Below are 129,199 nucleotides of genomic sequence, written 5' to 3' on the forward strand. Positions count from 1 at the left end.
TAGTGCTTTGATTTCGTCACATATTTTTTGTTCTAATTCATTGTTTTTTCTTTTTGTAAGCAGAAAAAGCTATTGTTTTACCCCTTATTTCCACAAGTAATGTTTCTAAAAAAAAGTTGACTATTCAATCTGATTAAAATTAGCTCTAGTGATCTCACCAGTAGATCTAAAAGCATTGCATGGACTCCCATGTCCAAGTGACATTTTATCTATAAATAACAATTTAAATATCGACCAATTACACTTCGCCTTTTATAACGTTATTCGGGAACATACAAATTCTAAAAATACTGGTATTTTTTGAATTTGTATGCTCCCGAAATTTATGCAATAGGCGAACTTGTTGGTCTATTTCAACATTAAAAAACAGGGAGGGGGGATGCAGTAGTAAACTCTGGATTGTATACTAGTATAACAGATTTTATGGCTATACCATCACGGTTTTTTATCGTCTTGAAACAAATTTTATATTAAACTTTATATTGAAATTAGTTTCCGGCATACTTCGTAATTCACACGAATCATTTCGTATACCCTCGGCATAATCCCGAATGTTTTTCAAATTCTTTTCAAAACACTGGCATGATTCTGCAAGTAAGATTTTGATTGGTCGAATGAAAGGTCAACTGAGCATAAGCTCCAACGGGCTGCTGTTAGATCCACATGTAATAGTGGAGCTAATTTTAATTAGATTGTTGACTATTTATTACAAATTGTATTTCATCGTTTGGAACCATATTTAGATTTTTGAAATCATATACTGGTACAGCATACTGACATTTTACTTAAATAATTATTTCTTTTACGACATTTACATAATCCCTGTCCTTTAATAATGAATTATTAAATTTCCAAAGTCCTCTGCCTTTCTTTACTGGATTTAAAGTTCACAATAGAATTACTCCTGAATGGTCTGATCTGTAACTATTTTCAATTAAAACATTTTCAACAAAAGACATTAGGTTATTGGATAACAAGAAATAATCTAACCGAGCTCGTTTAACTGGGTTTTTTTTCCTCCAAGTATATATTTTTAAATGAGGATGTAATTCTCTAAATGGATCCTTAAGATCAAGTGTGTCTACATATTCCAAAAGCTTTTTCTGTGATTTTGGATGGTTGACCTTTACATAATTCTTCGTGTCTAATGTTTAATGATTAAAATCTCCACACAATATATAACTTTCGTTTTCGAAATCTTCAATATATTCTAGAATATTCACAAGGGTAGTTCTTTCACCTTCTATAGTCATATCTACAACAATAAAATTACCTAAGTTGTCCATCTTGGTGTTATGTATCTCAAGCTCAAAATTATTATTATACAAAATCGCAACACCTCGTGCGTTTCCTGTATAAGAACTGAATAAACATTTGTATCCCCACTGAATCTGAATATAAGATTCTAGTTCTTTTTTGAAATGCGTATCTTGCAGGCAATAAATATTGATTTGTTTATTTTTTAAATAATTTAATATATCTTGTCTCTTTTCCGGATTCCGTCAGCCTTGACAATTGAGCGTAATAATTTTCAAAGTGGTCATCGTGTCATCTTAAAGTATAACATAATGTATAGCTCGCTTGGAAATGATTTCTGATAAAACAGATTATAAACGACAAGAAAAGGAGAAACAGATGCAAGATTGAAAGGCTATTAAACGAAAATACATGCAGAGTAAGAAACAAGTAAATAACGAAGAATGTTCATAAATAGACATTTTAAAAAGTACACTAGTACTGTGGGTCATAAGTGATGTTCCTTTTCGTAGACGTTATAGTATTACATAGTGGTACAATATACAGTCTATGATCAAAAGTATGCAAAAGTGGACACACGCGTAAATCTCTGACAATTTAACATGAATACGGTATTGTATATAACATATAAACTATAAGCGCATTTACATATAACTGTGAGAATAAAATAATATAATATTAAAGGTGCATACTCCTGATTGTTCCAAGTTTATTATGCCAAAATCTGTATAAAGTACGGTCAGCACTTCCTACACAGTCTCATATATAAAATACCCAAACCAGTCCCGCTCGAGAATGACCCGGCTGGACCTGTAAACAAATATTCCACAGGTCAAGCCAGACCGTGCCCAAGCCAAGCCGGCCCGGGAAACTCACGAGTAAGACCGCAGATTTTGAATGCTTGTTCATTTAAATTTTCATTAATATTTTTGTAGACATCTTTACAGTTTTGTAATCAGTCACTGTACATGGTAATTATGTAACTTTAATAATAATAATAATAATAAAAAAATAAATAAATAAATAAATAAATAAATAAATAAATAAATAAATAAAAAATAATAATAATAATAATAATAATAAATAAATAAATAAATAAATAAATACAAATACAAAAAAAATAATAAAAAAAAAATAAAAAAAATAATAATAATAATTAAAAAAATAAAATAAAATAAATAAAAATTACGTCATTCAGCTATATACTTGTACGTGCATCAATATCACAAATGAAGCTTGGTGGTCGCCATCTATCTATTTACAAATACCAATACCATTTCTAATAATAATTACATTGTATATTTGTGTACTCAGTAGATAAATAAATGGATACTGAATGAGACACATAAATATAAAATATATAAAACACAAAATAAGTATAAATAATACCTATGTAATAATATTATTTATTTTTAAAGTATAATTTTATGATATTGCAGCCAATATTTATAGCAAACCAAGTAAGTATATAAGACGGTAGATAAATAAATACATTAATATAAATATAATATATAATATATATAGGTAAATAGCTGGGTATGTGATTGGGTAAAATAGATTAACAAATATATAGACTGATAGGAAATCCTAAATAAAAAAATAAAATAAAAATAAATAAATAAATGAGTAAGTTAGTACAATAGTAATGTATACATAATTATATAACTGAATTAATTAATTAATTAATTAACAAACGAACAAATAAATAATATATAGAGAGAAAAAAAGAAAAAAGAGAAAGAAATCAAGTAAATAAATAAATAAATAAATGAATAAATAAAAGTATCACCGCTATTAATAAAAATATTTTTTTCATATAGGTCCTCGTGTTACACACACATATATACACAAATACGCGCACGCATGCACACACATACACACACAGGTCATGTACATTATAACTACAAACATTGTATGTTCATGGCGTTGTCGCATCATCGTATCGATGTTTATTATAAGTTGTAGAAGCATCACGAGGGGTATATGGCTTTTTATGTACCCTCTTTGTGCTCTTTTACCCCCCTCGCCTTCGAGAGATGTTTCTACAACGAATTTATCTTGCCGACATGTTAAACCATATAGCCAAATAATCAAAATAACGCCAGACAATAATTGTTAACAATTTATTAACGGAGCCGTACCACGCGAACGCGAACGAAACCACTTGCCACTGACGAAAGATAGTTCCATCGATAAACGAGTTTTTAACTTCAAATGTTTGTAATACGAAATTGGCTGAAACAGATATTAATAAAAATATATATATATTGGTTAAAATATATTGGTTAAAGGCCATCTCTGTGGCCTTTAACCAATATATCCGACGCCATATAACCGTAATTAAAATGTGCTGAATGAGTAGTTAAATAAAACACTTCTTTCTTTCTTTCTTTTCCTACAATTTAAGAAATATGCATTAAGGAACACAGACTGAATCTGTGAAAAGATTAACATTTGTGATGTCAATGAGATTCTGAAGTTAGCAAGAGGATAAGTAAGATGTCCTCGTGTGATATTTTCTCAATTCACAGCCTGTCATTTTTCGGGGAAAAGCTACTTAGCATACCATAATGTGAGCAGATTATCTGTGTCAAACGTTGTTGTTTTTTCTCTCTCAATGGCAAATATTAGCTACTGTTGATATAGATTTGTATTTATGTAGGTCATTGATATTTTCACATTGCCACACCCCACTCACTCCATTCTAAGGATAAAATCTGGTGATAGGTATGAAGCAATACACAATTTTTATCCATGCATCTAATAAATATGAATATTATGAATGTAATTTTTTTAAAAATCGTTTTCATAATGGAATGGAATATTTTAGTTGGCTTTTAATAATATCGATAACATATGTTGACAAAATGTAGTTTTCTTCAGCAATTTGTATTGTTTTAAATATTTAAATTTAGATTATATAGGCCTAATATGATAATTGTAAGTTCCGGGGTGTTTTTTTATTCCAACAAGTTAACATGAATGATTAGAAAAGCATACTTTTATTATTATTTATTTTGGAAAAAAATCGCACTTTCCAAATATTGAGATGTGAAAACAAAAATCCAAATAATCGGGGAATTGCGCCCAACCCCTACACATACACATATCTCCGCACATGATTCAATTATGTGCCTCGAGTGATATTGATTTATAAGCCACATAAGGAGGTTGTTTTCATTTCTGTTAAATGGATATGATAAATTAAAATGGCAAAGCTGGAAACAAAATTAATGCCAGGCGGGTTTTTTAGCGGGTTTTTTTTTTTTGGGGGGTTTTTTGTTTTTTGTCCCAGCCAAGGCACGGCCTTCCGCCTCTGGCCTAAGCAGGGACGTTGCCGCATGGAGTCTCGCTGTCAGCAAGATCTAGAGCCAGTACTCTAAGTACATGGTTGGTGATACACCACATGTGGGCTCACTGCCGGGAGGTGTCCAAGAGGGAAGTTTCAAGCGCTTTCCCGACGGCAGTGAGGTGACCATCCACGATACGGACGAGATGGGACGCTGTGCCTAGTGGTGACGACGCGCCGGGAGGGTCTGTACAGACAAGGAATCCTTTTCAGGGATATGGACAACAACACCGTCTACAGAGTACTCAAGATCATCGCCGGCGTCCATTACGTCGAGCTTGCAAAAACCCTGCTAGGTCACAGGTGGAGGAAACTTGTGCCACACTTCAACGGCAAGCAGTTCATCTCGTCTCCGTAGGCGCCAACCTCCTCAAGAACAAAACGGCCTTAACAAGGCCACTCACGTGGACATATAGATCGGACTTTAAACTTTTAGACCTTCGTTCAAAATTTTATGTCGAAATTACTTTTTTTTTACAAATATTATTAAATAGTCCGATTTTCTCTTCTTTCTCTTAATTATTTTTGGACTGTCCTTCTAAAATGCTCCAAATTATGTAAATATTCGACCGAGCAGTCAACTCTTTTTATTTTTGGCTTGTAACTTTTTATTTATTTATTTTTAATTCTATTAACTTTCTTTTTTTTCACTAATTGCTATTTTCAAAATTCTGCCCATTTTCAACTCTATCCCCCCCCCCCCCCCCCCCCCCCCCCCCCATCCCGAGTCAGGCCACCGATCTTATCGGAGGTCGGACTCTGGATGGGAGTGTTCGAAACCCTAGTGGTATATGTGCACGTTAAAATAGTTATCTATCTATCTATCAAAATTGCCAACACGATGCGCGATGTCGATGTTAGATGCCTTGATTTGCACGTTGATCTTGGACAGGACCTTGACAGTAGCGTAAATAGATTGCGCAGCAGTTTCAAACTTGTCCTTGTCAGTCACTCCAAAGATCCGCACAGTATTTGTCCTGGTGTATTGCTCTAGATCGTTGTTTTTCTTCAGTACAAGATTGCTCGTGAAATTTGCAGAGTTGACATCACATTCAAGCTGGCTATATTTCTTTTTCAATTCTCTATTTTCCTATTCTACTTTCGCTACTTCAAGGGTAAACACCCTAAGTTCAAGTTTGTTCAAGCTTTCGTTAATTTTCGACAAAATGTAATTTTTAAGTGTTTCCAATTCAGTTTTTAATTCAGTTTTCAAATCATCCTTTGTTATCAGTTTTGTTTGAATAAGAGCAAGCTGAGTCAAGATTCTTTCTTTTTTTCTTTTTTCTTTTTGGGAGGGGGGGGGGGGGTTACAATTTTCATTTCACAAATGCCAAACGTTTATTGGGGTGTCCTTTTCAGGGCTTGGTCCATGAGCCATTTTCCTTTAGGTGCCCTCCGTAAAGCAATTGCTGGATCCACCCTTGTTCACCCCAGACCTCTGGTAGGTACAGCCCTGTACATTGTACTTTTTTAATATTTAAAACCAGAAGTGAAAATATAATTAGGGTCTTTAGTGTTTTAAAAGTTAATAACAGAAAACGTCTTGTGAAAACGTCATACACTGTAGTAAAATGTCTTCGACCAATGAACTCGCCCGATATAATGATATTAGACCGACAAAACTTCCACGTAGTAGATTGTAACACACGTTCACAGCAGAATCTACGAAGACAACAGGGGCGGATCTAGGATTTTGATGGGGGTAGCATCTATTCGTGCTTGCAGATCCGCATGTCTCACTGAGCGTTGGGTGGGTGCGTGTGTCGGTGTGGGTATGGGTGTGTCCAGTGACAAAACAAAATTAAAGGTGCATTTTGTTTTACTTATCAGCCAAAGGGGGGTTAAACCCTATCCCCCCCCCCCATACACACACACACACCTTGGATCATCAACTGGACAACATCAACAGCAGCCTGTTTACAAGTATCCGTAATCGGGTTGGTTTTTGTCAATTTTCAAATGATAAAATATTATTTATAGCTTGTTGTTGACTAAAAATAATATGAAAATATCAATGAAATAAGATTACGGTTAGCCGCACTCACCCATGTCGGTCACTAGTGACAATAATAGTAATAATAGTAATCACTGGTGGATGATAGTATCTTCAATATAGGTGACACATACAGGACAACACATGTCACCTGAGTATTATTATTATTTGTATTATTCTGGTATGCCGTTGTTGAACGGCCAGAGAAAATAAGCTGTTCTGTTCTGTTATTTTTCTGTTCTGTTCTGGCAGTACCCGAGACGTGGACTCATGTCTTTTATCTTCTCAAAGTTTGATTTTTTTTAACGACACCACTACAGCACATTGATTAATAAATTATCGGCTATTGGATGTCAACCATTTGATTGTAGTTGTAGTCTTTTGAAAATTCTGCTACATTTCTATGATTGCAAGGGATCTTTTCTATGCACCTTCCCACAGGCAGGACAACACGTATCACGGCGTTTACTAAGAATTCGTGGTTTCATGTTCTGCAACACAATTCATTCATTCGTTTACACTTATTTTCCATAACGCTGTCCTGGGCACACACCTCAGCTACTTGGACTGTGGGCTAGTGGTTAGTGAGAGAAAAGTCGGTGAGACAGACACACACACACAGAGCGAGAGACAGACAGACAGAGACAGAGGGAGACAGAGAGAGAGAGACACACACACACACACACACAGAGCGAGCGAGCAAGCGAGAGAGTGAGAGAGACAGAGGGACACACACACACACACACACCTTGTGATCATTTATAACCAGCCAACCAGACTGCGACCGTGTTTAGTGTGTAATCACACACGACTTCCTTTGTATTAAGAGTCACGATGTTATTATTCGGAATACATCGATCCTCTATCTGACTAAGTGTAGTATTACTACGGTATTTAACTAGATTCACGTATATACATGAGGTACGTGTTAAGGTGGGCTAAAGTTCGCAGTCGCTCGTTAGACTGGCTTTTGCGTCCAATACTAAATGAATGTTGTGTGACAGAACACGATGTTACCCGTTAAACTGTTCGCGAGAGCCCTCCACTCAAAACCTGTTTAGAGCGCTGTATGATGGTACACTGGTTTTCTTTAAGGGCAGAAAGGCGACGACCGGTTAACGACACCACAGTACTTCGCTTAAAGGGACATTCCTGAGTTTGCTGCAACTTTTAATATGTTGTCGACTAACAGAGCCTTTTTAACGATTGTAATTACATATCAAATATATTTTTCTGCATAAAATATTAATGGCTGTATATTAAACGTGTTCCTGATCGTTCTAATATTTTTACAAAGTTAAATTTAAATTTATTTTCTCAAATATAATTTTTTCGTACGTAAGAAATTATTTGAAGACAGAATCCAGTTTGGTCTTCTTACAAATATTAAGACGACCAGAAACACATTGAATATACAGACACTGATATTCTAAACAAGAAAATATGTTTAATATGTAAGTTTAATCGTAGAACTATTTTATTAGTCGGAAACATCTTACAATGCAACAAACTCAAGAATGTCCCTTTAATCAGCACCTATTGGATGTCAAATATTGTATTTATTACACTTGGTTGAGGGTGTTAAAGAAGAAACCTGTTGCCGACAAATAGTTTACTCCCTACGAATTGCAGTAATAGATCGTTTTCACAAATTGAAGATACCATACCACGAACACTTCATATACCAGTCGTGGAGCACTAGTTGTAAGGGGCAATAACCCAGCACAGCTTTACCGATTGAGTATTGGTCCTATGACTCATCGCACCTAATATAAACACTTTAATTAATAAATTATGTCACAATAGCATTGTAAGATGTTTCCGACAAATAAAATATTTCTACGATTAAACACTTTAAATATAGTTTCTTGTTAGAATATCAGTGGCTTTGTGGTCGTCTTAATATTTGTAAGAAGCCCAAACTGGATTTTATCTTCAAATAATTTCGTACGTACGAAAAAAATAATATTTTAGGAAATAAAATTAAATTTAACCTAGTACATACATATAAGAACGATCAGAAACACATTTAATATACAGCCACTACTATTTTATGTAGAGATATATATTTGGTATGTAATTACAATCGTTAAAAAGTCTCTGTTAGTCGATAACACCTTAAAAATTGCAGCAAACTCAGGAATGTCCCTTTAATTCCCTTTGTGTGTGGAAAAAATGAAATAATTTAGTTCGAATAACTAAGAGAATTTTATTTATTTAAAATAAAATTTATGGGTAACTCGGTAACATTAAAAAGCTGGAGTAAAGGGTGGTGGGGTGGTGGTGGGTTACAATAAGATCTTGTAAAATCTGATTGTGTGAGGTCGAGTAGGTTTCTTCGTTGGAGTCAATGTTCTACCATCGACGTATCTAAATTCGTAATACGTGCTACCCGGCTTGGGTAAACAAGCTTACAGGCCACTGGTATCAGTCAACATGAATATTGACAGTTTTAATTAGAGATTTTAAAACTGATATCAGATGACAAAGTCTATCCCACCTCTCAGTTTCTCTCTCCGTCTCTCTCTCTCTCTCTCTCTCTCTCTCTCTCTCTCTCTCTCTCTCTCTCTCTCTCTCCACACGTGTATCTCTTTTTTTCGATGTCTCTCAGCTCTTTCCCTCCGTTCCTCTCCCCTCTCCCTATACTCCCTCTCTGCCCATTTTCAACTCTACCCCCCCCCCCCCCCCCCCATCCCGAGTCAGGCCACCGATCTTATCGGAGGTCGGACTCTGGATGGGAGTGTTCGAAACCCTAGTGGTATATGTGCACGTTAAAATAGTTATCTATCTATCTATCAAAATTGCCAACACGATGCGCGATGTCGATGTTAGATGCCTTGATTTGCACGTTGATCTTGGACAGGACCTTGACAGTAGCGTAAATAGATTGCGCAGCAGTTTCAAACTTGTCCTTGTCAGTCACTCCAAAGATCCGCACAGTATTTGTCCTGGTGTATTGCTCTAGATCGTTGTTTTTCTTCAGTACAAGATTGCTCGTGAAATTTGCAGAGTTGACATCACATTCAAGCTGGCTATATTTCTTTTTCAATTCTCTATTTTCCTATTCTACTTTCGCTACTTCAAGGGTAAACACCCTAAGTTCAAGTTTGTTCAAGCTTTCGTTAATTTTCGACAAAATGTAATTTTTAAGTGTTTCCAATTCAGTTTTTAATTCAGTTTTCAAATCATCCTTTGTTATCAGTTTTGTTTGAATAAGAGCAAGCTGAGTCAAGATTCTTTCTTTTTTTCTTTTTTTCTTTTTGGGAGGGGGGGGGTTACAATTTTCATTTCACAAATGCCAAACGTTTATTGGGGTGTCCTTTTCAGGTCTTGGTCCATGAGCCATTTTCCTTTAGGTACCCTCCGTAAAGCAATTGCTGGATCCACCCTTGTTCACCCCAGACCTCTGGTAGGTACAGCCCTGTACATTGTACTTTTTTAATATTTAAAACCAGAAGTGAAAATATAATTGGGGTCTTTAGTGTTTTAAAAGTTAATAACAGAAAACGTCTTGTGAAAACGCCATACACTGTAGTAAAATGTCTTCGACCAATGAACTCGCCCGGTATAATGATATTAGACCGACAAAACTTCCACGTAGTAGATTGTAACACACGTTCACAGCAGAATCTACGAAGACAACAGGGGGGTAGCATCTATTCGTGCTTGCAGATCCGCATGTCTCACTGAGCGTTGGGTGGGTGCGTGTGTCGGTGTGGGTATGGGTGTGTCCAGTGACAAAACAAAATTAAAGGTGCATTTTGTTTTACTTATCAGCCAAAGGGGGGGTTAAACCCTACCCCCCCCCCCCCCACACACACACACCTTTGATCATCAACTGGACAACATCAACAGCAGCCTGTTTACAAATATCCGCAATCGGGTTGGTTTTTGTCAATTTTCAAATGATAAAATATTATTTATAGCTTGTTGTTGTCTAAAAATAATATGAAAATATCAATGAAATAAGATTACGGTTAGCCGCACTCACCCATGTCGGTCACTAGTGACAATAATAGTAATAATAGTAATCACTGGTGGATGATAGTATCTTCACTATAGGTGACACATACAGGACAACACATGTCACCTGAGTATTATTATTATTTGTATTATTCTGGTATGCCTTTGTTGAACGGCCAGAGAAAATAAGCTGTTCTGTTCTGTTATTTTTCTGTTCTGTTCTGGCAGTACCCGAGATGTGGACTCATGTCTTTTATCTTCTCAAAGTTTGATTTTTTTTTAACGACACCACTACAGCACATTGATTAATAAATCATCGGCTATTGGATGTCAACCATTTGATTGTAGTTGTAGTCTTTTGAAAATTCTGCTACATTTCTCTGATTGCAAGGGATCTTTTCTATGCACCTTCCCACAGGCAGGACAACACGTATCACGGCGTTTACTAAGAATTCGTGGTTTCATGTTCTGCAACACAATTCATTCATTCGTTTACACTTATTTTCCATAACGCTGTCCTGGGCACACACCTCAGCTACTTGGACTGTGGGCTAGTGGTTAGTAAGAGAAAAGTCGGGCAGAAAGGCGACGACCGGTTAACGACACCACAGTACTTCGCTTAAAGGGACATTCCTGAGTTTGCTGCAACTTTTAATATGTTGTCGACTTTATAGCCTTTTTAACGATTGTAATTACATATCAAATATATTTTTCTGCATAAAATATTAATGGCTGTATATTAAACGTGTTCCTGATCGTTCTAATATTTTTACTAGGTTAAATTTAAATTTATTTTCTAAACTATTATTTTTTCGTACGTAAGAAATTATTTGAAGACAGAATCCAGTTTGGTCTTCTTACAAATATTAAGACGACCAGAAACACATTGAATATACAGACACTGATATTCTAAACAAGAAAATATATTTAAAATGTAAGTTTAATCGTAGAAATATTTTATTAGTCGGAAACATCTTACAATGCAACAAACTCAGGAATGTCCCTTTAATCAGCACCTATTGGATGTCAAATATTGTATTTATTACACTTGGTTGAGGGTGTTAAAGAAGAAACCTGTTGCCGACAAATAGTTTACTCCCTACGAATTGCAGTAGTAGATCGTTTTCACAAATTGAAGATACCATACCACGAACACTTCATATACCAGTCGTGGAGCACTAGTTGTAAGGGGCAATAACCCAGCACAGCTTTACCGATTGAGTATTGGTCCTATGACTCATCGCACCTAATATAAACACTTTAATTAATAAATTATGTCACAATAGCATTGTAAGATGTTTCCGACAAATAAAATATTTCTACGATTAAACACTTTAAATATAGTTTCTTGTTAGAATATCAGTGGCTTTGTGGTCGTCTTAATATTTGTAAGAAGCCCAAACTGGATTTTATCTTCAAATAATTTCGTACGTACGAAAAAAATAATATTTTAGGAAATAAAATTAAATTTAACCTAGTACATACATATAAGAACGATCAGAAACACATTTAATATACAGCCACTACTATTTTATGTAGAGATATATATTTGGTATGTAATTACAATCGTTAAAAAGTCTCTGTTAGTCGATAACACCTTAAAAATTGCAGCAAACTCAGGAATGTCCCTTTAATTCCCTTTGTGTGTGGAAAAAATGAAATAATTTAGTTCGAATAACTAAGAGAATTTTATTTATTTAAAATAAAATTTATGGGTAACTCAGTAACATTAAAAAGCTGGAGTAAAGGGTGGTGGGGTGGTGGTGGGTTACAATAAGATCTTGTAAAATCTGATTGTGTGAGGTCGAGTAGGTTTCTTCGTTGGAGTCAATGTTCTACCATCGACGTATCTAAATTCGTAATACGTGCTACCCGGCTTGGGTAAACAAGCTTACAGGCCACTGGTATCAGTCAACATGAATATTGACAGTTTTAATTAGAGATTTTAAAACTGATATCAGTTGACAAAGTCTATCCCACCTCTCTCTCTCTCTCTCTCTCTCTCTCTCTCTCTCTCTCTCTCTCTCTCTCTCTCTCTCTCTCTCTCTCCCACGTGTATCTCTTTTTTTTTCGATGTCTCTCAGCTCTTTCCCTCCGTTCCTCTCCCCTCTCCCTATACTCTCTCTCTCTCTCTCTCTCTCTCTCTCTCTCTCTCTCTCTCTCTCTCTCTCTCTCTCTCTGTCTCTCTCGTGTATATATTTTTCTTCGATGTCTCTCAGCTCTTTCCCTCCGTCTCTCTCCCCTCTCCATATATTTATTCGTTTCTCTCTGTCTCTGTCGGTCTCTCTCTCTCTCTGTCTCTGTCGGTATCTCTCTCTCTCTCTGTCTCTGTCGGTCTCTCTCTCTCTCTCTCTCTCTCTCTCTCTCTCTCTCTCTCTCTCTCTCTCTCTCTCTCTCTCTCGTATATATTTTTCTTCGATGTCTCTAAGCTCTTTCCCTCCGTCTCTCTCCCCTCTCCATATATTTATTCGTCTCTCTCTCTGTCTCTGTCGGTCTCTCTCTCTCTCTCTCTCTCTCTCTCTCTCTCTCTCTCTCTCTCTCTCTCTCTCTCTCTCTCTCTCTCTCTCTCTCTCTCTCTCTCTCTCTCTCTCTGCTGCTAATTAATCGAAAAGAGTAGTCCATGGAGTAGCGGCACCGGGTTTCCTCTCAAATTATCTCTATGGCCTTTAACCAATATATCCGACGCCATATAACCGTAATTAAAATGTGCTGAATGAGTAGTTAAATAAAACACTTCTTTCTTTCTTTCTTTTCCTACAATTTAAGAAATATGCATTAAGGAACACAGACTGTGAATCTGTGAAAAGATTAACATTTGTGACGTCAATGAGATTCTGAAGTTAGCAAGAGGGTAAAATGTCCTCGTGTGATATTTTCTCAATTCACAGCCTGTAATTTTTCGGGAAAAAGCTACTTAGCATACCATAATGTGAGCAGATTATCTGTGTCAAACGTTGGGTTTTTTTCTCTCTCAATGGCAAATATTAGCTACTGTTGATATAGATTTTTATTTATGTAGGTCATTGATATTTTCACATTGCCACACCCCACTCACTCCATTCTAAGGATAAAATCTGGTGATAGGTATGAAGCAATTCACAATTTTTATCCATGCATCTAATAAATATGAATATTATGAATGTAATTTTTTTTAAATCGTTTTCATAATGGAATGGAATATTTTAGTTGGCTTTTAATAATATCGATAACATATGTTGACAAAATGTAGTTTTCTTCAGCAATTTGTATTGTTTTAAATATTAGCTACTGTTGATATAGGTTTTTATTTATGTAGGTCATTGATATTTTCACATTGCCACACCCCACTCACTCCATTCTAAGGATAAAATCTGGTGATAGGTATGAAGCAATACACAATTTTTATCCATGCATCTAATAAATATGAATATTATGAATGTAATTTTTTAAAAATCGTTTTCATAATGGAATGGAATATTTTAGTTGGCTTTTAATAATATCGATAACATATGTTGACAAAATGTAGTTTTCTTCAGCAATTTGTATTGTTTTAAATATTTAAATTTAGATTATATAGGCCTAATATGATAATTGTAAGTTCCGGGTTTTTTTTTTTTATTCCAACAAGTTAACATGAATGATTAGAAAAGCATACTTTTATTATTATTTATTTTGGAAAAAAATCGCACTTTCCAAATATTGAGATGTGAAAACAAAAATCCAAATAATCGGGGAATTGCGTCCAACCCCTACACATACACATATCTCCGCACATGATTCAATTATGTGCCTCGAGTGATATTGATTTATAAGCCACATAAGGAGGTTGTTTTCATTTCTGTTAAATGGATATGGTAAATTAAAATGGAAAAGCTGGAAACAAAATTAATGCCAGGAGGGTTTTTTTAGCGGGTTTTTGTTTTGTTTTGGGTTTTTTGTTTTTTGTTGTTGTTGTTGTTGTTGTTTTGTTTTTTGTGGGGGGTTTTGGGGTGGTGGGGGAGTTTCAAAGTAACTGCGCGATTTTTATCAAAACTGGGGAGCAGATTAATTTGATAGGGGTGCAGGCGCGCTGTAACGCTCGCGCTCCTAAAAAAAACCCCAAAAAAGCAAAAAAAATACAACAAAAAACCCACGAAAAATCTGCTTCTATTATCACTTACTTTCTTTTTCCACTTCGTGCAGTCGGTGTCATTTTCAGGACAGGACGACAGAAGTGAATTGACGGAATCGGAACTCTGGAATTCCCTGATCATCCTAAGAAGGCCTGCTTCATCAATCTTCCCATTAGTACCATAAATCTGAGCCAACTTGTCTGCATATTGCAGTGTAGAGTTCCCAACACAGTAGCTACTGGCACTGTCTGCTAGAGATATGCCGACGATTCCGAAGATGAAGACCATGCATAGAAGATGTTTATCCATAGTTATTGTAAAGAGTCAATTAGTGAGCACCTTTTTAGTTTGACGGTCAACTGTCGTCTGCTGCTTTTAAATGAAGTGTCTGTTGGGAGTTACAAATCCTGACGCGTTCTGACGAGGACAGGTCATGTAGGGGGATACGGATTTCTTATCGTCTACGCCCCCTATCCCCCCTAACCAAAATGCAACAAGATATCCACCTGTAGAGTACATTGGAAGTCATAGGTGACTTGTTAATCCAGTCACTGTCATGGGATCCACTCCATTCTTTCACACGTGGACTACACATGGAGTTTATTTACGTACCTATTTTATGTACAAACACACACTCACTTTTACGGTCAAAGGTTTAGCCAAGCGTGAATCTGTATCAAGACACTATCAACAGTATGCTACAATGCGCTATACCAGTAGGCTACTATATGCTATACAATGCATACGGCAGGGCCGGACGTACCTAGAGGGGTGTATAGACCATCGACATAAAGGTAAGGCAAACACAGGAGCTTCCGATTATAAGAAGTATATGTATGTAAATTTTATGAATAGTGGTATGCAAATACAAAAGTTCGAAAAAGGGACATTAACATTAGGACAAAGTTTGTCCAACATAAACGCCCCCACCCCATCCCTCACGAACATAACGTTTTGGGATGATATCCATATACATGTACTAGTATTCTATCTGAATGATTTGTCAGTACCATAACCGTCTTAACCCGTATCAGTACAGTTGCCAGAACTTACCAATCCCGGTTGCTAAATGTCATGTCATGTCATAGGGTTTTACGTGCACATTCAGAACAAGCTGTTGTAGCGCACGCCTGTCGTGGGCACAAGAGCTGGCTTTGGCCGGCTCCTCCGTCCATGACCGGAAAGGTGGGGGGAGGGGAGAGGAGGGACCGCCTGCACTGGCAGGTGCAAGGGAGCACCAGCAGCCCAATCAAATCGGTAGCAGGCGGGTGGGGGTGGTGGTGGTGCTATGGAATTTGAATGGAGCAGTTAAATGCCAAAGAGAAAAGGGTGGCGCAGGTTGCTAAACATAGGATTCACTATATATATACCGGCCTCGGTGGCGTCGTGGTTAGGCCATCGGTCTGAAGGCTGGTAGGTACTGGGTTCGGATCCCAGTCAAGGCATGGGATTTTTAATCCAGATACTGACTCCAAACCCTGAGTGAGTGCTCCGCAAGGCTCAATGGGTAGGTGTAAACCACTTGCACCGACCAGTGATCCATAACTGGTTCAACAAAGGCCATAGTTTGTGCTATCCTGCCTGTGGGAAGCGCAAATAAAAGATCCCTTGCTGCTAATCGCAAAGAGTAGCCCATGTAGTGGCGACAGCGGGTTTCCTCTCAAACTCTGTGTGGTCCTTAACCATATGTCTGACGCCACATAACCGTAAATAAAATGTGTTGAGTGCGTCGTTAAATAAAACATTTCTTTCTTTCTTTTTTCACTATATATATATTACCCGCATGATTTAAAATAAACGATTACATAAATGTATTTCGTAGTTGTAAAATCACTTAACCTGGCCGCCATGTACAATAGAGTAGATTCCATACACGCGTCTTCGTCAACAAATACGTATACATAACCGATCAAACTGGGGATGGGGGTGGGGGACGTGCGACCTCTTTTACTGGTTCAAAACTAAAGTAGATACAATGTTAATATTGATCTGAAGTATACCCACACTACCATAATATGAGGATCACTAAATGTAGTTTGTTTAGCCTCTCCACCACAACTCCCATTAAAAACAGGTGAGCGGGAGGCGGTGTGTGTGCTGGATATAATTCTGAATCAAAAATATTATTTTTAGTAAATCTTAAGGCAGAGATGAATTCTACTTGTAGAATGAAGTAAGCTGCATTTCAGGACATCTAGTTTTCAACTTTTACGGGGGAGCATACCTCCGAACACCTCTAGAAACTTTCTCGATCTCAGTCAGCCCCCCCCCCCCCCCCCCCCAATGTCAACTTGCTTTCGTCGTGCCTGGATAATCATACTTGACCAACAAATTCCCGCAGGAGGGCATTCCCCCAAACCACCTCCCCCCCCCCCCCCCCCCCCCCCCCCACGATATAGATATTCTTTCGAAAAGACAGTAACAGCTAACTTCGTCATTGCACTGTATATATATAATATTCGTTAATAAACTACGTCTGCATGCATGTTTACGTGACTTAGCAAAACCGAATATGCACTCTGAACTAAATAGCTCAGATGTACTGAAGTTGTGTAAACATTGTAGTCAACATGTTTATGTTATGTTTATCTTGTTTATCGATTAACCACCCGGATTCTTTACCAACCAATGGGAATACTTGAATGTTTTTGTTTTGTTTTGCTTTTTGTTTTCAGTAAAGAAGAAAACGAACCCTGTAAACTTATTATTGTTGAAAACTGATCCAAACGTATTTACGAATAGAAGGGCAGCTTCTTTTTTTCAGTATGTTTATCCCCTCAAGGTATCATTTTTTATGTACACAGGCCTATTTATCACACGATCGAGGTAAAACGATAACACGCACGCACGCACGCGCGCACACACACACACACCTTTACGTGTACAACTAAAACCAGCAACTACACACGATCGGCCTCGGAGGTTGGTCAGTTCCGTTTCCAAAACAGTAAGATTAAATAACGGGTTGAGCAAGACCATTACGCAGATTTCTCTCACAAACTACATACTGCTTGAACCAATAAGCTATTGTGATTACGGTAAATGAATGAATGAATGAATGAATGAATGTTTAACGACACCCCAAACATTCATTCATTCATTATTTACCGTAAAAACTGAATTTAAATATTAACCGGTTTAAAACAGACAGGCCAGATAGCTGAAGTGTATACCTATGTAGTTATTGACGAGTTAAAACTTAAGTGATAGAAGATTTTTTTTTTTTTTAAACCTTCACAGTCCTTCAATAAAAAAAAAAATCCTCTCCGTCTCCCCGTCTTCAATTGAAAGCAAGAAACTGATGAAAATCGTTATACATGTTCTGAATTTTGTTTACATAAATTTTGGGATGCAATAGCTTTGTGATATTATAAGTCTTTTTAAAGATTCTTTTTTTAATTCAATACATTTTGTAATATTTTGCCTAATGTGTTTACGACCCATAAACAGTGCTAAATATATACATCTATTTATGGCTAAAATACCCGACCATTACCCCCTTATTATTAAGGGTTAGGGTTAGTTTTAGGGTTAGTGTCAGGGTGAGGTTCCCTCTTTATACATGTATCAATATAATGGGGGGGGGGGGGGGGGGAGTTAACAGGGGGAAATCTTTTCTTTTTATGTATGTTAGTCATGTATGTACAGCCAAGTAAAATAAAATCTAACATTGGACTTTTGAATAAGAATCAACAAGACCACATATTGATACTTTAACAGGTTAGCAGAGGAATATCCTGTACCACAAATCGGTGTATTTCCGAGGATGGTGCTTAGCTTAGTAACTGGTTTAACGTGTTCATATACCACTAGGGTTTCGAACACGCCTATCCCGAGTCCGGCCTCCGAAAGGATCGGGTGTCTGACTCGGGACAGGGATAGAGGATGGTGCTAGCGCGCACTTAAGTGTTAAAAACTATCAATTTCCGACGATTAAGCTGTATCCTAAACGGCCGCGCGCGACGCGGGCGATTATTTTAGAAATCATTGATTTCAATTGCCGTATCCTAACCGCACGCGTGTGACAAGACATATAAATTAGGATGCTTCAATTGAAATCAGTTGTTTCTAAAAAAATTCGCTCGCGTCTCTCGCTTAACACGTGGCCGGTTAGGATGCACCTTTAGACGGTCACGAAGTGCTGTATCTCAAAACACAATCTCCTACATCTGACAATAAAGACCTTTACTTCCATAATTTTCGAGTCCATTCACAACAATGCCTTTACATGTTAATGATTTATAACAAATGCTAAAGGAAGAAACCCGACACCCTTATCTGAAATCGGCTGACTGGGTCTCTGGTAGGAGTGCTGGGTTTTTTCCTGGAGCACGTTTACAAGTCATCAACACACAAGTTTAATGACACGGGTGAACTCGAAAATGAAATCAGGCGCGTGCGTGGGGTGGGGGCGCGGGTCGAACCCCCCCCCCCCCCCCCCCCCCCCGATCAAGGCGAATTTTTTTTTCCATACCCCGATTTTTTACATTCCTGTGAATGGATATGGAAGTACTGAGATGTTATCGGGCTTCGCCAGACACCTCGACCCCCCCTGCAAAATTTCCTGCGCACGCCCCTGGAAATTGTATTAAAAAGATCCGTGTCAGATTTAGGAACGATGTGGCCAGGGTCCGATGATCGAGAATTTCCAAATTGACCGTATTTAACACTAAATACGCTCTAACCCTATTTTCACACTTATACTAAATATACCTAGATGGGACTCGGGCTACTTGTCCTGTGCGAAGGAGCCGGCACCTGAGCCCATGACAGGCGTGCGCTATAACAGCTTTCTCTGAATGTGAACGTTAAGCCCTATGACCTAACCTGACCAGTACCTATACTCTGCCGTAGCCGGATAGGAGTGTCCCCAAATCATACCTCTTTTACGATAGACAGCAAGGGATCTTTTATTTGCGCTTTCCACTGGCAGGATAGCACAAACCATGGCCTTTGTTGAACCAGTTATGGATCACTGGTCGGTGCAAGTGGTTTACACCTACCCACTGAGCCTTGCGGATCACTCACTCAGGGTTTGGAGTAGGTATCTGAATTAAAAATCCCATGCCTCGACTGGGATCCGAACCCAATACCTACCAGCCTGTAACAGAGGCCGATAACGGGTATATACCACCAAATAAAATTCAACAGATTACTATATTAACATGTAAAAAAAAAAAAAAAGCTTCAATATATCAATATATACATCACAAATATACATAAAGCAACACCTCACCTTTAATGACAAAAGCAAGAGGGAGTGGGGGTAGGGAAAAGAGGGATCGTATGATGCTAGCTTAAGATATAATGGGAAGTCAAGTTCCACACAAAACTGACATGTTAATTTTTGTAGAACCCCATGTCCAACATAAATCTAACCAATGATGAGCCAGGCCGTATTTAATGCGTTATTCACAGTTAGGTGCACTTTGAACTTTGACCCGGTGATATGCTGTTTGTAATACTGCTATCTAAATACTACACCAACAAAGAAAGTTAATTTCAAACAACTTTATACAAAATGTATTGACAGGCATCTTTCTAATACATATGATACATATGTTCTCTTGTATGTTTATTCAGAAGTTTTAAGTCTTCAAAATGATTTAATGAAGTATTCTTTTAAAAATAATGTCAAACTATTATCAGATACACTTGATGTAATATTAGTATTCACATACATGTAGATATATATAAACCATTGACAAATTCCATAAAGTACATTAACCCAGATACACTTTTCACAATAAGCACTAGTAAAAACTGCCAAGAAAGCTAAGAGTCTGTGATTACAACATAGAAAATAACATAATGCCATACAAGGTGTATTACAGTCATGGATAGATTGGTAAATCACAAAATGTAAATTATTTTAATCATTCACTCTGAATATCGAAGAAACCAAACTATTTTGTGTACATTTAAAGAGAAGCATGATACTCAAATGATGACCAAAATACACATGTACAGTGTACATGATGGCAAAAACACCACACATACAATTTGACCACAACAACTGATTCTGTACTGAGTACAATATACAGGAAGAACACCCAGTGAAGTCTTGTCAGATTATACAAAACAGAAAAAAAGAAAGAAAGAAAGAAAGAAAAACCCACCTAACATACATGTAAACCCAAATATCAAATGCACCAACAAGTCATTTTATATACATTTTGTTAACTATATCTGTATTCAGTAATAAAGAATTAATGGCACCACAGCATGCAATAAAGCTTCCAGGAATCATATTTATTCCATATGAATATTAAAAAACACAACAAATAAAACAAAACAAAAATACAAAATTTGAATGCCTTTACAAAATTTTCAGTCATATATAAAAGTTATAAATTTAATGACTTATAAAGACAACAAATAGAATATCTATTAAAGTTATTATTATTAGTTTTAAATGTAATGCTATTTCAGCCAACAATAAAAATGTTTTGATTGCCATAACCTGATAGACCATTTCATCAGTGAGTCCAAGGGTTGGTCGGTTGGTATTAACAAAGAATCATTATAAAAAGGATGTTAGTAATTTAACTGAAACCAATTTATTATGTTAGTTAAACATTGATTATCTTTCATACAGTACTAAACTTACATACCATTAGACATATGTGTGTTTGTGTGTAGATGTGTGCCATTCAAGTACATGATCATTCACACGCACCTACACCTCCACACACACACACCTCCATACACACACACGAACATACACAACTGTAATTATTAATTCATGACATACAATGCAAAACAAGAGCCACTGAAATTGAATTCACACATTTTTGTGTCACAATTAACTTGAACACAATTCACACCAATTAACTGATATCATGCCCATGATTAATACATCCACACACAACCACACATACTCTCATAGACACACAACACATACTCTCACAGCCACACAACTACACATACTCTCATAGACACACAACCACACACTCTCATAGACACACAACCACACATACTCTCATATACACACAACACATACTCTCATAGACACACAACCACACATACTCTCACAGACACACACCCACACACTCTCATAGACACACACCCATACACTCTCATAGACACACAACACATACTCTCATACACACACACACATACTCTCATAGACACACAACTACACATACTCTCATAGACACACAACTACACATACTCTCATAGACACACAACACACATACTCTCATAGACACACAACACATACTCTCATAGACACACACCCACACACTCATACACACAACACTCTCTCATAGACACACAACACAAATACTCTCATAGACACACAACCACACATACTCTCATAGACACACACATACACTACCACACTCTCTCATAGACACACAACTACACATACACACACACCCACACTCTCTCATAGACACACAACTACACATATTCTCATAGACACACACCTCATAGACACACAACCACACATACTCTCATAGACACACAACACATACTCTCATAGACACAACTACACATACTCTCATAGACACACAACCACACTCTCATAGACACCCCCCACACTCATAGACACACAACCACAAATACTCTCATAGACACACAACACATACTCTCATACACACACAACCTCACATACTCTCATAGACACACAACACATACTCTCAGACACACAACTACACATACTCTCATAGACACACAACACATACTCTCATAGACACACAACTACACATACTCTCATAGACACACACACAACACATACTCTCATAGACACACAACTACACATACTCTCATAGACACACAACCACACATACTCTACTCTCATAGACACACAACTACACATACTCTCATAGACACACACACATACATAGACACACACACATACTCTCATAGACACACAACTACACATACTCTCATAGACACACAACACATACTCTCATAGACACACAACTACACATACTCTCATAGACACACACACTACACATACTCTCATAGACACACAACTACACATACTCTCATAGACACACACACTACACATACTCTCATAGACACACACACTACACATACTCTCATAGACACACAACCACACACAATTCACATGATTAATTAAACAATTTACATGATGATTACAATTAATTCACACTTCATAAATATGATCATTGCACTCACGCAATTCGCTCACATCATGTTCAATTCAAAGAATTCAGATCATATTTAATTCACACAATTCAGACTGATTAATTCAGACAGTTTACAATAAGTATCATTCATTCATTTGGTGTTACAATTTCAGATTAATCTTTAATTACTGACTACCGGCCTCAGTGATGCAGTGGTTAAGTCACTGGGCCAAAGGCTGGTAGGAACTGGGTTCACATCCTTTTACTGGCTCCCATCCAGAGCAAGTTTAACGACTCAGTGGGTAGGTGTAAGACCACTACACCAAGTTCTCTCTAAATAAATTCTAACAACTAACCATCTGTCCTGGACAGACAGCCCAGACAGCTGAGGTGTTTGCCCAGGACAGTATGCTTAATGAGAGTGGTGTTTTGGCATGTCTGGAACAAAATTTCCTTCCATAAAAGCAGAAAGATATTCAACCACCATTTTATTTTCATTATCCAAATTATAAAGGAAATTAAATCAATTTTTCTTGGTATAGTTTCGTTTGGACATCCGTATATGAATGAATGAATGAATGAATGAATGAATAATTAGTCACTGTTCGTGATTAACAAAAATACCAAAGTGTTTTTAATGTTTCAAATGTAACAAATCTCTTAGTGTATTTGAACCAGAGAAACTCAAGTGTCCATATTTCTACCAAATCAGCTAATAAGAAAATTTGCACTAGATACTGCCAGTAGGAGCTCGTTATACCAACACTATTATAATAATATCTAAATACATGCTGGATTTACCTCAGATTTATTACACTGTGGGCCCAGTTTTAAATTACAATCCAAACTTTAAAAATAAAGTCATACATGTATGTCTATATGTAACAGTTGTGCTGATATTTATATATATAAAAAAAATTACAATATGAATATCACTGCACTACAGATAACCAATCACAGCACAGCAATATAAATTATGTTAATGAGTTATCAAAATCAAGAAAAGGCCATTATAAACTGTCATAATGCCACGGACTCAATTATTTGAATCATTTTCAAAACACATCCATTCTGTTACAAATCACAACATATTGCTTTAACAGGGGCTGCAAACAAGGGGGCCATGGAGATCATGCTCTCTCCCTCCCCCCTTCCACATTTCCTATTGTGCTCACTCAGAGGGCTGGAAATGCCATATCTGAACATATAAAATTCAAAACAATTTAAGGGTAGCATACCCCAAATCAGGTTTACAACTTGCAGGCCCACAAATTTCTATCCCTTGGGCCACTGTACTGAAAGTTCTTACTCCCTTGCAAATATACTCCAGGGTGCCTGTCACATGCTGTACTGGGAAGACAACTCTGCTACCTCAACAGTTCAACACAGATATTGGTTAGTACATTAAAGGTGTCAACAGTGTAAACACAAATTCTGTGGAATTAAATGTCTTGTCTACCATAACCTGATTTAGCAAACAAAGAAATAATTTGTTATAAAACGTTCATAATTAATCAAGTTTAAAAAAAAAAAAAAAAAAATGAAATAAAACATGTATCAAAAATGGACTTTCACAGATGCAACTATAGACCAAGTTTCACTATCTAGGAGTCACAATTTGTGAGAAATGGAGATAAATGCAAAACTTAACATCGAGCTAAACACAAAAACTAATACTGTCACCGTCATAAGAAAGTAATACAAATGTACATGCATTTATATCTCGCTTTTTGACTTCATCATTGTAAGAAAACACTGCACAAATGTAATCTTAGTAATGTCAGTTTTACAGCAATAGTCTTCATATTTTTATACAATTATTGTCCATGAAATTACTAAAATACATGGGCAATGGATGCACAATTATTTTTCAAGGAAACATGTTCAATACAAAATGGATGGGAAAGAGGAAACCATAACAAAAATGCTAATTTATGTATTATCTATTAAATCACATTACTATATTATACTTTGAAGTATGTGAAATAGAAACTACTGTCAAACACAGAACATAATATATGTAATGCATTATAAGCTAAAAATACAAATACATGTTTATGCATCTTCAAATAAATAGATTATGAAATGCCTAAAGAAAATTTATATTTTCACAATTTTAAAATTTTATTTCTACAGCAGCACTATACATTTCACTGGGTATTATTCACTATTAGACCTTAATACATAGAGCTTACTACCAGAGTGTTTTCCGGTATCGTCAATATCATATATTAGGAATCAAAATTGTATTATGCGAGCCACTGGCAAGAATAATTAATACATTATTTTTATTCCAAATATACGATATTAAAGATACTGAAACACATCATATAATCTCAATCTCAATACATGTTTTTCTAAACTGTATACACATCTTTAATTCCAATCAGCCATTAACCAATATTCAAATGATGTAAGAATATGTGACAGTGTGTCTTTTTGAATGGAAATGACATCAAACTCAAATGATATCATTTTGGATATCCTTACATAAAACTAAACCAGTGCTTCACATTTTTTGGTTTTCTGAATGCTGGTCAGCTTTCAGTGTGAAGTTGCTATTGAAATGTTTTTATTTCATGACTGCGAATACATCCGTCAGTCACAGAGTGTCACCATAGTACATTTGTTTAAATTTCAATAAAGGTAGTGCCTTGACCTTGATTAATTTACATCTAATTTGCTACTAATGTACTATTCTGTCTGTGGGATGGTGAAAAAATGTAGCGGGTTTCCTCTCTTATGACTGTCAAAAATGACCATATACTTGACAACCAAAAGCCGATGATTAATAAATCAATGTGCTCTAGTGGATTTGTTAAAAAAAAACACCTCTCTTTAGTATGCTACTAATGGAAAAATGGTGCAATGTGCTCTAGCAGTGTTGTTAAACAAAAGAAAAATGGTGCAATGTGCTCTAGCAGTGTTGTTAAACAAAAGAAAAATGGTGCAATGTGCTCTAGCAGTGTTGTTAAACAAAAGAAAAATGGTGCAATGTGCTCTAGCAGTGTTGTTAAACAAAAGAACCTTTAACTGTCTTTAGTGGTCAACTGTGATTACCCTGCCTTTAACCATATACCATAGCAAGTGTATTTAACTCTACATTCCCAACATTTAAACACAGCCATCAATGAAGCTGTCTCAAGACAGAACATTGCTAATAACATACCAGTGTTTGACAAATGTTTGAGGAAAGAAAGAAATGTTTTATTTAACGACACACTCAACACATTTTATTTACGGTTATATGTTGTCAGACATATGGTTAAGAACCACATAGATATTGAGAAAGGAAACCCGCTGCTGCCACTTCATGGGCTACGCTTTTCGATTAGCAGCAAGAGATCTTTTATATGCACCATCTCACAGACAGGGTAGCACATACCACGGCCTTTGATATACTAGTCATGGTGCACTGGCTGGAACGAGAAATAGCCCAATGGGCCCACCGACGGGGATCAACAAATGTTTGAGGAAGTCACTAGCCATCACAAAAGCTTTGGCTTGTACCCTATGTATTATAGTAATATAGTTGATAATTTCCACTAGTGCAGACCAAAAATTCACCAGCTGGGACTGAGGGCTAGTGGATTTTTCTAACCCTGCATCATGTAGTTGTGATATATGTTATATTAAATATTGTCATTTGTAACAGCTGAAACAATACATGTGTTTGGATTATCCAGCACCATTGTTATTTTTTACATTTTAGTTCACATTCTGAATTCCCAGTTCCACAAATCACGCTGGAACTCATGTCATTCTTAATTCACGTATTATGATTCACATTATTATGATTCAAACATTTAAAACAATTCATGTACTCAGTTCACAATATAATAGGCAACATAATGATTGTGCTTAAAATATAATAAATAAAAAGTAAATAATAATTCCAGGTCATTTGTAAGTTTAAAGGCTGAGACAAGAGTCAAATAAAATGTAGTCTAGTGACAAAATGCCACTTCAAACAGAACAGCTAAATCAACATGTAGTCTAGTGACAAAATGTTGCTTCAAACAGAACAGCTAAATCAACATGTAGTCTAGTGACAAAATGTTGCTTCAAACAGAACAGCTAAATCAACATGTAGTCTAGTGACAAAATGTTGCTTCAAACAGAACAGTTAATAAAATAACACAAAACAAAACAATATTTTATATAAATCAAATTCTAAAAAATATACATCTCATATGTATTAAAAATATGCTGTAGAATTTGACTAGTATCTAACGTACGTTTCTATACCTTGTACATATTAATCAACTTTCAAAACATTAAATATAAGAATTTTGATTGAACATTATACTAACAAACTAACCCATTTCATTGTATCTTTTAAAATAAATTAAGAAATTTACACAAACATTTTATGGTTAAGAGGAAATAACTCTTGTAAATAAATAATTAGCCATTAATGGGAAATAACTCCAATTTTGTAAACCAAGTTGAGTTCATTACCCTGTTTGGTTAACTACATGCGTTTCTTTAATCTCCTCAAGTTCTATATATCTTGATATATTAACATATTTTACCTCATCATAATAAACATTATTGTCATCATGCAAACTATATATAAACACTTTTTCAGGATTTCTAGACTACATATAAAAACAGTGACCATCACAATTTCCTTCTGTGTCCTTGCATTAATGGTTATTACCACCTTTAGGAGAATCTTAAAGACGTATTTTTGTAAGCGGTTTTAGGCAGTTTACTTGATAGACAGCGATAATGTGTCATTACAGATCTACGCCCATCAGAGAGTTATTGATCATCTCTGATTCTAACCAGCCTGTGGCTTAAGCTGATCCTTTCAGTCGTCATTGGCCACCATTTTGATATGTTTTTGAAAAGTGCAGCTGAATTACCAATTTTCAGAATGATGGCAAATTTAAAATGGCAAGAACAGTGGTATAACTGTTGAAAATAAAGCAGATTACAGCAGTTGCTCAAGCTAAATAGATTTAAAAAATAAAAATTAAATTTAAAATTAAGTGAAATAAATGTGTTTAAAATACACATTTTTGGTGCTCTATGATGAACATTCATAGGTGGAACTATAAACCAAGTTTCACTAATCTAGGACTTACAGTTTGTGAGAAAGGGATCTAAACATGAAACTTTAATACAAAAGTTGAAGCCGTCACCATTGCTTCCACCTTTGGAAAAGTAATACCTATACCAGACATCGAAATAAGTCGAGAACGGTCATTCATGTTATCAAGAGGTGACCACAGGTCAAGGAGGGTTCTTCATTTTCCACATGTACTCAACTAAGCTAAATTGTGATGAGTTATTTACATACACATACAGTATCAGTACAGTAAGAACAGTAATATGAATGAGTAACGAAGTATCAAGTGTGTCTGTGCAGGGATTTTACAGAATGAATGAATGAACGACACCCCAGCACAAAATACAAATTGGCTTTTGGGTGTAGTAATAATAATAATGGAAATACAAATGTATAGGTTACCAGGGCCCGTGCTTATAAAACTCAGATTCAATCTCAAGTAACGTCACACACAGACAACTTGTATGGCATTGTCATGACATTAGTGTCTTCGAGTCTAGACTCTAAAAGTTTTATAAGCACCAGGCCAGATCTGTATTTGGTGGTAACCTGTACACGAGTTATCAAACACATTGCTTATTTCGATGCCTGTATTTCTCACCTTTTTACCGCAATAAGACGAGACAATAAATAAAACTAAACCTAGGGCCTATCACAGGTGAACGTTTTTAATGCACACACTTAAATATATAATAATGTAATTATACCTTAAATAAGACAAATCGAAAAAGATACTTTGGATGTAAATAAATACAAAAAAAAAAAAGTGTTCTAGGAGACCAAATGAACCAGAGATTTGAAAACAACCAGCAACTAATTATTTTTTTCTTTATCAATTTAGAGACATACACAGCCAATTTAACACAAAGTAATTATTTCATTGCCAATAATTTTACCAGGGCTCACCCTGTACGTTGCCAAATTAGCCAAATGGTAATTTTTATACGAATTGGCTACAACCTTTAGTCTTTGCCGTAACTACATTTTAATCATTTGCAAGAAAATATTCTGAAAATTGGCTAAACCAAAATTCATTTCAGTGTGAACCCGGCTTTACCATCCTATATATATTCTATAATAGACTACAATGGAGACAAGTGTGTAATATGCAATACCCGTCTAAAAGATTTAACAATTGTTGAGTTCCATGTAATACTTAAAATATCATTAAAACTTTATCTCAGTACTGTACACTGCCATGACAAGCATTATACCATAGCCAGAAAGAAGTCCAAGATTCTGTAGTATGAATATCGTCACTGTTCCAAGCGATTTGTCGTTCGTAGTTTCGGCAGCATTCATTTCTGGCATCTAAAGAAAAATAAGAGAAGAAATTAACTATATGAAACTGTGTAACAGTTGTTTCATTATAAAAGCAATCTTGTTAATTTGTAGTGTTAAATTATTATTGAACACATGAAACAAATGGAAAATACGATCATGTAGTTTGTTTATAATAAAATAGTTAACTCAAAGTTACTTTTTCAGCCATCTTTGTCTGTTCGTGTAAAATAATAGTTTATTTAATGAATGGATGAGAGAGAAAAAAAGACTCCATCATATGCAGTCATTAGGAATAGAAAAAAATAGTAAAAGAACACCCTTGGTGGTGAAAATGTGTACCTTGTCCCAGGTAGAAATTTCCATCACTGAGGGTGTACTTTTTCTATACCATATGACCTCATAAGATAGGAGTCTTATAATAAAACATGCCCATTATAAATTTTACCATTCATTTATTAAAGCAAGCACATTATTTACATTAAAATCAATTGACTCATTTGTGAATAATATACAGTGTGATACAGAGAACAGACATTGTGATACCCAGCCCCATATAAAAGTATGAAAGAAAGACATGTTTTATTTAATGACACACTCAACACATTATATTTATGGTTAAGGACCACACAGATATTGAGAGGAAACCAGCTGTTGCCACTTAATGATCTACTCTTTCCGATTAGCAGCAAGAGATTTTTTATATGCACCATCCCAGACAGGGTAGTACATACCACAGCCTTTGATATACCAGTCGTGGTGCACTGGCTGGAATGAGAAATAGCCCAATGGGCCCACCGACGGGGATCGATCCCACACCGACCGCGCATTAAGCGAACACTGTACCACTGGGCTACGTCCCGCCCTATAAAAGGATGAAGATGCAGCATGTATGAATTCTCACCATATCTGCCAGTGATATGTAGAGGAACATTCCACCGGCCACTCCGAACACATAGTGATGAGCTCCAGTCATGTCCCCAAGTAGAATGCCAAACACCAGGCCCAGGAAACACATGCAGGCCGACAGGAAGTTGAATAGCAACGCCTTCTTCAGAGACATTCCAGAGTTGAGTAGGATGGCAAAATCTCCTGTAAGAAAACCATAATACATATTTTATAAGACATGAAAATGATGCGACTAATGTTTTATGGTTGCCTGGACTCCACTGGCAAGTAAAAATGATGTATGTCAGGAAAGTCAAAATCTTATCTTGTGTCATTTGTCTTAAAACGGTGAAAAATATAGTCTTAATGTCAAACTGTTTAGGAAATTACCGTTGTTCATTAATATACAAGAATTCTGTAGAATTAAATTCTTGCCTACCATAAAAAAATTGGTGTACTGTAATGAAAATCCCTTGTATTTTGTAAGCAACTGATATAAATGTGAAACTTTAATATTAAACTTGATGCAAAATTTGACACCATCATCAGTCAGAAAAGGCGAGACAATAATGGTCAATGTAAATAAATAAATAAAAAATAATAATACATTTTAAAATAAATAAATAAATTAATTAATTAATAAACAAATAAATAACCTACAAATGTTAAAAAAAAAAAGAACTTGTGTAATATTAAGGTGAGAAATGAAAGGAGGCATCTTGGGATTCTTTAAAGCTGTGTCAGACCTATAGATTAATAGAATCCATCACCGTTGTGAGGTATAGATAAGGCAATTCCAACCTGAGGGACAAAATGTTTTTTTTGTGAGGGCTGAGGTTTATAGTCCACCTTATGTAATGACATAAAAATGTAACAATAAATATAAAGTTAAAAATATTAATCTGTTTAAATATTTTTAAAACAATGATACAACATGAAATGGCAAACAGAATTTAAAAAAAACAATGAGTTATGACATCACCCGCATGTAGAAATCATCCAGCACGGGGGTGCTAGACAGATTTATCTAGCACCGTGCAAAAGCTGGCTAATTCAGTCCAGTGGACAAGAAGGCGTAAGATAAAGTGTACCGAGTTCATGAGGCAGTTCCTCACAGATGACGGCCATCGACACACTGATTCCAGTTAGAATGTTCTCCGTGAATGCCGCACCGATAGACAAACCATCGATGAAGTTGTGCAGACCGTCTCCAAATATGATCATCCACGCCACTGGCTTAATGGTTTTCTTTGTCTCACCCAACTCATACCTCACTTCCCCATTCATCATCTGGTTCTTTTCATTCTTCTGAAATCAAAAACACAACAGACTTACAGATGTGTGTACTTATATAAACAAAGGGCATTGTTCAATAAATTTGTATGTGTATCATTGGGCAATCATTTTTATATCAGTAAAACACGAACTGCAGGTGCCGCAAGCAAAATATTTGGTTTTGCTTAACCCATGGCTTGAAATTAACAACAGCACAAATGACAATTGCCGTCATTAAGATACAAATTGCTGTGGGTTGGGATCATCACCAATAGCACTTTTGTGCCACTGGATAAAAATTTCTGACATCAGTAAACCTCCTCAACAATAGCATAATGAATATACCTAGTGTACATTATCTGCCAGTATTTAAAAGTTGTACATTTGAAAATATGTCTACATCAGTACATGCAACAAAATAACCTTTCATTATTTGCTGTAAAAGTCACCTTTTAAAAAATTGCCATAGGCAGGCTCAAAATTGCTGTCGGTGGGACATTTTACCCATGGCAATTTTGTTTTTTAAATGCCATAGGTTCAAGCCCTGATAACCCATAAGTGGGTTACATAAATTTTCAAATCTCAGAGGCCTGCATATCAACAGCATATATTACATGGAATACAAAAAAATAAAATTTAAAATTATTTTCAGTTCTTAGAAGCCTGACATGACCACTGCATAATCAATGATGGCTGAATTTTTGTAATTCATAAAATAAAAAACTTACACAAGATGTCCTTTCTTCTTCCAACATCTTCTGATTGCTCCTGCTGCCGATAGCATCGATGGAGTCATCACTGTTATCCTCCAGCAGCTCCTGTCCCGTGCACATTGAGATGTTCCGCGGCATGCTGTTCGGTTCCTTGTAGATTTTAGCGTTCTCCCCCTCCGGAGTTTTCTTCTTCACCGAGCAAATAACATTCATCAACCCATCAGAACCATCATCCATGTTGTCTTGTATATGACCTTTCTTCATTTTACGCTGTGAATACAAATTTTAAAATATTCCTAAGATGATGAGAACCATCATCCAAATTGTCTTGTATATGTATATAACACTTTTTCAATTTACCATATGAATAAAAAAAATTAAATATCCCATAGATGATCCAAACCATTATTTAAATTGTTTTGTATATGACCTTTTTTTTTTCAGTTCACACTGTGAATACAAATTACAATATTCAAAGATTATCAGAACCATTATCCAAATTGTCTAGCATATATGACCTTTTTGCAGTTTACCTGTATAAATCCCACAGATGATGGTAACTATCATCCTAATTGTCTTGTATATGACCTTTTTCAATTTACCAAGTGAATACCAATTAACATATCCTAGAGATGATAAGAACCATTATCCAAATTGTCAAGTATATGACCTTTCTTCAGTTACCTTGTGAATACAAATTAAAATATTCCAGATATGATCAGAACTATCATACTAATTGTCTTGTATATGTCCGTTTTTGAATACAAATTAAAATATCTCAGAGATTATCTGAACCATCATTCATATTGTCTTGTATATGACCTTTTTTTTCAGTCTACCATATGAATGCAAATTAAAATATTCATGAAATTATCTGACCTATCATACTTGTATTTGACCGTTATTCAGTTTATGCTGTGAATACAAATTAAAATATTCAAGAGATGACCAGAACTATCATACTAATGGTCATGTATAGAATCTTTCTTCAGTTATCCTGTAAATACTTAAAATACAAATTCTTTTTTATTTGCTCAGACCATATACATGGTACATGAGGTAAGAAATGTGAGAATACATTTTTGGAGTTTGTGTTTATAAAATATATAGAGATGATCACTTGGGATATTTTTAGCGGGAGGCCAAAGCATCGGTTACCAGGTAAACATTTTTAAGAGTTGTGGGTAGGTAGCTGCAGGCTTCTTAAAGGGGCGTTCTCATTACGCGATTAGTTGCACCAACTTGTCGCATGCGATCAAATCGTACTGTGAGAACCCCTAAATCGGAACAACTTTAGTCTTATAGGCTTCGATGTCTGTAGGGCCGTCAAATTGTATGCAACGTCAGTGTGACGAATCGCATAATGAGAACAGTACTGCTTAACAAAGGACTCAGACACTATTTTAACATACATAATATGAATATATCTGTGTGTGTGTGTGTGTGTGTGTGTGTGTGTGTGTGTGTGTGGGCGTGTGTGTGTTCGTGTGTGTAATGTATATATACTCTTCAAAAAAAGAAACGCAAAAGGGTACAAATGGGTTATAACCCCGATTTTATGTTTCCTACCGGTTCATGCTTTGTGAATATAAGGTCATTGCATGTCCCAAACACATTCCCACGGTTACATTCGATAAAACGCAGCTACTGTACAATAAAGTTCCAAAATGTGAATATTCGCAAAAACGCAGCCACGTGCAAACCACGTCACCACTGCACGTGCGTTGTCTGCACGTGCAACATGAACACCGACAGTATAAAAGTGCAGGGTGTTCGCTTGCCTGGCCTCTGTATCTGGCCGACAGTCGACAATCCAGGACATGCCACGTCTCAGTGAACCGCAGAGAAACAATGCCATCGGCCGACTAGACGCAGGCGAATCCAGAACGGCCGTTGCCAGGGCATTCCATGTGTCCCCAAGCACCATCTCCAGACTGTGGGACCGTTACCAGCAACATGGATCAACACGTGACCTCTCTAGATCCGGTCGACCACGGGTCACTACCCCCGGGCAGGACCGCTACATCCGGGTACGCCACCTTCGGGAACGATTGACTACTGCCACCTCCACAGCTGCAGCAATACCAGGTTTGCGCAGGATATCCGACCAGACCGTACGGAACCGCCTACGTGAGGTAGGAATTCGTGCCAGACGTCCAGTTCGAGGTGTCATCTTAACACCACAACACCGTCGACTCCGACTGCAGTGGTGCCAGATTCATCGACAATGGCCTCAACTGCGATGGAGACAGGTGTGGTTCAGTGACGAGTCCCGATTTCTGCTCCGACGTCATGATGGAAGATGTCGCGTGTATAGGCGTCGTGGTGAACGTTATGCGGCAAACTGCGTGCAGGAAGTGGACAGATTCGGCGGGGGTAGTGTCATGGTGTGGGCAGCCATCTCACACACTGGCAGAACTGACCTGGTCCACGTGCAGGGCAACCTGAATGCACAGGGCTACATTGACCAGATCCTCCGGCCACACATCGTTCCAGTTATGGCCAACGCCAACGCAGTGTTTCAACATGACAACGCCAGGCCTCACACAGCACGTCTCACAACGGCTTTCCTACAGAACAACAACATTAATGTCCTTCCTTGGCCATCGATATCACCGGATTTGAACCCAATTGAGCATCTATGGGACGAGTTGGACCGACGCCTCCGACAGCGACAACCACAGCCCCAGACCCTGCCCAGCCCCAGACCCTGCCCGAGCTGGCAGCAGCCTTGCAGGCCGAGTGGGCCACCATCCCCCGGGACGTCATCCGTACTCTGGTTGCTTCAATGGGCAGGCGGTGCCAGGCAGTTGTCAACACACGCGGAGGCCACACCCGGTATTGACTCCAGATGACCTTGACCTTGGTGGTGTGTCCTATCACTTACTCACAATGGACTAGAGTGAATTGTGAACAATCCTGCAACATTTGGTAATTATCGGACTCACCATTCAATAATTAAATCAGTTCTCCAAATGTTACGACAATGTGGTTTTGCGTTTCTTCTTTTGAAGAGTATATATGGAGTTGGTGTTGTTAGTTAACTGTTATAAATCCTTATAAAAGGAGACACCAGTGACATGTAAATAATTGTATTATTTAACTTCCCTTACCCGCAAGCAAATTAGTTACTGAGTTAGCCATGGCCGTGACTACAAAAAACAGTTCTAATCGAACACATACAGAACTTTTATTTCTTATTTTCTTTCTTTCAATAATATAAATTTGTGTTTAAACTGAATAAATATGTCACTATCATGATTATGTAACTATGTATTATGAAAAAGGCCTAGTAATAAATTGAAAAATCCATTTGTTTTTCAAAAGCAAAACAAAATAATTAAAAATTAAAAAATAATAAATCAATAAATCACAATTCATTGACATTTTATCAGCTATTTAGATATTCAATTAAGTGCACATGAATGCAAATTTTCTATCACACTACAATGTAACTAGAAGACAGAACTAAATATTTTTAGTTAACAGTGCTGCATGCAAAGTGCTAAGCAAAACAGTCATCTCCATGTCCACAGTATTGGATACATTGTTTAATACAGATATATTATGGAGAAAGTTTACAAATGCAAGCCAGAAAAAGTAATAAGCAAGAAATTGTTACAATTGACAAACAAAACATATACACAGTATGACATTTTAGTTAGTAATTATTTTCGGCTACTGGCTGTCAAACATTTGGTAATGTTTACATATAGTCTTACAGAGGAAACCCTCTACATTTTTCCATTAGTAGCAAAGGATCTTTTATATGCACATATGTGACATACCACAGATTTTGCTATACCAGTCGTGGTGCACTGGATGGAATAAGAAATAGCCCAATGGGCCCATGAACGAGGATCAATCTCAGATCAACTGCAAATCAAGTGAGTGCTTTACCACTGGGCTATGTCCCGTCCCTCATTTGCAGGAGGATTAATTAAAGTACCTCCCGGATTACATTCATTTCTTGCACATGTGCCATATGGTAATCTGAAGGACAAAACATTATATACGAGTTATTGGTCGAATCACTCTGATACAGATTTTAGTATGTGTATCAGAATATGGATTTACACACAAAATAAAATGACAGCTGTAATTTCTAAATAGTAAAAATTTACTCGCATGAATAATACTCGTTATACAGTAATCAGATCTTACAGTACCACTAGATAATGTGAGAGAAAAAGAAATTACACCGTAAAACTGTTTTACATCAAGTGTACTATGAACACTATGTTTAGGGGTCGAACAAATACACAAGATCATGTGTTAAATAATCACACAAGAGTATAAATAGCCTATGTATACCCGACGGATAAATATAGCATACTAAGGTTGAGTGGTCATTAGAAGTATTAGTGGTTATACTGTGGTTAGTAATTAGATAGTATTCTTCATCAATTATACCATAGAAATTCCAGGTGTGTGACTGCTGCTCTGCAAATAAAGTTAAAGTTAAACTTTGTTTTGTTGAACAAAACCACTAGAGCACATGATTTGTTAATCATCAGCTGTTGGAAGGAAGAAAATGTTTTATTTAACGATGCACTCAACACATTTTATTTACGGTTATCTGGCATCAGACATATGGTTAAGGATGAACACAGATATTGAGAGGAGAAACCAGCTGTCGCCACTTCATGGGCTACTCTTTTCGATTAGCAGCAAGGGATCTTTTATATGCACCATCTCACAGACAGGACAGCACATACAATGGAAGTTGTTTATCCTGGTGAACACACCACAGGTGCATAGTTCTAATAATTGAAATATTTTTTTAAAGTTCATATACTTCAACAATTGTATAATTGGAAGTTGATCAGATGGTACAAACTGAATGCAACCAATGACTGATCATGAAATTCCAACCGATATCCAACACTAGTCATTTGTAGTTCAAAAAGTTGTCACGGGCAGTGCTTCAAAGTTATGATGGAGATATTAGAAGTGATGATGCCAATGTTTGGCAATGAACATTAAAACTTCTATTTCACAAATATAAGCTGATCATTCTGTCCCCTGTAACATACAGTATATACCGGATATAAAAAAAAAAAACATTTTAATTTTAAAAATAAAAAATTACTTTAGTGTCAAACCTGACCCACCTAAAGTACTAAAAGGTTGGGGTTTTTTTTAAGAGAGGTGGTTGCTCAACACAGGTCAGATTGCTTTGTTATATTTATTAGATAATTTGGGAGATATATTTGATAGCCTCTTACAAGCATCTGGCTGCATGAGCATGGTTGTCTGTGTATGCATATTAATTGCATATTCTGGTTGTAATTTGGCATTGTTAAAATTTTTACAAAACTATTCTTCCAATATCAAGTATATCACTGGTGGGGGGGGGGGGGGGCGGGCGCACGCGGATACTGGAGCGTGAGAACGACCCTCATTTTAGCTAATGTTTTTAATTAATTCTTAATGTTGTTTACTACAAAAATTAACACTTGTAAAAAACATTCTGGTACAGACAATGTCAATAGTTAAAGTTAGTCTGTTTTTGTTTAACGACATCACTAGAGCACATTCATTTATTAATCATCGGCTATTGGATATCAAACATTTGTTCATTTTTAGACATAGTTTTGGAGAGAAAACAGGCTACACTTTTCCACTAATATAGCAAGGAATTTTTTATATGCACCATCCCACAGACAGGCTAGCACATAGCACGGCCTTTGATATGCCCACTATGGGCCCACTAACGGGGATTAATCCCAGAACGATCACACATCAGACAAGCACTTTACCAATTATGTCAATAGAGAACATACTATATGTAGTTCATGCATGCAAGCAAAATAATTTCCACCAACATGCAACATGTAAAAAAGAAAAGAAAACAAAACAAAGAACTCACCTCTCTCCAAGTGACGAGGATGCGCATGATGCGCTCGGTCAGATAGAAGAGATAGATTCCTCCCATGATGGCCGTAGCCTTCCAAATGTAGCCCATGTGGTCATCCTGACCAACCAGACCAAATGCCTGTTTAAAAATAACAACATTTCAAACATATAAACTGTTAAAGACTGCTTTCATGGGAAATAATCAAATTTTTACCAAAATGTTTAACAGAAATTAATACATGTAAACTAAACAGTATTTGGATTCAAGTTGGTTTCTACAGCTGTGGTGAAGTGCAATCCATTGCTGCTAATCAGTAATACCTAGTACCTGTGTAGATGTAATTTACAACTGTACTGGAATCTCTAAACCAATAAGCAGGGGCGGCAGAGTGTAAAAAATAGTGGTACGACTTGAGGTTGCCAGAGGCAACTGTGCCGAATGTCCGAAGGATGCGAGCATTTTAGTGGATATACTAAATTTTTAAAAAGTGGTACGGCCATGGCCATACAGTCTGTACCGCTCCTGAATAAGTGATGCAGTTACACTATGTTAAATACCTAAAACTTACTTAAAATACAGGCTTCAGACAATTGCAAGAATCATGATTTCATGTGTTTTCTATGCAGAATACTCACACAATTCTAGTTTTGTGTAATAAGTTTTTTCAAATGTGAATTACCTTTAAGACATCATATACACAGTTGTAATAGGTTATGTACAATGAAATGGATTACCTTAAATATTTTAGGCTTAACTCATAGATGGTCCTGGACTCGAGAATTAGAACGCTTTTTGTCATATGGAAAATACTCACATATGGCAGGTTTGAGCCAGCTGTGTGTAAACCCATACCTTTAGCAGCATATAAACAAAAAGGTGAAAAACAAAAAGGTGAAGAAAAAAAACAATTATCCCTTCAACCAAAATCAAACAATTTTTATCTAGTGGCGAAAACTGGCATCGGTGAAGCACCTGACTTACAGCAATTCGTATCACTGCCAAGGCAATTCATATCACTGCCATGGCAATTCATATCCACTGCTATGGCAATTCATATCACTGCCATGGCAATTCATATCCACTGCTATGGCAATTCGTATCACTGCCAAGGCAATTCATATCACTGCCATGGCAATTCATATCACTGCCATGGCAATTCATATCACTGCCAAGGCAATTCATATCCACTGCCATGGCAATTCATATCCACTGCCAAGGCAATTCATATCACTGCCATGGCAATTCATATCCATTGCTATGGCAATTCATATCACTGCCAAGGCAATTCATATCCACTGCTATGGCAATTCATATCACTGTTATGGCAATTCATATCCACTGATATGGCAATTCATATCACTGTTATGGCAATTCATATCCACTGCCAAAGCAATTCATATCACTTACATGGCAATTCATATCCACTGCCAAAGCAATTCATATCACTTACATGGCAATTCATATCACTGCCAAGGCAATTCATATCACTGCCAAAGCAATTCATATCACTTACATGGCAATTCATATCCACTGCCATGGCAATTCATATCACTTACATGGCAATTCATATCCACTGCTATGGCAATTCATATCACTGTTATGGCAATTCATATCCACTGCCATGGCAATTCATATCACTGCCAAGGCAATTCATATCACTGCCAAAGCAATTCATATCACTTACATGGCAATTCATATCCACTGCCATGGCAATTCATATCACTTACATGGCAATTCATATCCACTGCTATGGCAATTCATATCACTGTTATGGCAATTCATATCCACTGCTATGGCAATTCATATCACTGTTATGGCAATTCATATCCACTGCCAAAGCAATTCATATCACTTACATGGCAATTCATATCCACTGCCAAAGCAATTCATATCACTTACATGGCAATTCATATCACTGCCAAGGCAATTCATATCCACTGCTATGGCAATTCATATCACTGCCAAGGCAATTCATATCACTGTTATGGCAATTCATATCACTGTTATGGCAATTCATATCCACTGCCAAAGCAATTCATATCACTTACATGGCAATTCATATCACTGTTATGGCAATTCATATCCACTGCTATGGCAATTCATCACTTCTATGGCAATTCATATCCACTGCTATGGCAATTCATATCACTGTTATGGCAATTCATATCCACTGCCAAGGCAATTCATATCACTTACATGGCAATTCATATCCACTGCTATGGCAATTCATATCCACTGCTATGGCAATTCATATCACTGCTATGGCAATTCATATCACTGTTATGGCAATTGCTGTCAGTACTGCCATTAAGTTCTATAGCTATGGTTTATGTTACATTCCCTGGGCCAGTTCCACGAAGTGATCTTAGCAATAAGATCACCTTCAATGCATGACTACCTTATGCACTTAAGGTGATCTTAGCATTAAGATTGTTTGGTGGAATGGGGCCCTGAAATGCAAACCTGAAGTACTGACTAACAGCAGATCATATCACTGCTATGGCAACTGCCACCGGTGCTGCCATTAACTTTGAACCTGAAATAGTGATTTACCTCTGGTATAAGAAACAAGAGTCCACTTCCAGCCAGACTGCCCACAGCTAGCGCCACCATGTAGACAAGGACGAGACGATAGATGGATCTCTTCATACACGGCAAGACGATCACCCCAATCAGGGAACACAGGCTGATCACCGTCACAAACAGAAAACCAAAACCCCACACTGAAAAAGCAACAACACTGATAGATAATCACCCAATCAGTGAACACGCGACAATTAATGTCACAAACAGAAAACCAAAACTCCACACTGGTATATCAAAGGCTGTGGTATTTGCTATCCTGTCTTTGGGATGGTGCATATAAAAGATCCCCTGCCACTAATAGAAAACAATGTAGCAGGGGCCTAATTCACTAAACTCTCGCAACTTTGCGATCTCGCAGTGCAATGCTAAAAGACTTGCAAAGAGGATTCTTTCTTGTCTAAGAGAGCTTTGTGAATTAGGCCCCAGGTTTCCTCTCTTGAGACTATATGTCAGAATTTGCCAAATGACTGACAGCCAATAGCCAATGATTAATAAATTTGTGTGGTCTAGTGGTGTCGTTAAACAAAACAAACTTAAAAAAAAAAAACTACAATGAAAAAATAACAAACATTCGATGAATATACAATGATCACTGCCAAAAACAGAAAATCAAACCCCACCCTGAAAAAAAAGAACATTAATAGATGATTACATTTATAGAGACTAAGCTTGGTTTAGTGGCAATCTAATTAAAATTAGCTCCACAATTACATGTGGACCTAACACCAGCCAGTTGGATCTCATGTCCACCAATCAAAACCTTACTTGCAGAATCCTGCCAGTGATTTAAAAATAATTTGAAAACATTCTGAATTATCCTGAGGGTATACGACATGTTTCGTGTGAATTACGAATGCCTTAAAACATGTTTTATTTTATAAAATAAATAATTTGTAATGTAAAATTGAAGACTGATAACCCACCCCGTATGTATTGGTATGGTTCGCTGTACTGCGGCCACTAAAATAGACTCGCCCGATATTTTTAGAATTTGTATGCTCCCAAATAACATTATAAAAAGCGAAGTGTGATTGGTCAATATTTAAATTATTATTTACAGACGAAATGTTACCTGGACGTTGGGGACTATGCAGTGTTGTTAGTTTTAAATCACTGGCAGGATTCTGCAAGTAAGGTTTTGATTGGTGGACATGAGCTCCAACTGGCTGGTGTTAGATCCACATGTAATTGTGGAGCTAATTTTAATTAGATTGTGTTAGTGGCCACTGTAACATGTTTCAATCTAATAAGTAGAGTCTTTTTAACAAATACAATTACGTATTATTTACATTTGATATTTAGAATAGGTCTATCCAGATTCTGGTTCTCCTAATATTTATAGTACTTAGCTCAAACATCATTTCACTTTGTCACAGATAAAAAAAAAACATTTCAAATGTATGGAAATATTGGGAGGTAAAGATCCAGTTTGGGTAAATACAAAACTATTTTCATAACTTAAATTTAAACAATGTGTGGAAACATCTTGATAACTAAATGTAATTACATGTATGCAGAATTTGTTTTAGATACCCGAAGATGAAACCAAATCCTCTCTAAATCAGAATTCCATCTAAACTGGATCCTATCTAAATCAGAATTCTTTCTAAACCAGACCCTATCTAAATCAGAATTTGCTCTAAACTGGATCCTCTCTAAATTAGAATTCCCTCTAAACCAGACCCTATCTAAACCTGAATTCCATCCAAACTGGATCCTCTCTAAATCAGAATTCCCTCTAAACCAGACCCTATCTAAACCAGAATTCCATCTAAACTGGATCCTCTCTAAATCAGAATTCTCTCTAAACCAGACCCTATCTAAACCAGAATTCCATCTAAACTGGATCCTCTCTAAATCAGAATTCCCTCTAAACCAGACCCTATCTAAACCAGAATTCCATCTAAACTGGATCCTCTCTAAATCAGAATTCCATCTAAACTGAATCCTATCTAAATCAGAATTCCATCTAAACTGAATCCTATCTAAATCAGAATTCCATCTAAACTGGATCTTATCTAAACCAGAATTACATCTAAACTGGATGTTTTTCACGCTCTTTTTTTAAATATAATATCAGTACCTCTCTTTCTGGATACTGCTTAAAACCAGACTTTTTACTGGTCCTGTGTGTGTGTCCTGTTTACAGGGTTTTCACTACAGTTTTAATCCGAGTTACTCTGAGTTACTCTGTCAAGTATAACCTCTGTAATTATACAATGTATTATACAATGAACATGCACCTGCGAGTGGCTGTGGTCGAACCCTTCCCTCATCATGACTAGTGTTGTTAGATTTAGTTTGACCACAGTCAGTTTTCATCATGGAGTACAACAGAGCGGGAGATAACTCTTGTACATCTTGAAACGTCAGCTCGTGAGACAGGGCAAACGAGTACAGCTGGAATATATCTCTCGCGCTGATACACTGAAAATAAAATAAGTCTTCATTAGACTTCAAATTATACTCATATATACCAGTAGATATATACATGTACATTTATATGACATTGCTTTTTTAATACATGTATCTGGATTCATATTTGTACCTAAGGTTTCCACTTCATCAATGAATGAATGATTGTTTATGCAAAAAACACATTGGCCATTGGACCTACTCCATTACCCATCAGATAAATTTAAAGATGAATGTCTAAGAACTATGTGCTATACTTTAACCATTTATCATTCTGAAATATTCTTTTACTTTATAACTTACCTATAATATCCATGTCATAAACCCATTTGATATTTACCATTAATATTTATTAACTCAGTTAATGTTTTGCTGTCAATGGGTCATTTGTTTACAGCCAACAAGACTTGTATACCTGAGCAAAACTATTTGACGAAATTTAATTGAAGTTTGTGATGTCAAACTACATTTGTGCTAATCACGATGACATCATATTACTGGTACGGCAACTTCAGAAGTTTGATTTACTAAAGATTGAATTAAAATATTATTTTAGAAGCGTTATACGATAAATAGAATTCACTACTCATGTTTTTTAATCTGTAAAGTATCAACCTCGTCAACTTAATTAATATTTGTCTCGGCAGAGCTTTGACAAATATCAATGAGCATAGATTTGGTTAATATTTTCCATATTAAAAAAAAAAGAAAAAAAGAAGAAAAAAAGAGTTTGTTTTGTTTAATGACACCACTAGAGCACATTGATTTATTAATTATTGGCTATTGGATCTTAAACATTTGGTTAATTTTGACATAGTCTTAAAGATATATGTTTCCATTAGTAGCAAGGGATCTCTTACTGCACCATCCCACAGACAGGATAGCACATACCACAGTCTATGATATACCAATCATAGTGTACTGGCTGGAATGATAGCCCACTGGGCCTACCGGCATCCATATTAAAAAACAGTTGTGACGAATCCTCTATAAAGTATACATGTATTCACTTTCCTGCAGATAGCAAAGAACATATCACAGTATTTCTCCAGTTTAGAGCACTGGTTGTGATGCGGGACCCAACTAGATCCACCGGTTGTGATGCGGGATCCAACTAGATCCACCGGTTGTGATGCGGGACCCAACTAGATCCACTGGTTGTGATGCGGGACCCAACTAGATCCACCGCTTGTGATGCGGGACCCAACTAGATCCACTGGTTGTGATGCGGTACCAAACTAGATCCACTGGTTGGGTTCAATCCCAGTCTGTCAATTTAGCAGGATTCTGCCTTTCCCAAATTTTGGGTTAGAAGCATAAAACTATGAGATGTAATCCCAAAATATCTAGTTTACATCATTTTTATCATTAAATATAGAATATTAAAGGTAGAGTGCTTGCCTGAGGTGTTTGAAGGAAAGAAAGAAAGAAATGTTTTATTTAACGACGCACTCAACACATTTTATTTACGGTTATATGGTGTCAGACATATGGTTAACCTTCTGACTACTGGATTAATTTTTAACAAAAAACACGTTGAGTGGGTACAAGCTTATAACTTTTACTCACATATATTCACTAATCTTTTTTATATATACATAAAATAAAGTTTGTATTGAATCTGTATTATTTTCGTCGGGTTTTCCAATTTTTATGATATTTTAGATCAGTTGTTGATTAAAATTAGGCAAAAAATAGAAAAGGTTGCATTTACTTATGGGCAGTTGTGGCCATATGTCCATTATTTATGTCCATTATTCCCAATAACTGTGTTTTTTGTAAACGGAACTATGATTCATATCGCAATATTTGATGATTTTCGTTGTTGGTAAGGCAATCAAATTTATTATGAAATTAGCTATCACAATCAGCTATTGATTCCTCAAAATGACTGCGACATTCTGCCAGTGTTATCTAGCGAAAATACTTGCCGACAGGTATTTTCCATTTAAAAACAAAAAACTAAAGCTGCCATACTCTTAGTTAATCTATTTCCGGTGTGTTGTTGTCATTTTCGGTAAGTGCAGTGTGCAAAATGGCGGGAAATATGAATTGGGGAATGCACTTTATACAGTGACTTGCGTGACGTTGGGCGAGATATCTCGCTTGCAGTAGTCAGAAGGTTAAGGACCACACAGATATTGAGAGGAAACCCACTGTCGCCACTTCAAGGGCTACTCTTTCCGATTAGCAACAAGGGATCTTTTATATGCACTAACCCACAGACAGTCACAGGGTAGTACATACCATGGCCTTTGATATACCAGTCATGGTGTACTGGCTGGAACGAGAAATAGCCCAATGGGCCCACCGACAGGGATCGATCGCACATCGAGCGAATGCTGTACCATTGGGCTACACCTCTCCCCGTGTTAGAAGGAAGGAAATCTTTTATTAAAATTGTGCCATGTCACAGTGTTTTAGCTGATTACCATATCTCATTTGGATTAAATCATATCTCTTACAAGGAGCTACATCCGCAAAATAGAATGCTACTGTGCCAATGTCAGTTTTCTCAGCTGATTATATCACTTTTATCAAATGACACTACCATGATAAAGGCTATCTCTAGACCTTGCTAAATATCTATCAGTGGAATGTATTAGAATTATTTTATCCTATAACTTACCCATGATATCCATGTCATAAACCAATGTGATCTTTTAGTGTATTAACCCAGTTAATAATGGTATGCAAATTTGCAAGGTCTCAAGGTAATGTGTTGCTGTGGATGGGTCATTTGCTTTCAAGTCAACAAGATCAGTGTATCTGAGTGTAACATTTTCAAAGCTTTAGTTAAAATACATGACGTCAAACTAATTTGTGCTAATCGTGATGATATCATATTACTGATGGCGGCAACTTTAGTACTGTGATTTACTAAAAAATTGAATTAAAATGTTATTTTAGAAGTGTTATAGGATAAATAGAATTTGCTACTCGTATGTTTTAATATGTAAAATATCAACCTCGTCTAGTTAATCAGTATTTGTCTTGGCAGATAATTTCCATATTAAAAAACACTCTTGACGAATCATATATATATATATATATATATATATATATATATATATAAAAGATCCCTTGCTATTAATTGAAAAATGTAGCAGGTTTCCACTCCAAGACTGATATTTTCCATATTAAAAAATACTTGTGACGAATCCTCTATTTATATAATGTATCAGGTACATAATGATTTCTGCTGTATCATGCACATGTATAATGATTCTGCTGTATCATGATTCTAATGTGTAATCCTGCATGAACAGTATACACATGTACAAGTATGTCATATATATATATATATATATATATATATATATATATAATCCACCTAGAAATATTGTTCTGCCACACATTACATGTATGCCCAAGAATAAAAAGCACACCACAACAGCAAATCTAAAAATAACCCTAACCCTGATGTTCAAATTGAATAACATCCATGACTCGGCAATTTTAGATGCTATGCAGTGAAGTTGTATTGTAAATGGAATATTTTACATTCAGAACATATATAACAGTTATATACATTGTATATATATAATTGTATTGTCATAAAAAGATCATCAGCCATTTTGATGTATAAACCCAGTTAATTTGTTTTTCTTTTGCTGTCAGCGGGTCAGTTGTTACAAGTCAACAAGACCTGTACACCTGAGCAAGTGTACATTTCGCAAAGTTTCACTATGTTCCACTTTCATTCAGATAGATTCCAAATTATAATATACACTTGGTTCAAATTGTAATATTTCAATATAAAATACTATAAGTATAACACATGTACATCTGTTACTAAAATTTAAGGAAAACAATAATATTGTATGTTTTCATCAGAAATGCAATATTATTAACTATTAAGTAATTCATAAATAATTAATTGTTCTTTGTTAAAATGAAAGTAATAATACATATTTTCTGACATTACAGACTGGTCACTGCAAACAGTGCAACATGTATTGATGTACAGTCTGGCACCAAAGTAAAAACAAGGACTGCAGGTACGGTGACAAGTGAGCTATGACACTGAACAAGTTGATGTCTTGAATTAACATATGTTGTGTTATTTTGTTTTTGAAATTGGGTTAGGTCCAAAGTATTACAGCAACTTCCAACTTCTGACTACTGCTAATAACTTGGCGACTTGAGCTAACTTTCAGCGTAAGACTGAATAGGTATGTAATAAATTATACATTTATCACACGGTTTGAAAATGTCTTTATCACTATAGAAAGATGAAATAAGTTACTAATAAATAAAGAGTAATAAGCTGAATAACAACTTATTCAGGTTTCAATGCACCAAGAACTATGGAATTAAAAGAGAAGCAACTCTGCATGGTACTTTGTTTTACACTTGTATCATGAAATTTATTCAGTTAACTGGTTAAATGGTTCCAGCATACATTCTGCTTGATGAACTGGATTAAACGGTGCATTATTAACATTAAATATGATAAGAGTAATTTGAAAATGGCCAAATTCACATCCATGATAAACAGGGCATTAGTATCAAGAAAAAATTGAATTTTGTGAAACATGAAAATTATGGCACCTCTGGAATTATTCTGACCAGCATTGTCACTGCCAAAATGCTGCTGACCACCACTTACAATGCTATGTCAGTGTAATAAAAGTTTGTTTTATTTAACCACTTGAACACATTGATTTTTTTTTAATTATCAGCTATTGGATGTCAAACATTTGGTAATTCTGACATATAGTCTAACAGAGGAAACCCACTTTATTTTATCATTAGTAGCAAGGGATCTTTTATATGCACTTTCCCACAAACAGATTAGCACATTCCACATCCTTTGATATACCAGTCATGGTGCACTGGCTGGGACGGGGAAAAAACTTCATCAGAGATTGTGTCCACTGAGGTGATTTGATCATACAACAGCAAGCACCTCAAAAGAGCATTTTACCAACTGAGCTGGATCCTGCCTTTATCAGTATAATGAAGTCACAGCCCCCGAAATTCAGAGCATCTGCAATGGCAGTTTAGTAGGGCCTTCATGAATCCAAAATATTGGACTCGAGTACTCGAGGATTAAACTCGACCCGAACCCGAGTACCTGACACTTACACTAGATGATAATGAAGGAAGGAATTTTTTTATTTAACGACGTACTCAACACATTTTATTTACGGTTATATGGCATCAGCCATATGGTTAAGGACCACACAGATATTGAGAGAGGTAACCCACTGTCGCCACTTCATGGGCTACTCTTTTCGATTAGCAGCAAGGGAACTTTTATATGCACCATCCAACAGACAGGATAGTACATACCATGGCCTTTGTTACACCAGTTGTGGAGCACTGGCTGGAACGAGAAATAGCCCAATGGTTCCACCGACGGGGATCGATCCTAGACTGACCGCGCATCAAGCGAACGCTTTACCACTGGGCTACGTCCCGCCCCTAGATGATAATGAGACTAAGGAATAAAATAAAATAGCATTATGCATTTTAATTCCAGCGCTGGACATGAATGTCTAATGATGCCATTGTATTGCATTCCACACATTCAACTTTTGTTTTTCCTTTTGCATGGTGGCCCTAAAAATAATAATGGATGTTGGCAAATTAAGGTAAGCGAACCATGAACCACGAGCAAGATTTTAATGTGGAATAAATATATGCAATACAAATATTAATAGTGGCTCATATGTTATAGCTCTAATGAAGATCGCCCAAATAATAATATTAGGGCAACTAACGCCATTATTTTTTAATATTTAAGTTGCCCAAACAGGACATTGGTCGCATTTGTCAACCTGGCCACAGGTCATTTCGAGCCCTGATAGCCTTATAATGTAACTGGCGGCAAGCATATTATGGCAGTGACGTAAAAAAATTAATTAAATGAGTGCTCTTCCTTGCACAGATACTCAAGTCTTGCCAGACTCAGCCCATGCCCAAGTACATGTAAATACCCGATAATGATCAAACTGCTGTTGTTGATCAATTTTGCAAATTTTTGCAGACACTGCTTTTTGCAATCACGAAGACTAACAAGGTGACAAGTGAGCTGTAAAAAAATGCTAATTTAAGTATTACTAATACAACATACTATATAAAATGCAGATGGTGTTTGTGTTTGTTTGTATGTTACATGTGTGTGTCACAGTGTGTTGTATGTGTGTGTGTGTGTATATGTGTGTGTGTGTGTGTGTGTTGTGTATGTTGTGTGCATGTTGTGTGTTGTGTATGTTGTGTGCTGTGTGTTGTGTGCGTGCATGTGTGCAACAGCCCTATACAGGTATATAAGTAACATGTACAGTTTTACGAATAATAGTTTTAATTATAGTAATATACATTTATAGTATACATACATGCTGGTTAATATTCGTATCACTACCGACTGATTGTCATCACTGATAACAATCTGTATGAGCTTCTGCATGGTTTAAGCTAGTTCCAAAAAACGGCGTTAGGATTCAGATAAAATTACCTGTACAACTGTGCATGTACACAAGCATCAGTTTGCACCAACCAATTAATCAATGAACAAAACCAAAACTCCTATGCTTGACAAAATAATTAAATACATTGAATTAGATATGATTAGATACTGCACTATTATCAAAATACTTATAAATTTGTGCATTAGATAAACTTATCATAGAACGCCTATAAATAGTTTGTTTTGTTTAACAACACCACTAGAGCACATTGTATCATCAGCTATTGGATGTCAAACATTTAATAACTCAGACAGTCGTGGAGAGGAAACCTGCTACATTTTTCTATTAGTAGCAAGGGATCTTATATATATATATATACACACACACACACACACACACACTTTCCAACAGACAGGAAACCACATACCACAGCCTTTGACCAGTTGAAACAGTAAAAAAAACCCCACCCAATCAGTTGAATGGATCCACCAAGCACTCAATCGACTGAGATAAATCCCACTCCTATAAATTGGTATGATTGAGTAATAAGCTGAATAACAACTTATTCAGGTTTCAATTCTCCAAAAATTAAAAGGGACATGACTCTGCATGGTACTTTTGTTTTACACTTGTATCATGAAATTTATTCAGTTAACTGGTAAAATGGTTCCAGCATGAATTACCAAATGATGAACTGGATTAAACGGTGCACCATTAACATTAAATACAAAAGAGTAATTTGAAAATGGCCAAATTCACATCCATGATAAACATGGTAAATCTCAATTAGCATCAAGGAGAAATTGAATATTTTGAAACATGAAAATTATGGCACCTCTGGAATTATTCTGACCAGCATTGCCACTGCCAAAATGCTGCTGACCACCACTTACAATACTATGTCAGTGTAATAATGTTTAAAGTTTATTTTGTTTAATGACACCATCAGAGCACATTGATTTTTAAAACTATCACATGTTATTAGATATCAAACATTTGGTAATTCTGACAGTCTAACTGAGGAAACCTACTACATTTTTCCATTAGTAGCAAGAGATCTTTTATATATGCACTTTCCCATAGATTCATGTTCCCATAAATTCATGTTGGATTCCCCAACAGTTTTAATGAGCTGCTTAAATTGTTTAAATTCATGTTGGATTCCCAACAGTTTTAATGAGCTGCTTAAATTATTTAAATTCATGTTGGATTCCCAACAGTTATAATGAGCTGCTTAAATTGTTTAAATTTATGCTGGATTCCCAAGCTGGACATTATTATGACTAAAATGTCTACATACACATACACGTACAGTGGGGTAGGAAGGTGCCAAAACGTGTGTGTGGGGGGGGGGGGGGGGGGGGGGGGGGAAATGTGCACACATTTATATTTACACTTTTACACCATTATAAATAAATTTAAAGCAAAATATCTGAAAAGTGCCCCCCCCCCCCCCTTCATTTCGTACGCCAGTGACGTAGATGGAGAACAGGTTACTATGACCCCAGCGTTGGGAAAATTACCTGCATATCATCACAGACAAGCCCAGTGAACTAACCTGTAGTCCAGTTCCTCTGTTTGACAAGTCTGTGTACAGTCAAACTTGTGTGCTGACCAGACTGTCACACATACTAAATAAGATTAAGGGACAGAGATATTTTCTGCATTTTTCTTTAAATACGGTAAAAAAAAAGTTCATAAATTTTTCCACTGTAAGGTGTCAATGTTGTGGCATGTTCTCAAACTTACAAGATTTAAACAACAATTTAGAGCGGACAAAATGAAAACTTTACAAAACAACGAATCCTACCCAAATGGGCATTTCAGTTCTTTTCATAAATGCATGAAAAACTTAAGGTGTACAAAATATACCCTCACTGCTTGTATGGGATCATTGGTATGATTTTATGCTAAAATGATGATACTAGCTAACAATTACTAAAACTCCACAGTTTCTTAATTTTTTTGAGTTTATTAAGGAAATATTAGAATGGGACTTCTTAAAACAGATGCTTTAACTCGGATCAATATGTACTGCAGAGAACATTTTGTTCAGTATCGTGTCACAATTCGACATGTTTGTGTTAAGTGGCCTTTTGAACCAGTTTGACCATCTACATGCATGTGTCATTTAAAAACAGTACTTGCATGTTCTTCAATTTTCTACACTACACATGTATGTGTACAAGTATTCAAATTAAGGGTGTAACAATATACTTGCATATTCAGTGTACCGAACAGCGATCTATATCATAGTTGCATTTATATTCGTCACTAGCTGAACTGAATACATGAATACATATACTCTTCAAAAGAAGAAACGCAAAACCACATTGTCGTAACATTTGGAGAACTGATTTAATTATTGAATGGTGAGTCCGATAATTACCAAATGTTGCAGGATTGTTCACAATTCACTCTAGTCCATTGTGAGTAAGTGATAGGACACACCACCAAGGTCAAGGTCATCTGGAGTCAATACCGGGTGTGGCCTCCGCGTGTGTTGACAACTGCCTGGCACCGCCTGCCCATTGAAGCAACCAGAGTACGGATGACGTCCCGGGGGATGGTGGCCCACTCGGCCTGCAAGGCTGCTGCCAGCTCGGGCAGGGTCTGGGGCTGTGGTTGTCGCTGTCGGTCCAACTCGTCCCATAGATGCTCAATTGGGTTCAAATCCGGTGATATCGATGGCCAAGGAAGGACATTAATGTTGTTGTTCTGTAGGAAAGCCTTTGTGAGACGTGCTGTGTGAGGCCTGGTGTTGTCATGTTGGAACACTGCGCTGGCGTTGGCCATAACTGGAACGATGTGTGGCCGGAGGATCTGGTCAATGTAGCCCTGTGCATTCAGGTTGCCCTGCACGTGGACCAGGTCAGTTCTGCCAGTGTGTGAGATGGCTGCCCACACCATGACACTACCCCCGCCGAATCTGTCCACTTCCTGCACGCAGTTTGCCGCATAACGTTCACCACGACGCCTATACACGCGACATCTTCCATCATGACGTCGGAGCAGAAATCGGGACTCGTCACTGAACCACACCTGTCTCCATCGCAGATGAGGCCATTGTCGATGAATCTGGCACCACTGCAGTCGGAGTCGACGGTGTTGTGGTGTTAAGATGACACCTCGAACTGGACGTCTGGCACGAATTCCTACCTCACGTAGGCGGTTTCCGTACGGTCTGGTCGGATATCCTGCGCAAACCTGGTATTGCTGCGGCTGTGGAGGTGGCAGTAGTCAATCGTTCCCGAAGGTGGCGTACCCGGATGTAGCGGTCCTGCCCGGGGGTAGTGACCCGTGGTCGACCGGATCTAGGGAGGTCACGTGTTGATCCATGTTGCTGGTAACGGTCCCACAGTCTGGAGATGGTGCTTGGGGACACATGGAATGCCCTGGCAACGGCCGTTCTGGATTCGCCTGCGTCTAGTCGGCCGATGGCATTGTTTCTCTGCGGTTCACTGAGACGTGGCATGTCCTGGATTGTCAACTGTCGGCCAGATACAGAGGCCAGGCAAGCGAACACCCTGCACTTTTATACTGTCGGTGTTCATGTTGCACGTGCAGACAACGCACGTGCAGTGGTGACATGGTTTGCACGTGGCTGCGTTTTTGCGAATATTCACATTTTGGAACTTTATTGTACAGTAGCTGCATTTTATCGAATGTAACCGTGGGAATGTGTTTGGGACATGCAATGACCTTATATTCACAAAGCATGAACCGGTAGGAAACATAAAATCGGAGTTATAACCCATTTGTACCCTTTTGCGTTTCTTTATTTGAAGAGTATATTATGTAATGCTAACTGTAATTTTTGTGTTTCTAATTCACACTAACCAAAACGCAATACCGATTCGATTGTTTTGATAATGTCCAGATCGGTTTTGTAGTAGATCAATCCTTTGTTTATTGAACACTACTGGTATCCTACATGTACCTTGATTTTACTTCTATCAAAATAAACCACCCATGATTAATCAGTTTTTACTTTAAAAAAACTAAACAAATACTGTTCTTTATTTCTGAAAAATCTTTTAACTTTTGTATACATGGACGTGAATACATATTCGTGATATATATCACATTCATCAATATGTGTATTCATTAACCCCTAATTCTAATATATATATATATCGAGAGAGAGAGAGGATATCCTCGAGTGTCTTGTGATATGATAATTTGTCAGCACAAGTTGATAAAAGTATGAAATTGAGGCTTGCCGAGGATTTTTATACTTTTATCAACGAGTGCTGATAAATTATATCACAAGACACGAGGGGGTATTCTTTTATCAATGTTTTCATTTGCGACAGTTGTAGACAATGTCAGTAATGTGGGTTGAATGTCACTATATTTGGCAGCGGCAGACTTGTTAACTAGCAGAACGGTTTGATAGGTTTAGTGCTGAAACAAACACAATGACGTAACAAAATATTGTCTTGTGATTAAAATTTGACCAATCAAGATTATAAGAAGTGATATCGCAAATTATTGTGCCAGCGACATCTCCTACAAAAGCCTTTTATGGATGATAAATATATATATATTACATGGTTTGTGTCAATATTTAGATGGAAATATCCCAATAGCAGACACCAAATTAAAAAGCCAAAATTTAAAATGTGATAAAGTGTTGTTAAACATTCCTCTCCTTTCTTTTGTGGGCATTTGTCAAGTCTATTGTTGGGCATCGTTTTCAAAAAATATCTTTATATAATAATAATAATAATAATAAAAAAAGGAATTAGTTACATTCAGAGTGAGAATTGTTTTGTCCAAGATTGGGAATAAAAAATGACATTGTCTTTTATGAAAGGTGGGGAATGATGTGTCAATTATCAGAGTATAGAAATACATGTAAACAGGTGATAAAATCCTGTATCAAATATTTGTCAGTTTAACACCTAAAGGCCTCAGGGAAGATTAACATTTGCTAACTGTGTTACCTTAATAAATAAATAAAGCATGCATTATTATTATTTTAAATTCTGTTTGGATCATTCGTATCATTCTCAGATAAAAGCTAGAATCTAGATAAGTGGGTGTCAACAAACTTTCAAAAAAGGTATGACTCAGCCAAACAGACATGACAAAACAGTAAATGGACTACAGGTAATAGCAACACAAGAATCAGCCTGTTCTTTAGTACTGTACTGGCTGAGTCATCAGGTACTGTAATGTAACTCTCAATGTTCACAATACACGATATTCACAATGCAAATACACCGTGAGCTATATTGTGTATCTCACACTCTTTTTGTTAATGGAGAAATGTTAACAGTTGAGTGTGGTACACATTTCTAATACCATATTCCAAAGAAATATACAATGCATGTAAATAAGTTTAAAAAGTTGAAAAGTAAATATTCACCCAAATACCTACGGATAGTAAATCTTATGGCAGACATGAATTTTACTTGTAGAAAGAAAGAAAGAAAGAAATGTTTTATTTAACGACGCACTCAACACATTTTATTTACGGTTATATGGCGTCAGACATATGGTTACGGATCACACAGATTTTGAGAGGAAACCCGCTGTCGCCACTATATGGGTTACTCTTCCAATTAGCAGTAAGGGATCTTTTATTTGCGCTTCCCACAGGCAGGATAGCACAAACCATGGCCTTTGTTGAACCAGTTATGGATCACTGGTCGGTACAAGTGGTTTACACCTACCCAATTGAGCCTTGCGGAGCACTCACTCAGGGTTTGGAGTCGGTATCTGGATTAAAAATCCCATGCCTCGACTGGGATCCGAACCCAGTACCTACCAGCCTGTAGACCGATGGCCTACGACGCCGCCACTGAGGCCAGTTTTACTTGTAGAATGCAGGCAATTGCATTTCAGGACATCTAGTTTTGTCGGGGGGGCAGGGGTGAGGATGGGTTTACAAATTATAGTTCCACTTTTTGTCTACAGCATTTTAAAGCATTATTAAATCCACAATAATCTACCTCAAAAATGAAATAAGAATATGTTTATCTCCTACATGTAATTTACCTATCAAGTTAGTCCTATCAAATGTCATTGTACGTTACTGTTTGCTGTCAAAGTCAGACTTGATACCTCAATTCATGACAACAGTCTGGGGCCTAATTCACAAAGGTCTCTTAGGCTCTGCTAGACAACAAAGCATCCTCTTTGCAAGTCTTTTAGCATTGCACTGTGAGATCGCAAAGTTGTGAGAGTTTAGTGAATTAGGCCCCTGATCTGCATTATTATATTTTTTAATGATCCAGTTCAAACTGTCCCTCACTCAGTATTCCCAAAGTACATGTTATGATGAAGACGTCATCAACTGGCATAGTATTTCGCAGGCTTACCAACTGACAAACATTGCCCATCACTATAACAATAATTTAAGTACAAAATGTATTTCGTGGACTAAAAGTTGTACATGTTGGTAAACAAGTTACAACACAATAATATTAATAATAAGATACAAATTTGATTCCATCACATATTATATATATGACATGATAAACATATCCACCCTCTCCATTCCTATGGTGCTGTTGAAGATGTTATATATAATAATTGTTTGTTGTGAATTTATCAATGTAAAAGTCACAAGTTGTATAAAACTGTGTAGTGTAGTGAATCAATGTTATCAGTGTAAAAGTCACAAGTTGTATAAAACTGTGTAGTGTAGTGAAGCAATGTTATCAGTGTAAAAGTCACAAGTTGTATAAAACTGTGTAGTGTAGTGAAGCAATTTTAAAATATTCTCAAATTTGTGACTGTTATACATCAATATAAATTCATAAAAAACAACAAAAAATTCTCGTATTTTACAAACAACATTTCTATTTAGTTTATGGTGGGTACTCAGGTCTGGGTCGGGTTTGACCCTCAAGTATTCGAGTCCAATATTTTGGACTCATGGAGACCCTACTAGAAATGTCTTATATTCTTCAGTGATACCAAGGTTGTAAAAAGAGATGTTTCTGTGCCTTCAATGCATGCAGAATATACTCAACAATTGTTTTGTATATATTGAAGTTTAAGATTTGTTTCAGTTTCTTCTCCTTCTGCGTTGTTTCTTTATGCTCTTTGAATTCAAATCGTGAGTTTTACCGCCTCCACGAACTCCACAGTCAGCAGCAGGTCGTCTCTTTTGCCACAAAGTTTTTCTCCCATTGTTCTGGGTTGTGGTCTGATGTTTTCTCTGATACTGTCATATGTTGGACATCTTTGCAGTATATGCTCTGGAGTTTGGGGTTCAGTGTTACAGTGGCACTGAGGTATTGTTACCACTTTGAGATGTGCACCAAGTCTGCAGTGCCCTGTCCTCAGTCTGAATATCATTGTTTGTTCTCGTCGGTTTAGGTGCATGATGAGGTCACTTGGATAAGTACTTCCTGTCCTTGTTTTCCAGGCTGTGTTGAACTTCCCTTTTATGAGAGTCTTCATCTTTGGAAGTGACACTCTGTAACGATGTTGTTGACATTCAGATGCTTGTTTGGCTAGTTTATCTGCCGACTCATTTCCTGCAATTCCAGTGTGCTGGAATCCATTGAAGTGCAGCATTGTTGGTTCTGGATATGATGCTGAGCTGGTGTTTGAAATTTCTGGTGGCATTATCTTGGGACTCGCTTTGGACTGATTGAAGCACTGATTTACAGTCAATGAGGAAGACGATGTTAGTGTTTGATACGGCTTGTTTTATGAGAATAGTTTCAGTTTAAAACATCTTGCATTCCAGGATTTGTGTTCAGATTATATGCAACAAGAATTTTTTGTTATTGGCTTTAGCTACCTTTAATCATGACAACAGGATAGTTAAAAGAAAATTGCTGGTGATATTCACACCAGGGCCTGTGCTTATTAAACTTTTAGCATCCAAACTCAATCTCAGGGCTCGACCTTAGCGGTAGCCCGGGATGTTTTGGCTACCGATTTCTCACTTGGACTACCAGTTGTCCAACCCTGGTAGTCCGCCGGGCTACCAAACGTTTTGGCATGTCCAGTCACTCCACAATCACATTTCAGTAGTTCACAGGTAAGAGAGAAGTTTCAGGTCAGGTAGATACAAATTTCTGAAATAAATCTCAAGTTTAACGTACGACCATCGCACAACATCGTCAAAAGGTCATGCGACGTCTTTAATTAACATTTCCAGGTGAGAACATGAAAATGTTGTACGATTAGCCACGACGTCGTACGATACACTACAATCCTGGGAATCGCAGCCAGGTTTTTTAACATGACCAAAAACCTTGAAGACGCCATGCGAGGACCCCCAATGGCTGCAACGTTACACAACGTTGCACAATTACGCACGATTCACCGCCGATGGTCTGCGATCACCCGAAATTCACCTATCGCAGGTGGACATATGATGTCTTAAGGCCGGTGTGACCGTAGTTTAACAAATCTTTGAAAAACTGGAATTTCTCAAAGTATCTAGAATCTCAAAATGTTGCCATGAACAAAAACATGGCAAATGACGAGTTTGTTGTTGTTTGCAACACATGTGCAAAATTGGAAATGAATGCAACCACAGTCAACAGCGGGTATGGAGGGCCTCTCCCAGAAAGAAAATGGGTTAAGTTTAGGGTTAGGGTTGAGAAAATTGTACCATAATTAATTTTGTTAGTAGATTATTTTTTTTTTAAATTGGGGTACGGCGCCATACCCGTTTTACCCTCTGGCAGAAACCCTGGATGTGTTACAAAACGATGTCATCATTGGATAGGGAGGGTGTATGGTCAAGATTACGTACTTAAAAAACACACACACAAAAAACCAACTACATCTCATTTTTATTCATAAAATAAAAAACAGCCAGTGTGGCCATTTTGTTTCAGTACAGTACTATTTCTCATTCAAGCTGGTGCACCATGAGTGGTATAGCAAAGTCTGTGGTATGTGCTACTAATGAGAAAATGTAGCGGGTTTTTATTTGTATTTATTACCAAAGAGATTAAAGATACAGGCCCATAGCACATCTATTTATAGCCTATATGGGCCTGCGGAATAGGAACAATATGGGGGGTGGGGGTGGGTGGGTGGGTAGTGTATTGACAGCCTCTAGTGGGGTGGCACATGTAGCTAGATTTTTTATCTTTATATTGAGCAGAACAAAAACGTCAGCTATGGGATGTCAAACATTTGGTAACCTGCTACATTTTCTCATTACTAGCTATACTACTTGGGGTGCACCGACTTGAATGAAAAATGGTCCAATGGGCCCACCGACAGGGATCGATCCTAGACCGACCACACATCAGATGAGTGTTTTACCACTGGGCTACTGCTCACCCTAGACAACAGGGCCATTTAAATATTATATAACACCCGAGGGGGTCACCCGGGTGGGTGTATGTCCAAACGTTTTGTAGCATTACAGTGGGTGGATGTACTGAACAGCGTTACATAAAACAGTTCTTTTTTTAATACTAAAATAGTTTACTCAGTTTTATTTTTATGTTGTTTGTTTTTTTCATAAACGCTCTGTCCCAGCGACAATGTTTAACGTATTAACATAACCCTAATGTTCACGCTCAATAGTAAGATAACATTAACATTTTGTCCATAACTGGCTTCCATAAAAAAACAATCATAATACAAAACAATCATAACAGTGACACCCCAGGTAACAGAGCGTTCCTTCTCTTTGTCCCAATCTAATTAAAATTAGCTCCACTATTACATGTGGATCTAACACCAGCCAGTTGGAGCTCATGTCCACCAATCAAAACCTTACTTGCAGAATCCTGCCAGTGATTTAAAACTAACAACACTGCGTGGTCCCCAATGTCCAGGTAACATTTCGTCTGTAAATAATAATTTAAATATTGACCAATCACACTTCGCCTTTTATAACGTTATTTGGGAGCATACAAATTCTAAAAATATTGGGCGAGTCTATTTTAGTGGCCGCAGTACAGCGAACCATACCAATACGTACGGGGTGGGTTATTAGTCTTCAATTTTACATTAAAATTTATTTATTTATTTATAAAAAAAAAAAATCAGTCTTCAGTTTTACATTACAAATTATTTATTTTATAAAATAAAACATCTTTTAAGGCATTCGTAATTCACACGAAACATGTCGTATACCCTCAGGATAATTCGGAATGTTTTCAAATTATTTTTAAATCACTGGCAGGATTCTCCAAGTAAGGTTTTGATTGGTGGACATGAGCTCCAACTGGCTGGTGTTAGATCCACATGTAATAGTGGAGCTAATTTTAATTAGATTGCTCTTTGTCCGAAACTGCATCAAAACTGGTGTTTTTTTCTACTGGAAATGAATAACTTGGGTGGCCCGTGTGAATTTTTATTTCACTGTATGCACAAAACAGGAACAACAAAACATTTTTTTAAATTGTTAGGTTAAGCAAGTGTTTTTATTCAGAATGACCCTAAGCCACTCAGTAATAGGGCATGCTATGCTAATTAAAAATAATTTTACATGCTATTCTTACCTTTTTTTCCAAACACGCTGTCAAAGACTGTGTGGTTGTCACATTCATTAGACAACTACTGAAATCTCTGTATTCTGAAGGCAAAAAATCATCCAGTTCAATTAAACCTATGGTTCCGTTTGAACCAAAATCTTCCACAATTCTCTGTACAAACACTGTTGTGACATTTTCAGGTTCAAATTTAACACTTTGATTTTTCGTCCTTTCAACAGACATTAATAAGATTAAAGTAAATAAAGCGAAGTTCACTTTCATTTTCTGTTCCGAGATGAAGTTCCAGTAACACATGATTGTTCACGCTTCACGGTTCTAAATTAAACTTAAAGAAAGCAGATACAGTGGGAAACAGGATGACAAATGTTATTTGATATTTAATTGTCGGTATTTAATTAACAATTCGAGTAATTGTTCTTTTCCTGGCTGTCGGAAAATATGGCGGATTCTTCTTCTAATAATCTGAATTAACAGACGACGAAACAAATATGAAAACACGTTTACAGCTGACACCAACGTACTCCACCACAGCACATGTCAGGCGTCATCGTCAACACCAGCACCGGTGCCGTTCTAAACTGTTCCATGTAGCAAAAGTATCTTTACATCACAACCGGTTTATATAATTACGGTATTGAGGTCCGAGGTGCGATTGGTCGTTCTGGAGTGAGTCAGCTTTTGCTATGTCGGTACTTAATTAACTAGCTGTAACATCAAAGGTCATGGTTTGTTTTTAATTTATTTCAATTTCAATTTCGAGTCGGTGTGCACATATTCTTGTTTTTGTTATGGGTTGTCGGAAGTTTGCATTTTTTATGTTGTCAAAATGTTGCACATTTGTACGGGCGGTAAATAAGTTTATAGTAAAGTAGTTTTTTTATGTAGACATTTTGGTTTAAAACAATATTTATTTGCAAATCAAATTTGGGATTGGCCAATAGGCAAGTGCCTATATTAAGGCCTCTCCATACATTTAACAAATATACATAAATACATCAAGATGGCTAGAACAATATTACAATAAAGATAACACGAATAGTTGGGGGAATAGAAGAGAGGAGTGTGTAGAAGAATGGTTAAATGGTTAATTGATCTCGAAACGCTTACTATTAATAAGAAAATTCTGAACAGATTTAAATATAGAGATATTATCTTGGACACTTAAATTTGAATCTCCAAATAGTAAAGTATGACACTTGAGATTATAATAGTTCAGTAAATGGGCATTGCGAGCTGCAAATGTAGACATTTTGTGTTTATAGTAGGCCTACTGTTGATGAGTGCTGTATTGCTCAGATATGATTTTTAAAATGTATGTCGTTTGTGGCCATCGGCTTTAGCAGAGAAGTATGAATCCCATTTTTATCACACATCATGTTGAAATAGTTGTGCCAGCTTGTTCTGTTGGCGTCTAACCCTTTGCTACATTGTACAGCATCGATAAGAAGTTTTCTTGAGTCACATAGATGTTCCAAATGTGCCCAGTACTTAATCATAGTTTTATGAATTTCCACGATAAACGGGTACCTACCAAGTTCGTTTTTGCAACCAATATTCATCGATTTTTTTCCCCACCTGGAGTGGGACTTTACAAAATTTATTATGAAGTTTTTCGAAGGGTTCGTTTTACCCAGAAAACGACTATTGATTTTGAAGAAAGCTTTTGAAGTTTTGTTGAATAAGTTTGTTTTAGTACTAGTAAACTGTACTCGGGAGTTTATGGTGCATCCAAGATACGTATATTCTTTTGTTTGATTTAGTTCGTTAGCCCCACAGTAGAATTTGCTATCAAATTTTGCTTTAGTGTTTTTTGTTATGGTCATAACGTTTGATTTCTCAATGTTTATAGTAACATACCATGTTGAGCAAAACTCATTCAGTGTTTAAACAATTTCGAAGGCGAAAAAAAGGGATGGGCTGAGATTATCCCCTTGTCTAACTCCTTTGTGAGAATTAGTGAATGTGGATATTAACTCGTTATTGCATTTTAGTGCAGTTTCAGAGTGAGTGAGTGAAGACTTTTCCATGCTCCTATACCACTAAGGCTTCGAGCATGTCCACCCCGGGTTCGGTCTCTGGAGGCCAGGGGCCCAATCCGGGACAGAAATTACTTAGGACAATTTTGAAATTAAGCCAATGGGGAATACGGATATTATATAATTAGTTTTTATTTGCGCAATTCCAAAAATAATAATTAATATAAAATATATAATCCATTTAATTTAAAACTTTGTCGCTAATTTAGAACGAGCATTTTAAAAATACAAATAGTACAGAAACTCTTTATTTTAGCCCTATTATTGTTTAGTAGGAGGTTGATTAAGGGAGGTTAAGCAGCCGCCACAGGGATTTTGCTTAGTAATGCAGTTTCACATGAAATGGTACGTGATAGTATTTATTGACAACAGTTTTCAATATAAACAGATTTTCCGATGTCCTTTTTTTTTTTCCTTTCTGAAGCCTGATTGATTGTCTTTGATTATGTGGTTGTTTTCACTATATGACATAAAGCGGTTATTAAGGATGGATGAGAACAGTTTCCCAAGACAACTGGTAATTGTAATATCTTTATTTAGTGTTTGAACAAGAACTAGGCCTGTCCTACTAGCCGCCTTCTCTCTCTCTCTCTCTCTCTCTCTCTCTCTCTCTCTCTCTCTCTCTCTCTCTCTCTCTCTCTCTCTCTCTCTCTCTCTCTCTCTCTCTCTCTCTCTCTCTCTCTCTCTCTCTCTCTCTCTCTCTCTCTCTCTCTCTCTCTCTCTCTCTCTCTCTCTCTCTCTCATTTGTCGAAATATCATTGCATAAATTTATATGATACATGACAACAACAAAATTTCTGAAGTGCCATTAAGCGAAGTTCTAGATCACATTCCTTTTCTTTCCACGTTTTTGAGTGTTCACCTATTATCTTTTTACTAGTAAGGAAATACTGTAACTTTGAGATAGTGCCTTCAATTCCAGAATTTTAAATTGACAAAAACATGTATGCACACTGCAAATTATGTGTAAAAGTCTTAAGCGCTACTAACTACCCTAATTTTCCACTAGCTATTACTAATATGATTAAATTATATATAGCATTGAGCACTGACAGAATATCGGCCTCGGTGGTGGAGCCATCGGGTTTAAGGCTGGTAGGTATTAGGTTCGCATCCTGGTACTGGCTCCCACCTAGCGTAAGTAGGTACTAAACCGATTTCTCTTTCACTAAAACACTAACAACGAACCACTAACGTTCTGAACATTAATTGGATATAAGCACGAAAATAAGTATAAACAAACAAACTGAGACTCACAAACACTGTGCCAGTCATAAATGTACCAACTGGCAAAGTACGTTAACAGTGTACGGGGTGGGAGGCTGATTTTAGCCCAAATGAAACAAAAATACTCGAATCAGGATAACGTTCATTTATGTTAGCACTGCCAAACAACTATATAGGGTTTTAAAAAATCACTAAGCATTTTTACATCGATTATAACAAATACTGAGTAGAATGATGGAAATACATGGTGAAAAGGTATCAACCCAGCTAATTTTACACGACTATCTCTATCGTTTTTGACCGAATTCGATTATTTACTTCCTGTCCCCCTCCCCCCACTCCGTCTCGTAGATTATGGCTAAGAAGAAAATCCAAACTAACTTCTGTCAGTAGGTAAACTAAAATTACATATACGGTACGTGATACATGTATCATTATGACGTAAAGAACATAAAACAAAATCACCGGTGAATGGTTTCATCACTGATTTTACGACATATTATCAAATGCGAATGCACATTCTAATTTTAAAATATTTCTTATATTCATTGTTAAAATTTTATATGCGTTTTACATTAAATTTACTCATATAATTTTGATCACAAAAAAGGTATTTGCCAAAAAGTGTTCGCCTTAGTTTTGCATTCGATTATCTAAACCAAATTAATGTGTTCTTCTTGGCATAATAGAGTTTTAAATTATCGAAACTAATCAACAAGATAAACAATATGGCGTCGAAAGTAAACGATGGCAAAGTTGCTTCAAAACAAGAAGGTTAAAAACTGCACAGCGGAATAATTTAGTTTATTCTTTTTAATTAATTTAATAATAATTGCACGGTGTTTTTTTTTTAATTCTATGAATAATGTCATACAATGTTGTCTTAATAACAAACAAAATACAAAACAAACAAATAAAACACCAACATAACCAAGTTCATCAAGATTAACCTCGCGTGCAAGCACAACGGCAAGGTTTATCCTGCCTAGCCATTAAGCCATTAGCATTTCTGAACGGTTCCGAGGAATTTTGCTCGGAACTAATTGCTGTCAAAATAACAACTACCATCACGTTTTCACACACTAATAGTGTATTGTGATCTATTTCGAGCTCATGGAGACCAAGAAATACTTACTTTGAAACGATCTTCACTTTGAATTAAAGGAAAAAAGTCCAACTTTGGGTTTTTTTTCACCGAGCAGATTTTAGCAGCCAATTACGCTGGCAGACAATATCAGCAGACATGCATGGCGATGATCTAAACACCGGACTCATACACCTTTCGGTTGTTATCTGTATTTCCCACACTTTTAAACACACTGTTATGCTAATTATTAGTATACCTGTCACACATTATAAAAGGGCCTGCAGATGGATGAAATTAATATTTATAAAAAGTTTTAAAGAGTATCTTCATATAAAAAACCCACACAAAAACAAAATAACAACCAAGACTCATTTTCATAGTCTTCTATTGTTACTAATATCTGTATAATTTATACAACATAACAGTTTTATTGAGCACTTTTTTAACATCTGAAGTATCACTTTAAAATCATTCTGTACTACGTTAAGATGGGGGTATTCAACTAGTTTCGTAAAGACCACAACCCGATTGACCGATATGTATGTATTTATTTTTATAAATATTAATTTCATCCATCTGCAGGCCCTTTTATAATGTGCGACAGGTATACTAATAATTAGCATAACAGTGTGTTTAAAAGTGTGTGAAATACAGATTACAACCGAAAGGTGTATGAGTCCGGTGTTTAGATCGTCGCCATGCGTGTCTGCTGAAATTGTCTGCCAGTGTAATTGGCTGCTAGAGTCCGCTCGGTGGAAAAAAAACCCAGGTGGATTTTTTTCCTTTAATTCAAAGTGAAGATCGTTTCAAAGTAAATATTTCTTGGTCTCCGTGAGCTTGAAATAGATCACAATATATGATTAGTGTGTGAAAATGTGATGGTAGTCGATATTTTGACCGCAATTCGTTTCGAGCAAAATTCCTCGGAACCATTCAGAAATGCTAATGGCTTAATGGCTAGGCAACATAAACCTCGCCGCTGTGCTTGCATGCAAGGTTAATCTTGATGAACTACAACATAACCTTAACACACAATGACAGATGATGTCAAACAATGGTATAGGAGAAGGCAATGGCCATGATTTATAAAAAAAATATTCTGATGCACCATGTTAATGGCACTGGAGGCCAACTCACACTTTCAGATTTTTTTCATTTAACACCTAAAGCAGCATTCTCATTATGCGATTTGTCGCACTGACTTGTCGCATGCAATTTGTCGTACTGACTCGAATCAAGTATGTAGGAAGACATTACGTCATAAGATTCCATGACGTCAAACAAAGCTCGTCAGTTTGAAAATATTTTGCAGGAAATATAAGTGCAAAAACATTTTCTCTGAAATAAAGAAAACATGAATGTAGACAATTTACTAATGGTATTGTGTAACAAAACAATTACTGACCACATCTGAACAATAATAGGTTTTATGAACCCATAAAATTCGACATTTTGATGTTTATAAACAAAGAAACAAAATCAGAGGTGACAAAACTGAACAGTTGAACTTTAATGTCATTTGATTGGCTGAGAGCTTACAATTTGTAATGAGAAATAGAACATGTTCTAATCGGTACAATTCCGACAAAACTTGTCATATAAGACTAAAGTTGTTCTGATTTGGGTGTTCTCATAGTACAATTCCGTCGCATGCGACAAGTCGGTACAATTAATCACATAATGAGAACACCCTTTAATACCAATCATTCTCATCCTGATATAAAATTTAAAATTTTACAGGTGTTTTGGATTAGTATTTACCACACTTGTCCGCTTGATACTTATACATGTATTTTATTTATTTTCATTCTCAGTTTTCTATGAACACTGCATGTAGCTGATGCATCAGATATTTTAATTTAATACTTATTTATTTTGTTTCCATTTTCAATTTTTTAGCACTAAATTCTAAGTTAGTTGAGGCTTCAGAAAGAGGAGATGTTAATCAGGTCCGAGAGTTGTTAGAACACACAAAAGTCAATCCAGATGTCACAATCAAAAGAGAAGGCATTGCCAAGAATTCATTGCACCTGGCTTGTTCTTATGGCCAGATTGCTGTTGCTTCACAACTACTGATGGTACTAATTTTGTCTTGAAAAAGTATATTCCAGACAAATGTTTTTAGAAAGCATTTGTCACCAAGGAAGGAGACTAAATGTGTTAAAACTTGTCCTAATTAATTTACATGTATGGTGTCCTCGACTCATTTAAATGAAAATAATTATATATATATTTATATTATTGTTCTGTTTAAGAAGAGAAGTTGAGTTATAATATTGATAATCTATACACTGTCAGATAACTTCATTTTTTTTGGCATGTTGTTTTTATAAGTTTGCTAGGAAAAATGTTCATGTAAGTGAATGCATACATGATTTTATCAACATATACACAAGTACATTGATTTTGTTTAGCATGTTTAATAGAAATTACTTTGTATTTGATTGGTGCATGACCAAACATTGTTCTTAAATTTTATTTGTTGAAGATACATTGGATTTTTTTTGTTTTTTGTTTTTGTGAATAGATAAACATATAGTATTACTAGCATGCAATTTTTTAAATATAATTTTTTTTTTTAACTGGCATGAGAATATGCAAATTATTAATTAATCGGTGTGTGTGTGTGTGTGTGGGGGGGGGGGGGGGGGGTTGGCATGCATACCTATAAAAATAAATGAATACTAAATGATTAATATTAAATGAACCAGAGAACTGAGAGAGACTAATTTTGTTTTGCGTTATAAGGAAGGAGTTGACCCTGACCAGGTGAGTTCGATGGGACGGACTCCACTGCATGATGCCTGTGTCGGCGGCCATATTGAATGTGTGGAGTTACTTGTGGAACATGTTAAAAACATTAACAGAGGCGACAAAGATGGGCTGACTGCTGCTCATTTGGCAGCCTATAATGGAGAAACAGAATGTCTTAGCATTCTCTCCATAAAAGGTAAAATACACTGGCAAGTAATTATAGGTGTAATTGTTATGAAGCTATTGTACACTACTCAACAAATTGTACAAAAGATTTTAGCAAGTTTTGTTCTGCATGCTATATTCAAATAAAAAATAAATATTTTAAAATTTTGTTTTTAATTAATACAAATTTGAGAAACCTTTATAGTGATTAATAATATGCTCGCCATTATTATTCATTAAACAAACCGGCATCGGTGGTGTTGTGGTTAGGCCATCGGTCAACAGGCTGGTAGGTACTGGGTTCAGATCCCAATCGAGGCATGGGATTTTTAATCCAGATACCGACTCCAAACCCTGAGTGAGTGCTCCGCAAGGCTCAATGGGTAGGTGTAAACCACTTGCACCAACCAGTGATCCATAACTGGTTCAACAAAGGCCATGGTTTGTGCTATCCTGCCTGTGGGAAGCGCAAATAAAAGATCCCTTGCTGCTAATTGGAAAGAGTAGCCCATGAAGTGGCGACAGCGGGTTTCCTCTCAAAATCTGTGTGGTCCTTAACCATATGTCTTACGCCATATAACCGTAAATAAAATGTGTTGAGTGTGTCGTTAAATAAAACATTTTTCTTTCATTAAACAAACATTATTGCATGTTTTCAGCTATTGCTATTGTTATTATTATTATAAAGGCAGTACATTAAAAATAGTTTTCAAATACCTGAAGCTTGTTTCTAAAAAACAGAAGTTATTTTCACTTAAAAGGTGCTAGATTAGTGGCAGAAGACAAGAAGGGGAGACAACCAGCACATATGTCTGCTATGCGGAACCATGTAAAAATTCTAAAGCTTTTGTTTGACCTTGGTGTTGACCTTGACTGCCGATGTGAAGCTGGAAGAACACCTCTTCACTATGCAAGCCAGTATGGAGGTACAGCTTACGGAATTTCAATTTTTGTCTTCTGTAAAAATATTTTGGCAGAAATTTGCATGGTGTTGAAGAACATTCTTTAAACTCCAGTTTTTTATTTTATTTGTATGGCCAAAATTCACAATTTGCTATAGAAATACACAATGTCCCATATTAAATATGATTATCTACCTTAAGTTTATATTTTGAAGGAAGTTTTTATTTGTTGTAACTAGTTCAACCCACCTGTTTAGTAGACAAAAAACAACAATCAAACAAACTTGTAAACAAATGATGGCTTAAATTAAAAAACAACAACATTTAAGTACTTTCATGAGTTGGTTAGATTTTAACAAACATACCTTAGCTTAGAATAACTGGAAAGGGCAGGGTGGGGCAAGGAGTGGCAGTAAGAAATAAATAATAGGGTCTTCTCCAGTTAGACAAAATGAGACTTTTTAATAGGTTCCCACTAGACACAATCTAGACTAATCTAGTATGATTGTATCCATTAGGACTGGCATCACTCATCTGCCTGGTGGAGCGCGACTGTGACACAATGATGGGAGACAATGGCGGGTGTCTGGCAGCTCACCTGGCAGCCAAGTGTAACAAGATTGACTGTCTGAGGTTTCTCGTCAAGCAGGGAACCGGTCTGGATGCTGTGCAGGGAGAAGGCAAAGCCTTAGCTCATGTGGTAGATGAATATACTTTTTAGAAAAAGAAAAAACAAAAACAACAAACAAACAGCTTTGGAAAATTAGAAGTAAAAATGGCGAATTAATCTCATGAAAACTGAAAGCAAAATGCCACAAGTAACATTAAAAATACACAGATAGCATCATTATCTTGGCTTAATGTTAATTCAGGGCACAACATTTTGTTTGAATCGTCATTTTGAATCGCCAGTTACTGTTATGCACCTTAAAATTCCTTCAAGCCATCAATACAAATTAAAACATGCTAACTTAAGGATCACCAGAATTTTATTTGTGTATTGAAAAATGCATGTACTCTATCCTGTTCTCAGCTGATTTTTGGATGGTTGATGCACAGCGCATTAATAGTCAAAGTGTAACTTATCAGTTACGTAAATATAATTCGCTTAACCAAGATAAAATTTATGAGAACTGTCTTCCTTGGTCTATATCAGTCTACACTATCCATCAATCAATCCAGCTTGGCTGTCTCTAACAAAAACGGTAGCTTCTGCTGGTATTAAGACATATATGGCTCCTCGCCTGTCAAGGAATGGAATATTAAGGAGGTCTGTATTCAGTTATATCTACAGTTTCAAGGAAAACATGGAAACATATTTGAAAACAACGTTATTTAAAAAGCACTTTTTTGATATTTAAAAATATATTACTGCTTGGCTCATACAAAGAAAGGTTTAACTACTAATTTTATCTTTTTAGGCTGCATATCACGGATCTGGCCAAGTTCTGCACTGGTTGCTGGAAAAGGGAGCAAACCCAAACTTTCAAGACTGTTAGTTAATATTCCTCCATCTTCATACATAATGCATTCATTGTGATATAATATTTTAAAGATATTTTGAAAATTTATTTTCAGTTTTAGTCCACATATTCAGTGTATGCAGTCAGCTTTTGTTTTTAACTAGCCCATATGGCAATATTTTATTGCTTTACGAACTGTCCATTTGATCATGTAACCAGCACTGGTTGTAGCTTTGGCAGAGATTACTTGACAAAGTAACCTGTTAAGGCTGGTTATTCCATGTTACATTTGTACCCTACTTGATAAAATAACCTGTTAAGGCTGGTTATTCCATGTTACATTTGTACCTTTTTCATTTCAACTTATTTTTGTGCTTATATCCAATTAAAGTTCAAGCACGCTGTCCTAGGCACACACCTCAGCTATCTGGGCTGTCTGTCCAGGACAGTGGGTTAGTTATTAGTTGGTTAGTGGTTAGTTAGAGAGAAGAGGGTGTAGTGGCCTTACACCTACCCATTGAGCCCTTAAGAACTCGCTCTGGGTTGGAGCCGGTACCGGGCTGCGAACCCTATACCTATCAGCCTGTAGTTTGATAGCTTAACCACTGCGCCACTGAGGCCAGTTACATTTGTACCCTACTATTTTATTTGTTCTAGTATGTATACACTAAATTGTTTTCTAAAAGAGCAATGTCTTTATGTCTTGTTTTCGTGTTTTGTTTAGGTATTTTTTTAGCGTCTTACAGTATCAGTCTAAAAAATTAATTGTACAATATGACAACTGCCTTTCTAAAATGTATCTACTCTAACATATTTTTACTGTTCTGCCTAATAATTAATATTCCCCAAACATTTTATTGCTGTCCAGTTTACAATATAAAATACGAAATATTACTGTTGTTATTTTGTGTCCAGTTTACAATATAAAATACAAAATATTACTGTTGTTATTTTGTGTCCAGTATACAAGATAAAACACGAACAGTGGTAAATCCTACTGTCATTATTTTGTGCAGATTATGGCAATACCCCGGGTCACTATGCTGCTGAGAGTGGGAAAGCGGAATGCTTGAACTGTTTCCTGCAGCACGATGGTCGGATGAACATCGAGAACCTAGAGGGCAGCACTGTGTTTGATACAGCACGGAAACACGGTCATCCACTTCTCGTGGAAAAAGCAGGTTAGTAAAACAACAAAGAGATTCATTTAAAACACAACCAAACCATTCCAACTCCCCAAATCACATAACTTCCCTACCAACTACAGCACCCACTACCAAACCATCCCAACTAACTTGCCTGCTAACTACCACACCTACCTACCAACTGAACAATCTCATTTCACTTCAAACTTCACTACTGAATACAGCGCCTCCCTATCAAATCATCCTATCTCACCAATCTCTACCAACTAATTTCACTTATGAATTTTTATTTTAATATTGATAATTAATTTTTGACTTAGCCTACTTATTTTTGTTTGACACCCAATTTGAGACATATTTTTCATGCAATTATTGTAAAAATTTGTGTGTTCATTTGTTTGTTCTGTTGCTGATTGATTGATTGATTGATTGATTGATTGATTGATTCATTCATTCATTCATTCATTCATTCATTCATTCATTCATATCAGTCACTTATTTACCGTGTTTGACTTCTGAATGTTGTGACATTTCTGACTATCTTGTATCTCAGTGCTCTACAACTGGTGTAACAAAGGCTGTGGTTTGTACTATCCTGTCTGTGGGATGGTACATATAAAAGATCCCTTGCTACTAATCGAAAAGAGTAGTCCATGAAGTGGCGACAGCGGATTTCCACTCTCAGTATCTGTGTGGTCCTTAACCATATGTCTGACGCCATATAACTGTAACTAAAACGTGTTGAGTGCGTCGTTAAATAAAACATTTCCTTCTTCTTCCTTCAGTGCGTAATGAAGTGACGTGCCATTTGTGTTATTATCACCATGAGAAAGAACAGTGGGAAAGAAAACATCAGTCAGCTCCAGTCCAGAAAGCCATGTCTAAAGCCAAACTGACAACATATGTGTCTCCACTGCCACACGTCAGGTGAGTTTCTCAATGTGTCAAGTCAATGTCATCCAGTTGTACCATTTAGAGCTAGCTTGTATTGACTAATGGATTCAGCACAAATTATGTTTATCTATCTTTTAAATATCATCTTTTTTTGGTAGCAAAACTGTTACACAAAACTTGATTAGTGGTTTAGGACATATCTGAAAAACATGAGATGGGAAGTCAAACAAGATCACTATATTCATGCCCCAGATATTCAGTCATACATGGTTATAGGTGTCTTATTGGGACAATGCAGATGGGTTGGATATGGATTTCATTCACTTCTATGTGATGTAAATAGAAAGTGAATATAAATATTATGCACTACCAATCTTCATTTTCCATCCAACTCTACCACCGAGGTATACATATATAACATGAATTTATTACCAATCTTCTGAACTATTTCTGGTATTTGTTTTTAAGGCAAACACCATCTCAGCTACAGATGAATTTGAAGAGGCGAGAAGCACTACACAAAAGCCAAGCCAAGAAATTACCTACTCGAGATCTAGCAGCCAAATATTACGGAAATTTTCTTGATCCTAACGAAACATTTAAGTTTCACTTATAAAATGTTTACTACATGTTTCTCTGTATACTGTCAAACTTTGTTGTGTTCATGTTGAAGGAAGTGAACCAAACAGCTAGATATAGCAGTGGGTCGAGATAAATGCAATAAGTCTTCGTGAGAAGTATGCCACGAGACAGATTCTTGACGTCAACACTTCCAGGACTAACAAAAAACCCAGGTCAAAATATTAAAGGACGTTTGACTTTATTTTTAAACAGGTACCTCATTCCCAGTAATGTTTTTAACTTCCATACATTTAAATTATTGTACATGTATATATACCTGCTTAACAACTGCCTCTGTTAAATAAATACCTTTAGAAGTCATCATATTATTGTCGTCGTTGAACTTCTCGCATATTATACATACCTATATTAAGCTACCACCATTGAAATAGAGACAACATTTTGATGCTTAATGCAGCTTTCACTGTGTAATGCATATATTATGTACATTTAGAATAATACGTTTTGAAAATGCATTGTATTGTGATTAATTCAACAAATATACTTTAATATGAATGTTTACCGGTACACATTTCTTACATCTTTTTAAATCGGTAATCAATTTTGTCAAATCCTATGGGTTTCTGGTCATCCTAATGTTGGTAGCACCTCAAAATCAATTTAAATGCGGAACACAAAAGGTGCATACCTCAGAAACATGGATGATCAGGTTTAAGGCAAATATTTCCATATTTAATAAATTTCAATGTCAATCTGTAAACATTCCATTCGTTTTGTAATATTTTTATTTGGTGGGTTGTGAGCACCAAAACAATTGATCCTACATGAACATTTGTGTGAGAGTCCTAAACTGTTTGTGTGTGGGTTTTTGTATAGAGATCTATAAACCAGTACTGAGTGACAGGTTTACTGATATTGCTGAGACATTTGGTGAGGAAACACAAGACACATTATTATCCATATGGTTCAATATAACCGAGTTAATATATATCATACGAAGCACACGTGTAATAACAGGTGTGATGACATAATTTTGGGCAGCGACGTCATAACAGGATGTTGCTTCTCCAGTCCTAGCTCAGACTGTGCATTTGAAATATGACGTCATTTCGTCGTCTCCTTCTAGTTGTGGCTGAAACATTTTAAGTTGGGTTTTGTTATTTATAAAGAAAACAACAATAACTATGGATAATAAATAAATTATTACACTCACGTGTGAGTCGTACTGATTTTACGAAACTCGTGTCAGGATTCTTTTATTACCCTCGGTCTTGCTCGGGCAATACCAAAATTGTTACACTTGTTTCATAAAATCAGTATGACACACATTCGTATAATAATCTCTGTGTATGGTGCTACGACAAGTACATTTTGATAGTGGTACAGCTTGAAACAGCATACCCCTTGTGTCCTGTAGAACCATAATTTAGTGCAACGATAGATCCAAGTAGGCTGACAAGGGGGACTTGTCCCACCTAAAAAATTCAAGTCCCCCCTCCTGTTTAACAATATTTGTTTATGATTTCCAGTGTACTAATGCCAAACTATTATTAGGTTTCTCCTTTCAGGAAGTGGTCCGTTTCCTCTTTTGTCTTTGGTACCCTCCCTGAAATATTTCCTGGGTTCGCCTTTATACTGACAGTGTTATCTCAACAGTTTCTAATTATACCTATAGTATAAAATAACAGGTCTGTCCTAACTAGATAGTCTAAGGTAGGTGGGGGTGGGGGCTAATAAAGAATCCAAGCACAGTAATATAGGACTTTCACCAGCTAGTTGAAATATCACTTTTTAAACTAAAATGAGAAATCTTATTATTCTTAGGGGTGTGACCCCCATTTCCCTGCATAAATTAATTTGATGATAATTGTTGATGAAAAAGTAAAAGAAATATTTATTTGTATACTTGGCACCTGTTGGGTATCTAATCGGTTAATATTGTGATGCAACTAACAACATTTAAGCAAGTTATGCTGGTGTGTTTTATCAGCTATTGCCCAGGAACACTTATTTTATATGTACAGGTTCTTGAAGCATTTGCATAATAGGTAATGTTTTATATATTGATATGATATACATTGTATGTTGTTATTATATCTCAATACTTTATATATATATTTCTATATTTGATGTTTTGTATTGTACTGTTGTGTGATTTACATATAGTGTGCAGCACATGGGCCGCAGAATCATCCTTGGTGCCATGAAGAGCACTCCTATCGAAGAAATGGAAAAAAACAAACAACATGTAGTGACTGTGATATTATTTAGAACAATTTTCAATAAAATATGGTTTAACATTTTTGTGAATTGTATTTTTAAAAGTGGGCCTAGTACATTAGTAGTTAAGCAAAATTAAAGTATGCTTTCTTTAAGAACACCACTGGAGCACACCGATTGGCTAATGGAGCACACTGATTGGCTAATGGAGCACACCGATAGGCTAATGGATGTCAAACATTTGATAATTCTGACATGTAGAAAACCACTACATATATCCATTAGTAGCAAGGAATCTTTTAAAAGTACATGTACTTTCGCTCAAACAGGACAGCACATACCATGGCCTTTAATATACCAATCGTGGGGCACTGGTTGGGATGGGGAAAAACCTATGACCAAAGCACACCAGGTGAGTGCTGTACCAATGAAGTTGGGAAAGGAATCAAGGCAAGATGTGTAATTTATTGGTATCAACGAATGCACAAACTGTACAAAATGCTAACATTTCATGGTGCTAAATATAAAGACCTACAAGAAAAACATTTGTGAGATTGTTTTGTTAGTGATTAACTGAACATACGTTGTACTGTTCATATTATTGCATGCTATTGATGATAACAATAGTTAGTTAGCATTCATATTACTGCAATTTTCTACTAAATTCAACTGCCTGTAAGCGGCTTAACATTAAGATATATCACAAGTATTCTTTTAGCCAATCCTACAAGTTAATCTTATTTTTTAATCTTTAATAAGGCCGACCTCACTAAAGTGTTATGTCGCTACTATATCACTTATTTGGATTTCGCTAAATTTTAAAATCACCAATATTTTATGATTTACAGCATCAAAAGGTTGTAGTCGATATATTTTGATATATGTTGTCCTGTCCTAAACTCTATATTAAAATATTAAAGCTGGGCTGGGGAGTTATTAATTCACAGTTCAGGTGGGGTGGGAACAACATATTCTTGCCATCTTAGCTTCCAAGATACCTACATGTATAATTTGGTTTTCTTGTTTTAGTCTTCAGCAGTTCATGTAGGTACACTGGCCTCGGTGGCGTCATGGTTAGGCCATCGGTCAACAGGCTGGTAGGTACTGGGTTCGGATCCCAGTCGAGGCATGGGATTTTTAATCTAGATACAGACTCCAAACCTGGAGTGAGTGCTCCGTAAGGCTCAGTGGGTAGGTGTAAACCGTAACCCACTTGCACCGACCAGTGATCCATAACTGGTTCAACAAAGGCCATGGTTTGTGCTATCCTGCCTGTAGGAAGCGCAAATAAAAGATCCCTTGCTGCTAATCGGAAGAGTAGCCCATGAGGTGCCGACAGCGGGTTTCCTCTCAAAATCTGTGTCGTCCATGACCATATGTCTGACGCCATATAACCGTAAATAAAATATGTTGAGTGCGTCGTTAAATAAAACATTTCTTTCTTTCTTTCATGTAGGTACAAAAAAAAAAAAAAGAGAGGGAAAAAGAACACATTGCCAGTATATGGAAATCATTTATTCAAGGTGATAATCACTACAATGAGCTTCAAGTATTCTGATACTAATACACAGAAACCTGTACTTTTCTTAGTTTCATCTCATCAGATCTAAATTTTTTCATTTATTAGTGTCAATTTACAGGTGAGATAAGTCAACAGGCAACAACCTATATTAAAACTTACCTTACAGCTTTAAAAATTAAAGGTATTTTATTTTAGATTTACAAAAAACCCACCCATAATTAGCAACTGCCTTATTTCAAATAAATTACAACAATAATCAATGGTATGTGAACCAGAAAAGGCACATTCAATTTCAGACATGAATAAATGCTTAGGACAAGAAAATTAAAGAGAATTATGTCAAATAGTAGGCTTATATGTTGGAAAGATGCATGCCCAGACCACCAACACATACTGACAGTTTAACAAATGAAAACTAAGTAATTTTAGAATTCATGAAAAAAACCAACCCATGATATTCCAGTTAATTGCATGGGCAGCCATTTTGTTTCTTTATCATTGCTTTCAGTACTCTGGCTTGGAAGGGAAGTGATGTAGCCAAAACATCGCGGGCTACTGCTAAGTTTGAACCCTGCTTTTGGACTTGTATGCATATGCTTTGCCTTACATTACTGCGTTTGTTTACTGTGTGCATACAGGAGTAGTTACTTGGCTACCAATTTCCAATTTTCCGCTTGGGCTACCAGACATCTAAACCCAGTAGTTTCACAGGCTACTAGATTTTTTTGTACTCCAGTTACTCTGCAATTAACAAGACGCTTAATTCACGAGGATTGAAATTTCACCTTTCATGTATGCACTCTGGTGCTACAAGTTGCTGAAATAGTGTTAACTGCAACCTCTAGTCTGACACACAGGTGACGACTGCGTAATATGATTTAGTGAAATTGAAGACTACATTTGTCAGTGGTAGGATTTTGTTTTTTTATACAGTGGACTAACACAAATAATTTGAAGTAATTCAGTGGCCAGAAAGAGTATTACCAATGACGAAAAATTAAATACAAAAAATTAAATTAAATTAAAAATTAAAAATGGCCTCAATTATTATCAAGTTTAATCCTGGAAGCATGTCAGTTTCGTACTTCAAAGACATGCTAAAGTGAGCATGAGCAGATGGAAGTTTCTTGGAAAGTAACTTGATTGGTTGATTAGTGACCTGGCTCGAGGTGGGTTTCCATTGTAGTTTTGAAAGTGAAACAACTAAAACCAAACTAAATACAGAATTCTTTTAACAAGACCGTAAAGTGTTCTTCATAAATATACGAGGCCAGTTGTAAAGTTTGCATTAAATAATATGGGCTTAAATAATCTGTAATTTATTATATATAATAATAATGGAACAGCCTGCTCAAAAATTGGTGCCAACTAATTTGATTAAATAACCAATATGACTATGTACAACAAACTGAGGTACTTACATACATTTTTAAAATTAATTCCCAATTTTCTTTTACCCCTTTTGGGTTTCTTTTAAAATATGTTTCCCTTGTAAAATTGTCCTCCCTCTTCCCTCCAGTCCTGGAACTGGCCACTAGCTATGTCAGGTTAAATCGGGGATGGGCGTGCCTAAACTCTTTTGAATACGGGCATATAAAAAGAGTTCCCATACCCATATTAAAGTACCAAATAGAAAAATAGCCATTATTTATAATTGCAAAAGTTCAAAGTCCATTTTGTGTGCGGAAATTAGCAATCACACAACCAAACTTTGTACAATTCTTATTTTGATGATGGATAGCAGCACCATGGCAAGTGTTTGGCCACTATTTAATCAAATAAAATGATTTTGCTTTTTTCACTTTTTTAAAACATTGATTAAAATTATGGGGCTACCAATTTTCACTCAGGGCTACCAGATTTTATAGCTCTGTGGCTGCCATTAAAAAAAGGCTCAGGTCAAGACCTGTAAAAACCTTGCCTGGTCATCGATTTAATGGAGATATTTAAGATATTTTATAGCTCTGTGGCTGCCATTAAAAAAAGGCTCAGGTGAAGACCTGTAAAAACCTTGCCTGGTCATCGATTTAATGGAGATATTTAAGATACTTTACTTTCAGTGATATAATGATCAATAAAATCCATTCTAAAAGTTAACACGGCAAACAATTTTGCAAACAGTTCATCAAAATAGATAACTAGTAATTCACCTCATTCAGAAACTCCATAAATTAGAAAAAAATAATTAAAAAAAAAAATTGCCAACATACAAAACGTTAAAAGTTTTTCAAAATGAAAGAACATGGACATTTGTCTGCAAGTAAATTTCCTAGTGTCAAACCCCCATACCCTAAAATTTCAAATGTTTTTCAAAATAAGCTGGCAACCAGTGAATTTAACCAACTGTTTAAATAGCTTTAGCATCTTCTTACATCTTACAGTACAATGTTTTGACAAGATTACACATTAGTCAGCACCAACAGAATTACAATGGGATAATTCAGTTGTGAACCTTGCAAAGATTAAAATAAGTCACAAAAAAGTCCACAACCCATCCCCCTCCCCCCGCCACACCTAAAAACCGTCATTGGAGGTTTAAAAGTGGGTGGGTGGTGGAGGTGGTGGTATTATGAGCTTTTATCCATAGAACAAAGACCAATAAAAACTTTCAGGTGATTAACACTGTGCCTAAAATAAGCAAGCCCAAATTAAGTACAAATGTGTGGACTTCAAAACATTTGATCTCAAGACCACTGAAACATTAAGCTATATAATTGCATTAAAATAAACTGAAATGCATTTCTGAATATTTATAAATGTTTACTAGCTATTAATAACATTAATGCATTAAAGAAGTCTTTGGTGTGCCCAAAAAGGTAAAAACAAACCTTTGTATTCAAATTAGTGAGATTTAAAGCCCTGCATGCTCTTAAACATTGCCTTTAATCAAAATACTATAGATCCTGAAATTAATGTGTCCCTAAATTAATGCAAGAGACAGTGGTCACACTAAAATGCATGTGGCCTCCCTTGGAAATTTTACTTTGCTAACAACACTCGTTTGTGAACCCTTCAGTTAAATCTGAGGTGCAGGCATCTTCAACGAGATCAATTCACTAACAACAACACAACAAAGTTGCAGCCGACTTTAACAACAAAAACAAAAAAACAGTCGACATCAGGATTTGCATGCTAAAACCTATTCACGTGTGGTGCATCATGTTGGCGTTCGACAGGGTGGCCAAAAACTGGCTTGCTGGACAATTGGGTAATTGGACTATCGTCTGTATTCTGGTTGTGTTTTATAAAATATATTTTAGTATTTTAAGTTTTGTTTGTTTTGCTTTAATGACATGTGACACACAGACAAAACTTTAAAATAAATGTATCATATTATTAATGCGAATAATATGGACTTGCATATTTCGCATTAATATGATAATGATCACAGTGATTTCAGGATCTATAGTAAGTCAACCATGTTCCATGCTCTTCTTACAACAATGTATGAGACTCAGCACCTGACTCCCTCAACAGTCACTGTGATAGTTATTGTCACATCAGTCACAGTGAGACAATCGCATAAATTGACATCAGTCCCTGTAATACTAATTATACAATTATTTTTACATGACATGAGTCACTTTGACACAAGCATTTTCACATGAGTCACTGCAACACAAGCATTTTCACATCAGTCACTGTAATACATACAATAATTTTCAAATCAGTCTCTGCGACAAAATCATTTGACAAAATCATTTTCATATCGGTCTCTGTGATACTATCATTTTCACATCAGTTACCTTGATATAATCAATTTCACATTAGTTACTAAGATACAGTTATTTTCACACGAGTCACTTATACAATCACTTTCACATCAGTTACCTTGATATAATCAATTTTACATCAGTTACTAAGATAGTTATTTTCACATGAGTCACTGTGATACAATCATTTTCATACCAGTTACTGTGATAGTAATTTTCACATAATTTTCATATCACTATGATACAATAATTTTCACATGAATCACTAAAATACAAATGATTGCATCACAGTTCATGTTCACACCAGTCTCTGTAATAAAATCAATTCACATCAGTCACTATGACCCAATCACATAAAAATTCTGACACAATTACGCAGAATCCCAAAACAATGTTCATCAAATAATATCAACCACTACTAACACACATCATGTTTTGATTTTAACTCTTGGATGCAGTCAAGTTTGTCTCTTACTTGTCACAAAAATAATACTTCTGACTAAAAGAGCATTGTGGGTGGTGCAAAACAACACAATGAACTTTTGAAATGCATGACTTCATTATGGCGACATAGTATTACAAGTGGTGGCTGGATCCAGGATTTGGCAGTAACAGTGCTGGTGAGAACTTTAAAGAGCCGCTGACTGAGAACTGAATTCTGTTCTGATCAATCGATAACAATCACTTCACTGGACCCGGAAATAACCTGCATCTCATTGAGGGCCAAGTCACAACTTTTCAACTTCTCTTTGAGTTCGGCAATCTTCTGTGGTCCGGTTTTGTGGATGTTTTCCAGGAGAATCAGTTTGTTTTCAATGTCCCCGATATCCTGCTGCAGCTCCATCACCTCTTCCAACTTCCGGTTCATCATTTCGTGCTTAGCGTCTCGTTGTTGTCTTAATGCCAGATGCTTTTCGTCGTAACCTGAATAATATCAAAGAAATATAATGTGTAACAAATCCGGGGTAAACACCGGAATTCTTTGAGAGAAGGTCTACAAAAAAGCAGCTAAAATATTCTGAAGTGTACAAACATGCATTGTATTAAGACGGGCGGGATGTAGCCCAGTGGGTAAAGCACTCGGCTGATGCACGACAGCCTGTGATCAATACCCATCAGTGGGCCCATTTGGCTATGTCTCGTTCCAGCCAGTGCACCACGACTGGTATATCAAAGGCCGTGGTATGTGCTGTCTTGTCTTTTGGATTGGGCATATAAAAGATTACTTGCTACCAATGGAAAAATTGCAGGTTTCTTCTCAAAGACTATGTCAAAATTACCAAATGTTTGACATCCAATACCAGATGATTATTAAATCAATGTGCTCTAGTGGTGCCATTAAACAAAACAAACTTTAACTCTGTGTAAAGACAGACAGTTTAAGTCATGTACTAATTTTGTCAATAATACACTCAACGAAATGTTCACCATTATTATTACCACTTCCAAAAATATCAAGATTGCTGTCTTTATTTTTATCGGCAAAGCAGGAAATAGCAAGGGGTACTTAGAGACTACTCAACGAGCTACTAGGCAATACCATTTATCTTGCATGAGTGGATTGTTGTCCTTCCTGGGCCTTTGGACAACATCAATTCACAAGAGCAAGATAAACGGTATTGCCGAGTAGCGAGTTGGATATTCTATTTATTAACCATTATCGATCTTTATTATTTTATAGAAGATTTTCAAACAATACTGTTATTGAAAACATGTTTGCAAGATGAGAACAAGAGATAGTGTTGCGTCATAGCTGTGAATATCTCCCATCCCTAGCCATGCAAGACAGACCCATTCCATGACGTCAGATCATGCGGAATAAATCTGTTTTGCATGGGCTATGATGTCATTGAATTTAACATGGGGAGTATTATGGCATTGGTAATATATGACGTCATATCAATGCGAGTTGGTTAGTTTTAGATTGACATTTTGTTATTAAAACCTTCATCATAAAAGCTACTTTGTTAATTTGTTGTGTTAAATTCTATTTAACTCATGAAACAGACACTGCAAATATGATAGTGTAGTTTATTTATGATAAAATGGTGAAATAAAGAAGTTACTTTTTCAGCCATCTTTGTTTGTTCATGTAAAATAATGGGTTTATTTATCGAATGGATGGGAGAAAAAACTCCATCATATGCGGTCATGCGGGATAGAAAAAGTACACCCTCGGTGGTGGAAAATTCGACCGTAAGACTCGGCAAGCCTTGTCCCAGGTCGAAATTTCTACCACCTCGGGTGTACTTTTTCTATCCTTCATGACCACATATGAAGGAGTTTTATTAGTACATATCGCTGATGAGAAACTATTCTTACATTTAATTAACCGCTGCACTCAGCAAAATGATCAGCCAACAGTTGTGACGCAATGGTTTTCCGCGATCACAGAAAACAGAATTCACATTGATTTTCAACAATGCTGAATTTTTAAAATCTGTTTTAATATTTTCACACACTAAAACAGATGATTTGTTAATGTATCAAACTGTTGGCAAATATGTGGGGTTTTCTTGGATTCCACTTTTCGTGTTGCCTCCGTGCAGTCAAGGGCTCTAAAACCTTTTTTTTTTTTTTTTTTACCTTACGTAAACACTTAAATGTTCTATGTTGTAGTTAATATTCACTAAATTTGACCATTACAGATACATACCACTTGTCAGGTTGGAGTACTCATTCATTTCCTGTAGTATTTTATTACGGTCGCTGTTGATAGTTTTCATAATGGCTGCTCTCGTCTCTGTACCGGTATGTTGAAGGTACGACAGGAAACCCTTTCCAACATCTGGAAAATAAATGAAAAAAATACAATTGTTTTGTTTAACGACATTAGAGCACATCAGCTATTGGATGTCAAACATTTGGTAATTTGACATATAGTCTCTGAGAGGAAACCCGCTACATTTTTCCATTAGTAACAACTCAAGGGACCGTTTATATGCACCATCCCACAGACAGGATGGCACATATCACGGCCTTTGTTGTACCAGTCATGGTGGAATGAAAAATAGCCCAATGGGCACACCGACGGGAATCTATCCCAGACCGACCGTGCATCAAGCAAAAAGAAATGAAAGCAATTAATTCAGGATCTTTCCGAATAAATGTGAAACCTGACGAAATGTACTGATAAATGTTCACTTTGCCTATTTTTATCAAACTTCTACCCTTTCCCCTAGGAAGATAGAAGTCATTCTAGTTTTTCCAATTCTAGATTAGCACCTGTGTACAATATGAGAAGAAACTACCTGCCATAAAAATAAAATAATATTTTGGCTTAATGAACAATGTTATATGTACTTTCTCACAGACAGATAAAAATGTGTCAATAGTTCGAGTGCTATTTGCTATTTAAGTGCTGGTTGATCACTTATAGGGGAGATAACCCCAGACGTCATCTTGTTAACCATGTGGATCCTATTTTTAAATTGTATCAATTAACTGGTGACCGGCCTTGGTGGTGTCGTCGTTAGGCCATCGGTCTACAGGCTGGTAGGTACTGGGTTCGGATCACAGTCGAGGCATGGGATTTTTAATCCAGATACCAACTCCAAACCCTGAGTGAATGCTCCGCAAGGCTCAATGGGTAGGTGTAAACTACTTGCACCGACCAGTGATCCATAACTGGTTCAACAAAAGCCATGGTTTGTGCTATCCTGCCTGTGGGAAGCGCAAATAAAAGATCCCTTGCTGCTAATCGGAAGAGTAGTCCATGTAGTGGCGACAGCGGGTTTCCTCTCAAAATCTGTGTGGTCCTTAACCATATGTCTGACGCCATATAACCGTAAAATAATGTGTTGAGTGCGTGGTTAAATAAAACATTTCTTTCTTTCAATTAACTGGTGTTAATCAATATCTGTGATGCCACATTATTGTTCTAGGTGTAGATTATTTTTCAAGAAACAATACAATTTGAACTTTTTTTGCATTCAGGTCAGGGATTTGCTCACTACTGACAGAACTTGTACACTGTAAACAAGAACAACGCTTTAGCCAAATATCTGCATCATTAAATAAACATGTAATTTAAGCCTTATAAACCCAATACTAGTGATAGTACTGTATTCTGGCAGAACACAGCAAAGATTGTCGGAAATGTAAATTGGAAATCAGAGAATACATGTGGAGTATGTCCATCAGGCTTAATGTGGGCCTTAATGCCTGAGGATTTACTGACCACATCATTCATGTTAGGCTTGAAAGGAACCTATTGTTTTGTGTTAGTATTTTAGAAATATTCTTTGCCATTTTAACCAATATTTGCATTAAAAAAGATAAAATATAAGTTAATTTAGCAGTTACATAATGTTTTTCTTAATGCATAATGAATAAGTTGGAGAATGCACTTGAAAGTGTAGATTCATGAAAAACAATTTACTCGCCCCTATGGGGATCGTAAATTATTTTCCACGAATCTACACTCCATCATACATTCTCCACTACATAACGCACACCACACCCAACCCAGTATACTTAATACTGACAAGAAAATTAAATGTTCAAAAAGTTTTAAAAAAAACCCTGATAACTTACGTTAATATTTTAGTTTATTTACCTGCTATTCCAGAATCAGATAACACTGTACCTTCACCCGATGCTGGACTGAAAACAAGGGTATATATATATATATATAGATTTAATATCACATTAATTTTAAAGCAATGGAACTAACTTACAGAAAATACAGCACTTCAATTAAAACACTACAACTTTTTATGCTACATCTCTACAACTAAACTTTAGTAAATTGTACAATAAGTACATTTATGCAAGTATTAACCCTCCGACACCATTGAGTATGCATTACACATCTGCTATATAAAAATACAAAAAGTCATAAACCAATGTTTATACCAAAAATATGAAAAATTAAAAACCTTACCACTATTGTGCACTAATTATACTGAAAATAATCTGCAGAAATGTTTGATGTTACAGTATTCAAGTCAAGATACAAGTTCAACTTCGTCACTAAAGTTAGCCGAACTAAAACTAGAACTTGGATACATCAGAGCAGGCCATGGACTAGGCAGACACTGAATTCAATTAACTGACATGAGACTCCAGAAGGATCTCAAAATCTCTGTGGATATATATTATACATATTCTTACTTTAGAAGTCATGGAAATGATCACATTATGAATACCTGTCCTGTTCTTCAATTTTACTTGTGCTTGTAGCTTCTACACAACTAGTTGTAACAACATATTGCTGGGACCCTTCATTGGATTCCATCGACAACCTGTTCAAATATTAAAAAAAAGAAAAAGAAAAAGAAAAAGAAAAAAATAATAATAAAAGTATTACTTCAAATTAAATATAAAAGTTTAAAATTGATATGCTACGTCTATCTACAATGGATCACAATTAGAAAAACTTTCTAACAAATCACTTAAATACATCCTGAATTTTATTCAAGAAAACAATTTACAGAATATTTTAACCTGTATTAAATACTGATTGAAAAACATACCTCTTACGCTTTTTCCTTAATCTTGGCAAAATCTTTATTTCATCCTCAAAACTGAAAAACAGAATCATAAAAACCCAACCAAATGTAAGTCGAATGTTAAAATTGAAAATTGTGCCAAAACTAATTTTTTCCTCTGCTCAGTGTTTGTGCAAGTGTAGTTTTGAGTAATCCACTTGTGCATTTAATTTAGGTTATCATAGACTTAATTGTAACAGATCATGCAAAATGTTTGGTTTTTTGCTTAACCCATGAATACGTTACATCAAATTTCAACTCTTAAGGATCTGAATTAACAAAAATCTGTCTCACTTATTTTTAACTACAAGTTTATTCCTGTTTTTCATTACAATGCTAAAAGCAATTAAATGCCCAGTGACTGACACACTGCAGGTTTTATGAGAGAAATAAAGATATAGCCTAATTAAATTACTTAGAATTTGCTACGTTTACCAGAATTTAATTAAATACACCAGGCCCTAATTTTCGTTTCCCATGACTATTATATCGAGTACGACTATTCAACGAAATAATTTATTTTCAGATTTTTGTGTATGGACCCCCAAACACCATTTAATCATGTCACAGTCACACATTTTATTTTGTACTGAAAATCTCCTGTTACTTAAAGTGACAAATAATGACTCAGTTAAATCCAGTGTCTGATTTTATTTTGTAAATCAATAGTTTTCTTTTATTTAAGCACATTTACCAAATTACTAAACTTTTTTGGCTAAGTATATAATTATTTTTAAAAACAGTTTCCGATGGGTTGCCATGATCACAAGGCACGGAACCGAAAAAGTGTTTCTCATGAAATTTGAAATCCTATGGTCTGTACATATAGTCTTAAGTGGTCACATGAGGGAGTAGCTAAAAGTGACCTCTTAAAACAGGTGGTAGCTGATTACAGGTGGCCATATTGACAGCCTTTAAAATGTTTCTTTCTTTTACCGTCTGTACTCCTAATTAATGCATGTGTGCTCAGAAACAATGCAATGTAACTGAAAGGTATTCATTTAAGAATTTGAAATTCATTCCCTAATAAGTTTATTTTCTCTTTTCATTAAATTACTACTTCTTGCAGATATATTGTCACTGAATCTACCAAATGTCAAGCTTGGCTTCTCCAAAGGTAATTACATGCATTCGTCACAATTTCTAAATTGATACACAGTGGATACCATAAAAGTGTGATGATTGCTTACTTGCTGTTGTTTAATAAAATAACCCTTTTATAGAACTGTAAACATTTATTGTGGCTGCTTAATACAGATAATTTAATGATTTGGGATCCAGTTTAAAAGAAGTTTGTTTTGTTTAACAACACCACTAGAGCACACTGATTTAATAATCATCGGTTATGTCAAACATATGGTCATTTTGACACAGTCATAGAGAAGAAACCCGCTACATTTTTTCATTAGTAGTAAGGGATCTTTTATATGCACCATCGCACAGACAGGACAGCATATACCACAGCCTTTGATATACCAGTCGTGGTGCATTGGCTGGAACTAGCAATAACCCAATGGGCCCACCGACAGGGATCGATCCTGAACCGATCACACATCAAGCGAGCGCTTTACCACTGGGCTATGTCCCGCCCCTCCAGTTTAGATGGCCGCTGGCTGAGTTAGACAGGTGACCACTTATTATAAATGTATTTTAATAAAAAAATTGTTTAGAAGGGGAAAAAATTGCCATTTTTAACACTAAAAAATTGCAAACGAAGACACTAAGAAATATAATATAAGTAGAGCAAGGTCTCAATAGTGCAAATTCATTTGTAAAGCACCAGCTAAAACTCCGAACATCTTTTGTAAATACCTCAGTATATTAGTCTTGGCTGTCAGATATGTGCAAGTAACTAGTAATATTCCTTTATACTTGTACAGTGTTAAATGTAAAACAAACTACACACACATCTTGTCTCTATTGCAGGTCAAAGCAGTATGGTGAAAATGATATAACCATTAAAAAACATCAGTCAGATGAAAATACATAAGTGGCTCACTTTGATGAAGTTGATGGCTTTTCACTGTATTCAGACGAGGTTCTGTGCTATAAAACAAAAGGTTACAGATTAATTTTTCACACAGACATTTTGTCAGAGGTCTGTTACTTTTGTGTGTCATTAACATTAAAAACTTGGGGTTTTCTTTGTTGCCTAAACAGAAATATGCTCCCAAACCTATCATTATTTAAGCTACTAAATTAGAAATAAAATATATAATCGCATTTATTAAGCAAAATTTCAAAATAACCCTTTGTTGCCATCACACGATCATACCTTTAATATTGATCCAAAACTAACATTAATGAGACATAACTCTGCCATCAACAGATATAAAAAACATGGTAAAACTATGACCAAACATAAACTTTTAAGTAATTTAACTAATTCAAAATCCACTGTATCTCAAAATAATTATAATATTCACCTTAAATATGCGAGGCTTTGGCAAACTTCTGGGATCAAGGCAAGACTTCTGTATCTTCCACTGGGCATCCAGAAATTTAGAATTTTTTGTTTGTCCACAGTTGATTGCCATCTCTAATGCATTCATTTCCTGGAATCACAAAAATATTATTTACAAAAGAAACTATGCACATACAAAAATTTTGTAATGCTTTTCTATGTCTGCAAACTCAAATATTTAAGTTATATAAATCTGAATTTAGTGAACATATCATAATAAGTGAAGCTGTACAATTTTAAAGTCATTGACCCAACTAACATATACCTTTCAGTTTCACATGAAATGTGTCTGGAGCTACACAACTCAAACTTAATGCAGGGCTAGCTCTGGCACACGCCAAATTTGCCAACTGTGAATATCAAAAACAACTGGCGAATTTTATTTCAATTTGGCGAAATAATTTTATGAAATAAATGATATTTTGGTAGAAAATAAATGGTTTCTTGCCATTTTTAAAATTTAGTAGATAATTTGGCGAAATTTTCTGCTGACCCAGAGCTAGCCCTGTAATGATGCGATACAACACAAGTTATGATGTCAGCAATATTTAAAAATTGGACATTTATCTAGCTACGTACAAAAGATTGCCAATTCAGTTTAGTGGGCAAGAAAAGAAATTCTTAAGTTCCGAGTATAGAGCTACTACGAAGACTAGGTCAACCAGAAGGACACAATCACTGGATCAACCAAGTTGTAAATAGTGTTTAGTGTAACTGTAAAAAAAACAAAATGTAACAGATGAAAATAGTTTACACTGGCTAACAACTAGGGTCAGTAACTAGGCCAAATTGCACACGATCATGTATTTTTGATGCAGCTTCATCATAGTGACATGATAATAACCTCATCCTGAAATACTATGAAGATGATAACCTGTATAAATTTACATAACCAAACGCATGATGCAGCAAGTGCATATGAAACTTGAATATACCATCATATATTTTGAGAGTTAGGGAAAGAAATATTTGTTTAAAGGGACATACCCTGGTTTTTAAACAATAAGGCATATTTTTCACTACTAGAGCTGTTTATGGTCACTGAAATCAAACATTACTTATATTTTATTGTTTAGCATATCCATTTCCATACAATCATCTGGTCTGGTCATCCTGGTGTTTCTAATACCACAAAATGTAATATTATAGATTTGAAAACTTTTAAAATAACGGGGAATGTGTTCTGTATTCGCCACTCTCAACTATTTAGTATCTAATATACCTGTATGGTTATTTCGAACAGGCAAGGCATACAAAAACCTTTGACGTCCCAGTTCTGAGGCACTGGTTAGGATACAGGGGAAATTCCAGTGGGTATATTTTGAAGTAACACAATAACACATAGGATTTAAAATTTCATGGGAAACACTTTTTCGGTTCAATGCCGTGTGATCATGGGAACAAATTGGAAACTGTTTTTAAAAAATAATTACATACTATATATATTATTTTCATTGAATAGTTGTACTCGATATAATAATCATGGGAAATGATATTTCACTTCCGTGATTTTACCGACACGCTATCAGAAACGATCGTTTGCGTGAAATGCAGGGCCTGACTAGGGAATATATATTAGAGAAATCTTACCATATTATTTTTCAGAAGAAGACTAGCACCTTCACTGACACAGATTTTCAGACAGGCGATATTTCTGTCATGTTGAGCCAATATGTGAACACCTGTGTTACCCGCGTTATTCTGGAAATCAAGGATTTGTAGCAAAAGATCTGCAAACAAAACAAAAATCTAACATGACGGCATTTGAAATAAACACGTCTCTTTATCCGGACAAGGGAAAATCAGTTCGGAGAAGCAAAATGTACATCAATGGTTGTCCAGTGGACAAGTAAAAATGTTCAGTGCAGTTTTAATTAGAGTAATCAAGTCTTCATCGTTGTACATGTACTTGAATAAAAAAAATTTTTTATTTGGACATAAAAATATTGGTGGACAAGTAGGTTTGTAGATATACTTGTCCAGTGGACTAGTGTAAAATTCAGTTTATTTCTATTAATGCATGAACTAGTGGACTCTTGTCTAAACCGGACTCACTTCGTACCGTCGAAATAGTTCGGTTTACATAGAGGACCGGTTTAGACAGAGTTCATCCAGAATTATGGTTCTTGAATGATCGACAACTCGTGATCAACAATGACATTTGAACCCAAGGATGGTTGGAAAACAGTCATATAACTTATTATAAGCCAGACTTGCAATCGATTATTTGCAGACATAAAAATATACTTAAAGGGACATTTCTGAGTTTGCTGCAATTTTTAAAATGTTATCGACTCACAGACTTTTTAACGATTGTAATTAGTGTATTAGTGGCTGTATATTAAACGTGTTTCTGGTCGTTCTAATATTTGTACTAGGTTAAATTTCATTTTTTTCCTAAAACATTATTACATTTATTTGTACGTACGAAATTATTTGAATAGCAAATCCAGATCTAACGGCCTACCGCAATAAGAGTAAACTTCACACAAGTGCGATTACATTTTATATTTGATCTTGCGACGGCGTCCTGATTATTTGGCAATTGACGATCATTGTTCAACTAATTAAGTCAAATCCCAATCCGGTGTAGACAGAGATAATTAATGCATGAACTGTTCTTTCGTTCTTCATTTTTTATCCAGAGTCCGGAGTAGACAGAGTACGGATTAGGCAGAGATTTATACCTAAGAGATAAACGGTAGCTGGACGGGACTTTAGAAATGGACCGGTTTACGCAGAGATCCGGATTACACAGAATCCGGTCTAGACAGAGTCCACTGTGCGTCCACTTAAGACACATGAGTAACATTACTCATCAAATAACACACACATGGACACCAGCTAACATCAGTGCTAGCTCTGGCACTCGCCAAATTCGCCAATTGCAAATTTCAAAAACAAGTGGCAAATTTTATTTTAATTTAGCGAAATAATTTCATGTAATAATTGAATTGTTTTTTTTACAAAATAACTGGGTTTCTGCAATGTTTAAAGTTTTAATAGATCATTTGGTGAAATGTTTTGCTGACCCAGAGCTAGCCCTGAACATGATGCTCTTTATGACTGTGTAAGACTTGATGTGTGTACATACTCTGATGCTTGCATGTGTTAAAAATGAATGCATGTCTGATCAATGTGTTAATTATCTTTGCAGATCAGTATTAAAGGAAACATGACACGAGACCATATTATAGCTCATTTTAAAAGAAAAATGATATAAAAATAATATACAAATAACTTTATAACAATAAAATACGTGTAGTTAACTTAAAATGAAGAAATTACGCTAATCAGTATCAAAGTACGATTTATGCATATTTCTTCGTGAGCGTTCGGAAAAAAAGGGAAGTGACGTCAGAGCCGCTGTACTCTTCCATTGTTGTTAACTGTTTATATATGGAGTAAGGGGCTTACGATCTTTTCAGTCCAACAGTGCCGTACTGCACGGCCTTTGGGTGTAAAAATAAACAGTTTAAACGATCAGGATTGTCTTTTTATGGTTTTCCAAAGGATTGTATCCGAAGAAAGACGCGTGTATTTTATCGCAAAAGAAAAGATTGGACACCAACACCGCATAGTACTTTGGTGTCAGCCTATTTACAGCCCGGAGACAAAAACAGTACTCTGTTGCGAATGCCGAGGTGTACATTGTACATATTTGGCACAAAGATACACCTCAGCATGATGTATTTATATATGTTAAAACAAAAATGTAGAATTTTTTATTTATTTATTTTTTTGGAAAAAAAAAGATTTTTCATGTTAGGGCTGTAGGCCTACATAACAAAATCTGTATTCATCGTCCGAAGAAGGAAACGTTAATAAGTAATTAAATATGGCATATACAAACATGGGATTTGGCATGAGGATACATCTCAGTATGATGTATTTAAATATGTTTTTAAAAAATGTGTAGAAAACAATAATAATTTTAAATAATGTTTTTAATCTTCGGGCAGAATACGTCACAAAAACGTTCCTCATCACCCGAAGCCCCAAAGCAACACGAAGTTCAATACAAAATAAACCACTACTGTCGGTGTCGAAATAACTATTATGTTTCATCCACGGGCTGACTTGAGAATCGGAGTGTTGTTTTAGTTAATTGGTCCTTTCTTTCCGTGGCCTGCACATGTGATTCCTGATTGGCAGGTGTATATTGCAGGGTATCGACCAGGTAAGTGATTACCACGGTCTAGACATACGTACAAAATACGTGCCAGTTTTTTTAAGATCACAGGGTATTGTGGCGTAACCTGTCGCGACTATAGTACAATGTTAATGGACATTATCAGCCGCCCTGCTTCATTACTGTAAATAATGCTGTAAAACCCTTGATTAAGTAGACTTTCCCATCTAAAATTACAAAACTGACCAATTACGTAGTACCAAAGAAAAGAAAATTATCACTTGGGTATCGTGAGTGGTCGTTTTTACTCTTAACGCACCCTACCAATAGGCCTAATAATATGCTACTTTTTTTATGAGAGAAAAATACTATAACCCCATTTCGTTCTATTGATGCATATAGAAATATATTTAGTTTAAAAGTTGATTATACTCTCAAGTCATTTATGTTGTTTTACAAGCCAGGTTAATGAAAGTGAAGCGCCTTGTCGTAAATTAGAGCGTTTGTTTACACTGTGCATACAGATTTCATTATGTACAGCCCGAACATAAAAAATGCGATATTTTCTAAAAATATAATGTTTGTCCTACATTTATATTTTTTACATATTTAAATACATCATATCGAAGTGTATCTTTATGCTAAATATGAACAGTATACACCTCGGCATTAGCATCCGAGTTTTGGTTTTGTCTCCGGGTTACTTTCGGGCTCCGGGCTGTAAATTGGTCGACCGGTCTGGCACCATCAGTTTCTCCACCCTCCGACTCGATATCCGTTTTTTCTTCAGTATCACTGTTGTAAGTAAATGTGTGTCTTTCTTCATTTACTAACAGCTCATATTGATACGGCAAAATGTTTTGCGAACGAACACTCATTGTTTTGGTAAGCTGTGCAAGTCTTAGATTCTTTATGAGTGGTACGGACTAATGCTTTTAAGTGTAAGGCGTCAGATCAAGCGACGCGTCTCTGACGTCACGGACCTCGTGATTGCCCTGCTCATTAAAGATCGGCAATTTCCGCTAAGAGCTCGTATCTGGGGTTCTTTTATGGAGATATTTTAAGTAATTAATTTTTTATAAAAATATTTTTTAGGTGATTCAATTTATAATTAATTGTACATGGTTGGTGCCAAATATGGTTTACGTGACATGTTTCCTTTAATGACAAACATGATTATAAGAATCTATTTAATGCAGTTACATCGGGTATAAAAAGTACAGCTAGGTTGACAGAGATTTTGATTTTGAGAAGATGATAGACAAGTTTCATATATGAATTTCAACCACTGAGTTAATAGCCATGTTCACACTTACACAGGTTAGACTGGTTCAGCTACACTGGTTTAGTTAAAACACTTTTGGTTGGAAATGGAAAAGTTTGTTTTCTTTAATGACACCACTAGAGCACATTAATTTATTTATCATCAGCTATTGGATGTCAAACATTTGGTAATATTTACATATAGTCTTAGAGGAGAAACCTGTTACATTTTTCTATTAGTAGCGAGGGATCTTTTATATTAGCGTTCACACCTGCAATAGCTATATCGATACAAAAAGAAAGAAATGTTTTATTTAACGACGCACTCAACACATTTTATTTACGGTTATATAGCATCAGACATACATGGCTGTTAACAAAAGTAAAATGTTGTGACTGAAATTTCAAGGTACAGGGCATTCAAATTAGTAATGTTCTATATGACAATTTTAGTCCACTTTAAACATGTATTTCTCCCATCCCACACCCTGTTATTTTTTTTATTGGACAAACACATTAATTTGATGGGTCCTGCAGTGAACCTATATTAATGGAAATAGTCCTATTAGGCTGACATTTGCTGGGGTGTTCTTTCATAAGCTACGGGCATTTTTTTAAAGTTTGCATTATTACCTGATATTATTTATTTAGGCTTGACCACCAGCTAATGGATGGCAAATCAAATATTCAAATACATTTATATCGGGTGGCCCTTGTGTTATTGCAAATTTATTATGGGAGGGGGAGGGGGTCGTTAAAAATTGGGGTAAAAGCCAATGTCTGATACTGTATTACGCTAATGTTGAATAGTCCTTTGTTGATCTTTGTGTCCATTTAACAATATGTAACGCAAAATCTTGCAGTTTTAATACCCCTCTCCCCTTGTAACGTTTTTACTTTGGGGTCTTTAGTAATACATATATGTTAAAATAAAATGGCAATGACAGGTTGCAATTTACTTTATGAATTAACATTACGTTGCACAATAACACCCCCCCCCCCCCCCCCCCCCCCCCCCAATTACGTTTTGTCACACATCCCATAATTCTCACTCTCCTCAGTGCACGTTGCGTAGTTCTTGAATGACCCCCATTATTCAATCGTAAATAATAAAGAAGTAACATACGGCTGGTCGGTAAATGTTATATTTGACTGGATCAATTTTATTAAGTTTCAATATCTATAATACGCAATCTAATAATCTCCCAGCAGAACTATTACATTGTAACAGTGTTCAAACTCGCACGTGCTGTTCGTCACATGATGTGACATCGGATACGGCCATTACTTCAGAGGGAGTGAGTAGCACATTAAAAGGGTTTATTCCACTTAATTTACGTGGGTTTTTTTTAATTACAAAAACCATACCAAAAATGATTTTAAAAAAATAAAATAAAATAATAAAATATTTGAAAACAAAGTACGAAACATAAGTACACACCTTTTTACAAAATGAGATCGTCTGCTTAAAATAGCACAGCAAATGACAGTGCAGGGTGCACATTAAGTCAATACTTTACTTTCTACGTCTGTTCGGACTACGTAAGTAGCGGATTGGACGTGTTGCGTAGATCCCAAACATGTGTTAACGCAAATGGATGAATTAAAACAAAAAGTTGTATTCTTCTACCAAAACTGTATTATATCAGACAATGTAGACATTATTACTAAAAACTAAGACACAACAGCATATCCAGGTCAGACTTGTTCGTCACATGTTGGAAAACCAAAATGAACGAAACTTTTTCGATGTCAGTTTTTTTAAAATATACAATTAGCTAAATTTGTAAAAAAAATTATGAGTTCAAGTGTCCACGATGAGAGCAACTTTGGGAATCTTTATTGGGAAACTGTTGGGTCGTAATTTGGAAAAGGTTTGATATTGGATTGGGAATTTACGGGAATGGGGCCGTTCACCAGCCCCTAAATGTTGTATGGTAGATTATACCCATCTGATGGGTACCTAAAGGGGGCTCAGTAGGGCAAAGGAAACGGCCGAAATGATCGGGTTGACATTACGGAAACCGAAAACGGCCTAAGTGATTCTCATTTAAAAAAAAAAAAAAAAAAAAAAGACTGAAAAAATTATTTCCACAATTTCTCTGATGACGGAAATCCGTCTCAACACGGACAGTTAACAGCCATGGACATATGGTTTAGGACCACACAGATTTTGAGAGGAAACCCGCTGTCTCCACTACATGGGCTACTCTTTCCGATTAGCAGCAAGGGATCTTTTATTTGCACTTCTCACAGGCAGAATAGCACAAACCATGGCCTTTGTTGAACCAGTTATGGATCACAGGTCGGTGCAAGTGGTTTACACCTACCCATTGAGCCTTGCGGAGCACTCACTCAGGGTTTGGAGTCGGTATCTGGATTAAATACCCCATGCCTCGACTGGGATCCGAACCCAGTACCTACCAGCCTTTAGACCGATGGCCTAACCACGACGCCACTGAGGCCGGTTATATCGGTACAAGATAGAAGTGTGGTTTTCTGCACTTGCACAAGACACTTACATTTATAACTGGGATTTTTTTGTATACCAGTTTAACTAAGCCACACATCAAAGTGTTTTAGCTATACCAGTATAATACATGAATTGACAAACATGGTTCGAACAGTAACTTATGACATATTAGTGTTCGAGATTAATGGTATCCTGATATCCCGGGGATACCAGAATTTAATTTTGGATACCAGACTTCAATAACCCAGTATCCCACTGGGATACCATATGATATTGGGTTTTTTTAATCCTGCGTTTTTATTTTTCGCTGAAACAATGAAAGTCGTCATTTACTGGGGAAGTTAAGTAAATAACAGTATTTTCCAGCTTGTACCCAGTCTAATGCTATGCCATAACAATACCTCCCCTAACTCGTACCCAGTCTAATGCTACACTGGAGCAATAGACTGAGAACTGCTAAGTCGCTATTGTTTTTGTTGGGACGTTTTCTCCGTTCAAATTTTTACAAATTCAAATTGATATATGTAAGTTTATCATTAGTAATGTCAGAAACACTTACAGACTACTGCTAAATATTAATTTATGTCAGTATAATGAAAAAATAGATACAGCAAATCTTTTTGCCAATTCCGTTTGATTGCGAATTCCGCGATTTTGATTGCGGCATAGCAATATAGACTGGGAACGAGAACAGTGTAATCCAAATTTGTTACGATGTTATTTATGAATTTCATTTAAGTGGGATACTAAATTCTCAGGTGGAATACCAGATTTTGAAATGTTAGTATACAACTGGGATACTGCCCAAAATGTTTAATCTCAAACACTGCATGTTTGTTCAGAACAGAATGCCTAAACATTAAACACAAAATAAAATGAGCTGAACTGAAATGGATGCAGTGTTACAATGTGTTGAGTGACTGGCCTTGGTGCTATAGTAGTAGGTACTGGGATCGTCTCCAGGTACCCAGCTCCTATCCAGACAAAGACATTTTCTCACATCATCAATACAAATTACCTCCAGAACAATACAAATTACTTTTTTTTTTAAATCACATTGAAAATACCTACCACACGATGAATCCACTATTTTGGCAGTTTCAATGATGGATTTTATACAGTTGGCAAAGAATTTATTATTTCTCGAAGTTGTGTCTGCATGTAGCAATTCACAAGACAGGTGGAATGGAGTGTTGCCTAGTTTGTTCTTCACAGTGAAACAGTCAGACAGGTAAGGGAGCATACTATTTATGATTTTTTCCGGCTCTTTGGTGGACGATGTCTGCATACAGAAGAATACTCTGTGGAGACCGGTGTCACCCGACTCACCATGCTGCACGGCACTGGAAAAACCTTGCTTCACCAGCCATTCCACAACATAGGGCTGACCTGCAAGTAAATAATCACATTGAATATTTACATCATTTTGAGATGGCTGTTTAGTACAAATAATGACAAATATAATTATCTATACTGACGTCCAAAAGAAACTGTACCAAGAAATACTGAAATAATTAAATTTTCTTTGCATCTATACACTTTACGGAAATCTGATTGGTCCAGACGTGCTTACCTTTTTCCGTTCTTATCTCAATGAACTGACCAAATTCAAGCCACGCCTACTACCCTCCCCTCCCCACTGACACACACTACTTTTGTGCAACAAGCTGGATTATTCAGGCCACCATATTCAGATATTTTGAAGAGAGTACACATGAAAGCTACAAACACAATTAAAAAAAATTGTATACCATAAATTGATGGAAAATGCTATAGCAGAGTAGACAAGTAGATCTATATGCATTGATTTAAAAAACAAAACAACATTTTTTTCACTAATCATCACATGAGATTTGGTCGGTGGCCAAAGAATTAAGAAATCATGTAGGAAACTTCATGCCTAACTTACTTGTAAGCGATATTCTACAATTGTTGGCGACAGCATAAATGTTAGACACGTTCCCTTCATTCGCTTTCATAAAATATAAACTAAACACGAATAGGACAGTTCCTTCCAATATACCAAAATGATCTGTAAAAATGCACAGCAGCTACATGAAATGGCATCACTTATAAAAATTATGTCATTTACCAAATGACGTTATTTACAAAAAATCACCTGATTCAAATAATAGTGAATGAACATTTGCATTCTTACACAACATAAGTATCAATGAAGTTTACACAAACAATACTACAGATGTATTTAAAGCTAAACAAAATAAATTCAGTTATGTATTGTAAAGTATGCATATAAATTTAATTATAAGATTTATAAGATTATTATTTTTTGGTTCATGCAAGTATAAACAGAAAAAACGATGTGCACACTTTTGTATGAGCCCCTATGCTGAGTCATACAGTGTGCACATCGTTTTTGGGTTCAAAATAATTGCAGTCAATTCTTAATTAATTTCCTTTATTGGATACTGGAAATAAATGGATGTTTAGATATCTTTCTGCTTTTATGGAATAAAAGTTTTTCCCCAACATGCCAAAACACCACTCATGAATATATATGTTTTAAACATGCAACATATTTGTGGGGGGTTTTCCAGATTATTGGTATAGTTTTTTTGGACGTCAGTATATTAAATTTAATGATAAAAATTCTAGTACAAATCAACTTTGCAACACATTTTGCAGAGACTCTTTTAACGCAGGGCTCAAGTTAGAGATTTACTCGCAAATGCAGCCAAAATTTTAACACAAATAAATAAATTGCTTTAGTCGCATTGTGCAGCCTGAACTTTTGATCATTATTCTATGATGATTTGATCAGATTTCTTCAAGGGGCGTTCCCATTATGTAATTTGTCACACCAACTTGTAGCATACGATTTGTCATGAAAAATAGGACATGTTCTGATCAGTATGACTTTGACACGATTTGTCGTATAAGACTAATGGCATTCCGTGTTTTCACAGCACGATTCGATCGCATGTGACAAGTCGATATATGGTCAATGAAACATACCAAGGGCACATGCCCAATGGATCATGGGAAATCTGTAGGCCACATATTCATCAGGAATAATTGAATCCTTTGACCATTTATTTGTCTGAAAAAGAAAAAAACATGAGTACCAATTTGGACATAATTTCCCAATTGATAAAAGTTGGTTAAATGCACACATTTACAGTTTGTGCAGAGTTGTAAACATATATATTTTAATTCAAGGCATAATCAGGGTATCTGTTATCATTAAAGCCAAACCAGGGCTGGCCATATCCTAAAATGTTCAACTGCCCGCAGGGCAAGTAACTCGTCCCTAAACGTAAGCAGTTAAAAAAAAAAACCATAAACCCCTCTATTTTTTTGGATGAATTTTATTTGTAGATTGCAGGACATTGCATTTCAGGACATTTAATTTTGGTTTTCCGTAGAAATTCTGGCATTTGGTGCTTTTGATGTGAGTCCATCACACAGACTCAGTCAGGGACTGCTTAGATCCTGTTACAAATTTTCATGCATGCATGCCTACTCACTGTTCTTTAACATTTAGTCAATTTAATTGGGAAACCAATGCAAACATTTGCAGATGGACAACCTAAGTTTGTAATACAAAACGCTACTAAATTGGTGAAAAACCTACTGTGCGATGGGAATTCTCTGCGCGAGCTCACATAGATAAAGCAAAACTAACTTTACAATTTACTTCACGGACACCGACATGAAATACCATGATTTACGAAAAAAGGCCAAATTTCTTAAATGCCTTCAAAAAGGATGGGTGTTATTCAAAGACATGGGCCTACTTCTGGTAAAAGACAGTACTCGCTATAATAACCATGGGAAATGAAAGTTCGGTTTTGTGATTTTACAGACACGCTATCAACACAGAACCAAAAACTATTGTTTCTGTAAAATCGAGGGGCCTGACACACACACTGTACATAGGGAATGGATGGATGGATGGATGGATGGATGGATGGATGGAGAGACAATGAAAGAGACCGAGAGTGGGTGGGGTTTTATATAGTTTTCTTACTTGCATAACCAATCGAAGTCTGTGAATGGCTTCGCGGCCTTGGCCAAGCTTTGAAATGGTGGACGATGCTTGCTGCAGACTATGGAATTAGAAAAATCGCAAGTGTACAAAAGGGGTAAAGAGACAGTTTGTGTTCGGACATTTTCGTTGACCAGCGGATGACTGAATTGTAAATTTGACTCGTTCGAGCAAATTTTTACCCATCTGGGGCGAGTGAACGAGTACTTTTGGCCAGCCCTGCAAACTATTTAATTTGCCAAAAAATCTCCGACAAGCTTAACATGTACATAACAGTTGTACTTGGTGGAGAGTGTGTGTGTGTGTAGGGGGGGGGGGGGAAGGGGTGTTACAGATGTGAGCACCACCACGTTAAAAATGTAAGCCTATGACGTCATTACAACATTTTTATGTCATAGCCTATGATAGTTTTACAATATTGTAGCATTGAGACATCTTTGAAAATATAAGCCCAGACTATTAAAAGAAAACCTGAATTTCCAGTTTACACAGATATACATGTTTGTAAAGGTTATACAAAAACACAACCCTGGAAACAAGGTCCATACACTTTGGAATTGAATTACTTTCTAAAAACGTTTTTCACAACCTTTTTTTAAAAGGATTTTCACAGATTTTTATGTAGTCATCAACATAATCCAATATTACAGTGTTTTAACGGGATGCGGTGAACTCGTATGGAAACTAACTCGTATGAACGGAAAACTTGTATGGAAAACAAACTCGTATGGAAAAAATAACGGTGAACTCGTATGGGGATGTATGGATATGCAGATATACTAACTTTGATATTTCTCTTAAATGTGTATTTTGACACTTGTTTTGTATACATGCTTCTTATTTATGTCCCCATCAGTCAACTATTTGCGTGTCAACCGCAGTTTGTGCGTCAACGGCAGTCACCTATAATTAAAACACGCATGTCATGAGACTTATTTCCTGCAACAGAAACCGTAAACAATGCATGCATGTTTTGCGTTTCTCACCAGCCCGAACTTAAAAACCACTAGCCATGGACGTTGGCCTAGCGGATTTGTCGAACTCTGCATAACAACTACAAACAAGTTGCTATACAGTTATGGATATAGTTTGTAATTTCCATACGAGTTCACTGCATTTTCCCACATACGAGTTTGTCTTCCATACGAGTTCACTTGTGGATTTTCATACGACTTCACTGCATTTTTCCCCATACGAGTACGTTTTCCATACGAGTTCACTGCAAGCCGTTTTAACAAGCATTGCTGATCTCTTATCGTGATATTTTAAATGAAAAATAATTAACTATCAACCTTTATTTTCAATAACTAAAAATTTCATGACTTTCCATGCTTGAAAATTGATACATGTATTGCAAATTCTACAATTTTCAGGGATTTGCATCACTTTATGAAACCTGCAAGTTTAATGCAAAGTTGTATACTTGTTCATATTTTGTGATGATGGATTTCAGATTGCGGAAGGAATCTTCTCGCTCCGAGCCTGGTTCAAGGTCGCAACAATCTATCAATGCCAAAAGTAGCTCGTGATGAGTGAATTCGCAGTTGGATGGACAGAAAGACGGACACAGAGAAGGTGGTGTGGAAGCCATCTGAAAATAAAGGGAAAAGGAAGATGAAGTTCATGGTATCATTTCTGAAATTACTTTTTTTAAAGCTGACAAAATGTTTTGTGCTTCACAGAAATGTTGTCCGTTTCATGGTGAATGATGTTGTAATTTATTGATTGGTCCGTCCTACATGTAGTTACCAGAATTGATCCCACCCTATTATATACAGGTTAGCAAATTATTATACAATAATAATCCTATATTTGACATTAGACCAATGAAATTAGATACCTTGCAACTAGTATGACTAGTAAGGAACGACTAGTACTAAATGACTATAACACAAAATGACTTTTCACAATGATACGAAATGATTATATCTCTAGTTACATGAATAATATACGGCGACTGCGCCCAATTTCAACAGGCAGAAGTTGAACCACTGTGAGCGGTGATTTCGCCTAACAACAATGGTCAAAAAGTAAATAGATGATAAGACTGTAAATTATACATGTAGCTGATGAGAGAAAACAGGCACACATCAGATTTCATTTTGTAGGCTATATTTAATGACTTGCTACATAATATCTCCCCCTGCAGTAACTGGTAAAGACTAAACAAACGTGTTGGCAACTTCAGCCGATGTTGATGCAAAGAACAGAAATAAAAACAAAAACAAACACACACACACAAAGAATGATAATACACTTATAAATAATGTATGTTAGTAATGTAAACATTTTATATAGCCACAATCCCGCCTACATACATACATACAGCAGAAAGAGGAGAAGTTTAATCAAAATAGGTGAAGTGAACATTTATTGGTACATTTTGTAACGTTTCGCCAGTTTCTGCGTTCAATCTGAAAAATTCTGAATTTTACATCCATATAAAATACTACTTACGGTAATAAAATGTAAACAAAACAGTTGCATGTTTCATTAAAAACGTGATATTATTAAGTAGTTGATAATGTGCCGTTATGTTCAAATTAAAGTATTAATTTGTATTTTCTGGGATTACTGAAATGAATGTGGCCGAGGATTAACAACGCTTGACTCGTCACAGCATACGGCACGACACTAAAAAACAATATCCCAGTTTACAGGTGTATCTGAAGAATGTCAACATTAGACTAAGGCATGATTTAATTTCTTCACAACAGAAACTGGCATGCCACATGAGTATTAACATTTGTTAGTTGATTTTGATAATAAATTGAACAAGGTAAAACATGACATCAAATTAATTGTACATTACAGTGCACGTACGCAGAAACCATTTCCCGTTAATATGCAGGTTCATGAGTAAAGTAAAAACACTGTCTGACATATGGCAACAAGGTGCCAAGTGAGCTATGACAATAAACAAGTCGGGGTCTTGATATCTCTTGTGAGATTTCATTTTTTATATCGGATTAGGTCCAGAATATTACGGTGACTGGCTTCTCACTACTGCTAATAACTCAGCGACTTGAACAGACTTTCGGCAAAAAACCCGCTCATTTCATCGGCAAGATTAGGGCATGACCATGCCCATAGTACAGAATTGTTTTTCAGTGGTATGAAATCACATTGTAACAAAATGACCAGCCTATGATTCGGCTAGCTTGATTAAAAATGTTGATTGGGCCATAACAGTTTTTCACATAGCAGGGGATAATATTTCAAAATCTTAGGTAACCGGATGTCAGTTCACGTAAGTTTTACTTAGGTAACAGATTGTTCGGTTATGTGAACATAGTTCTCGCAACCGATGCATTACTGTTAGGTCTACCTAATCCTAAAACTCTTAACTACGGTTCTGTGCTACAATGATGTTTCAAATGTATTTAAAAACGTAAACTGATTTTTACTTTCATTACTGATATATGGTACTTTTAATGTTAGAAGGTAATTGTTCACCACGTAACCGATTGGCGGTTCTTGTGATTTTAAAGTTGCGTAACCCACAGGCAAACAGAACAACGGTTCTTGTGAAATATTGTGCCCTGCATGGGAATAGTTTTTGGTGCATTTTTCATGTTTTAAGGTGTTTTGTTTGCAAAATAATAATGTGTTAGTTTTGTTGTTTGTTTTACTTTATTTTTGATGCAGGGGGCCCTAAATAGTAAATGGCAAAATTTAATTAAATTTCAATCAAATCAATGGCCTCAAGTTGGTCACCATTAAATTAATATATTCGTTTCACTTACACTCATCATAAACTTGTGTCAAACTATCTTAACCAACAGTACGATTATCTAGTTTAATAAACGCACCTGACCGCAGATTTCAATAATATGCTGCTTAAAATAAACAAAAAATTAAAGCACAGGACAATCAACATAAATTTGCTAAATGATAAACGTTGACTTCAATTTTACTTCGAAACGCAAATTAATATTTACCTAATGTTTTATGGAAATAACAGTTAATCAGACCCTATGTATAATATCTATGAAAATTCCACTACATTTTTACTATTTAATGAAATATTTATTTTAAAAATAATTTTTAGCAAATATGTTTCATGTGTAGTGTTCGAATAAATAAGGTTTCGTATTAAATGTTGTTTCGGATTTTAGATAGTTTAATCTACCGGTTGGCAACATGGCGGCTTGTTGGCAAATTGTGGTTTTTGTAATATTAATTTTGGAGCCTGTGTGTGTTGATAGTTTTATTGAAGGTCTATATTGTGGGATCGAAAACTGTTATGAAAGTAAGTTCTTATCGCCTGACATATACTGTTGGTTATTTATAAGATCGTTGAAAACACGTGTCACACAGCTGCTAGCATTTTGTCGCTGTATCTGTTTTCGTTATACCTTTTTTCTCGAGTACAAACAATATTCGGCCTGTAGCTAGAGGATCATATTGGAACACTCAGATTTAAACTATTTAAAAATTTAAAAATGTTTAATTAGATATGTATTTACCATTTTATTATCTCAGTATATTCTTAAGCCCATCCATATGTTTAAGATAATATTTGGATAATAAAATTTGGTTTAAATTAGCTACATTTTTATAATTTTCATGGAACATTTTGTACATGTCAGAGAATCTATACAGGCATCTGAGAATTGAAAAATTTACGTAAACCATTTATGTGTTGTGTAAAAACAAATTCAACTAATCCATTTGTAACCCATCATGATGGAGCCTGGCGATCTCACCCCGTGTCTATCTCGCCCTGGCGAAGTCGCCCCGGGCGAGTTCACCAGGACTTATTTTCATCGTTAGGCAAAGTTATCATACATATTAGACTTGCTAGAAGACATATATCACAACATATATTATAGTATATATCTACTGTCATTATCAGCATGTTTTTGTGCCAAAACTACAGGGTTATACCACTTATACTACTATTTTTGTGTTGGGACACGCTGTGGCGAGATCGCCATATTTACTTCCGTGTTGCATGTCTGTTTAGTGAAGTCGCCAGTACATTATAACTCAACAATATTCAAGTTACAAGCAGTTTTATGTTTACTTCATTAAGTAAATACATGTGCAGTAGTCATGTTTTGATTTTCTTGTTTTAAAATGTAATACATTGGTAGTTTACACTTCTGACGATTTCACTTGCAAGCCGGGGCGAGATCGCCAGGATTTTTCTTCTTCTGCATCCGCTTCAACTTTCCATCTGATACCAGTCGAACCTGGTTGCTGATGTGGATGGCTTCTTGGTGCAGCAGGGACACAAGCAGGTAGAGCTGGACTTGGGGACCTTTTAAGAAGTTGTCTGGGATGAAATCCATTTTCAACTCGAATTCCAAGTCAGTTGGATTCTTCGGCCGGCTGGGCAGGGAGCCGGACCTAAATGTTCCTGGACTAGCTGATCAACGATACTCCCTGCTGATCTGAAGGGATCACTCTTCGCTGCCAACTTCATGTCTACAGTAATTTTCGCAACCATTGCACCTCCTATTTGCTGTACATGGTAGTGCATGTGCTCACCAGCCACAAACAGGTCAGCCTGCTGTCTAACCGATGCTTGACAATGCTTGACCTGTGCGTTTCTAGTCGCACAACGCCACACAACGGTGCCATCTGAAATTAACAGTATTACTTTAAGTACATAATAAGAACGGTAGAAAGAACATCTGACTGATTGTTATATATATATATATATATATGAATTTACTAACTGGCGATATCTGGTTCGACTCATGCCACTGTTGCACGTCCTGTGTTGCCACAGGGTGCAACTGTCACAGAGCAAACCCTCCAACACAAAAATAGTAGTATAAGTGGTATAACCCTGTAGTTTTGGCACAAAAACATGCTGATAATGACAGTAGATATATACTATAATATATGTTGTAATATATGTCTTCTGGCAAGTCTAATATGTATGATAACTTCGCCTAAAGATGAAAATAAGCCAGGGCGAGATCGACACGGGGCGAGATCGACATACTTCATCATGATCATGTAAATCACTAAATGATGTTATAAATTCTAATGCACGAACAAATAATGGGTTATGCAAACTATACTTACGTGAGTGACATGCAAATGAAATTATCGCTCTCGCGATTTTCAGAGACCTACTGTGGTTGTTGCTGTTGTGGTTTGATTTCGAAGATGAAGCACCAGGATATAGCGATCTTGAGCGGCCAGGCCTTTCCCCAGGATTTTTTTAAGGCGCTTACATTTTTAGCATCAGTGTAACACAAATCAAGCCAAAATAAGTGGGGTAGTGGGTTGAAAACAGTTATGTGTTTGCCTTCAATCCAGCTAATCATGATTTATTTTATTTTCAAATCAAAATTATTATATCATTTATTTTATATTTCTTCAATTATTTTTATTTAATATATATATATTTGGGCTAAAAGTTTGCACAAATCTCCGAATCCGATTCATGCCAGGATTTGCGCAAGCATAAAACATCTGAATCTATTTGGATTTGCATGAAATATTTCCAAAAATTTATTAAATTGAATAATCGGTGAGTAAAACGTTACCGAATTAATAAAATAAAATAAAATAAAACATAGTTTGGTTATCAAACTTCAGTTTAAACTGGCTTCAAAAGCATAGCATACATTCGAATTGGTGCATGTTCGAAACATAGTGGTTTATCGAGACTACTTTGGCCTGAAGCCAAGTGGTGGTTGGCCCATTTCTGTGAACCAAATTGCAAAGAAGAGAACCAAAAGGAACATGTTTGTTCAGTTCTTAAATAATAACAATAGACAGTACCGTATTTGACCGGAAATAAGCCCAGGGGGCCAAGACAACTCATTGTGAGCTTAGCATGGGGTGGGCTTATTCCCAGACAAGGGGCCAGTTTTGTTGAGAAAAAAATAAAATAATAATAAAATAAAATAAATAATAATAATTAAATGAACTAGGAAGAAAACAAAAAAAGTTCAGTAGCACCTATTAATTAGTGTTCCATTTGTTATTAATAAATAATAATTGTTTATTAATTAAAATGGGTTTTTTACTAGTATCTAATTATCAGAAACACACCTTCCATGTTACAATTACTTACCAGTTCTGTTTATTTACATCCAAAATTTAATGCTGAGAAGACTTAAAACAACAGCAATTAACAAACTCAATAGCGTATACACACGTTTGTGACACAGGCAGCCAGCTTACACTACAAAAAATTGTCAATCTAGGTCATTGTTCTTAGCCAATCAGAATAAGGTATTTGCCTAATTAGCATTACCTGCGGACCCAGTGTGGTGGTAAAAATAGACATTGGTTTTGGTTCAGACTTGGGCTTGTGTACTTCAAAGAAATACTGCAGGCATGCAATTGGAAACAATGTTATACACTGTTACTGTTAGACTGCTAAATCTCACTGGTGGTAAAATATTGTGTTACATTTGTGTTTAATTATCTGCAGGAGGTATGACTTTTTAACTGAGCTTTGAGCAAACTTGCAGTTTCATGTTATTTATAAGGTGACGAAGTTGGGGGTGGGCTTATTTACGAATGAGGGCCTAATTTCTTAAATGCTATCAAAACGGAGGGGGGCTTATTCAAAGACATGGGCTAATTTCCGGTCAAATACGGTAATTAAGTGTTCCCAAATTTAGTAATACATCAAACATTTCTATGTTAGTTCGCTGATATTATGTTCCTAACCTTGAATTACCTGTTCTTTTAATCAATACATCTTTTTGTCGGTTGTGGAAATGTGCTTCAGTAATATCCATACAAACATTGAATCAATGCTCAAAATACATCGGCAAAAGTATCACATGCGCTGTTTACGAATAAGCAATCTTCGAAAAGTAATGGGCTTCGTTTAGCCAAAACGTCCGCCAGACTGGTTTGTGCGGTTCACGGTAAACCAAATGGCCACATTGGAAACCAATCAAATAGTTTGCGAATGTTAGCGAAACGTTTGCTGTCTGAACTTGGGGCTGGTAAGACACCAAAAAAAAAACAACAACAAAAAAAACACTGACTGTAAAGAAAAAAATGGAACCAACAACTAAAAAACCCTCTTAGTTTTTGTTTTTTTGTTTGTATTGTGGTGTTTTGTTGTTGTTTTTTTGTCGTTTTGTTTTGTTTAGTTTTTGCTTTAAAATTGGATAAACTATTACTGACAAATTGGATATTCTTTCCAGTAAATAGTAAGGGTTGGTGTTTTTATCAATCCATATACAACCGTGTCCGGTGTATCGGCGCGTCCGGTGATTTGGCGCACTTGGTATTTTGCACAAGTATGATTAGGAAGTTGTCATGTTGTCGGTGTTTTTAATGAATTAAAGTTCAATTTCTTTTTCAATGGTTAATAAAGTATCAACATATTTATTGTTATGGGTGCAATTAATTTTTTTTTTAGAATTATCAATAATTAGATCATAATTTCAAAATAAATCATTCACCTGTTTTCGTGTATATAAACGCGAAGTATGTCAGCCTTATTGATATTAAGAATGTTAAAACCAGTCTGAAAACACCTTTCCCGCATTTTAAAAATTATTATTATTATTTTTATTTATTATTATATTTTCTCCATTTTTATTAACATGATATCCACATACATGTACATAATACGAGAGACATAAGTATAATACATAGTTACATGAAGATTTAATATATCAATTTGTTTTCTTCTCTCCACAGAGACAAAAAACAACACCAACTCAGCAAGAGAGGCCAATTATGTACTCAATATTTGGGCTAAAAAAACCCCAAAAAACAAACAACAAACAACCAAACTAAAACCTACATTTTAAATAAGTTGTGGCAAATTGACCAAAATTTGGTAAATCTATCAGGATTACAGGAACAAAAAGCAATAGTCTTTGTTATATATTAGTAATTGGTCAACTTTTAAAATTATAGTAAACAGTATACCGTAAATGTAATTATTTTTGTTCAGTTATTTTTATTTAAACTGAAAAGGAAAACACAGACAAATGCAAACAAAACAACAATTTTACATGTTTATTGACAGTCATTCCAGTTCACAGTTGTCACATTGTTATAAAAAAATAAAAGCGAAATAAGATCCATGTGTGTGCACAATCTACCCGAGAAAAATTAAATCCATGTAGGCATCTTAGCGACATTGAACATGTATGCATCTGTAGTACTGTGCCACTCAAGAAAACTATTCCGAAACTGATCTTGAGATGGGTCATGTGTGATCGTTCATTTTTATAGTAATATTTTTAACAAGACAAAACAAAATAGTACTAAAATAATTTAATTCTGGGATAATAGTGTAGCGTTTATGTGCTAAAAGTGAGGTCATGGGCGGTCTATAAATAGACCATTTTAAAATGTTTATTTACTACAGCCATAAAACAATTTGTAGTGTATTTCAGATTATGCACTACTTCATTGGTGAGAGTCACATTTTATTAAGTATTTCACAATGTTCACATAGAAAATGGTTCTTGACTGCTTAGGTGCTCCAATACACCGGACAGCACTGTACAGTTAGTAGCATATGATACATAATTCTATATATACTAACACTGTTGATAAAGTTCTGTGAAAATGTTTAGAATCGGAGGATTCCCGTAGACTGCTTCCATGGGAATCCACATGGATTCTTGTGAAAAAAGCCGAATTTCTAGCCCTGTATATTATTTATTTTATTATTGTCATTATTATTATTATTTTATGTTTATTATGTCAGCATTCTGTTAAAACCCAGCAGTGTTCTCGTTGGGTGTAAATTAAAGGTGGGCGGCTCAATAACAAAACCATACTACCTGATGATCAAAATCAAAGACAGCAATGGGGGTAGGGGTAGTTAATATATTACTTCAATTTTTCAGCAAGAGTGTGGGAATGTATTATCTTCAGAGTTGGAAGCCAGTACCCTGTACACCCACCCCCACTTCTAAGGCCTATGATATTAAATTAACAAACATACAGAAATTTCTAATATATTATATTGACGATATCGAATCACACACGGGTAATGATCTCTTTATCATATATAATCTCAAGCTTAATACAACATGTTTTTGTAAACTGTACATGCAACTTTTAATTCCTGTCCGCCATTACTAAATATTCAAATGATGTAAGCATATGTGTCATGGTGTCTTTTTGAATGGAAATGACGTCAAACTCGATTGATGTCATTTTGGGTGTCCTTACATCAAAATAAACTAGAGCTTAAAGGAGGGGACAATTAAGGCATTTGGCCTGGTATGCATATTCAACTGTATATAATGCTCATTATTGCTTAATATCAACAAGTATAATCGTATAGTTAATTAATAAAATGGTTAAATGTGATGGCTATTATATATAATGGGAGCAGCCATTTTGTACCATCCCAGTGAATATGCCCTCTGGCGAGCTGGTGGTTACGTAATACCTAACGTGTCATGTCAAGAATTAGTCTTTGAACTGAAGAAACAAAACATACCTGATTTTTGCAGATGCATTGCAATGTTCTGTAATATCCATCCTAGTAAGCCAGCACCAATTATATATTATTTTTCAATACAAAATAAACCACCATTGTCACAGTGTTGAAATAACTGTATTAATACTATTATGTTTCGTACATAAATTAACCCACATACTGAAACAGTAATCAGAGTGTTTTCTTGGTTAGTTGGTCTTTTCTTTCCGTGGCCTTTCTGTGGTTCTTGATTGGTAGGTCCCCAAACACTGTGTCTAGACACACTAAAAAGACATGCCTCTTTTATGAAGATCACAGGGTGTTGTGTGATAACAGCACGGATACACCTCAAATCGTAATGGACATTACCAACCGCTCTGCTTTATTACTGTAAGTAATTCTGTAAAACCCTTGATTAAGTAGACTTTCCCATCTAAAATAACAAAACTGACCAAGTACGTCATCCCAAAGAAAAGAAAAGTATCACTTGGGTATCATGAGTGGTTGTTTTTGCTCAAACGTGCCCTACCAATAGGCCTAATAGTATGCATTTTTTCTTTGGATTTAAAATTAAAAAACAAAAAATACTATAACTCCATTTCATTCTATTGATGTAACCTGAAATATATTTAGTTAAATAGTTTATTATACTATCAAGTCATTTATGTTGTTTAACAAGTCAGGTTGATGAAAGTGAAGTGCCTTGTCGTAAATTAGAGAGTTTGTTTACACTGTGCATAGACAAGATGGACTGAGCTGATGTCACTTCGCCCCAAGCTATACCACCAGACGTCACAAAAATGAAACAAAATGGCTGCCCCCAGTTAGCAGGAATAATCATGTTTTTTTATTAACTTTAAAATTATGCGTTTTTCATTTGTTAAAGTGTCCGTATGTGTTGGTGGTCCGGGTATGCATCTTTCCAACACATAAGGCTTTTGTTTGAGTTTACCCTACCTTTAACATTTTTTGTTTTCTGAACGCTGGACAGCTTTCAGTGTCAAATTGCTATGGAAATGTTTTTAAGTGATGACTATAAATGCATGCGTCAGGTATGGAGTGTCACCCTAGTACGTTTGCTTAAATGTCAATAAACCTAGTGCCGTGACCTCAATAAATTTTTATCTAATTTGAAAAGTTATCAAATTCTTAAAGTATGTGATCTGAAAAATATCATACTTCGATTGCACTGAAAATATAACATATTATATATGATAAAATGTATGCAACATCGTTATTAGAAATGTCAGATTCAACAGTAGACAAATAGACATGGCTTTTTTTCATACAGTTGACTAATATACAATATTTATAAATTCATATTGACATTAGTTCTTAATTCTAATTTTTATCCAGTGGCAAAAAGATAAACACAGTGAAACCCCACTATTAAGACCACCATGGCACTTAATAAATATGGCTCAATGGGTAGGTGTAAACCACATGCACCGACCAGTGATCCATAACTGGTTCAACAAAGGCCATGGTTTGTGCTATCCTGCCTGTGGGAAGCACGAATAAAAGATCCCTTGCTGCTAATCGGAAAGAGTGGCGACAGCGGGTTTCCTCTCAAAATCTGTGTGGTCCTTAACCATATGTCTGATGCCATATAAAATGTGTTGACTGCGTCGTTAAATAAAACATTTCTTTCTTCTTGTTTTTTTATAAATATGGTCTTTTTAGCAGGGTGGTCTTATTAACTAATCGAACATTAGAAATAGATTGCAAATATCATGTATTTGAGTTATTTACAGCGAGCACTAAATTATTGTTATTGGTTGAATGAATTATTTTAGATTTTATGTTTCTTGCAGTCTAAGTTACTTAGAATGATGAAAATACATTTGAGGATTTGTTCCATCCCGGGTATGTGTGTGTGTGTGTGTGTGTGTGTGTGTGTGTTAGGGCAAATGACACACACACACCCATCTCATACACGTATGGAAAGAAAAATTCTGATAATTCTGAGTTTGTAATTTTTAATTTTAGAATGAAATGAGTCACCACATAACCGATTGGCAATTTGTACAAATTTCAATTTGTGTAACTAACACACAACCCGATGGTCTCCATGAGAAATATTGTGCCGTGTCACCACTAGGTATATACATGTGTTTGTATCTTTTCTGTTACATTTTTAATTTGTAATTTTGCTAATAATGAAATTTTTATTTATTTTGTTTTCAGTTTTGGATGTAACAAGGGACTCATCACGGGTAAGGCATTTAATTAATAATTTAAGTACACAATGTGCACATATATATATTTCTATGTCCATGTTCCAAACATACTGTTGATAGGGATATGACAACTCACGCTACCTGAATACACTTAAATAACATTTGCTTGATGCTATCATTATTGTTTTTTGTTACTAAGAATATTTTTTGCAGGAGAAAAAAATAATTTGGAAAAGTCTCCACTTGAGGTCATATCATTGTTATTGTATGTTTTCCAAAATCATTTTTTATTTGATTAAATTGCAGATGTGCTATTTATATGATAATTTTGGGGTGCATATCATGGTTGGCTCTAATGCCATTTGGTTATCTTTCTTTAAATTGTTACACACTATCTACACTGTATAATTTAAGAACATTAAAATTAAAATTCCAGATCTCTAGAGCTAATAAAATAATTGTTCATGTTTAGATCTTTTTAAAATATGTGTAGAATTGTACATTCATATTGATAGGTATTCATGTCTATTTTGTTTCAGACTGAAGTTGTTAAGGCATATCGGAAATTGGCAAGAAAATGGCATCCAGATATGCACAAGACGGAGGTAAGTGGTGACAAACTAAATTATTATCATTATTATTATTATTAGACTATTTTATTTGTTCATGAAATCAGGACATTTCCATAAAGTGCACTGTGATACTAACCTTTAAAAATAGAATTTCCACATTAAATTTTTTCTGTTTTAGTTGCCAACCAGTCCAACCAAAGTTTCATCTCCGTCATTCTGTCAGTGTCAGTCTGTCCCACATACAGTTTTTCAGATGTTTTTGTTCACTATTCCTCGAGCTATTGAGCTGAATTTTTTTAATATCTTTATCATGTACTGGTACAGATCAAGTTTAACTTTCATTTTGATTTTCCCATTTTTCACAGAGTTATGGCCCTTGAACATAGGAGATAGGAAAATTTGATGGGACCGGTACGGGACATGTATTGCTTTAGCAGTACTCTCAGAATGCTTGTTAAGTACAGTTAATATTGAACTGATTATTTGTGTACATTTAATCTTCAATTTATTTGCAGGAAGCAAAAGAAGCTGCCTCCACCATGTTTCAAAAGATTGCCAATGCATACGAGGTAATACTAACATTTAATATTTTACACTTAATTCAGTGTTAACTATGTTTTTTCTTCCTTATTAGCATAATTACTGGTATTATCTGTAGGCCTATATGTATGCTTCTAATTTTTAATTGGTTATCAATAATTAATTGGGAGTGTCAACACAGTTTTATGAGACAGACTTTTGCGACTGTTTTATGCATTTTGACATGCATCCATTTTGTGTGCTGTATCGTCACAGCAGTGTGCCAGAAAGAAATTTGGTGAGTATGGCGCTATGGAATTTAATGCGACCAAAGTCAACGGGGTATGGGGGCCTCCCCCAGAAAGAAAATGGGTTAACTTTACGATTAGAGATTACAGTAATGATAGTAATTAATTTTGTCAAAAGGTTTGTCAAGTCATTGAAATCCTGGAAATTTGGAAGCAAACATAGTTGAAAAATTGCTACTAATTTTAATTATTGAACACTTCAAAAATGTAATATAATTTAGAAAGATATGTAACATTATACAGTTGTATGGTAGTTGGTATTGAGGGCTTCATTAGTTTTATGCTTAGGCAAATCTGGATACCAACATTTATTGATATTAGCATTACTCCCAAACATATATATAGGATTGTTATTGAATCACTACACATTTTTATATAGATTACAACTAATTTTGAAGGTAGAATGATGGCAATTAATGGTTAAAAGGTATCAGGTTAGCACATTTTGCTCGAATTTCTTGTTTTTGCATGAATTTGAGGCTTTGCTCCAGCACTATGGTTTTCTGTTGTTTTGTTGTAGATTTTACGTGATGAGGAACAGAGAGATGACTACAACTACATGCTGGACAATCCTGGTAAATAGAGCATTTTGATTTAATTTATTAATCATCGGCTATTGAATATCAGACATTTGGTAATTTTGACATATAGTCTTAGAGAGGATACCTGTTACATTTTTTCATGAGTAGCAAGGGATCTTTTATATGCACTATCCCACAGACAGGATAGCACATACTACCTCTAGAATGTTTCCAGTAGCTTCACTGATGTTAGATTTTTCTAATGTTGCATGTACCATATACTCCTTTCCAGCATCCATAGATTTTAAAATATTTTTCCTCAATAACTTCAGTTTAATGTTCAGTTTACGGTAAATGATTTTTTTTTTTTAAATGTGTACTATTGTTATGTGTAAACTATTTTTTAAAATCATAAAACAACCACTTTATCATCTGTAACATCTACTTATCAGTCTGTTGTTTAAGCAAGGAAAAAAACAACCTCAGATGTGTTTAGATAGTCATGATGATGTATTAATTTTATTTTTGATTTCAGATGAATATTATTCTATATACTTCCAATACTATCGTCGTCGTGTGGCTCCAAAGGTTGACATTAGAGTCGTTATTGGAGTCACTATCACAATCATTTCCATTCTACAGGTTTGTCTAATATTTAGTAACTAATTACTAAAAAGAAATATTAAATTTATATCATTAAATATATATTTTTTTAAAACTTATGTGTGTTTTATTTCAGTGATGCCTAGACCACTTGTGATGAAGTGTATCTTAAGATTCCTAATTATTGCAGAATGTTTCTATTTCAAAACAAATTGTGTTGGACAAATGCTTTCTCTATGTTGGGGTTTCTTGAAGAAAGGAGCAGAATGTGGCTAAGTTGTAGAGTGCTCGTTTGAGGTGTGATGGGTCATAGGATCAATCCCATTCACTGGACAGATCCATTTGGGTGTTTTCCAATTTCATTTAATGCTCCACAACTGGTTTTTAAGAAAATTGTCTAAGAAAATACATAGACTTTGCTGCCAATAATAAAAATAGCATGTGTTTGGGGTTTTAAAAATATTTGATTAAATTTGTCTACTCCTGGTGCTACCGTTAACATGTTGGACACATACGTGAAATAGCTGGTGTCTCATAAAAACATTCATTTTTTTTTTTTTTTTAAATCTCCCTCCCCTCCCCCCAGTCCAAACTTTTCTGATTTTTGTTCCATAAAAACCAAGTGAACCTTTTATTATTATTGTATGTCAGATATTTGTCATCAATTTGTATTCATATATATTTTTTTCTCTTTCTTTTAACAGTATTTAGGTGCTTGGAACAATTATAAGTCAGCTATTGATTACCTGTGCAAGGAGACAAAATATCGATCGAAGGCTATGGATATTGCCAAACGTGAAGGAATGTTGAATAAGAAGAAAGATAAGAGAAGTAAGGTGGTAATCGTTTCTCATTCTGTTTTTATAGTCATTTAGTTTTCATGCTTACAATTCACAATTAGTACAGTTTAAACATAAGACTAAGTGTAAACAGTGGTTTAAATTATGGATTTTAGCTGAGTGGCCAGTAGGTTTTACAAGTCCTTAGAGCTGGGCGGTATACTGTCCAGTATTGGTATCATGTCAATACCGAGTAAATCTCAAAATACCAGATTTTCGATATTTAACAATATTTTCCTGCCATTTGGTAAAGCACTAACAATATATCTGATGAATGCAAAATGGCTTAAAAGAAGAGCAGATGGACATAATTTGTCCTCAGAATGGACATAAAAATATGAATATACCAAAATACAGGCCCAAAAAGACCAATATCAAACCTTAAATTTCAATACCACCCAGCTCTAGCCCTCCCAGTATATTACTTGTCTTAGTAATTATGAAAGTTTGCAATTTTGATTTTTTAAATTGCAATATCCTTATTATTTAGTAAACAACAATTATTGTGTGTGTCTTTCCTTTGTTTTCTTTTTTTTAGTTTAACAATAAAATTATCAAAAAGGTAACCAAAATGTGTTGCATTGACTATTTCTAAAGATCTAAAAGTCACGTGCTTGTCAAAATTTACTGTGTGTGTGTTTTAATTAGCAATTGTAAACTGACGGTGAGTGTGTTCTCTATTGTGATTGGTTAATTACATTATTTTTCCGGGATCAAATAGACAATAACACCCGGAAAGCTAATGACATCATTAAAGATGACGTCATTAGCAATTGGAACAGGCAAAGTTGACTATTCAAGGATCTACAGTTAGATTGTAGCCAGGTATTTTTTTCAAGAAATACCAAATATACAGTCGGTCCTGTAGAAAAACAATTCAGTTTACAATGGAGATAACGCCTTCTGTCAAAAATAACATTTGCGGGATCAAATAGACAATAACACCTGCAGATCTAAAATCTCCATATGGTTATCTCCTAAGTCATGATGTACATTAAAATAATTCTTTAATTTTCCTAATAAGGAAGAAAGTAATACAATTTAACTTGAAGTATTATTGCATGACTACCGGCCTCGGTGGCGTCGTGGCAGGCCATCGGTCTACAGGCTGGTAGGTACTGGGTTCGAATCCCAGTTGAGGCATGGGATTTTTAATCCAGATACCGACTCCAAACCCTGAGTGAGTGCTCCGCAAGGCTCAATGGGTAGGTGTAAACCACTTGCACCGACCAGTGATCCATAACTGGTTCAACAAAGGCCATGGTTTGTGCTATCCTGCCTGTGGGAAGCGCAAATAAAAAATCCCTTGCTGCTAATCGGAAGAGTAGCCCATGTAGTGGCGACAGCGGGTTTCCTCTCAAAATCTGTGTGGTCCTTAACCATATGTCTGACGCCATATAACCGTAATAAAATGTGTTGAGTGCGTCGTTAAATAAAACATTTCTTTCTTTATTGCATGACTAATGCTCCATTGTGTGTAAAATGATGCAATAAAAATGTTTTTATTCAACATTCTCATGCAGGCAGAAATACGTGAAGAAGAGGAAGCCGTAATACGTAAAATAATTGAAGAGAATTTGGATATACGGTAATATCTTTTACTAACTTTTGCTGATCTCATTTAATATATTAAAAAAAACCCCATAGAAACCATATTGCCTGGGATTCAGTCGGAAAATGTAAATTTTTCTGAGTATTTTTCTTTCTTTGGCCAAGGATGTATTTGGGAATTCATTGTTTATGCCCAGGGGAACAACAATTTTGAGTTTCTGGAGTGAATTATGCCACGATATGTGGAATTGTTGGTGGTGGTTAATGGTGGGACGTAGCCCAATGGTAAAGTGCTCGCCTGATGTGCAGTTGATTGCTAGGTTCGATTCCCGTCAATGGGCCCATTGGGCTAGTTCTCACTCCAGCCAGTGCACCCTGACTGGTATATCAAAGGCCGAGGTATATTAGCTATCCTGTCTGTGGAATGGTGAATATAAGAGATCCCTTGCTACTAATGGAAAATGTTAGCAGGTTTCCTCTCTAAGACTCTGATGTCAGAATTACTGTTCATGATGTTATTTCTTCAAGGGAAGGTTTCAGCAAGCCAAGTTACATGTCAGATGTGTTATTCATGATGTTCTTTCTTCGAGGGAAAGTTTCAGCAAGCCAAGTTACATGTCAGATGTGTTATTCATGATGTTCTTTCTTCGAGGGAAGGTTTCAGCAAGCCAAGTTACATGTCAGATGTTTTATTGATGATGTTCTTTCTTTAAGGGAAGGTTTCAGCAAGCCAAGTTACATGTCAGATGTTTTATTGGTGATGTTCTTTCTTCAAGGGAAGGTTTCAGCAAGCCAAGTTACATGTCAGATGTTTTATTGATGATTTTCTTTCTTTCTGTGGATGTTATAAGCAAACCAGGTTATATGGATGTTTTAATGAGGTAATGTCACTTGTTATTTCTGTCTTTCAGGGGAGGTTACAGTAAGCCAAGTTACACAGACGTGTTATGGATCCAGCTCGTGTTACTGCCCTACTATATAGTGATGTACATTTACTGGTGGTTCAGGTGGATCTGGAAGTTCTACATTATACGGGAGGAATACGGAGAGGAAGAAAAACTATATCTTATTAAGAAATATATGAAAGCCAATAAATCTCAGTGGGATGTGAGTATACAGCATTTTCATATCAAGAACAGGTTCAAGGCTAAGAGCAAAAGTAGACAGCATGTCTCCTTATCTGAAATTGTGTTTACTAAATTTATATTTTAAAATGCTTGAAAAGTAATGAGCCAAATTAACAGTAGTTGGTGTAAATTTGACCAGTAGCCAGTTAAAAATAAAAAGGCTGGTACAGTAACTCTTGACCAGCTTCATTACTTGTGTAGCGGTTGTATTAAGCCATCAGTCTTGAGGATAGGTAGGTGTGGGGTTCACATCCCAGTACCGGCTACCACCCAGAATTAGTTTTATTATCTCAGTGTTTGTGTGTAAGAACATTACACAGGCATCTCTCTCACTACCCAAGTGCGTGGATGTAGCTCAGTCAGAAGTTAAAAGTTAAAGTTTGTTTTGTTTAACGACACCACTAGAGCACATTGATTTATTATTCATCAGCTATTGGATGTCAAACATATTGTCAGTTTGACACATAGTCTTAATTAGAGAGGAAACCCACTACACTTTTCCATTAGTAGCAAGGGATCTTTTATATGCACTATCCTGCAGACAATATAGCACATAGTAGTACCACAGCCTTTGATATACCAGCTGTGATGCACTGGCTGGAACGAGAAATAGCCCAGTGGGTGCTCGCTTGAGGTACTTGGGTCAACAGATCGCACCCTGTCAGTGGCCCCATTGTCTGGTGATTTTCTCATCCCAGCCAGTCCTCCACGACTGGTACATCAAAGGCTGTGGTATATGCTGCCCTGCCTGTGGAGGAAGTGCATATAAGAGATCCCTTGCTGCTAATGGAAAAATCTAACATATCCTCTAAGACTATATGTCAAAATTACCAAATATGTGACATCCAATAGCCAATGATTAATAAATAAATTTGATCTAGTGGTGTTGTTAAACAAAACAAACTTTAACTGTCACTAAATTAACCTCTGTGCTAAAAAAAAACCAAGATCAGATAATTTTGTTCTGTTGGATGATTTGGATGAATAGGAAAGTGACATGTTAACAGACATTTGGTAAGTAATAATCGTACTAATCATACTGTATATTCTGTTTGTGTGGTAAACAAGTACACTTTATTTCCTTCTTTTTATTAACATATGCTCAGTGAACTATTGCATGGATTTATTAACTTTAATTGTTTGCTCTTTATTTTTAGGCAATAGAGGATTATGAAAAAGAAAAATTTTTAGCACAAGAATTATGGATAAAAGACAATTTTCAGGTACTTTTTAAAAAATATTTCTTTAATATTTTTTTGGAAAATTTATAATTTTAAAATTATTTGACAAATCATTCTAATCATAGCATGCACACTTTTAAGTCTTTATCATTTTGTGTTGTTGATATTTATAGTCTCTAAATGAAAACTACTTTAAGTGTGATATTCTCTCATCACCAGTTTTGAAAAAGGGTTCGTACGGGTCATGGAAATAGGAAAGTCGTGGAATTTGCAAATGTCAATTTTTAATTGAGGAAAGTCGTAGAATTTTGATATTCATATACAGATCTCACACTGGAAGACAATTTGGTTTAGCTAATTCTTTTATATGTAGAGTATTTTGTTGAAAATTATTAAAATGTGGTTAATTTAAGGAATATTTTATTAGCCAAAGAGTAAATGTTGTAGCCACTTGGTATAAAAATTAACAGTTGGCTAGCCATGACAAAATAATAAAAATAGATGTGTTAAGTTTAGGCAGATATTTAGTAATGTTTGGGACAGTACATTAAACATTCACTAAGTTATAAAAACTATAAAATAGCCTGGAAAAAGAGCTAGCACTATTTAACTTGTGCACAAGATATCTTGATTTTGGTTGTAAATCATTTTGGGGTTTTTTCTCCCTAAATCTATTTTTAAAAGTGCTATACCATCAGTCTCCATATATGTTTGCTTATACTGCACCAACTTGCTCTCTTCTCACTCCAAATCCCCACCCCCACCTCCAATACCATATTATTCCATGCAAGACACAGACATTGGACATGACCTATGTTGTCAACAAAAGTGCTTTATGACTATTCACTGTGAACAAGCATGTTGAAAGAGTCTGACATGATAGTTTAACTTCTAACAGTTGTTTTGCATGTAACATATAATTTAGTCTATAATCTCTCACCCTGTAAAAGCACCGACAGGGTTTTAGGTCCCAGTAATTTGGGCACAACACAGACTTTTGCCTTTTGTGAGCACAGGAAGGTCGCTTTGGTTCAGTACTGTCATTAACAGCTGCTGGAGAGTTGTCAATATTCAGAAATGCATTTCAAGTTATTTAATGTAATTAAACTTAATATTTTAGTGGTTTTGAGGTGAAATATTTTGAGGTCAGCATGTTTGTAGTTAATTTGGACATCTGTATTTTGGTCACAAAGGTTATCTCCTCGACTTTGATGCAGTCTAAAGTGCCGACTGATCAAATTTGCTTTGTTGCTTTCCCTGTAGGTGTGGTTCTTGAAACAGGAGGAGGAAAGAAAGAGCAAGCTGGCCGAAAGTGCGCGGTACAAGAGCTATCGACGGTACATGAAAAAGGGTGGTGCAGGACAGATGACATTTGGGCCCGAATGAACACGACGAAATCTATATTATTCACAGTGGTGCTGGGATTTTTATGAATGTTGTATTTTTGTTTTTGTTTGACTGGTGCAGGCATGTATATCAGGTTGTGGAGAAAGAAAAGTGTAATTCCGAGTCATTTTATTGACAACCCATAAGAATGAGCTGGCATATTGACAGTGGCAACAGCTTCTGTATATCTGTAGTAAATAGTAAGTACAAATTTTAAAGACATACAATCTTTGTAGAATACCTGGGTTCCAGGGCTAGCTCTAACACTCACCAAATTCACAAATTGCATGTTTTTATTTTTATTTTGAAAATAATTTCAATTAATAATTGATATTTTATGAAAAATAGTTTTTTTAAGTTTGACAGATAATTTAGCAAAATTTTCTCTTCACCCAGAGCTAGCCCTGGGTTTGCATTGAAATTCAATTTGATTTTTTGTTGATGGTCAAACCTATATAACATGCACTTATTAATGGCACTTGTTTACAAATGCGTGTACATATAAGTTCACTGCACATCAAGGCCAGTATATGTCTGTACTGTGACCCGGCTCCTCACTGTATGCATTCCACCGCTGAATCTCAGTCGAAACCTAAAGCCTAAAACTTAGATTAAAGAGGAAAAAACAAAAAACATGTCCAGACTATGGTAGTGAAAGAGATGGAAGGAAATGGTAATTTTATTTTAGTTTCATTTCCATACATATATTCTATTAGAGTTCAAGCATACTGTCCTGGTCATACACCTCAATTGTCTGGGCTGTCTGTCCAGGACGGATTGTGGGAGGGGTGCAGTAAGTGAGAGGTCATGTTCAGTATTCGTGAAAAGAGAAAAACTCTAAAACCGTTCTGCGTTTTACTGTTACCATGGGTTACTTTTTCAGACAGATTTGATCATGTATTAAGAAATTCTTATTACTTTAGTTCCAATGCTGAAGATTAATAGACGCCAACATATGTGGTCATGTGGGATAGAAAAAGTACACTTGAGGTGGTGGAAATTTCGACCTGGGACAAGGCTTGCCGAGTCTTACGGTCGAATTTTCCACCACCGAGGGTGTACTTTTTCTATCCCACATGACCGCTTATGATGGAGTCTTTTTCTCCCATCTATTCGATAAATAAACCCATTATTTTACACGAACAAAGAAAGATGGCTGAAAAAGTAACTTCTTTATTTGACCGATTTTATCATAAATAAACTACACTATCATATTTGCTGCATCTGTTTCATGTGTTAAATATAATTTAACACTACAAATTAACAAGATAGCTTTTATAATGAAGGTTTTAATAACAAAATATTGATTAAAAACTACCCAACTGGCATTGATATGATGTCATATATTACCAGCGCCGTAATACTCCCTCTGTTAAATTCAATGACGTCATAGTCCATGCAATTTAATTCCGCAGATTTATTCCACATGGGCTGATGTCATGGAATGGGTCTGTCTTGCATGGCTAGGGATGGGAGGAAAATGGCACTGTGAGGTCAGGGAATGGAATGCAGGGGGCATTTTGTGCTCAGCACCAGATTCAAAGGGGTAGTACACATCTCTGAACCACATATGCAAGTTGCTTAAAGTCACTGACGCAAATTTATCAAAACTGATAATTTTAGCAAGCAGTTGTAAGTGATATGTAAGTTAATGGTTGAAAAGCTGCAATCCATAATATAATTTGCAAGGCCTTTTTAACAGGTTCCGATCCTTTTGACTGCTTCTCCTCTATCCATCTGCTCTGCTGACTGCCAGCTTTATACTTACTCGATGCCACACCTCGCAAGGATCTTTTTACGCTCATGTCCAGGTCGACTACTGTACATACAATGTGCTAAATACTTCTTACAAAGATGAATTCCATACGACCTCCATGGACACTGCCATCTTTGTGATCATGGTGGCCGTGTATATAGACTCAGCTAATGAGGGCTGACTTTCTAAACGGTGGTCGTATTTTTGAGGGGAAGGCCACCAAACACTATCTAAACTTCCACATGCAAAGTACAGGTTACATCTAGTGATTGAAAATACTACCTAACTTTGAGTCCGTGTCTTTAAAGCTGACGAGTTCAGTGAACAGGATTGTTTTATCTGAACACTTGAATTGATGCTGATGTATAGAAACAAGATTACAGAACGAGTCAGTCGAGTCTGTGAGTGAATGGATTGCATTGACCTTCTGTTCATTAATTAATTAACATTGTCTCATGAATATTCATTGCGTTAACCTTCTGTTCATTACTTAATTAACATTGTCTCGTGAATATTCATTCAGTAATTTTTTTATGACAACGACTAGGTTTGTGTTAAAGCTTTGTGATAATGGCAATCTGCACTTAATTTTTGTTTGTTAAAAAGTATGTTAAATTATGTGTGTTGACTATTTCTGAGAACATTTGGAATTAAAACTTGAATACTGTATTTTGAAATAAGTATGACACTAATTTTTTTTTATCATCATATTGTACTTGTTAACAAATTTGCAAGAATGTTTCAGTTTTGTCAACAACAATTTGACATTGGAAGGTTTTAAACATTTAAAAATTGGAAGTACAATGAGTAAAGGATATGCAAAGTGATGTCAGCTTTTGAAAATTATTATTAGTTACTTCTTTTAAAATGATTGTCAGTTTAGTATTGTGTAGATGTTTGTTTACATGTTGGAACGTTCTTATTTCTCCACAAACAAAAACACACCCACAAATGGTATGTTCTAGTCTTAAAAGATGAAATTTTATCATCAGTCAAACAGAGCATTAAGAAAGTCTGGTTAGATATGTTTTATTTATTATGTATGAAGCCATAACGATAGTGCCACAATGTCTTGTCACTGGCCTTAGTGCCGGTTGGTGCTCTGTTGTACTGCAGTACTAGATCCAACTCACATTGAGTTCACATCTCAGTGGCCACAAATATAAAAGATCCCTTGCTACTAATGGAAATATGTAGCGGGTTTCTTCTCTAAGACTATATTTAAAAATTACCAAATGTTTGATATCCAATAGCTGAAGATTACTAAATGAATGTGCTCCAGTGGTGTTGTTAAACAAAAACAAACTTTTAACAGTGGCCACAACACCAACTTCTCTGTTACAAATCATATAATCTCGACATACAGTCCAAAGTTGAGGTGTGTGCCCAGGACACTTTGCTTGAATCTTAATTTGATATGTTAACTTATATTCACTACCCCAAATATGTTACTTTCCTACATACCTCTTGGAAAGAACAATGAGCTTTTTGGTATCTCGTAGCGATTTCACTTGTATAGGCTACTCCTCATTGATGAAGCAGAGGCCAATGAAATTAGCATTACTGAAATTAAATGCTCAGTGATTTATTTATAAGTTAACCTGAAACTGATTGCTGACTATGACATACAAGTTAACTGTAAACGCACAAGAACTGTAAATAAACTGTAGTTGAAAAAGATATTTAAACTTCTTCTAAGCCTGGTGTTTTTAAGATAAAAAATAGAATACTATACTTGTATCCATTAGATACCATTGTTTAAAACTATTCAACACACATTCACACTTTAGATACATTTTGAAACAAGTTTGTGTGAGATAAATGATATCTAACTGCCACCCATATGGTAATTAATATGTCTCTTGAGTTGGTGTTCAGCCACTAGTTATAATAACTGGTTATTAATTCAGGATTATTAATTCAGGTATAATAAGCAGTACACATTTGCTGACTCAATACTCATTTTTTGTTATACATGTATTTGTTGTCTTGGCTTTACAAAGTGAAAAGGCAAGATACAGATGTAACATTTCCAGTAGTGACAGCATCAACTTTTGTATTTAGCTCAAATTGAAAGTCTCCCATTTAGCTCCATTTCTTACAAACTGTAATTCCTACTTCATTGACACTTTGTTTTTAGTTGCACGTATGGATCATTCGATGTTCATCACAATGCATGTGAATTTGTTTTTAAGTATTTTAATTGAATTTTCCCTAAGTACCCCCACCTCAATTTTTTTTTTTTTTTTTTTTTTAAATACATGAAATGAAGTTTAATTCACTGTACATATTTCAAAATAAATTTACAAAAAATTATTTTGAGAATCAACATGAAGTTTAACGCTTATTTTCTCCTCAAACATTTTTTAACATAACTTTACACACTGCAGGGGCAGATTCAGAATATTTTTTTTTTCATACACATTCGTGCAAGAAATGAGATACTATATTCAAGGATCTTTTGCTACACTATTTTGCATTTAAAACTTCTTCAAAACTGCACAATAAAATGAATACATAATTAAAGTTTTGGGTGGAACACGGCAACACTGTTCTCAGTATTCATTAATTTTGATAGTATGATTGCTGTCTGTTAGTTGCATATTTAGTACTATTTATTCTTTAAATGTTTTCAGGTTTTGTTATATATATACTTATAACATTTTTATTCTTACATTTTAGAAGTTAAAATGAGAATTCTTTCTTCATATTTCTAATTTTTCCTTCATATTTCTAATTTTTCTGTGTCTCTAAAGATCATTTAGATAAATTTATCAACTTGTGTGCAGTAATGGTTTATTTTTGACATATGATACTGATTACACAACTTGCAGGCTCGTAGCCAATGTGCCCCGGGACCCCCCTAAGCAACTTGGGCACTTTGTGCCCTCGTGTAACGCATTTTGTGCCTCACTATAAGCCTAAGCGACCCCCCCCCCCCCCCCACCCCCTCCTCAAAATCCTGGCTACAGGCCTGACTTGTTAAATTTCTATAAAAGATAGAGCAGATTCCAAGAATCGGTTATATTAACTGTGAAGGGCCATACAACCTATATCTTACTGTGTACTTATTTTCTTACTTAAAAAATAACAAGATAAAACTTTGAACCTGAATTTTTTTTACAATTTATTATATTAGTTTCAATATGTTTGGTCAGTGTTTAACCACCTTTTTTATTGCTGTGTTAACAGGATGTAAAACAAAAGTTATGAATCAAACTAATTTAATTTGTTGAATCAATCACTACCAAGTATTTGATTATTCTGTGAATTGAACATTTTGTTTTAAATATCAAGATCTATTCTCTAACTGGGTTTTTACTCAACTCAACCAGTGCCATGGTATGTGATGTCCTTTCTATGGGAATATGTCTATACATATAAAAGACTCTTGCTTCTAAAGGAAAATTGTATCAGGTTTCCTGTGACTACATGTCACAATGATCAACTGTTCGACATCCAATAGTATATATCAATGTGCTTTAACATTTTACATTATTGCTTTGTCAGCTGGACCAAACCAAGCCACTTTTAATTACTTTGACCGTTGGACTATTATAAATTTCAAGTATTTAAATTTTTACTTTTATTTTGAAGTGCTGATCATATAGCAAATGTTTCTGTAGAGAAAATGAAGCAGTAGACAATTGACCTTTGATTATAAGAACTAATCTCTGTAAGCATTGTATCATAGTTCATTTAGCCACCTGTTAATATGTTTGTGTAAAGCATTATTCACATATGTATGGATCTGGAAACGAATATGGCAAACATCACTAACTCAGGGCTTCTAGATTATGGTAGCTCCACTCCCATAGCTAGTGATATTCAGTGTTGGGCTAGTGAATAACTAGTATATTTTGGCCGATGGCTAGTGGGAAAAAACCCTTGTCAAATGCTGCATTTACATATTTTGTAAATATGAATGTCTTTTCCCCTCTTTCCACCCCAAGTCTAAGGATTTTTAAGTTCTATCTCCCTCTTTAGGTGACATATTTAATTATTACTATTAATTAAATTGTTTAAATTTTTAAAATCACTTATCCCATGGCTAGTGGATTTTTATAAAATTGCAAAAGCCCTGCAGTAACTATTGTTTTCAGTGGAGATGTTCACACATGTCCGGATAACTATACGGACATGATTATTGGGATCGCTTTATGGAGATGTTCACACATGTCCGGATAACTATACGGACATGATTATTGGGATCGCTTTATGGAGATGTTCACACATGTCCGGATAACTATACGGACATGATTATTGGGATCGCTTTATGGAGATGTTCACACATGTCCGGATAACTATACGGACATGATTATTGGGATCGCTTTATGTAGAGATTGAAATTGTATTCGGACGCCAGATCCAGGGCTAACATTGGAGCATTTTTTGGTTTAGCCAATTTTGAGATATTTAGAGTATTTCTGTGAAAATTATTAAAATGTGGTTAATTTAAGGAATATTTTATTAGCCAGACACATGTGGTTAGTTTTAAAAATATTTTATTAGCGAAACACAAAATGTTTTAGCCACTTTGTATAATAAGTAGCAATGGACATTGTGAGTCCTGCATACAGATTGCATGTTGGAAGTTGACAAAAGTAGCTTTACATGCTAGTTTCATTTCGAAAGATCTTTTGTTTTACACATATGTGAACACTGATCCCAGTTCCGAATGTATAAGTCATATGATCAATCCGTATTCGTGTATAAGTGAACATAGCTTAATACATTATTCTGTATGTGACTTTATGACCTGTTCTTCACAGTACTGATGTGAACAGAGTGTTCAAACTCCCACCACCTCTCCCGAGCAGAGGAAACGAAAACTTACTGTCATGTTAAACTTTTTCTCTTTTGTTAAAGTTTGTTACATACATGACCACATTGTAGCTTTAATTCAGTTTCCAAGTCACAATAACTATATGCTGCATATCAAATAGTCATAGTGTAAATTAAGGTGTGCTGAGACGTCATTCAACACGCCCTCCTTTGTTATTTAGTTTATCCTATCTGTATACATATAGCCCAAGGAACAAATTAGATGTACATTAGATTTGTGTTTTGAAGCAGTTTAGTAGCTACCTTTAATTCTTAGTGTACAGGTAGGCCCATGTTAGGTTTATGTTGGATATAAAGACTTCTGTGAAGTCACATTTAGAAGATTTTAGAGGTACGCTTGGAGAAGGTCAATAGTGACTATAATTCAATAGTGACTAATTATTTAATTAATTATCACTATTGCATCTTGGGCACTTGTGGGAAGGCAAGAGGGCAGTGTTACCTTGACTACAGGTTATGAAAGCAAAAATAATTTTAAAAATACATATATTTCAAACTTTTGACTTAATTTAAGACTTGATGTAAAAGATTGTTCCTACATACATGTTACATGATGTATACCCATACTCACACTATTTGTCATTACCCATGGACAGTATGCAAGTAATTTCTGTAACTTTACATCAAATTGATGTACGTTCAGTTTCAAGTTTATACATTGAAATCATGGGGGATGGGTTGGAGTTGGGCAATTTTATGTTAAATGTACATATATTGTCCGTGGACCTGTTTCGGTGAGGGTCCTGTTTCAGTGGTTGCATCTTTTGTGTGTAGCAGTACGTACATTTGAAGATTTCTGACGTCGTTGACTTTTGCATGGAGAAAGTAAACAAATGTCTGTCAGATTCACAGAAATGTTCGTAAAAATAAAGTCTAAATGAGCAAAGAAAGCAAAAGTGAACTTGACCCACTCATAAACAAGGCACACTTCTTAATATCTTTTTTTTATAATTATCAAAGACTAATTTGAAAGAAAACTTAATTTAAAAAAAAAAAATTGTCTGTTCTCAACTGTATTGGTATCTAGTTATGGAAGTCACATGATTGTTACGGCATCTGCTGGAAAAATTCTCTTTACAGATACTGGCCAAAAATATACGGTCCTTATATGTTTTAACATAAATATTCATCTGGATATCGGTTTATATATTTATTAAAACTCAGAATGCAGCTTATAATTTATAACCAAACAATTTTACCATTATAATCATTCATTTGCTTAACTTATAATACGATTACAAGACATCAAAATTGTTATATTCGTTTTCCTAAAAGTTCTCTGATAACACTGGATTTCAGTTCTCAAAAACTCCATTTTGTAATTTGCCCTAAAATATTTTAAATAATTTTTATAAATTATTAAAGTACATGTTTTCTTGAACAACATACAGTGAAACTCCTGTAAACCGGACACCCTCTATACCAAGTAAATAGTCCGATTTTAAGAGGTATCCGGTTTAGAGAGGTTCTCTTATGTACAGATATTTAAAAAGGGACCATAAAAAACGTCCGGTGTTGAGGGAATTCTGGTGTACAGAGGGGCCGGTTTTGAGAGGTTTCACTGTACATGTTTTGATAAAACACTGAAAAGTTTTGTGTTGGAAAGTTTTTGCCGTAAGCTATACCACTAAACGTTTCACTCACCGAAACAGGTTACATAGTTACCAATATTTACTGCTGATGCATGCTACAGTTTTTGATTGACACACATGCAGTGATCTTTGCTACATAAAGGCCAGTTTAGTGGTCATTTGAAGCGTAGAAATATTAATAAAAAGGTAGCTATTTGAATAACAACTGTCTATTTATAAATATTGATATGCTTTAGAATTGAATGCTTATGCTCACCGAAACTGGTTCACCTATGATATGTTCTCCATTTGCATTTCAGTTATGTTTAAATTATCATAATTATCTTGTTGCAAGGTGACAGCAACTAGTGGCCATTTCACCAGAAAATAAAAAATCCACTGGAAAAATAAAATTGGAATAATTGTGGTGTAAATCGAGAAATTATATTCTTCATGTAAATTTACATTTAAATTGGGAACCCTAGTTTACTTACATGTAGGTTTGTTAACCTATTACTCCAAAAAATGAACAGTATTTTTTTATATTTGGTGTACATACTGTATTTACAGGCAAGCCATCAGACTTAGCCTGGTACTTACGTTCACATCCTTGT

The 129,199-nt window shown here is 35.7% G+C and overlaps 5 protein-coding genes across 9 annotated transcripts in view; 2 read left to right on the forward strand and 3 right to left on the reverse strand.

The window, feature by feature from the left end:
- LOC121381417 (metal cation symporter ZIP8-like) overlaps positions 1 to 15,356 on the reverse strand; it is a 31,058-nt gene extending 15,702 nt beyond the window's left edge. The window contains exon 1 of the mRNA XM_041510725.1: positions 14,702 to 15,356. Within this exon, the coding sequence (XP_041366659.1) occupies positions 14,702 to 14,962 (261 nt within the window). The 5' untranslated portion in view covers positions 14,963 to 15,356. The remainder of the gene's footprint in view (positions 1 to 14,701) is intronic.
- Positions 15,357 to 26,091: 10,735 nt separating this feature from the next.
- Positions 26,092 to 60,246, reverse strand: LOC121381231 (metal cation symporter ZIP14-like). 2 transcript variants are annotated; one of them, XM_041510449.1, is made up of 9 exons: positions 59,706 to 60,246; positions 42,676 to 42,859; positions 40,400 to 40,569; positions 37,859 to 37,984; positions 36,400 to 36,429; positions 32,002 to 32,256; positions 31,090 to 31,306; positions 30,015 to 30,202; positions 26,092 to 29,140 (listed from the first exon to the last, which is right to left on the reverse strand). In XM_041510449.1, exons 1-9 carry the CDS (start codon positions 59,991 to 59,993, stop codon positions 28,997 to 28,999), a joined length of 1,602 nt encoding a protein of 533 aa, XP_041366383.1. In that variant the 5' UTR covers positions 59,994 to 60,246; the 3' UTR covers positions 26,092 to 28,996. The 2 variants fall into 2 exon arrangements, with proteins under 2 accessions (XP_041366383.1, XP_041366384.1); XM_041510450.1 differs by lacking the exon at positions 36,400 to 36,429.
- LOC121381232 (serine/threonine-protein phosphatase 6 regulatory ankyrin repeat subunit C-like) lies at positions 46,928 to 73,025 on the forward strand. Of its 2 annotated transcripts, none has more exons than XM_041510452.1 (9): positions 46,928 to 47,022; positions 65,949 to 66,127; positions 66,798 to 66,999; positions 67,730 to 67,894; positions 68,389 to 68,570; positions 69,292 to 69,364; positions 70,350 to 70,514; positions 71,264 to 71,405; positions 71,841 to 73,025. In XM_041510452.1, exons 2-9 carry the CDS (start codon positions 66,125 to 66,127, stop codon positions 71,986 to 71,988), a joined length of 1,080 nt encoding a protein of 359 aa, XP_041366386.1. In that variant the 5' UTR covers positions 46,928 to 47,022; positions 65,949 to 66,124; the 3' UTR covers positions 71,989 to 73,025. The 2 variants fall into 2 exon arrangements, with proteins under 2 accessions (XP_041366386.1, XP_041366385.1); XM_041510451.1 differs by lacking the exon at positions 46,928 to 47,022 and adding an exon at positions 63,629 to 63,736.
- A 2,642-nt stretch (positions 73,026 to 75,667) lies between these two features.
- Positions 75,668 to 103,134, reverse strand: LOC121380835. 3 transcript variants are annotated; one of them, XM_041509823.1, is made up of 12 exons: positions 103,055 to 103,134; positions 100,666 to 100,833; positions 98,210 to 98,294; positions 96,305 to 96,622; positions 88,956 to 89,095; positions 87,328 to 87,456; positions 86,901 to 86,947; positions 84,887 to 84,937; positions 84,560 to 84,655; positions 83,968 to 84,014; positions 82,066 to 82,197; positions 75,668 to 80,333 (listed from the first exon to the last, which is right to left on the reverse strand). In XM_041509823.1, exons 2-12 carry the CDS (start codon positions 100,831 to 100,833, stop codon positions 80,077 to 80,079), a joined length of 1,470 nt encoding a protein of 489 aa, XP_041365757.1. In that variant the 5' UTR covers positions 103,055 to 103,134; the 3' UTR covers positions 75,668 to 80,076. The 3 variants fall into 3 exon arrangements, with proteins under 3 accessions (XP_041365757.1, XP_041365756.1, XP_041365758.1); XM_041509822.1 differs by having other exon boundaries at positions 102,989 to 103,126; XM_041509824.1 differs by lacking the exon at positions 103,055 to 103,134 and adding an exon at positions 99,225 to 99,303 and having other exon boundaries at positions 100,666 to 100,804.
- A 251-nt stretch (positions 103,135 to 103,385) lies between these two features.
- On the forward strand, positions 103,386 to 120,536 carry LOC121381014 (dnaJ homolog subfamily C member 25 homolog). The gene is made up of 11 exons (XM_041510090.1): positions 103,386 to 103,494; positions 111,814 to 111,842; positions 112,346 to 112,411; positions 112,894 to 112,947; positions 113,726 to 113,780; positions 114,262 to 114,368; positions 115,034 to 115,165; positions 116,692 to 116,756; positions 117,631 to 117,826; positions 119,004 to 119,069; positions 120,291 to 120,536. Exons 1-11 carry the CDS (start codon positions 103,386 to 103,388, stop codon positions 120,411 to 120,413), a joined length of 1,002 nt encoding a protein of 333 aa, XP_041366024.1. The 3' UTR covers positions 120,414 to 120,536.
- Positions 120,537 to 129,199: the final 8,663 nt, after the last annotated feature.

Source organism: Gigantopelta aegis, chromosome 9 (assembly GCF_016097555.1).
Source record: "Gigantopelta aegis isolate Gae_Host chromosome 9, Gae_host_genome, whole genome shotgun sequence".
Taxonomy (NCBI): domain Eukaryota; kingdom Metazoa; phylum Mollusca; class Gastropoda; order Neomphalida; family Peltospiridae; genus Gigantopelta; species Gigantopelta aegis.

Excerpts from the sequence above, each read along its gene's own strand:
- LOC121380835 (XM_041509822.1), bottom strand. Across the intron at positions 86,948-87,327 it reads CAAAGCCTCGCATATTTAAG|CACAGAACCTCGTCTGAATA; the intron begins GTGAATATTATA and ends TTTGTTTTATAG. Across the intron at positions 82,198-83,967 it reads ATCTGATTCTGGAATAGCAG|ATGTTGGAAAGGGTTTCCTG; the intron begins GTAAATAAACTA and ends TTTATTTTCCAG.
- LOC121381014 (XM_041510090.1), top strand. The coding sequence starts at position 103,386 with ATGGCGGCTTGTTGGCAAATTGTGGTTTTTGTAATATTAATTTTGGAG. Across the intron at positions 116,757-117,630 it reads GAAGAGAATTTGGATATACG|GGGAGGTTACAGTAAGCCAA; the intron begins GTAATATCTTTT and ends TCTGTCTTTCAG. Across the intron at positions 119,070-120,290 it reads GGATAAAAGACAATTTTCAG|GTGTGGTTCTTGAAACAGGA; the intron begins GTACTTTTTAAA and ends CTTTCCCTGTAG.
- LOC121381231 (XM_041510449.1), bottom strand. The coding sequence starts at position 59,993 with ATGTGTTACTGGAACTTCATCTCGGAACAGAAAATGAAAGTGAACTTC. Across the intron at positions 40,570-42,675 it reads TCGACCACAGCCACTCGCAG|TGTGGGGTTTTGGTTTTCTG; the intron begins GTGCATGTTCAT and ends TTGCTTTTTCAG. Across the intron at positions 32,257-36,399 it reads ACACACCTGGAATTTCTATG|CGTAAAATGAAGAAAGGTCA; the intron begins GTATAATTGATG and ends TTGTATTCACAG.
- LOC121381232 (XM_041510451.1), top strand. The coding sequence starts at position 63,691 with ATGGCGTCGAAAGTAAACGATGGCAAAGTTGCTTCAAAACAAGAAG. Across the intron at positions 67,895-68,388 it reads CTATGCAAGCCAGTATGGAG|GACTGGCATCACTCATCTGC; the intron begins GTACAGCTTACG and ends TGTATCCATTAG. Across the intron at positions 71,406-71,840 it reads TCTCCACTGCCACACGTCAG|GCAAACACCATCTCAGCTAC; the intron begins GTGAGTTTCTCA and ends TTTGTTTTTAAG.